The sequence below is a fragment of the Pleurodeles waltl genome, chromosome 7 (assembly GCF_031143425.1).
Source record: "Pleurodeles waltl isolate 20211129_DDA chromosome 7, aPleWal1.hap1.20221129, whole genome shotgun sequence".
Taxonomy (NCBI): Eukaryota; Metazoa; Chordata; class Amphibia; order Caudata; family Salamandridae; genus Pleurodeles; species Pleurodeles waltl.
Genome location: NC_090446.1, coordinates 1392117745 through 1392239640, shown reverse-complemented (window position 1 = coordinate 1392239640; position 121896 = coordinate 1392117745). Strand labels below are relative to the sequence as shown.

The window sequence follows — 121896 nt, the reverse complement described above, 5'->3', positions numbered from 1 at the left end:
CCAACTTTTGTGATTCCCACGATGTTACGGCCCCGGGTAATACAGTCAGGCTGGTCAAAGGGAGGGTAGGTGAGTATGGGAGCGTGGTTCTTGTGTGCTGTAAGCTGCGTTTCCAGCAGTAGTTCAGTACCTGTGACTCCATAGAGCCCGTCCCGCGCTTTCCACCAGGAGTGAGGAGGATCTCCGCTGTGACTACAGCAGGGAGCTCTCCTGCATGCACCTCAGAGCCATTCAAACAGGCTGTATGCCAGGCCCTGGTTAGCCACTGAAGCTGCCCTGCTAAATAGTATAATTCCATGTCTGGGGCTGCCAGACCCCCTTCTATTGTAGGTCTTGGGATTTTGTGTAAAGCTAGTCTGTGACGCCCTGTCCCCCAAATAAAACTAGTGAGAATTGAATCAATTTCTCTAAAGACTGGACGGGGGATTATTACAGGAATGGTCGAGAAGCCGCACAGCAGTCTCAGCAAAGCCACCATCTTAACCAGTGCCACCCGGCCTGCCACTGATAGGGGTAATGTCCTCCAGAATTGGGTGTCTGTCCTCAGCTTCCGAATCGCCTTATTTATATTTCCTTCTAATAGGTCTCTCATGTTGTGATATATGTTAATACCCCAGTAGTGAAATGTGGTCTGGGACCAGCCCAGACCCTGTCCGTTTAAGACCCAGGGTGCTCCCTGTTGCAGGGGGTAGAGGAGGGACTTCTGCCAGTTTATGTGGAGTCCCAGCATATCTCCAAATCGTTCCAACAGGGCCATTGCTCCTGGGAGCTCTGCATCCGGGTCTCTTAGGAATATTAGCATTTCATCCGCGTACAGCGCGATTTTGTGTGTCTGCTTCTCTATGGTTAGTCGCTCGTAGTGCCCACCAGTCCTGGCCATTTGTGCCAATGGTTCCATAGTAATGGCAAAGAGCAGGGGTGACAGTGAGCACCCCTGTCTTGTGCCACGTCCGATTCTGTACAAGCTCGAGATTATTCTGGCCGTGCGAACTCGAGCAGTGGTGGTAGAGTATAGTAATTTTGTCCACCTGAGAAACCCCGAGCCAAGACCCATTTGCCGCATCACTATTTCTAAATAGTCCCATCTAAGACTATCAAATGCTTTTTCTACATCTACCACAATTATTGCTGCTGTAGTAAGATTTGGGGAGCCCAATTGCATTATTTTAATTAGTCTCCTGATATTCGTAGCAGTGCTACGCTTTGGAATAAAGCCTGTTTGATCTGTATGTATCAGTCGTTCCATATGGGGCAGCAATCTCGTGGCGAGAATACGGCTCAGTATTTTGTAATCCATGTTGAGCATGGATAGGGGGCGATAGGACCGCACATCTGTTGCCGGGCGATCCTGCTTTGGCAAGTGGACCACAATAGCTTCATTTGTGGATGGGTGTAGACTTCCGTTCGAGCGCCTCTTTGTAAAGAGCGCTCAGACGCAGTGCTAGAAGATCTAAATATGTTTTATAAAATTCTGCCGGTAGTCCGTCAGCCCGGGCACCTTCCCCCTAGCCATCGCTACCACCACTGCCGTCACCTCCTGTGGAGTTATCAATCCCCCCCATGGTTTGTTGGTCCTTTCTGCCCAGAGCGGGGAGCTGGGTGTTTGCAAGGTTTCGTAACTGGTCGGGCCCTAGGAGTGACACAGGTGGAGCGTAGTCTCCATCCCCTTCTCTGACAGCTCATAATCTAATTGTCATTTCCGATAAGCAGCTGCCTGATGAGCCACACATTAACAAGCTTACATCTACCAGCTTTCTTTTGATAAAGACCATTCAGAAAGTTCTGCCTTTCTTGCCAAATTCTGCCAGCAAATCATTAGTCTATGCAATAAGTACATCCAGGTTAAACTAATGTAACTTTTTATTTACTGGTCTTCCCTGTTACCAGACAAAGAGAGTTCATTTGGTTCTGAAAGCAGCTGCATCGTTAGTGCTGGGTCTTAAGGGTGCACATGTTACCTTACCCAACTACATTGGTTGCCTGTACGCAAACAACACTCTTCTATCATAAGTCACTTTATGGCTTTCCTTCTGACCAATGCAATATATTCCAGCCAGAACCTTGCATCTAAGCCCACTTCACTTTTTGTATTTGCCCCAGTTTAGATGCTGCAGGTTAGCCATTCCCTGGCACTGGAGACCCCAAAGTGTTGGAATGCTCTTCCCTCTGTGCGCTCAATATGAAAGGTACTTTATTAAATTCAAGAAAGTGTTAAAAAATTAATTTGTGCGGGACTCCTTAGAGATGAACTTTCTTAATGTTGTTCCTGCCAATCAGCCTTTTAGGGATATTAGGTTGCTTTATAGATTCCAAAATCAGTAAATAAATAATGGAAGTGATGTATAATACCGACCTACCCTAATAACCTGCTGGCATGACTGGTTTAACAAGTCCACTGCTGACTCGCTTGTTTAACAAAACATAAGTCTGCAGCTCCAACCCTTTAATCCATATCAAACAGAACTGCAGGTTTCTTTCTGGCTGTCAATAGTTTGGGTAGCTGACCTTTGTTCCTTCTCCCACCCAAAGGACCAGCATAAAATATGCTTTTGACAATAAGCCACACAGACAACACTGCACACTATCAGACAGACACAGCAAGGACATGACTGGGCTAGACATGCCAATCGAAGGCACAGCAGAAAATATAAAAGTGTAATCACATCACACACTAGAGGCAAGACTGACAATTTGTTTTCAAAATGCTTGCTGCATAAGTCTCAAAGTTACATTATGCTGGGAGCAGCAAGTGTTACTATTACCCAATGGAATGGTATGCATTTTCATTCGCCTTGAAATGAGGAAAAGTTAAGCTGGCCTGCTGGTTTTAAACCAGTAACCTCCAGGTTTCTAGATCAAAGGCAATTTCTGAACTACACATCAGCTTTTAATGTTTTTAAACTGTTTTGTTTAAGTTTTGCTTACTTTGGCACTTGTACTTGTTTTCGCAACATTCTCCTCAAAGGGGGGTGGGGGGGGTTTGGGCTACATTGTTTGTCCCACCTGACCACTCTCCGGTCTGCCACGGCATAGCCGATTGTTGTGGAGAGAGTTGACACTGCAGCCCCACTACCTGGTTGACATTATCCGCCACAATCTGAGGCATGCAGTGGTCTAGGTGTTCTCTCCTACTTGGAGATGCCTACTTAAGGCCAATAAGTGCAAGGAAGTGCCGCTGGCACGCCAAAGGCGCAGTGGGGACAACCCAGTCTGTCCGGGCCTGGACTGTGCCAGAATTCCAGGCCATTGCGCTCCAGAAGAGGCCCCACAGTTATCTTACTCTTGAAAACAACTCTGGAGCTTACGAAGTTATGGTAAGACATTAAGGGCCTGATTTCAATCTTGGCGTCACAAACATGATGGTCATTCCGTCCGTTAGGATATAATGGAATCATAATATGGCAGACGGGATATCTGTCACGTTTGTGACAAAGTAACCCTGTCCATCAAGCTCTGCATCAGGCCCTAAGATGTTCCCCATGTGGTTTCAACGTGTTCTATCGGGGACAGGGACAGACCTATGCATCATGAGGGCTCGCAACGGGGGACTATTCTTCCCTCACCTAGCAAACCACTAAATCCCATAACACCCTAAATAGTGAGCATTCAAAGTGGGGCCGAGCTCCAAAAAGGAGAAATATTGAGGTTTCCTGACCAAAGCTAGGCCTCTAATTAAAAGTAAAATCGAATTTGCTGGATTCACTGTGGCATACGGCCCTGACTACGTCCTAGTTACTGAAACCTGGGCTCATGAGTAGTTTGGCTCCGACCTAGTGGATGCCATTTCCCTGGGGAACATGATACTCAGACATGGCAGGAAACAGAGGCCAGGAGGAGGTCCCCCAATAATCCATAAAGCAAAGTGCCATTACTTTGTGGAATCTATACAGAGCTTTATTCCCTGTGGGACCTTACACTTCTCATTAAAAATCCAGCCCACAAAATACTTTTCTGGCATTCTAGTTTATAGATCCCACGGCCCTAGATCAGCCTTTACCCTAGAATTAGATCAAGAGATTGAATCATACCTAGTAAAAGTTAACTTCGCTGTCACAGGCACAAGGACTACCCACACAAGTGAGGTACCATTTTTATCAGGAGATTAGGGGAATGCTGGGTGGAAGAAAGCTTGTCGCTCCCTGCAGTTTCCTGAACTTTCCATCACGGAAATGTCAGGAAAATGTTTTTTTTTTTTAAGTAACACTATGAGGCTTGCCAGGGATTTTGGGTAACGCAACTTGGTGAGAGCCACACAAGTCGCTGCATCCTGGCTTCCCCTAGGTGTCTAACTAAGCTAGGGCAAAATACACAGCTGGTGCATTGCAAAAAAAAAAAAAAAAAAGGGGTAATTATTCAGGGGAAAAATGGGATGTATTCATGTTGTGTTTTGGGCCATTTCCTGTTGCAGGCACTAGGCCTACCCACACAAATGAGGCACCATTTTTATCAGGAGATTTCGGGAAACAGAGAATAGTAGAACAAGTGTTATTACCTATTATATTTCTCTGCATGTGCACCTTCCAAATGTAAGACAGTGTGTAAGAAAGAAGTCATTTTGAGAAATGCCCTCTAATTCACGTTAGTACGGGTACCCACAATTTCAGAGATGTGCAAATAACCCCTGGTTCTAATCTACATATTGTGTGCCCATTTCGAAAATACATAGGTTTCCTTGATACCTATTTTTCACTATATTTTACCATATGAATTGCTCTATACCCAGTAGACAATGAAAAACCATTGCAAGGTGCGGCTCAGTTACTGGCCCTGGGTATCTTGAGTTCTTGGAAAACCCACAAACCTTGTATATCCCCACACCTAGAAGGGTCTAGAAAATGTAATGGTATATTGCTTTTGTAAATCAGCCATTGTGATGACAAGTTACAAATGAAAACGTTGTTGGAAATGCCCGTTCTTTCCTATCAAGTCATTTTTTTAAATTTCAATACTTAGTTTCTTTGGGAAAACCTTGAAGATCTACACAAATGACCCATTGCTAAATTCAGAATTTTGTCAAGTTTCCAGAAATGTATGGCTTTCTGGGAACCACCACAGGTTTCACACTCGTTTCGGCCACAAACTGGAAGAAGGATGAAAGCACAAAAATAGGCAAAATGGGCTACCTCCCAGTGGCACAAAATGTGGTTTTCTGAATCAAGTCAGTCTCTTCCTGATAGCTGGGAAGATGGTGACCTTAGCATTGAAAACCTTTTGTTAATGCCACTTGCATGAAAAATACACTATTTTCTGCAGCACTTTTCCCCATTCTTTCCACCAAAAAACAAAAAAAACAGAATGTAGCTACATTTTGCCCAATTTCTCAGCTCCTTCCAGGGGAATCCACAAACCCTGGTTACCTTTAGAATCCCCAGGATGTTGGCAAAAAGGACACAAGTTTAGCGTGGCTGGTTTATGTGGACAAAACGTTATGGCGGCCTAAGTGGGAAGTACCTCAAGAAGCCAAAAAAAGCCTCAGCATGTGGGAGAGGGTCCTGGGCAGGTGGTTTAGGCCTAGCAACAAAAGGGTTAAAGCAACTCAGAAGCATAGGAAGCTGCCAACAGCCCCATGGTTCTTGGACTGGCTCAGACCAGAACAAACTCGGTGAAAAAATTATGATATCCGGGAAAAATTGCACACTAAATCCTTATTAGAGATTATAAATTAGCAAATAGAGAGGAGGAATCAAACTTCTGCACTAACTAAATTAACTACGCCAACTCCACTGCAGAGTTATTCAAAGTGTTAAACATTTTGTCCTCACTGAAAGACTCTTGGATGGATCCCAAGAATTCTTCAAAAAGTTAGCAAACTATTTTCAATCAAAAGTTCTCACCATCTATTAAGAATTTGATTAATCTACGTATGATATACAGAATCCTGCATACTTTGATCCACAGGTTATGCTAAATGTTACATAAAGCAGAGAGGTAACTATAGAGCACAAAGTTGTCCTATCTTTCTTCCTGCAAATAACAGAAAAACAGAGTCCCATCTTCTGTCTGGTTCCCTTTTGAACCTTGCCCACCCAAAATTATCCAACTAGTAGCCAGCACAACTGCTGCCCCCTTGACCTCAATCATGAACTGAGCCATTAGCACAGGATGCTACCACGTTTGTGGAAAAAACTGCAGTTAGGCCTTTGTTGCAAAAACCTAATCGAGACCCCAGTGATTTAAAAAACCTATTGTCCCATTTCTCTGCTCAGGATACCCACAAACATTTTAGAAAAACATCTAAATGTCCAGCTCATATCCAATACTCAGGAACAAAATTTGCTGTACAACTCTAAATTAGTATTCAGAAGCAGCCATGCCACAGAAACTGTCTTAGTTTCAGCGGTAGACAGCATTAGAACATTAGTAGATGTGGTCAGGCTGCGGCACTGATCCTATTGGATCATTCCACAGCCTTTGACACGATCTGCCCGACCCTTCTGACAGACTAACCACTAAAACTAGGTATAGAAGAATCTGCCTTGAAACTCTTAAAATATTGCTCAACCAAGAGATCTTAGATTGTGATCTACAACAAATTTAAGGTGGGCTCTTTTTACTCTGCTGTGTGGGGTGCCTCAGGGATCTTCCCTGGGCCAAACATTGTTTCATCGATATGTATCCCCGGCTGGCCAAATTTATTTGACCTTTTGGGTAACAGGCACTATCACTCATTGATGGCACGCAAATAATTGTGTCCATCACAGCTCACAGATGTCCATCACAGCTCAGAGACATTCTAATTCCGTCAACTTTAATAATTGCATGAAGGCAGTTGCCAATTGGATGAGAATTCATTGTATAAAATTAAATGCAGACAAAACAGAAGTCATCTTTTTTGGAGGTCAACCATCCATACGGGATAAAAGCTGGTGGCCAGATCTGCTGGGATCATTGCCTGTACCCACTAATTCGGCAAAAAATATGGGTGTTATTGAAGACCAAAATCTTGATTTTGATCTGCAGGTTAACCGTACTATTTCCAAATGTTTTATTATGACCAGGACCCACAGCAAAGTTCCCCCTTATATTCCAGTGTCAGCCCGCAAAGCAGATGTTGTGGTCTTGATCTCACGACTCAACTATTATGACACACTTTATCAGAACATCAGTAAGTCACCTTTGACCAAGCTGCAAACTCTACAGAATGGAGCCGCAAGACTGACACTGGATATCCCCAACTTTCAATCAATCTTGGCAGAAATAATTAAGCTTCCCTGGCAACCAGTGAAAAAACTCATCATGTTTAAGGCGGAGTGCATTGCACACAAAGCCTTACGTAATTCAGGCCTACAGCAATCGGAGCGATGTTTCACTGGTTTGAACCAACAAGACTTCTTCGATCAGCGACTCAGAATCTGGTAGTGGTCCCTAAATTTCAAAAGAAATAGTAATAGATCCTACCCGGTGGCCACTACCAAATTATGGAATTCCCTTTCCATCATGTTAAGAGTCTCAGAAGCCACATGACTTTCAGGAAAACCCTTAAAACTTGGCTCTTTACCATATAAAATGCAGTCAATTGGAGGCATGCGGCAAGAGTCTGCTCTAATCATCCGGTCTAGCACATTTTTTAGCACCTTAACACTTTTGGGTAGTTGTGCGCTTCTGTAAGTTTACTTCATTAATTCATCTGTACCAATGGTTAGTACAGCAAAATACCCTTATGAATGCAAACCATTGCTTTAGTTTAAGAGTAACTGCGGCAGCCATGCTATCTTGCCCATGCTAACCATGCCTAAAGGAAGTACCCATCTATATTGTTTCAAGTCTCTTTCAGCTCTTGAGTCTCAAGACAAGAAACTGTGAATCGATTACTCAGCTGAAAAAGTTTAATTTACATTATTGTTACAACTGAAGATCGTCTTCTTCCTTTCTGAGGATCTCAGTCTTCAGCACCTATGTACTCAGTTTATTAACAAAGTCAAGATACCCCCCATTGCAAGACTGTAAAAACCTATAAAATTAAGCTTTGCCTTTGCTTACTACTTTTACTCCAGTGAACGTCACTGGGGAACAGATTCTGTCAATTCACAGCTGATCGATTTTTCTTTAAAAGAACCCTCTCAGAGTTCGACTGTTGTGTGTGCTGACTTTGAGAACCTCCACGTCCATCGTTCTAATAGCATTTAGACAAGTCCAATTCAGGGCTTTGAGATTCTGGTAAGTCTCACTCTGCTTTGAAAATATGGTGGAAGCAGTTTCTCACATATATACCACGGTCAGCTTTAGCCACAACAGATAGTTCCTCACATTACATTTCTACAAAACTACTACACACTTCTATATACAACTTGGAAGACCACCGAGAAGAACCATTTCTAGAAGTGTTTATTGTGTATCATGATAAGTTAAAAATTTAAGTTGATCGCAGAAGAGTCCCCATGTAAAGGAAATCATTAAATTCAATGTAAGCATCCAGCACACCTGGACAAAAACAGCTATGGAAGTCTGAGCTTTCTAAAACGATGAAATGGACAGTCCTAGGCACGTAAACCTTATCCTAATCCAGACAAAGCAACCTCATTTACGGGCAGTGGCACCATGGCTGCTTCAATCTGTACATAACCCTCCCATTTTTTTTTTTAAACACACAGTACTCCTATTTCAAAAAGGAGAATAAATAAGACATTACTCCATATTGTGCACTACTCCCACAATGACCCACCCATTTCTCAACTTTATTTGAAGCAGACATGAGCATAAAGATGAGGTGCTGTCCTGAGCCGTCTCGGGGACAAATACAGTCTGCAGTCCTGTGCAAAGTTCTTTCTCTTCAGAAATCTGCCCCATAAGAGAAGATGGATGCCAGAGTTCCAACTTGAGCCAATCACCTTCCTCCACCGCCGCCACCACCTCCTTGATTTCCTGCATCTGGCGCTCCTTGCAACATTAAGTAGAGAACCACGGGAATTATGTACATCCACTAAAAGAAAAAATGGGAGGAGAAAAAAAAACAGACAATGACGATAATCCCAAATCTGCAATAAAGTACCACCTCAGTGTTGTATGTATAACAGGAGCCACGCACAGAGCAGACACCCACCAGGTTATACACACACCCCACAAATTCCACAACAGGTGCAACCTCAAAGATATAACTATCAAGCCAGACTTTCCTGGAGCAGACATTCATCTTACCACACCTGAATGGACAAATCACACCACAAAAAAAATATCACCTAATCTTACACGCAACTTGACACAGTAAAAATGTCACTTAATTTAGAGACACGTGTATTCTTAGTTCTACTTCCACCACCCAATCTTTCTTAGTCTTCAAGACTGGAAAAGTCTTGCTGACACTCCCAATGTGACTAAGATAATTAAAAGTCAATCAACAATTAATGTGATAATTAAGAATCAATCAATCAAAAAACATTTATAGAGTGCACAGCTGCCAACAGGCATCCCGTCGCTAGAGCACACAACTGGAGCCAGGAACATGAAGGAAATTAGCTCTTGTCGAAAAGCCAAGTTTTCAGGTGTGACCTGAAAAACGTTTCATTCTCCAGGCGTCGCGGTGTAAGAGGCAGCTCATCCCAGGCCTTAGAAGCTAAAACGCTAAAGAGCATCCGCCTCAGGTTTTTAAATTATACTGAGGGTATTATAAAAGTAAAGCACGGCGCTGATCTTGAAGTACGGACCGGAAGATATTTCTGTAGTCTAATGCATAGATAATTAGGAGCCTTCCAATGGAAAGCCCAGAATGCAATCAGAAGAGCTTTATGTGTAATTCATTTAGTCACAGGAAACCAATGGAGCACTTTCACATGTGAACAAATGGATTGAGCTTTAGGTAAATCTAATGTAAGCCTTGCAGCTGCACTCTGCACAATCTGAAGCCGCTTAAGCAGAAATGCAGATAGTCCCAGGTAGACTGTGGTCGCATAATCTCAATGTATTGGCTGCATGAACAATACTTCCTCTATGGGGACATACTCCAGTGTCTTCTTCAGTGCCCTAAAGACGGGCAAAGCATGCCCTGCCACAGTAGAGATTTGGGGGCTAAGGAGAGGGCATCAAATTATACACCTACATTTCCAGCCGTTACCATAGAGGCTGGAGGGGGTCCCAGCTCTTCTGCCCACCAGTCATTGGACCATGCATAAGCAGAGCCACCGAACTGTAGTATCGCCATTTTTGGAAGCATTACACTTTAAATAGTTCCCGCTCACCCAGTTAACTACCGCAAGAAGGCATTGCATGAACTAAGCTGGCTCACCCAGCGTCTGCTTCCCACATAAGAATATAAGCTGGATATCATTTGCATATGAAATTACATTGATGCCAAATTTTTCTACGTGACCTAAAGGAATCATATATATACGTATCCCTACACATCTATATATAAATACATATATAACAATGTAGGGCTCAAAGAGGAGCCCTGGGGGACACCATGTTTCACTGGTATAGGTACTAAACGGAATGGCTCCACATATACTGACTGCTCTCTATCTGATAAGAATGATTACAGTCACTGAAGTGCAGTACTGCTAATTCCCAGGTCAGCTAGCCTGGTCAGAGACACCTGGTGAGAAACAGTGTGAAATGCTGCCGAGAGATCTAACAGGATAAGGGAAATCATTCTGGCCCTTGTCCAAGCAGGATTTACTCTCATCAGATATTTCCAATAAGGCTGTTTCTGTCCTATGATTAGAGCAGATACCCGACTGTCATGGATGGAGTAAATTATCTGCTGCAAAGTAAGAATTAAGTTTGTGATCGACCAGTTTCGCCAGCACTTTAGCTGCTGCTGGTAGTAGAGATATAGGCCAAAAGATTTTCAATGTGGTCGGATCAGCCGTAAGTGTTTTCAGTAAAGGAATAACAGTTGCCTGTTTCCAGCCTCTAGGAAACAACACTGAGGCAAGCAAAGAATTGAAAACATGAGGAAGCCAAGGGTTGATCATTTCACTAACACGCAAAAGTATATTGGGACGGCAGGGATCAAATGGGGAGCCAGACTCACACCGAAGAATCGCCTTATGTGGCTTGTCCAGTGGAAGTGAGTCAAAACTAAGTAAGATGCTAGTAGAGTGGAGTCTGGGCCACCTCTGTCAAGGAAGAGGGCAACTTAGGATTGTTGAGGGAACCCTGGCTCGTCTCTATTTCATCAACAAAGATCAAGGCAATCTGTTTGCAGAGTTCCTGAGCGGCATGGATCTTAACGTGGCAGACTTTCCGGATGAAGAAACTGATTTGCAAATTTATATGTTTCCTGCATTGAATTATCAGCCTGTCTAATTCAACCTTCAAAAACATTCCGCTTGAACCATCTTAATATTTTTAGAATATTTTTTAAGCACTGCATTATGAATAGGCCTCCCAGTTTTACTGTATTTTTTTTAACCTTTCCGTCTGTCTTTATCCATATTTATTCTTCGGTCATGTTATTGATATTTATCCAGATGTATATTGGGGTTTGAGACTACATGCAGCTGTAAAATGGCATATTTCCACATTTATTGAACTGATAAACATGCACTCCTACTTTGATGCCTATCGCTTTTTAGCAAATTAAGCAGAACTCTACATCCACAGGTAAATATTGGCATTATGTACAAACATATGTTTTAACTCCCTATGGTGCCTACCTGCTTAGCAGTTGGTCTGGAATTTGTGAAAAACAGCACGGAGAGACACTCACAAGAAGTATAATTTTCTGTATTTTTCCGCTTTTAAAAATAAATACAGGTAGGAAATTGATTGTTTTCTGCCTGTATTTATTTGTAAAAAAAAAAAAAAAAACGGAAAGCAGGGAACCTTATTTATAAATTACTCTGCTTCTGCAGAGAATCCAGCCTTCCAATGGTGTTCGAGCTGCTTACAGTGTCTCTTTCCTTCTGCAAGTATAGGGGAGAAGTACAGGGGAGAACCATGGCACTGATAGTCTTCTTAATAGTTCACAAGGGTGCAGCTTGATTAGCAGCACATAAGCCATTTATGCACGGACAACCAGGCTTCCTCATCGTGTGGTTCAGGTGCAGGAAACGAGACATGTAAGGCCAAAGAAAAAGCAAGTTTAGAACTCTTATTCCAACTACGGGTTATCCGAAGCAGGACTTGTGTATTAAATGTTTTCCTTTAATAAAGAAGTGAAAAGGAATCAGTGGTGCAACCAGACCAGACAGCCCGGGGTCCCGACTACCATCACATCCATATTTGAAACCTCGGGTCAATAATGTGACCAGTAATGCGTGTTATTAGGTACTCAGCGAATACGGATGATGTTCCTCCTGGAGCGATTCTCCAGGTCCTCTGCGTGGGCTTGGAGGTCTATCTGTTGGCTCTTGAGGCAGATGATTTCCTGCTGTAACTGTTCGATTTCTTCCCCTCTACTTGTCTCCAGGTCTTCCAGGTTGGAAACTCTGACCTCATGATCTGCGATATCCTTGTGTACTGTCTTGAGTTTTTAGTTTTTGGGAGAGGTCTTTTTTAACGGTCTGCAACTCGACCCTGAGGGAGGCAAATAGCGCTTCTAGAAAGGAGTGAGTGGCAGGTCCTTCCGGATCCCCGCCCTCGGACTGCGCTTCACTTCCAGCCTTGAAGGGACAGTCAAAGCCAGGATCCAAGGACGGCCGAGACAGCATGTCCTTTAGGGTTCTGTCCTTTTTAGCCCTTTCATTTGCCATTTTTTTCTTTTCTTAAGCGTCAGAGGTCTATATCAGAAACAGAGTCCGTAGGCAGCAGTCTGGGACCAGAGACCAGAAGGGGGTGCCGCCAGGAGGCTCAAGCGGCTCTCTCAGCCCAAGGAAATCAAGGGACAGCCTAGATCAAAGGGCTCCCAGTCGGTGCCGTGAGCAGGGGAGGCAGGCTGCAGATAAGGGACTGTACCCGGAGATAGGGCCCTGCACTCGTTGCCTGCGACTAACAGTGCGGTGTCTCGGGCCTCCGCGGTGCAATCGCAGTGGACCAGGTATGCAGGCTCGATGGTGCACTCCGCTGCAGAGTCCCAGGGGACCAAGGAACGTTGAGGGAAGGAGGGCCAAGACCCTGTCAGGGCGCGGTGCCAAGGCTAAGCAAGGTGTGTCAAGAGTCCAGTATATGCACTCAGGGGGCCCCAAGGGCAGTGCGATCAGGTGCGGCTCAGAAGCGTGGAGTCGCAATTAGTGTCCTGAGATGACGCAGTGCTGTGTGCTGTGTCTGCCCCTGGGCTCCATTCAATGAGGGCCGCCGCCAACTGTGCCCACGCAAGCAGTAAGGTCTGGTGCAGGGCGCCTCGTTGGGGCCTCTAAATAGGCTCAGGGGGAGGGGAACATCCCCCCCCCAGGATCCCTTGGTGCATGATGTCTTATGTGTTCTTTAGCCAGGGGCCCGTTGCTACCCACACGCTCCAGCATCCTTCCTTTGCTCTGAACAGGCTCTGAACAGTAGAGAGCCAAGGAGTCAACAGATGGTCCTATACCCAGCTCCACCACCCCCCTGCAGTCTCACCAGTCTTGTGGGGGCAGCAAACAGTCAGGTCATCCTGCGGAGTCTGTGTTCTAGCATCAGCCATGCTCCTCTCTGCCTCTCAGATGGTGCCCCAAGGGTCAGGCCCGCCGCACCAGTCCAGACTCTTCTCGGTGCAGTAGGTCTTGGGTCAGGCCCCTGCACTAGCAGCACTCTTCTGGTCGCGGCACCCACTGTGCCCCCAGGGCACACCACGGTTCCTTTGAGTGCAGTGGTTGTGTCTCTATGTGCTGCGGGGGGCATAAGGGACAGCTTTTCTCATAGGCTGCTTCGCCTCTTAGTGGCCCGTCCCTAGGGTCTGCCATCCTTGATCTTCCTCCCGTCCGTCAACTCCGATCCCGAGCTCCGTTGGCATTGCTTCACCCGGGGGAAGGTCCTTGGCTTCAGGACGGCAGTGAGTGCGGACAAGGTGCTTTAAGCGGGAGAAATGTTGCCCAGGCCTACCAGCGGCGGAGAGGTCAGTGGTAGCGTTTTACTTGTCCGCCACCTTGGCCACACTCCTAGACGTTACTTTTAGACTTTTTCAGAAGTTTAAATTGTATGGCACATGTTAAGACCACCCCATTAACTTGGGTTTCTAAAGAAATATATTTGTCTATATAGAATCCCAAGTTCCTAACAGTGGTAACAGGAGCAGGGTAAATACCTAGCATCCTGAACCATAGACTGTCACTTCAAAACACGCTGGGCCTAAAAATAATTTCTAAATTTTATCAGCATTAAGCTTAACCAATTTACAGTTGATTCAGCACTGAATTGCTGATGAGCAGGGCAAAGGGGGCTTTGGGTATCATCTGCAGAGGAATCAAACCAGAAAAAGAGCTGGGAATCATCAGCATATGATATGGAGTCAATCCCCAAAAAGACTGAATCCAATTAATCAAAGAGCAGATGTATATGTTGAATGAGACTGGCGAGAGGGAATAGCCTTGAGGGGCTCTGCACTTAAATGGTCTTTATTCTAATCTAGACGATAAGAGGGCTAAAGAGTGACTGCATTTGGTCAAGAATGAGGCAAACTAGGCAAGCACCCAACTACCAATGCTGACCTCTGACAAATGGTACTCACAATAACATGGCAGACTGTTAAAAGCGGCTGATATCTCAAGCAAAACAAGACCCACCGGTCTGTCTCAATCCATATTAAGACTGAGATCACAGAGGATCGAGACAAGAGCTGCCTGGGCCCTGATTCCTGGCCTGAAATTGGCTTGCACCACATCCAGCAGATGGTTGTACCCAAGGAGGCTTCCAAGCCATCGCTCTAGGTATTTCTCTTATTTTACTCATAAAAGAATAGGAAACAAAAACGGACAATAATTAGCTTCTGATGCCAGATTTCGAGGATATGAATGTCAACAGCACCACTGTCAACTCCAACATGTTTATATGATACGAATTCTCCACCAGAGGCCATGGACCTTGAGTTGTAAGAGTTCCCTAGTGAGCGTCCAAAGTCACCATCTGTCAGTACAGTCTGTGATGAAATCTTTCAGCCTTGACAATCTAAGGCCATACCTAAAACACCTTCAAAAGCATCTAATTTCCAATTCTCCTCTTCTGAATCAGTAGATGAAGTGGAGCCCAATGAATTTATTTTAAACAAATGTCACAGTCTTTGCTGGTAAGACTATCAGGAAGATAGTTCACAAACACAGATCATGGCCATCTTTCCTAGATATTTTCTCACCACAGGCTGAATATTCATCACAAAGAACAGTGAACAATTGTCAGAGGAAAAAAAACAACAATTTGACTGGTTTCCAGATGAAAATACAAACAAAGGTACGAACTTCCAAAAGAAGTTGGGCGATTGTGAACCAGTCAACCCCCAAACATTTGGGGCCTGATTTAGATACTGGCGGACGAGTTACTCCGTCACAATGGTGACTGATATCTCGTCTACCATTATCTAAATCCCATAGGATATAATGGGATGTAGATATTGGCTGATGGGATATCCGTCACCATTTTAACGGAGTAACTTGTCTGCCAATATATAAATTAGGCCCATTTGGTGTTTCAGGCCCTGCAAAAAGGCAGCAAGTATCACAGAATTCTTCAGTAATTCTTAAGTGGCAGGGACTTTTTTTTTTTAGCAGCTGTGCTATTCTTAGTATATACAGCCACATGTGCTTTTAAATGTATATTTGACTAATTGGATATTAAAAACAGTATATGCTGCTAAACTGGGCAGGTTTATCTGGAAAAGATAAATTGCTGAGATGTGTTCCGTTATCTCTCAGATGTATGGAGATATTCTATCTTTTACTAATTCTGAGAAAATACCCTGTGCTACTTACACACTTTCCACAGTGGGAAATCTCTGGGAGTAACAAGTCATATCAAAGAGAAGTCTGAGTGTTTCAGCACAATATATTACTTGAATATTCTATGGGGGTAGGTTGAAGATAGGCAATCCAGTGGGAGACGGGGTGGTGAATTTCAAACTAGCAAATGAACCCTGCTCAAGGTCTGCAACCCAAAAATAAAAAATAAAAAAAATCAGAGTAAGAGTGGGGATCTGAACATCCTCTAAGTGCCATGTGAAGAGAAAATGCAATCTTTCCTTACTGCCCTTGCATTCACTGAAACCTGTAACCTTCAGAACGAGCAAGAGTCATGGAGACTGTATGAGTCTGGTCTTCTGACTGAAACGGGCATCAAGGTGTTAGAGGACAGATGACTGAGTGTTCTGTACTGGTGCAGGTTATTCATAAACACGTCCCTTCTCCTCAAGCGGAGATACGTTTATGATGAACAGAAGCGGATTCTGTGGGACTGCTGTCTGTGCGCCCAGGATTACAATTTTCTAACTTCTATAAGCTGTGTGAATACACACTTCATTCTCCATACTGTTAGGCCATCCTACAAACCTGGATGAAGTGTCCCCTTTATGTAAGAATACACAAGCTTCCCATCAGAACTCAAGAGTCTTTCATATTATCTAGTCACACTGCAAATGCCAGATCGATGCAGTTGGCACCAAGATAGTGTTCTTGGAGCACTCAACTTCCAGTTTCAAGCTATACCACAAAGGGTCCTTCAACAAACTACTAGTCCAAGCAAAAGGAGAGTCTTGCACTCACTGCTCCAGCACTGGGAATAAAGAACATGCCACACAGCATCTACTAACACCCGTAAAGACATGCCCCAGCTTGCTCACATTCTGTGGGACATCTTACAAGTTCGTGTTTCACTACAGAAAACTCCACATTTGAAGTCACCTAGTAAATCTGTATCTTGCATATTATTGGGCAAAATCAGACTTTTAATCACACCACATTATCGCGTTAACAGTATTAACAGCGTTTGGTTGCCATAATACGTATGTGTTATACACTCTATTGTAACATAAGGGGTAGTCTTGCATAGTGCCTTATCATACAATAACAATCTCACAAAGCTAGTCATCATACCACACCATCAGATGTTTCACAATTATCACAGCAAATCACAACAGACCTCTTGTAAGTTGTCAATACAAGCCCTTAAAAAGTACTAGTTGACTTTATATTTGCTTTTGACCCTGTAAAGCAATCCGCTGCTTTTTGGCTAGATTCGCTCTATTAAATACCATAGGCATGCATAAACACACAACAAGAAAACTCTTGTACAGCATCTGGTCAAACCACAAGAAACTTTTCTCAAGTTCAAGCCCACAGGTCACGCCTCCAGGAACTCTTGCGCATTCTCAGGTAAAAAAATTGTAGGTACGGAATCAAGAGTGAAATCTCGAGAATATCAAACCCAAAATCTAGAGGACCAAAATATTGATGTGTGTATAGATATTTATAGCTTAACTATACTAACTCCATACCTTTGTACCTTGACAACAGTTATCACAAGGTATGTAGATGAGGAGTTAAGAATAATAAATGTATACTTATCGACATGCAATTACCTGCTTGATATTTTGGTCTTCAATGTTTTGGCTTCAATAGTCTGGTAACTCAAGATTTTACACTCATTACTCCAAGTTACAACTGATTATACCACAAGAAACAATTTTCACAGTCTAGCTTCAAACTACACAAGCCCAATTGAACAGGCCTGGAAATATCACAAGAAGCCTAACTCACAGCCTCATGTTCTATCACTAGCGCTCTTGCACAATGCTTCAGATCAAACAATAAGCAGCCTCCCACTTACCTCAGGTCAAGCATTAGAAGACCTCCCTCGTTATCAGGTCAAACAAAAAGATCTCTCACGCTGTGTCACGTCCAACAAGACATCTTTCACAGGGTCAAATGACAACACCACCTCATCCACAGCCTCAGGACAAACCATGCAAGAGGTAAAAGCACTAGAGATCGTTCCCCCTGAGTCAAATCACACCTTGAGAGATCTCTCATATAGCATAAATCCAAACAGATCTGTCTAGGCTGTATACAACAGTAACACAGAGTGAAGAATTAGCAGTTAAGACACATCTTCCTCAGCATGCAATGTCTCAAATATTTCATGTTTAGGTGGCCTCAGTGTCTGCCCTTTACTTACTTACAAGCACATGCACACAAAATCATTGTTTCCTGTAGAACACACACACACACTTGTTCTCATGAAAATAATTATACATGTCCCTATTTTTTTGTAATCAGTGTTCTCCCTTTCATCAGTAGCAGGCATTCCTTTTCACAAAAATGCTTCATGTAGGGAGGCCAAAAACGTAATCTCAGTAGTAATCACCAGGAGCCCACTCCAGTCATTGTATGCTAAACTACAGCAGTGAACAAAAGAGCAGGGTGTGAGGCAACCCGTCACCGGAAGTGAGGAGGGGCAACAGTGAGTGGGGAAAACAGGGTAGTAGAAGCAGAGGGAATAGCGCAGGCAAACAGGGAGATGTGTGGAGTGCGTCAGGAAAAAAAATGAGTAATTGCAGCAGAGCACAACACCTCACTGGCGGTATTTAAACACTTTTAAATGAAATGAGACTTCAGGCAGGTATGGTAGCGGGCAGAGAGATGGAAACAGAGGAACACCAGAAGTATAAACTACATGGAAAGGAAGCTATAACCGTGGACAGACCTGAATGGAAATCACAGAGCATAACATGGACAGAAAATGATACAATGGAACGTGAGATCAGAAGTCTAACAACTGAGGGATGCCAGAAACATGGATGAGAAGGGAGTGGACCTGAGACAAAAAAGAGGAGGGTAATAAAGGGAGAGGGCGTAGCTGGATAGGGATGTTATAGAGGCCCAAATAAAAGACAACAACCAAACTGCAAGCAAGATCAACACCATGCAGGAGGGTTTGCATGCATCCCAGTCCTGCACCCCATTTCCCAAAGTCTATATTTGGCTTGCAGACCTACCAGCTTTGCCAATAGTACCGGGCAGAATGAAATTTGTATATAAGTAGCGGCCTGCACGGCACACTCAATTTTAGAAGCAGTCTGACTCATGAACATGGTTTCTAGGGCTGCCAAAGGGTCGTAATGGAATCTATTAGGAATGCCCTTCCACTTGTCTACTAATAGTGTTTTGTCATAAAACGAACTGATCTGCAGTAAAAATAAATACATTAAAAAGGATTGCTTTTTGTATACGATGCTTATAGCACACACATACCTGAATGTGGTAAAAGTGTCATATTGGGTATACTTTTCAGGTGTAAAATAGTCCCTCATGAATTACAAAGGAACATATCTCCTCGAAGGCAGAATGCTACACTGAATAACCAATAGCACGCGAAGAAATATGTATAATCATCTGGGCTGATTCAATATGTGATTGATGCGGTCTCAAAGCAATGACTCAAGGGGGAGCTGACCGAAAAAAGCCAAGTGTTGAAGGACCTAATCCAAAGCATACTGTATACTGTTAACAAAGGTCTTGCGACAGCAGCACATTCAAACCTAAAAATGTAGTCTTATCATGGTTTCCAGACCACAATTATTTTGGCTGAAAAGCTATACGTTTTCTGGATAGCGCAGAAGAAAATCTACTAAAATATTTCACCAGGATAGAGTCTGGCACAATACCCAACAGCATTATTGTTCAACAACAACCCATGTACATGGCCAGAAGAAATTATATGACTTGCTACCACATGAATGTTTCTAGAACAGGATGGGTGAAGGGGGTATAAGCCATTGCACCTTTCTGCATAATCCTGCAATGGCATTTCAGCAAGGTGGCCCAAAACGAGGCAGAGGCAGGCAAGGTAAATTTCAGAAGGGATTAAAAACATAAAGAGGACATATTAAGGGACAGGAGAAACACAAACAGAGAGAAATAAACACTAGAGAGGAAAACATCAAACACAAGAAAGGTACATAGAGTACTGGAAGGGACAATGTAAACGTACCAAAGCAAAGGATGTAGGGAACGACAGTGGCAAAAACTGAGAATGGACAGTGATGACATAACAAAGTCAGATTCCATACATCATTATATGAACAGACACATCAGTGTGAGCCCTAATCATGTATTTCGTTAGTTTTGAACAGTCAGAGATGCTTTTCGAACAGATGATCTGCCTAGTATAACTAAAACAGAGCTCAAACCAAAATCTGACTGGCTGAATAAATATGTATGACTGGCAGCGAGTGTGATACCTGCATTTTTGTGCAAACTGGAAGCAGTGAATACAAAGGTGTCTGTTGAATGACTGCAGTCATATATTGATATGTTACAACAAATATATTTTCTTACTCAAAGCACCTCATATTGCCTGCACGTCGATGACATGTTCCGTGAACAGACCCTAATTACAGTTTTAATGTTATGCCTGACATAACTTTAGTTTGTTGATGAGTGACTGAAACAGGTGTGAATAAATCCAGGTAGTCCATTAGCCCTGGGAAACAACTTTGTTTTCAGATATTCTCGTAACTCATCTTCCAGTTACATCTGCCCCCAAGTCCTCCTGAATGGTCACTGCAAAAAGCAAAAAGCAGCTCAGTCACAGCCCTTGAACAACAATTCACTGCCAAGCCTGCGTTTACCCAAGTTCATATGGGAGCTTTTCAAATCACTTAAGATTTGTCCAAACCAATGCCCAATGCCCAAACCAATGAAGATTCCTTAATACTACCAGATTTTGGAAAATGTCACTGCATCATATTGTCAGTTTCCCACCGCCTGCCCACCCAATTTAGAGGTGGTGGCACAAATCTCTCATGAGATTATTAACCACTGATCTGCTATAGATGCGTAGCCAGACAATAGCTTTTTATATTGGGCACTACAAATACACCCCACCAGCATAGGCTGGCACCATATGAAAATATTGGTGAAAATGACAGCTGCAGATTTTGAGTATACAAGATAACCTCTGGATAGCAGATTGTGTGTCTAGGCTTTACATTTGAAGGGAAGAAAGAATTTGAAATAAGGCTTATTCTAAAGTCATAGTCAATGCCTAAAATTGCCCCAAGTCTCTCTTCAACGTGGTCAAGGAACTCTCTGACAAGAGCAAAACATCTCCATGGCGCCCTCATTGTCTCAGTCACAATGCAAAGAACTGGCCCACTTATTTGTTAAGAAGGTAGTTGCCATCCAACTCCATTTGGCAAAGGGCTCAAAAGGCAGAAGGGCAGGCTGCCTACTTTGCTCCCAATACCAGCACATTGGAACATGCCCCATTAAGTGAAAATAATACCTTGAACACGTCTTATGTCAACTAAAATTGAGTCACTGTCGCTTCTGGACACCCCTTATTTTCGGACTATACTACAGTCAATTAAATCAGGATCTTCACTAGATCCCCTTTCATTGACTAAGCTCCGTCTCCTTGGCCCTGATCTACTACAACTGGTGGGAAATCTTCTCAATCTTCCTACAGCCCTCACAATTGGGTTTTAGGGCTGGGCACAGCATCAAATCTACCCCCTTCTTGTAGAAAGACTGGAGACTTTGGGTCTTGAGGGAACAGGATGACCTCATTCCTGAAAGATCATACGCTCTAGGTTTTCTCAGCCAGTGCTAGGTCAGAGCCATGTGGTCTGACTTGTGGAGTTCCTCAGGGCTCAGCCCGAAGCCCGGTGCTATTTAATCTCTACATAAGCCCACTGACAGATGTGGTGGAAAGTTGTGGCCTGACAGCGAGGATGAAGTATGCAGTAGTTGGTGTTGATTATTACTGTAAATGGTGGAAGGCCGAGTTTACTGATGAATGTAACACCAGGTATGTCAAAGTTTTTTGAAAAAAGCAATTCAGAAGGAAGGTTTCCAAAGGGAATTGGTTTCGGACAATGGTGTTCAGTTTGTGTTCAAGGAAATGAAGGAATTTGTAAGTTAATACTCATAAAGGGATTGCATTGTATCATTCTCAACCTAATTGACTGAATTGCACTTTGGTGCTATGTATATATGTGTAATATATTATGTATAAAATGGGCTATTAAGAACAAGGTAGAGGTTTGTGATGCTGTTGAGAACATGTTATGGTACGAGTCTCAAAAGTGCACTGGTAAATCGCCATTTGAAGTTATGCGAGGTCATGTCCCCGAATGTAAAATGTCCCTGGTTTGGTTGAAGAACTGGTGTGCTCATACTGAACATGAATAGTCAGTGGATAAGTACATTTGTCCTAGAGTAGAAGATTATCAACTCAAGATGAAGCAGAGTTTGGCTGAAAAGTATGGTGTAAAGAATTGTAAGGAGAAAGTGGTGGTTGGAGATTTCGTACGCATCAAAGAGCCTGTTCATGTATTCAAAGTAAAATTTAAGTTTAGAGAACAGGTTGTGAGGGAAGCAGTGAGTGGGAATGCGATAAAAGTGAGTGGTGGAATCGGAGTAGAGTGGTGAAAGTGAACAGTGAAACAGAATTTTCTGATGTTCAGAGGAGTAAAGTTCCTGTTAAAATAAAGAACAAATCATTAGTTCCATCAAAATGCCAGGGGGTACATAGTAATGGAAGGAGTAAAATAGTGATCAGAAAACCAATTAGGTTTCAAGAACAGTGTACATTTTGTATAAGCTGGTGGTTAGTCAACATGTTTATTTTCACGTGTTTTATACTATGTTTTTTCTGTTCCCTTTTCACTCAATATATGCATAGGTTTTTATATCTTTAAGTTATTAGTGTTAGCCCTGTGGTTTCTGTTCTGGTGGGTATATATTGTTTGCTGGAGCGAAGGGGAAGGAGGAGGGGGAGGGGGTGATGTACCTTTGTGGTTCACATTGTGTTGGTGGTCAACATTCCACATTCTGGTCCCTGTTGAGGGAATGTTCTTTGGGTTGACAGTTGGTTCCTGGTGCTGTTGGGGGCTTGAGGTGCATAAAGAGTTTCACAACTTACAATGTATTTTGGTTTTATTTGAATTGTAAAACGTCCACAGTCATCTTGTATGCAGATGATGCACAGCTCATTGTCTCCACCTGGACTACTGCATCAAGTTATTGAACTTTAATGCTTGTATGAGCCATACTGCCAGATAGATGCAAGTTGATTGCTTAAAACGTAACAGAAACCAGGCCAAGGTGGTACTATTGGGAAGGAACTCCACTCACTGGACCAGGTACTGATTCCCAAACAAACTAGGTTATACCACTCCACCTGTTCTCCCCACCCAAACTCCTCCCCCACTCAGCCCCACCCATTCCCGCATGGCAGCCTCTTTGGCCATAAACTTTGATATCAGAATTGATAACCAACTTTCCAATGAAACTAATTTTTTTAAAATAGTCTACTGGTTGCCTATCCACCACCATAACACCATCACACGGGTGTTACTACCAGCAGATTGGATTATGGGAACATACTTTACACTGGCATCTCTGATCATTTGACCAAGTGACTTCAAATAGTACAGAATGTGGAGGCCAGACTGATACTTAATCTTCCAGCTCATGCCTCGATCTCTCACCAGCTCCATAATCCCCACTAACTTAATAGTAGAGTCATTCGTGAACAAATCCAGGACCCATCAGTCCTCTTCCCTTTCCCTAGCACACACCCAAACCTGTATACAATGCAGAGGAGATAGACCTGTCTCGTAACAGGTTCCAAATGAGTGGAACACACCTCCTCTCAAACATCTTTCCACTGGCTCTTTTCAAGAATTGGAGATATCTTAAAACTTGGCTCTAATTATATCCTGTTATTCTTATCAGGCAAATCAATCTAGATTCTCTACTGGAGCATCAGCACACCTTTCTGTGGGTTGTATGAACACAATACAAATCTCTTGAACATATTTCTTATTAATAAATTGTGCCTGGGACTGTAATATTAGAGGGTGCTATTGTCTTGTTTACTATAATGACCTCAAAATGACATACTAAAACATCTAAACCCAGTAGGACATACTCATTGACGTTAAATGCATTGCAATAATGTAAAATTTGCAATTGCATATACAAGTGATGAGAAAATATGACCTAAACCATCAAGTCTGCTTGTTGAATCCCAAGTGCAATTCCTAAGCTTATCACTGGACATCACTCAGTTGTGCCTTTTGTGAAGATCTAGTCAGGCTAGCACAAGTCTGGGTGCCTGTAATTTTTTTTTAAATATAAAAGAAGATGCTGCCTGAGGGCTTGGGAGGAAGTGAAGTTATTTTGATACAAAATATTCAGATGACGCGGGTACAGTGTGGCGTAAGTGATACCCTCCTAGCGTAGTTTTCCCATCCCTTGCATTGCAGGAAGTACAGGCAGGTACTCCTGCCAAGCCTCTTGTTCCACTGGGGTGAAGACTGAGAAATCAGAGGTTGTGTTGCCATTATGTATAAGACCCGGTTTCTCTCTTGCCAGTCTAATGACCGTGTCCCAATCTTTGAAATTTAGGAAACTGGTGATAATATGGTGGGCTGGAAAACTTAGCGGGGCCACACGGCCAGAGAGAGTGATAAGCACACTCTACCATGAAAAAGAGAGAGAAGAATGTAAAGACCAAACATGTTAGCAAGCAGCTTTTTAGTATTTCCATCTTTCTAGTATTTGCTGCTTCTGGTATCCCTACGATGAACAAGTTACTTACCTTCGGTAATGCTCTTTCTGTTGGTAGGTACTCTACCTAACCGCACATACCTTACCTATTGAATATTCCCAAGAACTCAGACTGGACCTGGAAAATCTGCAGCATTGCACCTGAGTGCCGGTAGGTGGCATCGCATTTAAGCATCACTCATGCACGTTAGTTTCTAGACAGCCCGCATCCTAAGAAGCGGAGCCCATTACATTGGATGTACCCAGTGTGCTGATCTCAACACTCGGTACCTTGTTAGAAGTAGAAAAAGAGCCTAGTTTAAAGAGTCGGGAGCTTGGTGAGGACTCCGCAGTTAGAGTATCCATTGCTACAGAAGGTAAGTAACTTGTGTGTCTCATGACTACTTCTAAGTGCAGATTCTTCACCTTTTGAATAGATATCAAAGCTGTACCCTCTCAGTGGTGGATTTGTGAACTAGCTCAGATCAAAAAGTCCTGCAGGGTTGAGCAGGCAAATGCCCTGCCAAGCAGTGGCGGTTTGTGAATGTATGAAGAGATGCCAAAATAGCAGCCTGGCAAATATCCAGGACAAATACAGGTAAATGGCCAACAAGGGGATCATTTACAAAGAATTAGAAATTGTTTACGTTCGTTTATATGTCCTACAAAGTGACATTCAGAACCAGTCCAATGAACAAAACAATAAGAATAATTCCGTCATTCAAAATAACAAGGTAACATCAGAGATTTAATCTTTGAAAAGACCAGCCATACACAGTTGAAGGGGTAAGAATTCATATGATAAGAAACGAAAATCATGGGTTACATAGCAAAACAGTCATACATTAATCTGTAAAAGATAACCTTAGAGTTTGGGCGGGAACATAGATCAATGTATGACAAGTCCACTCTTACATAAGGAATCAATCCAATATGTGAAGTAAGCGATTCATGGGCGTCTGATCCAGAAAAATACTTTACAAAGAAGAGGATGCACTGTTGATGTTTCAGTCTCTAGTGTCAGCAGTATGAAAGGCCATCTTCAGTACTGTTTTAGCAACAGGAAAAATCACATGGACCCCTAAAAGGAAGGTGCAGACTCAAAAGTAGTGAGTTCACTCAGGATTCACCCTGAAAAGGAGTCTCCACTTTCAGGAGAAAGGAGGCTAGCGAATTCAAGACTGATTGCCCACAAAGAGACTGTATATGATGGAGTGAACATCAGGTCTTGGAGTATGCCCACACCTAGCAACAATGTTATAGGTGAAAGGAAAGCTGGCTTGAGACTCAGAGGCTGCAAAAGACAGTTGTGTAACGGTTTAAAGGGTGTAAACATGAGGCACCAAGTTCAGGTCCCCGAGGCATAATGAAAGGAGTAGTTGAAAATGTCAAAATACATCACAACAGGTAATTTACATAAAGGTGGCTGAAGCTGCAATTGCAAAAACTTTAAAGAGCTGACAAGTAACCTTTTACTGTGTCCAACTCTAGCCCTTACTGGGCTAGGGACGACAGAAAAAACAACACTTCAGAAAGGCTGGCCTCAAATGGTTCAATTGGCGGAGTCACTAATCCACAAATTTGTCCCAACTGTAAGCATATACCGATTTAGTGGAGGGAATACAAGCTGCCAGGGTGGAATCCACAATCTTGGGAGGAAGGTTAATTCCACTTGATATCATCCCTCAATCTCTAAGCATGTGGGTGACTATTGAGCCAGCTCGAATGCAGGTCCCTGACCTATGCCCTGCTGTTCAGACAAAAAATCCTCCCAAGGACGCAGGCTGATCGGAGGACAAATGCTCATGCCCAGGAGTTCAGGATCTCACCTGGCCCAATTCAGTGCCACCAGGATGACTGGGGGCCCTGTCATCATTGATCTTCAGAACTTGGGGCAGGAGAGGTAGTGGCTGAAAGGTGTATTAGAGTCCCATGCTCCATTTTAGATGGAAAGTATTTCAGAGATAGAGCTGTCTGGGAAACTTCAGCACGCAAAAGTGCTGACATTTTGCATTCTCTACAGTGATAAAAAGATCAAACCAGAGACAACTGCCACTTGTGATGCAATAGGCATCGCTGTTTGAGTTTGTCTACACTGGGGTTTAGAGATCACACCAGGTTGTGTACCACCAGGAAAATCCCCTGGTGTTCCAGACATTTCCAGAGGTGTAGTGCCTCCTGACAGACTCCGCAGCCCCCACCTAGCCCTCCTTGTTGCAGTACCACATGGCGCTGAAGATGTCGGCGGGAATTCAAACCATCCTCCCTTCGATGTGTCAGGAAGGCTTTCAATGCCAAGCCTATGGTCTGCAACTCCAGGAGGTTGATGTGGAGATGGGCCTCCCAGAAGACCAGATGCTCTGATCTCGATCTCTCCTAGCTGACCTCTCTAACCCAGAAGTGATGCATCGCTCATCACGGTTAACTCTGGGTGGGGTAAGAAGAAAGGTCTGCACTGACCTATCCGTGGTCAAGGAGCCACCACTGCAGGTTGTTCGCAGTCTCCTCCAAAACCTGGATGTGGTCAGAGAGATGCCCCTAATGCTGTGTCCATTGGGTCTTCAGATTTCACAGCACAACCTGCACGTCAGTGGACCAGCTTGACCAGCAGGATGCAGGAGGTCATTACCTCTAGCAGTATCAGAGTCATCCTCACTGAAACATCAGGGATAATAATCCAAATGTCACACACTCTCCGCTACAGGGAAAGGCACAAAACTTCATTGAGTCTAACATCGTTCTGATGAAAAGGATCTGCGCCAGGTGAGACTTTGGTAGGTTGATAATGAACTCAAAAGATGCTAACAGTTTTTTCTGTAGTGTGGAGATGGATGACAACTGCTTGAGGAGAGCCCCTCTTCAGTAGCCAATCGTCAAGGCAGGGGAAGACTTGAATCCCTCACCTCTGAAGATGCTCTGCAACCACCACCATCACTTTTGAAAATATCTGAGGGGCACTGGCAATGCATAGGGGGAGCACAGCTAATTGAAAGTATTCCTGTCCCACAAACAACAGATAGCACCTGTGGACCTGCATGACATGGATGTGGATACAAGTGTCCTGCACGTCGGACGCAACCATCCAGTTTTCATGGTCAAGGGCAGACGGGATCCGGGCTAGAGTGAGCATCTTGAATTTGTCCTTCCCCAGGAAGGCACTGAGAGAGCGAAGATCAAAAGTAGGACAAATGTTCCGTCCTTAATACAAGGAAGTAGCAGGACCAGGGCCTAACTTAAGACAGTGATGGCTGGGGGAGGGGGTGCAATCATTGCTAATATTTGGGGACCAGAAGTTCTTTCTCCTCATCAGACACTGACAGAGGAAGAAAGGGAAAATACTGAGGGGAAAGAAGGCGGAAGAGAAAGACAGAAAAACTGCCACAAAAGGAGAAAGCAGGAACCTGCAAGAGTGAGATAAAGACGGAGGGTGTGTCTGGTCGTGGATGAAAGAGGGATGATGTGAATTCAAGACTACTCATTATGCGTGCTGACTTTTAATAGTCCCTGCTGCAGGCTTCTGAGTAGAGCGTTGGACACCTGCACTCATTCTGTTATAAATTCAGCACTGGCTGCAGGAGTAGCTCCAAGTTCCTGCTTCCGAGCCCGGAACCCTCAGTATAGCCCCTGAGGTCAAAAGAGCCTGCTGCAAGAGAGAGAGATGGTTTGACGTCAGCCCCTGTGAGGAGACATCATCTAATCATGTCTCCTAAGTGTCACTGGTGCCAGTTGCCTGATCAAGGCAATCAGCAGTTTCCAAACCACAGCGAATCATGAATTTTGATGCTTCGCAGCCAACTTGAATAGCTGGGGTAAGTATTAAGCGCAAGTGCTCCAGTACAGCAGGTAGTATCGGAGCAACACAATCCCAAAGAACATAAGTACAGGGGCCCAATAGGCAGCCGGAGTTGATGGATCATACCAGGCTTATGGAGGACAACATACTTTAGCCAAAGGTTTCCAGGTGCTTAAACTATCTGGTGGTGTGGTAGGGAAGGCTTTGGGATGTCTGCACCAATCAGGAGTCCAATGCTGCATTAGGAAAGCCAGATCTCAGGAGGCAGAGTGGTGGCACCTTGCTATTTGCTTATTTACAGTCAGTCATAACATAGCGTTGCCGAAGTTCCAAGAAGGATGTTAGTGAGGGCCTCACTGATAGGCACCAGGGGCTCAGTAGTAGTTTGTAAGGGTTGGAGGACTTTGGTCACAACACTGGTTTTTACCTCCAGTGGGCAGCTGGAGATCAAGAACCTCAGCCGCCCTACACATCACCACTGCAAAGGAGGCACTTTCTTCAGGAGCTGACCTAGGAGGGAGACCAGACTAGTGTTTGGAGAAAGAACAGTCCACTGGCATCTTATAGCTCATCATAACTGTTGCCCTCAGTATATGGTTGAGCAAATTCATCCCCTTCATCATAAAGGTCATAATGGAAGTCTGGGTCAAAAGCACTGTTGATGATCGGAGTCATTCCTTGAGAAAAAGGCAGAGTATCAGAGCCTGTTGCGTTGCTGGAAGGCTGTGACCCAGTAAGTTCTAGGTGCAGCCTCAGTCAAAGAGAAGTCAGCTTGGAGACGCCTTCTCAGGAATTCGAGAACAGTGGGAAGGGGCAGGGTCCTGCTTGAACTTACTATGCTTTTTTTCTTTTTTGACTCACCTAAAGACTTCAACTGCATTGAAGATCTGCTGCAGGAAAGAGACCTTCCCTTCGACCTCTACCAGTCACGAGCACAGTCTTCCGGTGCTTGCCGATATACAGCTTTGACTCACGGTCCTGCATGGTCTTCGGATTCATCAAGGAGTAGTTGCAGAGGTCTTAGATTTGTGGTCCAACACCATGCACCAAAGACAAATCTGGTGGAGATCTGGGACAGATATTTGCTTGCAGCTGCCCATACAAGGAAGCCTTGCACACTGGAATTTAAAGTTAAGTTTTGAGAAAATATTCTTGTGAAGAGATGAGAGGTCCAGATTCGCATTTTGGTAGAGTGGAAAAAAAGGAACTGATGTAGGCACGGGTAGTACTTATATGCGGCCCTGCTGTTGGCGCTTAGTTGCACAACTCCACCTACTGATATGAGGGGTATGCTGAAGATTTTCTGGATAAAGTCTGACACGTGCGGAATATTCAAAAAGGTGAGGAATCTGTGGTTGGAGTATCAGTCTGAATCGCTCGTTATTCCTGGTGATCAAGCCTCTAAATCTATGTTTTTTTGGCTTTTACGATTCCAAGGACCTTTTCCATGTTAAGCATAGATTCTTCTTGGACTTAGCGTCATCGTTCAGGACGAAGATATGTTCTTCGAATGTCTCAAGACTGTCCTCTTACTTATCCTGCTTTGCATTCATTTGGTCCATCGGAGAGAGAGAGTCAATTTAATGACATACTGACATTAGACTCTTTTGAGTGCTTGCCAGAATGTTTATCTGCATGTTTTTCTGGCTTGATGAGAGTTTTGAGCCTTTCCCCATCTCGGAGTGACCATTATGAACCAGTATGTGCTTCTGGGCAAAGGTGAGCTTAGCTTGCTTCATATGCCCTTTACCCTTTTACCCATAACTGAGCTTTAAGCACTTTGCACTTCCCCATTTCTGTTAAATCGAGATGTGAGGTCTGTGGATGTGGAGGCGGCAGTAAATCTTTACAACTATTGCACCAGGCCTCAGAGCAGCAGTCACCATGAGTCTCCTAGAAAGTACCTACACAGGTTCCCAGATACACCTGGTTTTAACAGCTGCGGAAAGTGAGAGAATGAATAGCGCCTGAGGCAAGAGTTGCACTGCTTAGTGCTTAAGTACAGCAAATATTTGTGGGTGACAGAGGAATCTCAAAGACTAACATTCAACTTGGAGTTAGGATCACACTTCGTTAAGGTGTCTCAACAACTCCAGCAAAGGACCTCTCCAAGACCAATACCCACCTGGTCCCAGGCACCCCAGTGTAGCTGAATTGCTGTGTATCAAAAAGTCTGTAGGGAAGTGTAGAAGGGACAACCGAGGAAGGGCCACTCCCCTAAGCCTGCCAGCTGCAGGAAGGCACGAGCAGGGCTGATCCAAAATGACCCTCTTAGCTGACCAGTCAGCAGCATTATGTTGTGTGAGGTGAGGGTGTTGTGCAGTTGTAATGCCAGGAACAAGTGTTTCTTTTAATTTTCTGCCTCCTCTCCCATCCGCACACCTACTGCTGCACAGCCTCAGTCGCTCCAACACAGGCTGCTGTAATCCACTAGGTGCACATGAGAGGAGGAAGCTTTGCTTTGGGCCAATGCCCTGGGCAGTTGGCTGCACGCATGCAGTGGAGAATATGCAGGACCGCTTCAGAAAATTGGCCCCAGCACCTTCTGAGGTTCCAGCAGAGCAGGCCCCAAACAGTCATAACAGATGCTGCACAGGCTTGTGGCGTCCTTTCTGGGCTTAATGAAGAGTCACACAAATCAGCCAACCTCTCCCATGGCAGGGATTGAGATTGCCATTGTGTACTGGCAGGATTTAAACAAATTAAAAACCCTGGGTGCAAGAAGTCTCTATACAGTGCAGCCATTTTGAAGCCAGGCACTTTGGCGTCCCCTCTGTCCCTTTCCTACCAACCTTTCAGAGAAATGGTAGGGAAAGATTCAGTCCAGCATGTAAAAAAAATGCACATTATGTTATTAGCAAGACAGGTCTTCCCAAAGTAAAAGCATTTGTTACTAAAATTATTTGGAAATTATAATTTGGAGCATTTCTTTTCCAGGCTGATCCAATTCCTTTTCAGCACATGGAAAACACACACACACAAAGGTGCCAGAACCAAGTCACTGTAAAGCTGTCTCTTAAAGCATCCAGACTGTCAAACAGACACTGTCAGTTGCAAAGGTAATTTGCAGCTTTACCCCAGTAAAGAGGTACAATATGCAACCCATCAATTATGTAGCCACCAGTGTAAATTGGTAAGCACATTCTGAAGCTTGAGTAAAAGAAAGCCACAAATGTTCTTGGAGCTACAAGCTCAAGTCTCAGATCATCAGATTTTTTCAAGCCACAAATAAAACACAAAGGCTTAGTCTACCCAGCAGAGAGAAGAACAAAGTCACCCCATGTTCAATCCATCAGTGTCAGATGGTGAAGATCTTCATGGATCTGCTAAGTTACTCGACTCAGGCTGCAGTGAGAGCTTACAGTTAAAGTGATGAAAAACAGATAACCGCATTTCCTTAAAAGGTGAATCCACAGAATATGCTTAGTGGGATACTTTTAGCCCAGCACCTAAACATCACACTAGTGTTAGGTAGTTCCTTTTACCTGAAATCTTTAGAAACCGAAATGAACAGTGAGGCAAACCTTTTTTATTACTGGGATTTCCTACAAGGATTTTTAGAAAACGTAATATACATACTAGGAAGTAAGAAACATTACAGCTATGTAGTTTCTGTACATAGCATAGGCCTATACTTCAGTTACACCTCCTTCGTGTCTTCTGCCCTGCTCACGCTTGGCTGTTTACCGTCTGTGTGTTGCATGAATGTCTCCGGGTAAATTATGTCAAAGTGTCGACAAAAACGGTTAGTTTTTCATGCAGATAAGGCAATCAGAACATGATTTTCAACGGAATCAATCCATTTACTTCCTTTTTTGCCACAATTAGGATCCGCATGTTCATTGTCCATTGAATGGCAGGGCAGAATTAAAGAACAAAAGCAAAAGAACCAGTTAAATGAGAGCTGTAAGATGACTGTCAAAACACCGGATCTAAAAGCTACATCATAATCAAGTCTGCTATTTTCCAATAAGCCCATGGCTGCAAATCCAAAAAAGCCTACTCCACAAAAGAGAAAGCAACAGCTGCTGCATGCTCTAAAAATAACTACAGGTTCTAATCTGTTTCATCCGCAAAGAGGAAACCCCGGGCTTGTACAAAAGCCCAAAACGATATGGATTCTTGGGTAGGTTTGGAAAGACTACTTTTGGGTCATCACCTTTGATTCCTACTACTTGTTACTGAGTGGAAGATACATAGAGCTAAAGATGATGACCAGAGAAATCCAGGATCGCTCTGCATGGCATCAAGTTCAGATTACAGAAACGAATTCCGCTAAAATTAAAAGGATGTTTTGACATATTCAAATGCAGTACAAACCATTCATCAGGGGGCTAACAAAGAATGTACACCTATGGAATATACCAAGCTGCAAAACCTATGTTAAAAGTAGTTAACTTCTAAATATTAGACATCTGTTCACTTAATCACATATTTCTGGTGTAAGGAATCCAAAGCCGTGTTTTATTATAGAGCATAACCAAATAGTTACATTATTTTTTGAATTGCTGAATTCTTAATAATTTCACTTCTACCTTATCCTTCAAGATCCACATATCTGTGACTTCTGATTGTTATCAAAGAACTGGCATGTTACAAATTCACTCCTGTGGCCCTTTATTCCTCCCAAGAAGCAATGCCCAGAAGTAATATAGAAACAGAGCAATAGGAGCTTTAAGCACAGATACCTAGTCTACGTTTAACTAAAAAGGAGCAATAGAAGGCAAGAATGGGTGTGATGGAGCTAGTAGCAGAAAGTGATGGAGAGAAGAGAAGATAGGGGGGATAGTTGGGTGAATTACTTTAAATCCTCACGCCTGCTGTCCTTGCTCCCTCGGGACTTTCATCGAATTGGTTACCATAAGAAGCATGGCCCCTCCCAGAATTAAATGCCACTGTGAGAAGGGAAAGATAAAAGAGATAAGAAACCACTGTGTGCAACATAGTCTATCTAGTCTCTACTACCCACCAATCAAAACACCCAACACTTCCTCACCAGTGTGACGTTCATGACGTAGCATAGCGAATCTCTGACAATACTCGACTGCTTAAAGCAGATTAAGGCAAGGTATCAAAGACTACGGAGTCTCTAGTAGCCCCTAAAGAAGCTATTCACACCTTCCTCCCGTGGGCAAAGTGCAGTGCAACAATTATTAGCAAGTCTTAACTAACCCACAACTAAAGCTACTCACCTCGTTCCATGTGCGCAATGCAGGGCTGTAACTAATACTAAGCATCTTTCTAATGAAGCCAATCACCCCCCAGGTGCATAGAGTAGAGTGGCAATCATTAGCGAACCTCTACTACCTATCTAATAAACCTACTCACATCATTTTACCCCGTGAACAGTGTAGAACAGCACCTGTTAGGGAGTCTCTACTACCCCTGTAAAGAAACCACTTACACATTCTTCCCATGTGCACAGTGCAGTACAGAAATCATTAGGGAGTCGCTAATAACCATCAAAAGTAGCCACTCTCACATTTCGCCTTAGTGCATAGTGGCATCTGGTACGGCGACTCAACAAATACTCTAACAAAGCCACTCAAACCTGCATTCCGCCAAGGCTATCAGAGAATGTACCTCCTCTGCAATCAAACCACTCACCCCAAGACTCTCATGCACAGGGCAAAGCCCAGCAGTTTCTTTTTTCACTACCTAATCAGATCACTCACTCTCCCCTGTGCATTCTCTAGGGAAATAAAGGAGTTGCTCACTTCTCTCTCAATTACAACTACATACACAGGCCCACACCCGCTAAGGAAATAATTAGAGGGCTTTACTAAATCACTTGTGCAAACTAAGGACCTGCTTTACAGTCCAGCGGACAGGTTAGTCCATCTTAAACATGGCGGATCTTCAGTCTGCCTTATTACAACTGCCATTGCTTTCAATGCATTTGTGATAAGGATGACAGGCTGTCCGTCACATTTGGGACGGAATAACCTGTCCACGAAACTCTAAATCAGCCCCCAAATGCTGCCTTCCCTGAACACATAACATGGTAACTGTGAAGAGGGGTCTATGACTCACTTTCTCTAATTGTGTGTTTGGAAAGTGTCTGCTAATATTTCAACTACAAGTCAAACATTCCTCTCCTGAACACCATTTAAAGCAACACTTACAAACTTCCATCCCGGCTCAGGCCTCACCAAACGCCCAGCATTGAGCCACAGAAAAGCCACATGGATCTCTGGTTAAGCAGCAGCACTACGCTCCCAAAAAGGATCAGGCTTGTCCTTCTGCTTCAACCTGTTTCTCTTTCTCCTTTCTTCAATAAACCACTTACCCAATGATTCTGGTCCTTTTCTTGAGACAGCTCTTGGGTGAGTTTCTTAAAACAGTCGATTACTGATCCCTTTAAGATCTTACAGAATCTCCCAGATGAAGACAGCAACTCCAGCAAAGCATAGACCAAGCAAGGCACTAAAGCCCCACAAATGAACTGTACATTCAACTTACATATTTGGCAAAAAAGGATTTCTGCTCTTGTGGATTCTTGGCCTTTTGTGCTTGTTCCATCTCCAGACGCTCTATAAATGCTGCAGTCTCAGGCCTGAGAGGAGAGAAAAACATCAAGTTACTGCTGAGTGAGGCACAATATGAACAATATGTTGTAAAGGAAGTAGACGTGGAGTCTGTGTACAGCTGAGCAATAATAGCAGACTCAACTCAACTCAACCTATGAATGGTATTGGAGGATGGAAAACCAAGAATCAAGACTCCCCCTCCCCCCATTGTGCCCTCCAACAAATAAGTCGACATGAAGGGAAGGAAAGAAAGGATCTGTACACTCAGACAATAGCAGTAGCAACACAAGATCAGGACCCTTGAACGAGGGGTGCCTGGCGGTTCAAGACTCATGAGGGCGCAATAAAGAGGCTTTGGTGGGGCAGAGATAAACCCTGGGAAGTATGTAGGTATGACCACTCAATACAGCAGTGTTGCCAAACATTTCACTCTTAGAATCTCATGGCAAAGCAGTATTGGGGTGGGTGGTGATGCATTGGTGAGGTCAGTAACCTACAGTATAGAAACAGCAGAAATGTTCCTGGGCCTTGCTTTTATGTAAGGCGTGATTTCCAAACGTTTTAGAAACACAACCCACTTTTTAGAACGACAAACTTTCGCAACCCACCTAGATTTAATGGACATAAGGCTAATCGTCTGTTAATATAACTAAAGCAATGTGTGTCAGCACACTGTCATATACAGACAGCATGTTCCATTGAAATAGACACTAAAGATGTACAGACAGTCTTACTGTTTAAACTATATTGTACCCTAACGATAATGTGCAGAAATCAGGTTTTTGTGAATATTTTTCATTTTGCATCACCAAGTAAAGAGCATTGATGTGTTTTGGTCCTATTAAAATATTTGCTTCCACTACACTTCAGAATTACAGCAAATTGTGCTTCATTTTTGCTTTCTTATCTACTGAATGTGCACAGTTCAGTAGTACCTACATTTTGCTGTGCGTTACAAAAATAACACCCTGCAGCCCTTCCTTTCACACTCTCTGTCCCCCAGCAAGATTGTCACATAATTCAATGTACTTTTCTTTCTCTGACTGCAAAGTGAGAGGAGTGTGTAAACACCAATCCACATGTTAAAAAAAATAAGGAAGAATTTGTCAGAAGACATAGCCTGACATTTGACCTCTGTCTTTTAAGCACAGCAAATGGGACAAGATAAATAGAGAATGTAAAGGTACATTTATTTATTGCTTGTTCAGTCACGACCCACGAAAAATAGGCTTGTGACGCAACAGTGGGTCAAGACCCCCCCCCACCCAGTTTGGGAAACACTGATGCAAGGTCATGGTGAGGGCAAAGATGACTCAGCAGTATGCACCACAGAAACTTGAAATATATGGGAGAGCCTCCCCCCTCCCCCTGAGGTCTGGAGTTGTGACTGGATGAATATTCGTAGAAGACTTGCAATGTTAAGAGGTTGATGGATGCAGTACAGAGATGTAGAAGATTACTACTATGTGGACCTGCACTGTAGATATGTAGAGGGATACTTACTCTGAAGGGCATGCAGTGGGGCGTGTCCAAGATGGCGGAGCGCTAGGACGTGTCCGTGAGTGCTCTGCCGCCTCGTTCATACAAAGTGCCTCGCGGCCCGTGGGGGGAAAGCCTGGAGGCTCCCCCCGCATTGTGAAGCCCCCCGGGTGTTTGTCCCACTCGGCTGTAGCCGAGTTCGGGTTGTGCCGCTCCCGAGGGGAGAGCCAGGCTCGGCCTCGGAGTCGGGCCGCAGAGCAGCGCAGGAGGCGGCCTGGGCCGCGGGACGGGCCTCTTCCCGGCGGTCCTTCACGGCGTGGCGCCGAGGACTGAGGGCCTGGGGGTCTCCCCTGGGCCCCACAGCAGCTTGATCGCGCCGCGGGACCAGGTGCCTGTATAGCTGAGCGCCCTGGGGAGAGGGGTGCTCCCTTGTCCTTGGACGGGCCGGGAGAGATAAGCAGGGCCTCCTCACCCTGACGCATTGGAGTGGCGCCGTTCGCAGTGCAGGGCCCCAGGAGAAGGTAGGGGCCCAGAAGATCATTATCTGGGCTATTTTACCCCACCATTTGAACTTTTTATGAGTGTGGTCCTGCAATCTTTTGGAAGGTTGCTGGGGGTGGCTCCTGCGGGTCGGACCTGGGTGCGGACCCGGACAGGGCGGCATACACTGACAAGACCCAGACGATAACCCGGAGGCCCCGCGGTATTGAACTGGCGAGGCGTGATCAGGCCAGCACGCCATGGCGACATCAAAATCCAAGCGCGAGCGCTCAGTGAGGGACATGCTGGCAGGTACGCGCCTGACATCTGGGACTGTGGAGGAGGACCTGCCTGAGACGAGGGCCCTGGAGAGCCAGGCGGAGACAGACCCAGAGGAGAGTTCTCCCGTTACGAAGGGCTTTCTGATCTCCCTGTTTGAGTCGCTCCGGGGAGATATTCAAGAGCTACGTAGGGACATCTCACGGGAGGTGAAGGAGTTGCAGGGAGAGGTGACTGCCTTGGGTGAACGTGTATCGCAGCTAGAGGACAACGAGATCCCTCGCGGTGAAGAGGTTGCGGGCCTGCAATAGGAGATAGTCCGCCTTCGAGAGCAGCAGGACCTCCTCCAGATTGCGGTTGAGGACTTGGAAAATCGTTTGAGGCGACAAAATATCCGTATTAGAGGGGCCCCGGTCGGTGCTGAAAAAGAGGACATTGGGGGCTACGTGATGGACCTGTTTCGCTCCTTGCTTGGCACAGATGAGACACGGGAGGTAGTCCTGGACCGGGTACATCGAGTTGGGCGCGCCGGAGGTCCTGGAAACCGCCCCCCTGATATTTTAGCCTGTCTCCACAATTTTGTCCTTAAAGAAAAGATTTTACAGCGGGCCCGCAACCTCCAGAGTGTACTCTTTCGAGGGCATGAACTCCAGCTATTTCATGACCTATCTGTGCGGACTTTGCAGAGGCGGAGAGAGTTCAGACCGTTCACGGATCATTTGAGGGCGCACAACGTGTCCTACTCCTGGGGACATCCGTTCCGCTTGGTCTTCCGTTGGGAGGAGCAGCTCCGGCAGGTGAAATCCGTTTTGGAGGTTAGCCGCGTCCTGGGTCTGGAGGACATAGGCCGGGAGGTGAGCGAGGGGGCGGTTCTGCCGGCGGGGGTCCCCCTCGATGGCGAAGAAAAGAAAAGGAAGCTGCAGTGCCCGACGGCCGTAGAGCTGAGGTTGGAGAGAGAGGCCGCTTTGAACAATGTGGCCACCGGAACTTCGGCCTAGTGTGGACACCCGGGGGCGCCCGGGATTGCTATTGGCCGCATTGCTAACAATATGCTGATCGTCGAAGAGGGTCGAGGTAGCGGGGGCAGTGGACCTGATCACCTGATCTGGTTGGATATACAGCCCCATGGAGACTGCACCTCGCAAGTATGGACGACCGAGGATTCTGTGTTCTATGCACCTGTTGTGCTTATTAGTTGTCTGTTGTAGGGTTTCCCTGCGATGCTGGCTTCTTGTGGAGATATCCTCAGGTCTGAGTGCGTTAGGTGGTCTAGATATTAATGTAGGGGGTAGTCCTCTGCTGTACCCCTGCTTCCTTGCTTGCTCCCCTCAGTATAGGCTATGACCATTAAATGTTTAAGCTTAAATGTTAAGGGGCTCAATAACCCTACCAAGAGGCTAGCCATCCTATCAGCTTTAGAGAGATCGGGGAGTCATATATGTCTCTTGCAGGAGACGCACCTTGTCTTCACAGATACCTACCGTATGCGCTCTAAGTGGTTCCCCAGGCAGTTCTGGTCCTCGCTACCGTCCAAGCATGCAGGGGTGGCAATACTTCTATCACGTTCATTTCAGGGGGAAGTGATATCACAATTGCACGAGGTCCCAGGGAGGCTTTTGGCCATGAGGCTTAGACTGGTTTTTTTTTCCTTCACGATCGCTTCCCTTTATGCACCTAATTCTCAACAAGAAACCTTCCTGAGACAGTCTCTGACTCTGCTGCTCTGGTCCCCTGATGGTGGTTTACTGCTGGAGGACGATTTTAACTTGGTGATGGATGGGGACTTGGATCGCTCAGGTCATCGGTATGGGCAGACAGGGTCCTTCTCGGCCGCAGGGCCGCAGTGGTTGAGTGAGTGTGGTCTGGTGGATGTGTGGAGGAATGCGCACCCCTCGCTGAGGGACTACTCCTTTTACTCATCAGCAACCAAAACATACGCTAGGTTGGACCTTTTTCTGGCATCCCAGGAGCTTCTCCTCAGGGTTAGAGACTCGGCGATTGAGCAGCGGGCCCTCTCGGATCATGCCTCAATTACAGTTGAAACCCAATCCACATGGACATGGAGAGGGTTGGTGCATCGGGATGGCGATTTAGGGACTCGATGCTTCAGAACGCTGCAACGGTAGAGGCGATCCGAAAGGCAATAACAGACTACCTTAGCTTTAACGATGATGGGATAATAAGCATTGCAACACTGTGGGAGGCAGTGAAAGCTGTTTTGAGGGGTGAGGTAATGTCCCTTTCTTCTAGGGACAATAAGGGAAGGCTTCGACTTAGGAGGGATCTGGAGCAGCGGGTGAGGGTTTTAGAGCACTCACATTAACACACCAGTGCTCCTAGAATATGGAGAGAGCTCGAGAAGGTGCGGAAGCAGCTGAGGAGGCTGGACTGGGATAGGGCAGAATACGTGGTGGTCCGTCTCAAACACAAGTACTATGTAGGAAGCAACAAGTGCGGGAAGTTATTGGCGCATAGGTTGAGAGCGCAGCATCATTGGTAAAAATGGTGCGCTCCCCCTCTGGAACAGAAGCACACACGAGTGACCAAATAGCGCAGGCTTTTGCGGAATTCTATCAGAATCTATATAGGGCTGATGAGCCCGGTGCCCTAACTCCAGAATCCTTCTTAGGATTCTGCCATTCTTACTCTGGCGGAGCCTATGACCTCCCTACCGGCGCTAATGGGTGTTTTAGAGGATTTTGGACGGGTCTCGGGATTTCGTATGACATGCTTAAATCGCAGGCCATGGGCAAGTTTATTAGTCCGGAGCATGAACGGGACCTGAAGGCCCTTAGAGGGCATCGCAATCACCCCCTTGTCTTTGAGAGAGGCAACTGCGTTAGATTTACCTATAAGGGCAGAGGAGGTTATATCAGCGATCGCCCGGCTGCAGACCGGCAAGTCGCCTGGCCCCGATGGTTTCTCTGCACTTTTTTACAAATCTTTCTGTGCGGAACTTGTTCCCGTTCTGGTGCAACTCTTTAACTCTTTTCGTCAAACGGGCACTCTTGCGCCTAGTATGTTAGACGCTACCATCGTGGTTATCCCGAAACCGGGGAAAGACCTTGAGGAATGTGCCTCATATAGGCCAATCTCCCTCCTGAGTATTGACGCTAAATTATTCACTGGCATTTTGGCGCATCGTCTCAACTATTATATGCAGGGGCTGGTGGATCCCGACCAATCAGGATTTATAGCGCATAGACAGTGTAGCGATAACACCAAGCGACTGCTTCACCTCTTGGATAAAACCAAACGATCTCGTAGGGCGGCGCTCTTCCTATCTATCGACGCTGAAAAAAGGTTCGATAGGGTTCATTGGCCATACTTGTTCAAGGTGCTTGAACGCTTCGGACTGGGATCGGGCTTCATGGCATGGATTCGCTGCATTTATCAAGAGCCGCGGGCGGCGGTTCGAGTTAATGGGACACTTTCTTTGCCGTTCGCCGTCCAAAGAGGGACTAGGCAGGGGTGTCCGCTTTCGCCCCTCCTTTTTGCGCTCTATATGGAACCTATGGCACAGAGGCTCCGGGACAACCCTCAGATCATGGGCGTGAAGTTTGGGGGGAGATGAACTTCTCATATCACTATATGCGGACGACGTCATTCTTACTCTGGCGGAGCCTATGACCTCACTATCGGCGCTAATGGGTGTTTTAGAGGATTTTGGACGGGTCTTGGGATTTCGTATGAACATGCTTAAATCGCAGGCCATGGGCAAGTTTATTAGTCCGGAGCATGAACGGGACCTGAAGGCCAGATTCCACTTCACATGGACCTCCTCGGGGCTCCCATACTTGGGGATCGAGCTGGGCTCCACAGTCGCCCACACAGCGACGTTGAACTATACGAAACTAACCCGGGAGGTGCAGCGCGACTTAGAGACATGGGGGAAACTTAAATTGTCCTGGTTGGGTAGGGTTGCGGCAGTGAAGATGACCATCCTACCACGTATACTCTATCTGTTTCAGGCGCTCCCGTTGGAGCCTCCGCCGCGGACGATAGCGACCCTTCAAACAGCGGTTCTAAGATTTATATGGGAAGGGAAGGCGGCGCGGTTATTGCGGCAGGTCCTGTATCGCCCCAAGCGGGAGGGGGAGGCTGGCTGTCCCCTGTCTCCTCCGATACTTCCAAGCAGCACAGCTGCGTTTCCTCTTGGAATGGAGTCGACCTTCTTCTGAGAAGCATTGGTGTTTTATGGACCAGGCAGTAGCTGGCTCTCACATATGGAAGGAACCCTGGCTTAAGCGCCGGCGCAGGGATTGTATGTGTCACCGGTCACGGAGGTTTCGATAAGAGTGTGGGATCGGGTGGCCGACAGGGTGGGCTTGACGGCTTTCCCGTCCCCAATGACTCCTCTGGGCGCGAACCCCGATTTTGGCCCGGGCCTACGGTATGAAGCATTGCGTCGGTGGTACGAGGGGGGTTGCAAAAGGATGGGATACTTATTCGATGAACAGGGGGTTATCCCCTTTGACCGGCTGAGGGAGCTATATGGCCTAACCAAGGCTGACAGGATGATGTACTATCAAATAGGACACTGGGCCATGCTTCCAGCCAATAGGATATTAATAGATAGACCGTTAACACCGTTTGAAAAATGGATTTTAATGAAAAAGGGCGATAAGCGCGTGGTTTCTGAGCTGTATGTCCTTTTACGGGGGGAGGCCCGCTCAACCAAGACCAAGGGGCAAATGAGATGGGAGAAGGAACTAGAGAGGGAGTTAGCGGAAGATGAGTGGGAGAGTGTCTTTTATAGGGCGCATCACATAGCATATAACTCAGCAGTTACAGAGGCCGCCTACAAGGTGGCCTCCTCCTAGTTTACACCCCAAATAGGATACATGCTTGGGAACATGACAAATCTAATCTTTGCTGGAGGGGCTGCGGGGGAGGGGGCTCCCTTGTGCATTTACTATGGCATTGTCCCAAACTACACCGGTACTGGAAGGACATAATAGACACTGTGGACAGAGCTTTTGACACTCAGATCCCTGGATTTCCTGCCTATATCCTACTGGGCCTTCCCAATCCTCTCACTTTTCCCCTGAGATCGTTGAAGGGTCGGCAGATAGCTTTAGCTTTGAATGCAGCAGTACAGCTGTTATCTGCGTGGGGGACAGAGCTATTGAAAAGCTTACCCTGACTTCTCAGCAGCGGAGCGGGGACTTTAAAGAACTTTGGTAACCATTTTTATGTATCCTGTCCGGGGAGTTTCCAGAGCCGACATGCCCAACTTATCTGAGGGTTCTGAATTTGAATTGAGTTTAGGGGATTGCACCTGCAAGGAGATGTATATATAGGATTAGATTTATATGGTATAAGAGCCTGAGATTGTTTGATCACTGTATTGTTAGCCAGAAGTGGGGAAACACAGTTGTACTAAATCTTTAACTTTCTTTTTTTATTGTTTCGCATGAAGTAATCTAAAACGAGCCTTCTGGCAATATTGCGATGTATTGCATATGCGATGTTCTATAATTGAAACTAATAAACAGATTTGATCCATAAAGGGCATGCAGTGTTGGAGAAATTAGTACACTCTCAAGACAGGCGTTTAGAAACACAACAAATTTATGATTTAGGTACATGCTGTACGGCGATGTTGGGGAAAGTTAGAGGCTATAGAGAACAACATCAATACTCTTCTGTGCTTAAAGTATGGAAATATTGAAGATCAGGCCAGAAATGGGTCATGGCCACACTCCAACAAGCCAGCCCCAATTATGCTGACAGACTTTCCCCCTTTTTCTGCAACAGACGCAGTTTATACATTTCACGGTTAATCTTTCTTAATAAAGATGCATGTTATACAATTGTATATGTCTCAATGAGTTATGAACATTGTAGTTATTCAATGGCACATTATGCTTCAAAGCATCTCTATGGAAGCACTCGCATAACTTTGCAGTATGGAGGGAGCTTTAGGGTCTTGTTGCCTAGATCTGTGGGAAGGATGAGTATTCTAAGTTGTTGCATTATTGATACTTACACTGCTGCTGCCATAGGCTGCTGAAGCTGAACAGTGGTGTTGAAGAGTTCGAGGTCAACATCCTCAACTTCCCCACCAGTGCAGGATCCAGGAGTCGTCACAATGGAAACTCCAATGATGTTCCCAGCTATATCTGTGTGCACAGATATTTGGTCTGATAGGTGAGACTCCACAAGGGAACACTGCAGTCAGAGACAGAGAAACATCAGCAGAGTAGGTAGGACGCCAGAGGATTTTATCACAAGAGAAGAAAGACACAGTAAGCACTCCATCAAGTAACATTGCTGCCAGAGAAAGCAAGAGTGAAGGACTAATCTTACCACCCACGGGAGAACAACACTAAAAGAAAAACAACCGTCCACCTAGGTGGCTCCCTACAGGTCCACCAGTAAAATCAGCTCAGAATTCAACTCCAGGAAAAAATGCAGATACAGTGGAGATCAGAATTCCTACTGGGGAAATTCCAATAACATTCCATGTTTTAGAGTTTAGCATGTAGAATTACCACAGAAGTCACTGTATGCATGTCAATTGTAGAATGTTTCCATCTCCTTCTGGGTACACTTCCCTGAGCAAAGTTTGTGAGGTTTTACTTGACTAAAAGCCACATACAGACAACAAATCGGGGGCACATTGTTGCCACACAACTTGCAGACCGGATTGGAATAGCAACTCCCATCACTGGCCACACCAAAATTGTATAAAACTTGTAATGCTCAAAGTAAGGACTCCACCTGAGACACAAAGCCTACAGTATTAAGTGTAGACTTCACCTGACAACACAGACATCAGAGACAGCATATAAAATACACCAAGGACCCAATTATGTTGTTGGCGGACAGAGTATTCTAAGTTGGCCTGGCAGAGGACTTCACGTCCACTAGGCTGAGACTATTTCAGCTGCCAAATGTATATATTACCACCAAGCTGATGTTCATTTATAAATCATTGGCAGGAAATGTAGTCACAGCGGTTCCAGTCAATGCATTTTCCTGTTTGTGTACGGCTCCGTCAGCAGGTCAGACCCCTGCACCAAACAGTTTACTTTTCAATTTTCAGAATGAAAATCCTGAAACAGCATTTTCTTTTTTAAATAAAAATAAAAAAATGCTCCCTGCACCACGTGAGTCCGCTCCCATAGCCCTTTACCTCCAGGGTGTGCCTGGCAGCGACGTACAGTGAAAACTGACCTGTTATTCTGCCCATCTAAATTAGGTGGGCAGAATGACAGTTCAGCCTCCGATGGACCTTACTCTGCAAGGCCGCCAGAGGGGATTAATCACAGCAAAGACAGAGCAGTCGCGGCCATGATTAATGCTAAAGTCTGCCTGTATATAAATTTGGCGGGTGGACAGCATTCTTGCCGGTAAGGATACTCTGTCACCGTTGCAATGAAGTATCCTTACCGCCTAACATTAAATCATGCCCTGAGCTTCTACTGTCTAATAGGAATAAAAAGGTATTTAAATCAACTAGTACATATGGGTTCACCAGCAAATTGTATTAAACATTTGGAAATCACGTGACACCAACCATGGCACAAGTGTTCCAAATTATAGAACAAAGAGGAGAGGTTAGCAAATCTGTGTGCGATGCAGATGCAGCTGTCCTAACCAAACTGGGAAGAGACTCATGTAATTGTCATACAGGCCAACAATGCTGTAAAATGTAGACATTAAGGGACAGATGTATCAAAAAAACGGTTAGCATTTCTTAAATAGCAAATTTTAAGAAAATAGCTATTTAAGAAATGCAAAATGGTATGTATGAATTTTGCGATTCAGTAATAGCGATTTCTTAAAGTTTGCAAATGCTATTACCGAATCGCAAATAGAGAATGCAACCCCATGGTTTTGCATTTCCCAATTTACGAATTCCAATTGGGAATTTGCAAATTAGGAAATGCAAATCCCAGGGTGCGGGGGGCCTAAGGCCCCTCTGAAGCACCCCAAAATTTTTTTTGCGAACATGTGAAGCACACACATGCCTTACGGGGATGTGTGTGCTACGTGTCAATTTAAAAAATGCATTTATAATGCATTTTTTATGTTTGCACATGCTTACCACCAAATTGGATTTGGTGGTAATTGCATTTCCCAAATGCCCAATTCGCATTTAGGAAATGCTTGATACATGTCCTTTGGAAATCGCAAATAGGAATTCTCTATTTGAGATTTTCTATTTAGAGAATTGCAATATGCGTATGACAGTGTAAACAGTAATGACCGGAAGGGAATCAAACTACTCCGAGTCCCATTGGCTATAGTTCAACAGAGACTTCAGTGCAAAAAAGGAGGAACGCCGTACGAGGATACTCCTGAGGCATCTATTTGTCATGGTAAGCGCATATGTAAAGCAAATTCTGGCCCATTCATCCCTCCCCAAAAGTGTCTCCCTCAGAGTCAGAAGGGCTGAGCATTAAAGTTGTCCAGGAGAAGCCTCCATGTAGTAACTGCGTCCACAGCTCGTACATTCATGAGGGTCAGCCGCATGTTTACCTCCTCAGTCACTCCCCACTCGAGGAGATCTCTCACCCAAGCGGACACTGCTGGTGATCTCACACTCATCCAACCAATGGCCACCCTCCGCCTGGCCTGTAAGAGGGCAAGTTGAGCAAACCTGTATGGGAGTCTGCATCCTCTGGGTTGTTTCATCACTCCTAACTAGCAAGCCAGGGGAGTCATGGGTATCAGTATACTGGTGGCTCGTGTTATCCTTGGTGTCTATCTTCCAGAAGGCCTGAATCCCCGCACAATCCCAGGCTAAGTGTAAAAAGGAGGCACCCAACTCCCAGGGGCGTAGGAGACAATACATTTCTGGGGGGGACAGGGACAGCGTTGGGGACTTTCAATCAACCCTATACAAATCGCTTGTTGTTTACGAACTGCAGGCTCCGGTAAATATACACAATCATATATATATTGGAAGTGAAATAGGGAGAAAGGAAGGCATGTTTTCACAGTCTGAAAGTATCTTTAATTGTTATTTACATTCACAAAGTAATTAGCTAAAATGTGAAAACAACATGTTGATTAACCTTGCATCTTCATGCACCAAGCAAATAAAGGTAGGAGGGTAAAAAGGAAGAACATACCCTTTGCGCCCCACACCCACCATGCTCTTCGCCTCATGCCAATTGGAACCGCACTGGAGATATCAAAAGTGATTACGTACAAGAGTTGTAAACTGTGCTCGGAAACCATAGTTCTAATAACACTTCTACTCCTGTGTGTGATCTTGGGCAGCTCATCTCCACAACAGTCATAACTAGAAGCATTTCAACTGAAGAAGCTCTTGCAGTTACAGGCTATATAAACATGGATTCTCTAATCTCTGTATAAACTGCAGTCACTAATTTCTCTAGAAACGGCTGTTTGTGATGCACCAAGTAACTGCGTGTAAAGAAAAGACATTCACTGATTATAAAGAAAAGACATAGGAAAATTACTATGATAGAGTTATTACAGTCGAGTTCTGACATTACAATGCCTTCTGCCAGAGCTAGCAGCCAAGGTAAAAGGCAGACCAGATCACAGAGCATTTAATTAATGCAGCTGTTTAAAGCAAAAAATGGAATGCTGCTTTTCTTTCTTCTGCTCTACTTTCATAGCTTTGAATGTCAGAAGCTATGCACTAAGGTTTTAAGTGGTTTGTGGGAAAGTTGGTGGTGTGACCATGTATTATATGGGTAAAATACGCCCTGCGTACATAAGGATATTGCAAGTCACCTTGAAGTTCATACCTTATAAACAAGCATTGGCAAAGTCAATAGGTCTCGCCTAAGCAAGTTCTATTGCCTTTGCCAATGTGTTTTAGCCATGCTATACACTAGTGAGACTACTATTCAGCATGGCTCAAAGTTAATGGCATAAAGGAGAATGATGTGTCATCGACTGGTGTGGTGTAGTGTCATGGAGTAAGTAGAGTGTCCTAAAATGGAGCAGTAAACTAACTTTAAAGGGACAGGGGTCCCTTGAATAAAATGCAACACCACTCCCATAAACAATGATATTAATGTAGTATGCAAATGGATTGTTTCATACATTTATTCAATCAAAATATAAAAGATCAAATGTAGTGGGAAAACATCAACAGGGGAAATCGAGAAAGACTGGTATTCGGGCATTACACAAGTTATCTGGATGACCCAATGTCACCAATTACAAGAACAATTTAAAAAGTAACCTATATAGTACAGTGGTTTAGAGGAGGCTGGCCTGGTTTGTATTGGGTACCTATGGTACTTACACCTTATACCAGGTCCAGTTATCCCTTATTAGTGAAATGTAGGCAGTGTCTAGAAGCCAGGCTCTCCAGGGGTAGCTGTAGCCAAGGCTTATCTAGCAGACGTGCAAAGCTCATGCAATACCACTGTAGTCACACAGCACTCACACACATGAAAGAAAATACTCAGTGTTACAAAAATAAAGGTACTTTATTTTAGAGACACAAATGCCAAAAATACCATAGAGACTATACTCCCTTAGGAGGTAAGTAATACACCAATAATATACACTAGTATGCAGCAATAGCAATAAAAAGTTAGAAAAGTGCAATTAGTGAAAATCACAATGGTTAGAAATGGGCCTAGGGAAAACACAAACCATATACTAAGAAAGTAGAATGCGAATGTCGGTTTCCCACCTAGACAAGTGTGGTGTGTAGAGGGGCGCTGGGAGTATTAGAAAACACCAAAGGTAAGTAATAGAACCCACAACAGAGCCCAGGAAAGCAGGAGTAAATGACAGTAACTTTCCTAGAACACACAAGAACACGAGAAAGAAGATAATGCAAGAACCAGAAGATACTTCAAGACACAAAGGGTGGATTCCTGGACCTAAAGACCTGTAGAAGAATGGGACTAGGTCCAAGAATCACAGAAAAGTCCAGGGAGGACAGGAGCCCCTGCTAACCCGAATCAAGGTGCAAAAGAAGAACCACTGGTGAAGAACAACAGTCAGTACTGCACCCAAGAAGATGGATGCGGGTTCCTGGTTGGTGCAGATGATATCCCACACTGGATGGATGATTGCAGTCTGGTTGCGTCGCTGGATTCTGCCAACAAACCTTGGCACACGCAAAGCTCACGGTTAGCGGAAAATGGCACTGCCTGGGACCAGGAGGGACCTGGTGGACTCTACCCAGGAGGAGGAGTCAGATGGTGCTCTCAGCAACTCAAAGAGCCCACAGAAGACCAGCCAGTGCACACAGGAGTCCTCCAACACAGGGACAAAAGAGTTGCAAAAGGAGGCCCACGCAGCACAAAAACAAAGGATCCCACACCGCCAGAGAACCGTTCAGGAAGCTGTGCATTGCCGGAAGGAGTGCTGGGGGCCAGAGTTACATTGTGCACAAATAATTTCATAGAAGGATGCCAACAAGCCTTGGCAACTGAAAAACACGTGGTGAACAGGGTTACTGTCTTGCGTGGGAAGGCACGCTCCTACCTCCACCAAAGTTGGACAGTAGGACGTCAGGGCCATCGGGACCACTTCAGTCCACCACCCGTGATGTAGGATCCATGCAACTCAACAGGAGAGGGGACCCAAGCAGATGGTCGTCGTTGCAGAGAGGTGCCTGCTGAAGCAGGGGAGTGACTCCTTCACTCCAAAGGAGATTCGTTCATTCTGCTGGTGCAGGCTGAAGACAGGCTGTCCTCTGAGGATGCACGACCGGGAAACAGTTGCATATGCTGGCAAGAGTTGAAGATACAATGTTGCGGAAGTCGTCTTTGCTTCGTTGTTGCAGTTTGTGGAGTTCCTGGAGGGTCCAGATGCAGTTGCTTCAGTGAGACGGTGAAGTAAAGGATGCAGAAGATTCCTGCTGGAGTCTTGCAATCCGAATTTGAAGAACCTCCCAAAGGAGAGACCCTAAATAGCCATGAAAGGGGGATTGGTCAGCTAAACAGGTAAGCACCTATCAGGGGACGGCTCAGACACCACCTGCTGGCACTGCCCACTGAGATGCTCCCAGAGTTCGCTGCCAACTTGGAATCCAAGATGGCAAAACACAGGGACCCTCTGGAGGAGCTCTGAGCACCACACCTGGGGTGGTGATGGACAGGGGAGTGGTCACTCCCCTTTCCTTTGTCCAGTTTCGTGCCAGAGCAGGGACAGGGGGTACCTGAACCGGTGTAGACTGGATTATGCAAGGAGGGCACCAAATGTGCCCTTCAAAGCATTTCCAGTGGCCTGGGGAAGGAAGCTACCCCTCCCAAGCCTGTAACTCCTATTTCCAAAGGGAGAGGGTATAACACCCCTCTCCCAAAGGAAATCCTTTGTTCTGCCTTCATGGGCTTGAGCTTCTCAAGCAACAGGAGGGCAGAAACCTGTCCGAGAGGTGGCAGCAGCTTGGCCTGCCTGGAAAACCTCAGAAGGCTGGAATGGCAATACTGGGGGTCCTCTAAGGAGCCCCCAGAGTGCATAAAATCATACAACCAATGCTTGCAAAAGCCTTGGGTTATGATTCCAACATGTTTGATACTAAACATACCTATGTTCCGAGTTACCATTATGTAGCTGGGAATAGGTAGTTACCTATTTCAAGTACATGTGTAAAATGGCATCCCGCACTCAGGAAGTCTGGGAAAATGGTCTTGGAGGTCGTGGGGGCACCTCTGCTAGTGCAGGGGTGCCCTCACACACAGTTACTCTGCACCCTGCCCTCAGGGCTGGAGGGCCTGCTATAGGGGTGACTTATAAGTGACCTGGTGCAGTGCAACTGGCAGTGAAAGGGTGCATGCACCTTTTCACGCAGGCTGCAATGACAGTCCTGCAGAAGCCTTTGCATGGGCTCCCTATGGGTGGCAAAAGAAATGCTGCAGCTCATAGGGATCTCCTGGAACCCCAAAGCCCTGGGTACCTAAGTACCATATACTAGGGACTTATAAGGGGGCACCAATATGCCAATTTTGGGTGAAATACTAGGTTACCAGTATGCAAAAACCATAATTTAAGGGAGAGAGCATAACTACTGGGGTCCTGATTAGCAGGATCCCAGTAGACACACGCAAACACACTGGCAAACAGGCCAAATGTGGGGGTAACCAAGCTAGAAAGAGGCTACTTTCCTACAAGGTTAGCATCCACAACAATGACTTACAAGCTTTTATACACCGACTTTTACATGAATGACTCAAATAGTGAATCAAGAAGTCATTAGCTCATAGTACCTATGCTAATGCCAACTTATGTACAATATCACAAATTCAAGTCAAGGTACTTAGGCCGACAATATTTTGATCCCCTAGACAAGTATCAGGATCATCCTAAGCCTTCGTTAAGCTTGAGTTAAAAGGGTTACAGAGTGCTTGTAACCAAAACGGCGAAGATAAATCGGACTCACGTCTCATATGAGTGAGAAGGCAATCAATGGAGATCTGAATCTCTAATCAAGCGCCAATGCCATAAAGTAGTATTAGAGTGGAGTAGTGTCACAGTGTAATAGAGTGTCATAGAATGGAGTGGCAGAATGTCGTAGAGTGGAAAGGCATAAAGAAGAGTGAACTGGAGTAGAGTGAAGTAAAGTAACGTGAACTAGCATAGAGAAAGTTGGGTAGAGTGTTGTTGAGCACAGTACATTGTTGTATATTGGAGTAGCATAGAGGGCTGTGCAGTGGCATTGAGCAGATTATCGTAGATTGAAGTGGCATAGAGTGGTGTGGAGTGGCATACAGTGGAGTAAAGTGGAATGGAGTGGCGTATAGGGAGTTGTGTAGGGAGTTAGAGTGGAGAAAGTGTTAGAGTTTAATGGAATAGAGTGTCAGAGTCTAATATCATGGAGTGTAATGTCATAGTGAAGTGTCAGAGTGGAGTTGGGTGGTCTAGAGTACAGTGGTGCAAACTAGATTGGTGTAGAGTGTAGTGGTATAGAGTGCATTGGTTTTGAGTAAAGTGGTGTGGAGTGCATTGGCGAATACTGCACTGGTTTAGCGTACAGTGCAGTAGCGTAGAGTGGTGAAGAGTAGAGGGGAGCACAGAATAGATTGCAGTGGTTAAAAGTACTGTGTCAGAGTGATGCGGTGCATGGTAGAGTTGAGAGGTGCAAGGTAGAGAAGACTAGTGTAGAGTGCAGTGGTGGAGTGCAGTGATGCAGAGTAGAGTGGCATAGAGTGTAGTGGCATATAGTACGCTGGTGTAGAGTGCAGTAGAGTGGCATATAGTTGAGCGGTGCAGAGTAGAGTGCCGTGGTGCAGAATAGAGAGGAGTATAGATCAGTGGCAGAGTGCAGTGTTTCAGAGTAGAGTGTCACAAAGGGCGGTGGTGTAGAGTAGAGTGGCATAGAATGCATTGGTGTAGACTGCAGTGATGCAGAGTAGAGAAGAGTGGCTTAGAGTACAGAGGTGCAGAGTAGATTAGAGTTGCATAGAGTGCCGTGGCATAGAGTAGATTGCTGCAGAGTACAGTATAGTGGTGAAGAGTAGATTGTTGCAGAGTGGAGCATAGTGATGTAGAGTGCAGTAGCATAGAGCGGTGCAGAGCAGATTGGAGTGGTGCAGGGTACATTGGCGTGGTGCAAGATAGATTAGACTGGCATAGCATAGAGTAGTCTCGCGTAGATTGCAGTGGCATAGAGGAGATGATTTCAAAGTAGAGTGAAGTGCCCTACAGTGGAGTGGTGTAGAGTAGATTACAGTGCAGTGGTGCAGAAAAGAGTGCAGTGGGACGGAGCACAGTGGCATTGAGTGCAGTGGTGCAGAGTAGAGTGGCGTGGAGTTCAGTGGCAGAAAGTGCGATGTCGAAGAGTACAGTGGTGTATTGTAGAGTGACAGAGTGCAGTTGCATAGAGTGCTGTGGTGCAGAGTACAGTGGCATTGAAAGCAGTGGAATAGAGTGCTGTGGTGCAGAGTAGATTGGCATAGAGTGCAGTGGGATAGAGTGCATTGGTTTTGAGTAAAGTGGTGAATAGTGCACTGGCAGAGTGCAGGGGTGTAGTGTACAATGGTTAGAGTAGAATAGCATAGATTGCAGTGGAGTAGAGTGGAGTGGCACAGCATAGATTGCAGTGGTGTAGAGTGGCACAGAGTGGAGAAAAGTGGTGTAGGGTGCAGTGGCATAGGGTAGATTGTTTCAGAGTACAGTGAAGAAAAGATAGAGAAAAGATAATATACTTCATTATGCTGAAGTATGTAACGATAACAACATAAATAATAAAGCACGGCCCAAAATGAAATATGGCTTCTCCCTGTTAGCCACGCTGTAATCAAGCACTTCATTACCTAGAAAACAAAACATTAAACATAAATGTTAGAAAAATATACCCTTCTAATAGCTAAATTGTTGTGTAAAAATGTAAAATCTGGGCTTAATCTCGACTTCACTGTTTCACCAACTGGTGTGATCTTAGGCAAATACAAATATTGTGTTTCACAGAGTCTCCTTTCTAGCCTGCAGGCATCACGGTGAGTGTGACTCTGTTCTTTCTTTAGATCTTCCTCATTGTTTTGCAGCTCCTCTTGAAGGCATCCTGCAGTGCTCCTCTTCAAGGCAGCAGGCGACAGTAATCATCCAAAACTCTTTTCTCCTCCTGTGCCCTTTGTTCTTATGAGCACCCTTAGAACAGGACAAAAGGGCAGAGAGGGCAGGGGGCCTCCTGACTCACCTTCATTCGGTTACCATCAGCTTGGAGGATGGTCTGTACAGGGCTATCCTAAGTAGCGCTTTTGTGCGCTAATGGCCCTCTGAATAACAGATGTGAGAGGGGAAATTATTGTGTCCCCTTGTCCCCCCCACCTTCGTCCCCCGTGTCCCCCACCCTCCAAAATCTGGGGGGGGGATACATCCCCCGCGTCCCCCACACTTCCTACGCCCATGCCAACTCCCCACATCGGGCACATCTGGCTGCCCTAGTGGCTTCAATTCTGTTCAGGTGAGTGGGGGGTCATGTAAGTATAATGCAGAAAATTAAAGTGAAGCAATTTAAAATGTTGATTGCAAGACGAGGTCCGTACCAACTCGCAGACATGAGCCCAGTCAGAGTCTGCAATGGGTGCTGCCAAGTCGCTTTCCCAGATCCTACTGGCCCCATAGGGAGCGTGTACCATTTCCTCCTGCAACACCTTATAGAATAGGGTGATTAGGTGCCTCCCCTCTCCCCAATGAATCAGGCCCCACAGAACTTTCAAGGGCTGTGGTGCAGCTGGGAACCCAACCCATAATTCTCTAGCCATTCGCTCCAGGCCAGTGTAGTGGAGGAACTGGCCTGGGCCTACCCCCAAGGTTTCCTGTGCCCCTGAAAGGTGATAAAGGTGCCCCCAGGGTATAGATCACTTGACATTCCCACTCCTCTCCACTGGTCCATAGTCATACAATCATCCAGCGAATGAAACAAAACCAGTTCCCATATCCTAAGCTCTTTATCAAAAGGGGCTCTGCGTATCACTCTTCCCACCACTTCCTCCCAGAGCACTGCCGTCTGCCTGACCAGATAGGGAATAGGGTGATCCTATTTACCAACCCGCATCTGTAAACATGCCAGAGTGTCATCTCCTACTATGCCTGTGTATAGTAAATCCTCCTGTGAGAAGGTAGCCTCTTTCTAGCCTTGTTACCCCCACTTTTGGCCTGTTTGTGAGTGTATGTCAGGGTGTTTGTCACTGTTTTCACTGTCTCACTGGGATCCTGATAGCCAGGCCTCAGTGCTCATAGTGAAAACACCATGTTTTCAGTATGGTTGTTATGTGTTACTGGGATCCTCCTGGTCAGGACCCCAGTGCTCATAGGTTTGTGGCCTATATGTATGTGTCACTGGGACCCTGTCACACAGGGCCCCAGTGTTCATAGGTGTGCATGTATATGTTCCCTGTGTGGTGCCTAACTGTCTCACTGAGGCTCTGCTAACCAGAACCTCAGTGGTTATGCTCTCTCATTACTTTCAAATTGTCACTAACAGGCTAGTGACCAATTTTACCAATTTACATTGGCTTACTGGAACACCCTTATAATTCCCTAGTATATGGTACTGAGGTACCCAGGGTATTGGGGTTCCAGGAGATCCCTATGGGCTGCAGCATTTCTTTTGCCACCCATAGGGAGCTCTGACAATTCTTACACAGGCCTGCCACTGCAGCCTGAGTGAAATAACGTCCACGTTATTTCACAGCCATTTTACACTGCACTTAAGTAACTTATAAGTCACCTATATGTCTAACCTTTACCTGGTAAAGGTTAGGTGCAAAGTTACTTAGTGTGAGGGCACCCTGGCACTAGCCAAGGTGCCCCCACATTGTTCAGAGCCAATTCACTGAACTTTGTGAGTGCGGGGACACCATTACACGCGTGCACTACATATAGGTCACTACCTATATGTAGCTTCACCATGGTAACTCCGAATATGGCCATGTAACATGTCTATGATCATGGAATTGACCCCTCTATGCCATCCTGGCATTGTTGGTACAATTCCATGATCCCAGTGGTCTGTAGCACAGACCCTGGTACTGCCAGACTGCCCTTCCTGGGGTTTCACTGCAGCTGCTGCTGCTACCAACCCCTCAGACAGGCAGCTGCCCTCCTGGGGTCCAGCCAGGCCTGGCCCAGGATGGCAGAACAAAGAACTTCCTCTGAGAGAGGGTGTGACACCCTCTCCCTTTGGAAAATGGTGTGAAGGCAGGGGAGGAGTAGCCTCCCCCAGCCTCTGGAAATGCTTTGTTGGGCACAGATGTGCCCAATTCTGCATAAGCCAGTCTACACCGGTTCAGGGACCCCTTAGCCCCTGCTCTGGCGCGAAACTGGACAAAGGAAAGGGGAGTGACCACTCCCCTGACCTGCACCTCCCCTGGGAGGTGTCCAGAGCTCCTCCCGTGTGCTCCAGACCTCTGCCATCTTGGAAACAGAGGTGCTGCTGGCACACTGGACTGCTCTGAGTGGCCAGTGCCACCAGGTGACGTCAGAGACTCCTTGTGATAGGCTCCTTCAGGTGTTAGTAGCCTTTCCTCTCTCCTAGGTAGCCAAACCCTCTTTTCTGGCTATTTAGGGTCTCTGTCTCTGGGGAAACTTCAGATAACGAATGCATGAGCTCAGCCGAGTTCCTCTGCATCTCCCTCTTCACCTTCTGATAAGGAATCGACCGCTGACCGCGCTGGAAGCCTGCAAACCTGCAACATAGTAGCAAAGACGACTACTGCAACTCTGTAACGCTGATCCTGCCGCCTTCTCGACTGTTTTCCTGCTTGTGCATGCTGTGGGGGTAGTCTGCCTCCTCTCTGCACCAGAAGCTCCGAAGAAATCTCCCGTGGGTCGACGGAATCTTCCCCCTGCAACCGCAGGCACCAAAAAGCTGCATCTCCGGTCCCTTGGGTCTCCTCTCAGCACGACGAGCGAGGTCCCTCGAATCCAGCGACACCGTCCAAGTGACCCCCACAGTCCAGTGACTCTTCAGCCCAAGTTTGGTGGAGGTAAGTCCTTGCCTCACCTCGCTGGGCTGCATTGCTGGGAACCGCGACTTTGCAAGCTACTCCGGCCCCTGTGCACTTCCAGCGGAAATCCTTCGTGCACAGCCAAGCCTGGGTCCACGGCACTCTAACCTGCATTGCACGACTTTCTAAGTTGGTCTCCGGCGACGTGGGACTCCTTTGTGCAACTTCGGCGAGCACCGTTTCACGCATCCTCGTAGTGCCTGTTTCTGGCACTTCTCCGGGTGCTACCTGCTTCAGTGAGGGCTCTTTGTCTTGCTCGACGTCTCCTCTCTCTGCAGGTCCAATTTGCGACCTTCTGGTCCCTCCTGGGCCCCAGCAGCGTCCAAAAACGCCAAACGCACGATTTGCGTGTAGCAAGGCTTGTTGGCGTCCATTCGGCGGGAAAACACTTCTGCACGACTCTCCAAGGCGTGGGGGATCCATCCTCCAAAGGGGAAGTCTCTAGCCCTTGTCGTTCCTGCAGTATTCACAGTTCTTCAGCCTAGTAAGAGCTTCTTTGCACCAACCACTGGCATTTCTTGGGCATCTGCCCATCTCCGAGCTGCTTGTGACTTTTGGACTTGGTCCCCTTGTTCCACAGGTACCCTCAGACAGGAATCCATCGTTGTTGCATTGCTGATTTGTGTTTTCCTTGCATTCTCCCTCTAACACGACTATTTTGTCCTTAGGGGAACTTTGGTGCACTTTGCACTCACTTTTCAGGGTCTTGGGGTGGGTTATTTTGCTAACTCTCACTATTTTCTAATAGTCCCAGCGACCCTCTACAAGGTCACATAGGTTTGGGGTCCATTCGTGGTTCGCATTCCACTTCTGGAGTATATGGTTTGTGTTGCCCCTATCCCTATGTTTCCCCATTGCATCCTATTGTAACTATACATTGTTTGCACTGTTTTCTAAGACTATACTGCCTATTTTTGCTATTGTGTATATATATCTTGTGTATATTTCCTATCCTCTCACTGAGGGTACACTCTAAGATACTTTGGCATATTGTCATAAAAATAAAGTACCTTTATTTTTAGTATAACTGTGTATTGTGTTTTCTTATGATATTGTGCATATGACACTAGGTGGTACTGTAGTAGCTTCACACGTCTCCTAGTTCAGCCTAAGCTGCTCTGCTAAGCTACCATTATCTATCAGCCTAAGCTGCTAGACACCCTATACACTAATAAGGGATAACTGGGCCTGGTGCAAGGTGCAAGTACCCCTTGGTACTCACTACAAGCCAGTCCAGCCTCCTACACCTCCCAATTATCATGGTCCGTTAACCAGCATGCAGCATGTTGTAAATTTGCCGCATAATAATGAGAGCACAAATCAGGAATAGCCAGACTCCCCAAGGTCCATGGCCCTTTTAAGTGTTCCCAGAGCTACCCTGCTACATTTTCCGGCCCGTATTAACGATATCAGTAAGCTATCAAGTTTCCTAAAGAATGAGGTGCCTAATGGAAACATCCTGTTTTGAAGAAGGTAAAGGCAGCCGGGAAGGAAAAACATTTTTTGCCACCGTGGCCCGACCTATAACAGATAGAGGGAGTGTGTCCCAGAAGCTACATCGAACCCTCCTGGCCTTACACCACCCTGTCGACATTTAGCCGTTTGTATGTAGCTTCCGTGTGTGCAATCTGCATGCCGAAGTATCTAAAATTTTCCGTCTCCCACTGCTGGCACCCCAGGGGAAACAAGTGTCTTCTGGAGACTGAGTTTAGGACCGGAGACCATGTCAAAGTCACTAAGTAGGCCCAGCAGTATCAGCACTGACCTACTGGGGGAATGCATGTACACCAAAGTGTTGTCTGCACATAAAGAGATAATGTGGTTTTGATCTAACACCCTTATTCCCCATGGCTCTAGCTCTCTACTTAAGATCCGTGCCAATGGCTCTATTGCCAGGGCAAAAAGTAACATTGACAGTCGACAGCCCTGTCTCATTCCCGCATTAGCGACCATATTGTAGTTTGGTCGGTAGAGATCCAAATCCTCATCAAGGTTGCAGTTGTAGTCACCCGCCCAGATCAGGGGAGCCCCACACTATCGTCTAGTAGGCCCTGCATGCGATCAAAACAATGCCTATCATCCAGGTTGGGGGCATATAAATTCAAGAATGTGACCTTACCATCCAATACCCCTTGAAGTAGGGGAGAGAACGGTCCTCCATGTTCACCTCACTGTAGGTGTGCTTGAATGGGATGCCAGAGGCAATCCAGACAGCCACCCCTTTGGCAAAGGATGAGTACACGGCAGAGCACCATTGGCCACTCCATTTTTCCCCCAATTTTTGTGCCACCCCCCCCCCCAAAAAAAAACCCTGGTGTCAGGTGGGTCTCTTGGAGACATGCTATTTGTACTGTTCAAGAAGGGAATGGACCCTGCCTAACTCTCCAGGCCCCGGACGTTCCAGATCAAAACAGACATACAATCAGCCATACTGTGCTGCCCTTCCCACCCAGGTGGGTTGATTGCTCCTCTCCCCACCGGTGGTAACTGCCAAAATAGCAGCGCTCAGCCGCAGGTCTGCACTGCACACCACCAAATGCGCCCTCTAACTGAAAGGAGTACGAAACAACATAACATTGCCAAACTTACCCCAGATACAGTACATACAGCAAAACATACTAGACTCATACGGTAAATCCAATAAAGTCTGTGTTGCCAGGACCGACAGCCTAATCCCCGAACCCACAACCATGGCTTATCATATTACGTGGGAGAAGTACCCCTAGCCCCACATTTAAGATATAGCTCCACACTGGGTATCAAGACAAGCAATAACAACAGATAGGACATTAAATGTTATGCCCTGCATGGGTAGGGTATTGTCCATAATAAAGCAACACTGAGGTGTCTCCTTAATTAAACAACAGGATTGTCCACATTCAGGGAGGGCTCTAGTGTCTGATGGTCCTCCTCAACAGAGGAGGCAGCATCAAGAGGCACTCTAGCCATAGTGCCATCACTCTTGTTGGGCCATCCCCTCTGGACACCTAGGGTCCATCCATCCCCCCCAGTGCTTCTGGATCTCCAGTTCAGGCTTCGGGCCCACGACCACACCGGGGACCCAACCGCCCGGCGCCCACGCACTCCTTAGGCACCCTGTCCCAGACCTCCAGCCACCACCAGGCATCTTCCGGGGTATCAAAGAAGTGTGACCCGTCCCCTGAGAGGGCCTTCAGCTTGGCCAGGTATAAAAACATACAACGGAGGCCCGCAGCACATAATTTTGCCTTAACTTCCAAAAAGCCTTTTCTAGCCCCCTGGACCTTGCTAGTATAGCCAGGATATATTGAGATCTGATGATTTTCGTAGTGGGCCACCACTGTCCCTTAAGAGGCACCGATGATGCCATCCCTGACCTTATAGTTTAGGATGCGGGTGATGATGGCCCATCGGGGGCCCCAAGTTGCAGAGGCATCACCAAGGCCCCGGGTGTTAGTTCAATTGCAAATAGTGGAGACAGGCTGGCGGACTTGAAGACATCTCTTATCCAACTTTCAACATGGGCCTCCATCTTACCTCCCTCAGTGCGCGCCGGGAACCCCAGGAGACTGATGTTGATGCGGCTGGACCACCTCTCAGTTTTTTCTACCCTGGCCTCCAGGGTCCCCGGGAGGTAGTGACCTCTGCAACCTGTTTTCGGAGGATGACTACTTCAGTCTGTAGGTCAGCAAATGAGCTCTTGGCTACTTTCACCTTATGAAGATCGGCATGAAGATTGACCTCCAGTACCACTGTCTCTATTTTTCCTTTAATGGTTATCCTGGATCCCTGAATTACGTCCAGCAGGTCTGAACGCAAAGGTTCGTCAGTCCTCTGGGCACGCTCCGCCTCTGGTCTGTGATCTGTCTAACACCTCTGGGATGTCGAAGCCAGGACAGAGTACTGCTCTATCGTGTTACTCTGAGAAGGGGCCACCTGCTTTTTCCTCCCCATGTGAAAAGCCCATGTGGAAGAGTGCACACCTCTTGTCCTCAGGGAGGCCCATGCCTCCAGAGCCCTCAGTGAACTGCCCAGAGCAGCTCTCCCTCCAAGCTAAGTCACAGACCAGCCAACAGTCAGCACCTTCACAGACGTCCTTGGATCCAAAGGCCAGCAAAGGACCACTTCCATGCACTAGGAAGTAACACAATGCCTGTGTTCTGCCACGCCAGTCTAGCAGCGCAGCCACCGTCTCGTCCTAGAGAAGTGGTAGACAATAGCTCCCTCTGAGAAACAGTCCCCTCAGGTCAGGGATCCATCGAACCAGCAGGGCTCCCAGTCTGCTGTCATAGTTCTTCTTGACGAGGGGCCCCATCCACCTAGCGTCAGTGACTCCAGCCAAGTCACTTGGCACCCCCAAGCATCATCCCAAGGCCAGGCCCCCCCGTTAGTGGCCAGAGAATCCTCCCGGGGCCGTCCCCAGCCGCAGGCCAACTGAAGGCTCCTCAACCTCCACTCACCAGCTTGTGCCCCCAACATAGGGTCCACTCTGCAGAGTGGATTGAGGTCGGTCCCACTGGCCGGCGTGCCCTCAAGTCTTTGCAGCTCCCTGGGGCCCCATGCCGCAGATAGCCAGAAGTCCCTCCACATAGCGCGGAGGGAGAAGTGGGCCCGCAGCAACATGGCCCCCACAGATATACAGGGAGGCCCTACCGTCCAGGGGGAAGAGTGGGGTGGGCGGCCACAGAACAGGTCCTGAGGGCCAGTAGTCCCATCAGCAGGGCGCACTGCCACCCCTCTGACCCCACACGTGGAGCAGTAGTTTGTGGCAGCGGGCCTGGGCCATTCATGTCCCAGGTCCAAACGCGTCCCTCCAGTGCACCCGCCCAGGGCACAGGGCAGGAGCATCAGACCGAACAGTCGTGAGGACCCGCCAACCCTCAGCACAGTGTACTTTACCTCCCTGGTCCCAAGCTGAGGACAGCAGCTCTCCAGAAAGGGCCGACGGGCCACCACATTGTGTTGGCAGATCCCAGGGCCGGCTGACCCCCGAAGCAGCTTCTGCAGTCACAACAACTCCTCCGGTGCCAGTGAAACAGCACCAGCCCCTCTCTGAGGGTCACCATCTCCCCCGCCTCAGATGTGCTGAATGGGCCTATCCACGGCCCAGGGGAGCAGCACAGGCTGGAGGCCCTTGCAACGCCGTCCAGCTGTCCTTCCTCACTGCCAGGCAGTCCAATTTCGGTGAGACAACATCCTGAGGTAGGGGCACACAAGCACCACAGGTTGTAGGCAGAAATTCGTGGCAGGATGAGTGAGGCCGGACAGGAGCTCCTCAAGGACACATCCTATCGGCCATCTTGCATGGCCACACCCCCTCAAGGTACCATGTTAATACACAGAGCACTAATATTTACTACTCACCAACCTGACCAAACCAGCTCACTCCTAAGGAATAAACCTTCAGGACAAAAATCTACTCTGCCCCGCTCACTGACAGGAGAGAGTGCCCTTCACAAACCCCAGAATTGAAAGAACATTTACCTTTGAGAACAAACATCAAATACTAAACACAGACATGAGTGAAAGAGAATAAATGGAAGCTGGATACTCACAGCACGGACGAAGGATGTGACATACTTGTTTGAACTTTCATCAACTCCCAAATGGATTGGAATCCTGATGCGGTAGATTCCGTTCAGACTCGCCAGATCCTACAGAAGCCAGGAGCAGAAAAGAGGATGAGGACAAGTGGCGGAAGGTCCACAATAGGCCCATTATACATAGATTTTGCAACCTTGACCAGTAATTTCTTCCTTATATTGTACTTACTGGAGGCATTTCAGCCATGCTGCGTCTAAACACAGCAGCATTGAAACTGGTATAGGAAAGGCACATAGAGGAAAAATCAGTCTAAGCAGCAGATTGGAAATGAAAGAGGGTATGATCGAGGTAGCTCAGCTTGGAAAGGTCTGGCACAACAGGTTGCAGCATATCTTTTAAGATTACTAGAATGCCATGGAGGGCAGCTGAATGGTACACTAGCATGACTTATAAATGGCTGCTTTGATCTTGGATGTGAGACGAGTTTGGGTGAATTAAGATGATGTGCTGTAGGTTCAGGGGGGACCAGTCTGTGGAAGGCTGTGACTATAACTAACTGAACTAGATGCAAATATGGAGGAAAGTAATGGAATGACAAAGTTGGTGTAGAAAGCATTCAGTTCAGTAGCTTTCTTTCAAATACTTTATTAGATATATTTTACAATTTACATTTGTACTTTTAAAGTGACAAACAAATTAGAGTAATTAGAATTCCTATAGGCAGCTATATTGCAAATTATTTACAAAAATATTTAATACTTTTACTTTACACGCACCAGAGTACAACGATACTATAAGGATAACAACAGACATCTGAAAAAAAGTCACCGATCCAGATCAATAAAGAAAGCCAGAACTTCTTATGCTGGTCTATACATTTTCCCTTTAACCTATGTTCTCATTCGATGTAAAACACAATGTATTTGCATCTATCAGGATCAGTAAACTCACACAGACAGTCCGGGGCTTACGTAATTCATCTCGGTTCCATAATCAGAGCCACTGGAATAATTTGGTGTGCCAGGGCAGGGAAGCACAATTTATGTAGCAGCGTTGATTAAAATATGCGACGAGAAAAGGCACATTATGTGGCATATTTGTTTTACACTATTACATCATTATTGTATTATTTTTACACATAGTAGCACTTTCTGGACAAAGGTTTCACCTCCTTACTACCAGTTTCAAAACAAACAAGCACAAGATGACCAGTTAGCCTTTGCAAAGGGCCTTCCACTGTGTGAGAACCCGTGTTCACACGTTTTTAGTAACTTTTGATCCGTCTGAGCTAGAAACATTTACTGTTCAAATCTGCAGATTAGGCACAGATGATGGATTATGTGGCAAATCCATAGTTATGGGAAAAAAAGCCACTGCTGCTGAATCGCATAATTCCAGTAGCCCTGACTATAAGATTACCATCCTTTAAATTCTATATTTCATCCTAGCTATGTGGTTAAAAGCCATTATACCGGATCTGATTCATCCCGATCATTTGGGATTTATTAAGGGGAGACAGGCACATTATAATTTGAGGAGGGTGGTCCATGTGGTTGAAGAAAAAAAAAAAAAAAAACTCATACCAGTAGTCCTACTGGCAACTAGATGCGGAAACAGCCTTCAACAGGGTGGAATGATCCTTTCTCTTCCACACTCTCTACCTTTTCGGCATCTGCAAACAATTTATCAACGTGATCAGGCTAACTACGCGAATCCACTATTGCATGTAGTACTGAACGACATGGGCTTAGATCTCATTAAATTTGAGGGGGCTACCCGCCAGGAGTGGTCGCTCTTCCCTCCTTTTATTCGCCCTCAGTATAGAGTCCCTTGAGGCCAAGGTGAGAGATGAGCAATCAATTCAGGGCCCCTCACTTGGGTCTATTGACCCCAAAATGTGGCTATTTGCCGATGATGTACTACTTTCTCCAACTACCCCCTAGACGTCCCTCGCAGCTTTACAGCAGGAAATGGCACTTTATGAGATAGTTGCAGGGTATCTTATCAACCTTCATAAATCTTTCCTTCTGCCCCACCCCTTCCAATGGGTTAAAAAGGATCTTAATTACTTGGTGATAAAATCACTCCCAAGATTTCAGATTTATAATCGTGCAAATTACCCTCTGCTTCTTCAACAACGTAAAGCTGATCTTAAAATATGGGCTCCCATGTATTTCTCATGGCTAGCTCATATTCATGAAATAAAAATGACTTTTACCAAGCATTCTATATCTTTTTCAAGGACTTCCAATTGAAATAGCGGGATTTTTTCTTCTACATTCTGCTCTCTAGTGACCAGCTTCAGATGGCAGGATCGCAGAGCCTGGCTCCCTTATAAACTGTTGCGCTTACCCAAGGAGGCTGGCGGGTTGGCTTTTCCTCATACAATAAAGCGGCGCAGCTACGTGTGATATCCGAATGGTCTTCGAGAAAATCGGATAAACACTGGCTCCATATGGATCAGACTGTGGTAGGCCACTATATCTGGGACATTTTATGGAAGCCGAAAACAGACTGACCCCCCCCCATTGCATACTTTAGCACCCCCTACAAAAACAACTCAAAGCATGGAATGGCGCAAATCACTGAGCTGTATGGGCTACGTTTCCCTCACTAATGAGACACTCATTTTAACCCTGCCTTTCCTTTCTGCCAGCACTTACTGCGGGTCCTTTCAAACTTTGGAGGGAGGGAAGGTCTCTCACCATTTCTGACTTGTTTCACGGATGTTTTCAACTTTGAAAAACGCCAACAAGACATTGGCTTGCCAAATTCTGAGATAGCATTACGTTGAACTGAAACACTGCATACTTCACCCAGATGTGAGAGTAGCAGCCACCAGAGACCTTTCTCTGAATGAGAAATTTGTAAGACAAGCGAGGGTGGCTAAAGGTACTATCTCCTTCCTCTTCTCAGTTATACTTGATATCACCCCCAAAATTCAGCCACGTCACAGATTTCTGCACAGATATATTAGGGGACACGATAATCGATGAGCAATGGCGGAAGTTATGGTGCAACATACCTAGATTCAACCTTTCTATGGGGATGAGAGACACCTATTATAAAATACTACATCATTGGTATCTAAAGTCAAAAAGAATTTACCCCAACACATCCAATCTCTGCTGGAGAGGGTGCAGGTTGCTCAGAGACTTCCAACACATATTATGGGAACTGTCCAATAATCTGCCCTTTCTGGTCTGAAGTCTTAGCTCAAATTAAAGACACAGTGGTGTACCCGATCCCATCTACACCAGGCTTCTCCCTTTTGGAACTACGTGACAAGACCCTTAAATGCCAAACCTAGGTCAATCGTTCAATTATGTGGCTATGCGTAGGGGCGGCCATGACAGTGCTGGCAGCTTTTTGGAAGAAAAAAAAAACCCAAACTGTGGTACCCTCGATGGCCCACTGGTATGACTGGTTGTGGCAGGCCTTGAGAATGGAGAGGATAGCTGACATTCTCCTGGATATCTATGAAAACTTTGAATATACCTGGGGTCCCCTGGTGGCCATTCTCTCCATTGGCCTTCCACTCACACACAGCCTGCCCACTAGTACTCAGGCACTCCATCTTTTTCAGATCTCATATAAGATAATTGGTGACGACCCTGAGATTACAGGTGAACAGTAACAAATCATATGATTAAGGCAGAGTTTTAAGTTCCTCAATGAGCAGGTAATAAGGCAAGTCCTGTATTTCGTCTACTCAAAGACACATGGGCTACCATAGCAAAACCAAAATGTTAGGGGAAGGCGCATTATTGTCAGGTTCACAGCTTACATTTTCTATTGAACTAATCTTACCCATTTGTATAGACAGCAACTTTAGCTATCATTTGAGGTTTATAAAAAAGAATACAGCAAAGGTCATGCATTTCACCAAAAAGCATTCCACAAATGACCAACTGACAAAGTCAAATGCCTTTTCTTCACCTCTATTTCTGGGAGCATCTAGGTTATAATATATCTCAAATGCAGTCACTTTCAAAGAGAGATATTTTGAAGCAAGTCTGTAGCAGGGGACTACTTTGTGTGTGTAAGTGCACTTTGTGAAACAGCAAAATTACATCACTCACAAAGAGGTAAGCCAATGGCTGTAGTGCACTGGCCCTGCACCCATGGTATTTCCTATGGTAGGTGCAATAAAAATATGAACGAAACACAAAAAGACCAATGAATAAAGAGTCTTGGCTCAAAGCCCTTATAAATACAATCTATATATTATTTTCTTAAAATCAGAAGGTGTTGGATAACACCAGAAATAAAAGATAAATAAACCAGGGGCCCTATTCTTAAAGAAAAAGTGCACCCACAAGTTTATGATGTTGTATAGATAGAGATTTACATTCATCAAGGGTTCACAAGAGTGCACCGACGTAGGCCTGGAAACCTGCAACAATTTTTGGTTTCCAGGTGTACTCAGGCAAACAATTGTGAATTCTATTTCTGCATGAACAAATATGTAAAGGTGTATTTGCTAATGTGAAAATCTGTTGAGTGCAAGTTCGCTCGTTCAAGCTTTTTTTTCGTATTTAAGTGGAGACTCCAACCCCCTAAAAGGTTGGTTTCTACCCTTGTGAGGGAAGGAAAAGGTTTGAGAGTAGCTGTTGAATATCTATTAAAAAAAATGCAAGTTTCAGAGTGTGCATCAACTCACGTGGCATTCCAGGCCTGAAACTACTACTTCCTGCCCGCTTCCAGCATTAGTGAGCAAATTTACTCAAACTCGCCATGCCTCATAATTCCCTTAAATTACTTTTTAGGCCTTATTATAAGGCGAGGCGAGGAGGCTGTTTGCCGGCAGTGTACAAGGTGGTCCAGTCATGAGCAGGGGTGGGTACCTGACCCCTGATATAGATAGCATCACTGGATGAGAACTTAGATTTTTTCACTACCTCAGGCGTTACCACAGTAGACTTTACTCGTCGCTTGACTTTTTCAGGGGCAGATTTGTGCAGGTATGGGTACGAATTAGACAGAGCGTTTGGACTTGGAACGTGTCTCCATTAAGAAGTCCTCTTCCTCCTTGATATGCATGTCTACTTTATGGTGTGCCATAACCCTATAAATGACCTCATGGTAGGCCATGGTACCAGCCTACGGGCATGCCCTAACCGGCTAGCGGCCCAAATTAGGATCACTAGGAGACTGACACTGTATTCTTTCCAGGGATCATAAGAAGACCCAGTGTCCAAGGGCTGATCCTATGGGTCAAAAGGATCACATGGGCAGCCTGGATTCGAAAAGGTGCGTGGGGACCCTTCAGGTGACTCTGGTGAAGGCACGGGAGGTAGTGTGTGTAAGCAAGGTGGTGGAGGTAGTGAAGTTGGTGACATAGGTGAAGAAGACGGCAAAGGTGGAACATAAGGAAGAAGGCTTGTGTTGTGAGTTTCTTCAGTGATGTCCAAATTGGCTCCGAGAATGTTTTGTCTATTGCGAGAAAGTGTTTTTGACGGCTTTGGCGGAGGTGGATTTGCTAAGATCTTACCAATGACAGGGTGGATGAAAAGACACTTTAGACTGGTGTCAGTGAGCCTTAGATCCATCTGTCAGCAAAGCTTTTGGCATCAACAAGATTTTTAGCACAGACTTGATCTTCAGGATTAGTGGGGCCTTGGCGTAGTCTTTGGATGGGACTAGAGGTGCTGGACACCCGTAGATCTTGTGTGGCTCGTCAGGCTCTACTTTGGCAGAGCCTTAATTGATTCCAAAGTCTTCTCTCTGTCCTGAACAGAGCCTAAAGGCAACGGAGGCCCTGGAGAAGGTTGTCTGTTATGTCCATGTTCATCATTCAATGCCTGACTCCTGCGGGAGCTATGTTGTATCCCGATGTGTGACTTTTTATGACCTAGCTTGGTCGCGTGGCTCTCAAAGACAGGTAGAGTGCTAACAACCCTGGGTGTCATCTTAGTTTGAGGGCCAGTGGTCTTCGCATTAGCTCAAGTTCTTCCTCATGCTCTGGCTCACTCACTGGGAATGTCTCTTGACTGGGCTATCGGGGCCCCACATGGACCTACAGCATTGCCTTCTTCTATGCCAAACGGATATTCTTCACTGAAATATCTGGCGTTTCGGAGGATGCCTTTGTGTGCAGCTTATGGTGTGTCGAGTGCCTCTTTCTATGGTACCTTGTCTTCAAGTGAAAGGTGAGGCAGGATTCGCAGGCGTCGTCATTGTGGTCAGGGGAGAGACACAAATTGCAGATGTCTTGATTATTCATCCACGGATACTTTGAGTTGCACTGGGGTGGAATGTTGCAAGCGGGGGGCATTCCATCTGCCCCTTCCAGTCTGCATTCTCTGGTGTTGATGGCAGAGGGATGAAATGCGGCCCCCTAAGGCTTGCGGAGAGGCCTCCAATGTCCAGGCTGTCAAGTGGTGGTCAGCAGTCCAGTGAAGAAGCGAGTCAGAGTCTTGTCAACACACGGTTTATACTTCCAAAACATTTACGTCAAAACTGAACTGTGTGGGCTTAGAAAAACGTGTCTCATAGCCTTCCGAGTCCAATGGTGGGGAAAAAAATAATAATAATCTAAGATGGATTTGGCGGCCATGCACATTGTGAACATAGAGAGGAGTCACAGCACATCTCGTGACTCGAAAGACTTCTTCGAAAAACAACAACTTGCAAACACTAGATGGCAGGAGTACCCAAAGCATGTGTATTTACAGCCACATATACTGCAAACATATTAAGTAACCACATGAAACAATTTCAGAGCATATGTTGTTGGAAATGCAATTAGCTTCAATGTAACAGAATTTAGTGCTTTTCAAAAAAGCAATACAACATTTTAAAAGAGGAAATATATTTAAGACTGTCATAAGTGTTGTAAAACGCTGCGTAGCAAATACCTGACTTTTCCTCAGAATCTTCACAACAGGCAATTTAATTCTTCAGCTAAACCCATACCTCGCAAGCCAGCCAGTGTTCTACACAAGTTTCAAACTGCTGAATGTAGTTTACAGACTTATCACGTGAAAAGGGCAAACTCTACGCAGACTGTAAATGCAGCACAGGGAATAATAATTCCACATTGAAGTCCGTAGGGAAGGGCATCATATGTTATTTGATGAATAATTCATGTTGCAATGCAAGCTTAGAGTAAGTCTAAAATAAAACTGCTTGGTCAGACATGTCTCCGTTTAATATGAAGTAAGGAAAGTCCTAGATCATCAAACTGCCTCTTCAGAGCCAAGTCCTGTATCAGTCTATCCTTACCAATCAGAGGAGCTGCCAAAAAAACAACTAATAAAGCTGCAAGACTAGGAGGTGCTCTGCAGAGGACACATTTTTTTCCAAGGACTTTATAGCACATTGTCACATGAAAGCACAAGAACTGTATAAAAAAATGTTACAATGAAAATCAGTGAATCAACAACTTCAGTGAATGAGACAAAAGTGACTGAATAAACATAGTAGTGTATTAGTTGGTGATTACATATTGGGAAGATATAGTCTGTGTTAGAAATGTGGTCTCTAGTTGGCAGTACATTTGCACCCTTCCAAGTAGGGACCCTCACTCTAGTCAGGATAAGGGAGATACCCGCTCAGATAACCCCTGCTCGCCCCCTTGGTAGCTTGGCACGAGCATTCAAGCTCATCTCAGAAGCAATGTGTAAAGCATTTGCCCATAACACACAGAAATAAGTGGAAACACTACAAAAGGACACCACACCAGTTTTAGAAAAATAGCCAATATGTATCTGTGCAAAACAAGACCAAAATGATAAAAGTCCAACATACAGTGCTAAAGATATGAATTTTGTAAGATTAATCTTAAAAATACATTTCCTTGAAGTCGATAGCTCCACCTGGGGCTATCACAGCGTTGTGATAAACAAAACCAACAGTTCAGGCCGACAGCAGCGTCGCGGACCAGCTACGGTGTCGGTAAGACCCGCAAACAGTACCTTGGATTTGCAGGGCGTAGTGATCCTCGTGGTGAGCTATGGAGAGTGGCATCTGTGTCGGTTCCGGGGCTCGGAGCGGGAGTCGTAGGGCCCTTGAAGTCATACGCGTGCGGATAGAACATTGGGCTGATGAAGTCATGAGCGCTGGTCGTACATGGCGCCGGGGCTGCAGTGCGAAGCAGGACAATGCGCTGTGCGGTGCCCACAGGTCACGGTGCAGGCAGCGGCTCGGCGACAGCGTCGGTCAGACCAGGGCTGCGGTGAGAAGCAGGGGGTTGTGATGTGCGGTATCACCAGGTCATGGTGCACGCAGGGCCGTCGTTGTTGCTGAAGCGCTGTCGTAGGTAGGCCCAAGCCAGCAGTGCGGGACGGGACGATGCTTTGTGACCCTCATGAGCAGTGTCCACAGGCCACAGTGTAGGCGTGGTGACGACACTGGAGTCGATGATGCTGGCATTGGTGGACCGGGGCTACGGGTTAGGACGGGATGGTGCTTCGTGTGCCTCATGAGCGGTGTCCACAGGCCACGGTGCAGGGAGCGGCGCCAGTGTCAGCAGGAGCGGTGACGTCGGGATGCCCAGGCTGTGGTGTGAGCAGGCAATGTCGGAGTGCAGGGCCCACAGGTCGCAGTGCGAGCAGCGGCTTGGTGAAGTCGTCCGATGACGGCGTCGGTGAGACTAGGGTCACGGTGCGAAGCAGGGCAATGCGACTCCGTGCGGTGTTGGCAGGTCACGGTGCAGGCCAGCGGCATCGAGGCATCGCAGTGGTTTCTCCTCTTGAGCAGCTTAAACACACACTTCCCAGTGCTGCAGGTCGAGGAAACTGAAGTCTTTGGTGTCCCTGAGACTTCCAACAGGAGGCAAGCTCTACGCCAAGCCCTTGGAGAACTTTCTCAAGCAGGACACACAGCAAAGTTCACCCTTTGCACTCTTTTAAGGCAGAAGCAGCAACTGCAGGCCAGTCCAGCAAAGCAACACAGCAAAGGGACAGTACTCCTCCACCAGCACTTTAGCTCTTCTCCTTGGCAGAGGTTCCTCTTGATTCCAGAAAGATTCTAAAAGTCTGGGGTATTGGGTCTTCCTCTTATACCCTTTTCTGCCATTGAAGTTGGCAAACTTCAAAGCACAGTCTTAAGTGTTTGACAGATCCTTCCTTATCCAGGCCAGGCCCCAGACACACAATCCACAAACAGCCAGTGTCACAGAATGGTTTAAGCAAGAAAATGCCTACTTTCTAAAGGTGGCATTTTCAAACAATTTAAAAAACAACTTCAATAAAAGATGTATTTTAAATTGTGAGTTCAGAGACCCTAAACTCCACATTTATTTCTGCACTCAAAGGGAATCTGTGCTTTAAGGATATTTAAAGGCAGCCCCCATGTTAATCTAGACCTTGCACAGTGAAAACCGAATTTGGCAGTATTTCACTGTTAGGACATATAAAACACACTAGTATATGTCCTACCTTAAACATACACTGAACCCTGCCCCTGGGGTTACCTACGGCCTACCTTAGGGGTGCCTAACATGTAGTAAAAGGGAAGTTATAGGCCTGGCAAGTGGGTACACTTGCCAAGTCGAATTGGCAGTTTAAAACTGTACACACAGACACTGCAGTGGCAGGTCTGAGCCATGTTTCCAGGGCTACTAATGTGGGTGGCACAACCAGTGCTGCAGGCCCACAAGTAGCGTTTGATTTACAGGCCCTGGGCACCTCCAGTGCACTTTACTAGGGACTTACCAGTAAATCAAATATACCAATCATGGATAAACCAATCAACAGTACAATTTACACAGAGAGCATATGCACTTTAGCACTGTTTTAGCAGTGGTAAAGTGCCCAGAGTCCTAAAGCCAACAAAAACTGGTCAGAAAAATGAGGAGGAAGGAGGCAAAAAGACTGGGGATGACCCTGCAAAAAGGGCCAGGTGCAACAGTCTGAAAAGCTGAGTCCTTAATGGTCGAGAGGAGGACATCAAATTGGGGTTCAATCTCAGACCAACTGGACGAGTTACACACAGTGGTGGCAGCTCATGAGAAAGACTGACTTTAGACATGGGAGATTATAAATTACAAAGTTTCAATAAAGAATCTCCCTTTGCTTTGCAGGTCTCATTTGAGTGCTTAGATTAGGAGTAGATCTTTGGGATAAGAGGGTGCAGTGTGATGCAGGGGCTTGTATGAGACACCCAGTTTAAACTTAGTTCTCCCTTTAACAGCAATCCAATGTAATACAAAGAGAATTGGGGGTATGTGGATTGGACATGTCTGCATTGACAGTACAGTCTCAATAAGATCAGATTTGAGCAGAGCAGCGGAGAGAACTATTTTTTTTTTTGGGGGGGGGGGGGCGTGAAGTTATGAGTTCACTGCTTTTGAGACTCTGTATCAAGTATCATGAATAGGGAAGTATCAAGCGTGAATCCCAGTGTCAATCAATCAATAGTTTATTCGGTCCAGGTTTGGACCATTTGAGAAATTAAAAAATAATCATACATACAGAAGGATAAAAACCATAGACAATCAGGTAAAAAGAGACATTAGCAATTAGTACACTTCTTATATAAAAAAAAGGGTTCATAAAACTACATAAAAAGTTTCATAAATAATTAAGACAAGACTCTTAAAATAGTGTCTGGATCTTGCCCTATACAAGAAGCTAAATGCTAAAATAATACGAATCAATTGTTAAAAACATATAAACTATTCTAAGACGGATTTGTACATAAGATAAGACATAGAAACTACATACAATAGGTCCTGTTTACAAAAGTTAGAAGTCAATCAGTGGAAAATGGAGCCCTAAGTTAATCAATTCTCTTAAATAAGTTGATCAGATAAATTGCATCTTGCCATTTATAAAATTATATGCGCCAAGGGGCTTATGAGTCACTTCAATTGGGGTAACCCACTAGACAACATGCTCGGAGATACAGTCTTATGTCCTTGATAGATCGCACTAATGATTTCGCCCAGACTATTATGACAGGATGCTAATTCGCTAACTTCTAGACCGTTCTTCAACCAGTGGATTTAAGATCTGTAATGATTCTACTGCGGATTTTCCATGCTGCTGCCAAATATTTAGAAACAGAGCTCACTACCAGCGTGGAAGTGTCATATTTACACATTCTATATACACTGTTTCGGTTTTGTGTTGACAGTGTTTTGCACAGAGGAATAATCCACTTCCCTCGAGGGCATTTGTACAAAGGACAGAAAAATAGGACATGCTCAGAAGTTTCCTTGCATAGATGGCAGTTTATGCATTTGTCAGATAAAGGACTATTGGTCGACCAGCAAGCCGTAAAGCTGTTGACTGCCAATGTTCCATATCTGAACTGAAGTAGTAAAGAGCGGGCACGGGCTGGTATAGGGAGATCCAGGAAGCTTTCAGGCAGAGGTTCGTGTTTGACCAGCAGAAACTCTGCTGTCAGCCGACCTAACCCAGTTGAGCAGAGAGATTCCTCATGAATTTTTTCCCAATATCGATCTTTGATCAGGCGTCTAGCGTTACCAGGAATCATCTCGGGATTCTCCCAATAATGGGATAAATTCAGTTTGACCCAAGCCGCTTTCATCTCCCTTAGCCAACTTACTTTTTCCCATCCGTAGCAAGGTGGCAATAGTTCTTTAACTGCTGACCTGAAGGGTTTGAGTTCTTCAGTTTTCCATAGTCTGACCCAGTACAGAAGTGGTCTTAAGCATGCTGTATCTTTAATGCTATTTAGACCCAGGTCCAGTCTTAGGGGGAGCATCGGCGAGCCCTTCCCTAGTCTGGATATGTGTCTAAGGAAAATTATTTTCTTTGATTTGAAGAGTGTCCAGTTGTCTGTGAGATCCCCAAAGTTCCGCTCCATATAGGGCCGCGGCACGGATTTGGGCTTTGTAAATTTCTGAGATAAGTGTCAGAGGGGGGCTTATTGCAGTGCAAGCCTTACATCCTATCGCTCCACATCTTTGGCTGATGGTTAATGCCCCTTTCCTTATAGCTGCATCCCAACTGCCCTTATCAGATAGTCTGATGCCCAGGTAATCGTATTCCATTACCCTCTCAAGGTGAATTGAGTCAATCTTTATATTTGCTCTAAGCTTCTTGTTCAGGGCACTGTATATCATGAGTTTAGTTTTCTTAACATTTATATCTAACCCGTAATCTCTGCAGAATACCCCGAACTGGTTAACCAGTGTGATATCACAATGGGGGAGATGGTTAGCACAAAGCTGTTAACATTCTTTCCTTACGAACTTCTAGGATTTGAGTGAGAAAAGTACAATTGTGCTGTTTTTGGGTCAAGTTGAAGTTGCTGGGCAATCACTCACCCAACTTGAGCATGGGCATAGCCTGAATATATCCTGAATCGTGGAGATTTTAAAGTAGACTTGTGTATCAGTGGCACACTAGTGTAGCAATACTCCTGTCTCTTTGCACACAGATCTCATGGGGTTGATGTGCAAGTTGAAGAGCGTGGGTGCTAAAATTAAACCATAAAAACAATAAATGGGGAGGGTAAGGTGTGGAAGCTGAAGTTTATCAATCCCAATTGGCGGAGTCTTTGGATGTGAGTAGGGGTGCTGGACACCCGTAGATCTTGTGTGGCTCGTCAGGCTCTACTTCGGCAGAGCCTTAGTTGACTCCAAAGTCTTCTCTCGGTCCTGAACAGAACCTAAGGGCAAAGGAGGCCCTAGAGAAGGTAGTCTGTTATGTCCATGTTTATCGCTCAATGCCTTACTCCTGCGGGAGCTATGTTGTATCTCGGTTTGTGACTTTTTATGCCCTTGCTTGACTGCATGGCTCTTGAAGACAGGTAGAGTGCTAACAACCCCAGGTGTCATCTTGATTCGAGGACCAGTGGTCTTCGCATTAGCTCAACTTTTTCCTTGTGCTCTGGTTCACTCACTGGGAATGTCTCTTGACTGGGCTATCAGGATCCCACATGGACCTGCGGCATCGTCTTCTTCGATACCAAACGGATATTCTTCACTGAAATATCCAGAGTTTCAGAGGATGCCTTTGGGTGCATCTTATGGTGTGTCCAGTGCCTCTCTCTAGGGTACCTGGTCTTCTTCAAGTGAAAGGTGAGGCAGGAATCGCAGGAGTTGTCATTGTGGTCAGAGGAGAGACACAAATTGCAGATGTCTTGGTTATTTATCCACAGATACTTTGAGTTGAACGGGGGGAGAGAGGTAATGCTGCAGGGAAGGGGGTGCATTCCATCAGCCCTTTCCAGTCTGCAATCTCTGGTATTGAAGGAAGAGGGAGGAAATGCGGTCTCCCAAGGCTGCTAGACTTTCAAATAGATCCTAATCTATTTGAAGGACTAGCAGTTCAACACTATGCTACCGATTGCGATGCAGTGTTCCAGAGCTGCCACTGGTGACTATCGTCAACCATATAGAAAGCAGCTGTTAGAGCTAAAAATACCAGGAGACAGGAGTAACCTCCATCCACTGTCCTGTAGAAGTTATCCAGAAGCTTCAGGATAGCCGTCTCAACACTACATCCTGTACAGAAACCTGACAGCAAGATAAGAGAGCTTCAGAATTTATGAATCTGTTAGTTGCATGGTGTAGGAGGCTGGCCTGGCTTGTAGTGGGTACCAGAGGTACTTACACCTTGTGCCAGGTCCAGTTATCCCTTATTAGTGTAGAAGAGGTGTTTCTAGCAGCTTAGGCTGATAGAAGGCAGCTATGGCAAAGCAGCTTAGGCTGAATTAGGAGACATGTAAAGCTCCCACTATACCACTGGTGTCTTATGCACAATATCATAAGAAAACACAATACACAGAGTTACTAAAAATAAAGGTACTTTATTTTTATGACACTATGCCAAAAGTATCTCAGTGAGTACCCTCAGTATGAGGTTAACTTATATATGCAAGATATATGTACACAAACCAAAATTAGGTAAGTAATAGTAAGAAAAGTAATGCAAACAGTGTAGAATTACAATAGATTGCAATAGGAGCACATAGGTACAGGGGCAACACAAACCATATACTCCAAAAGTGGAATGCGAACCACGAATGGACCCAAAACCTATGTGAGCTTGTAGAGGGTCGCTGGGACTGTAAGAAAACAGTGAGGGTTAGAAAAATAGCCCACCACAAGACCCTGAAAAGTAGGAGTAAAGTACACCTACTACCCCCAGAGAGCACAGAAGTCGTGATAGGGGGATTCTGCAGGAAGAACAAACACCAGCAATGCAACAACAGTGGAGTTCCGGACCTGAGTACCTGTAAGACAAGGGGACCAAGTCCAATAGTCGCGACAGTGTCGAGAGTGGGCAGGAGCCCAGGAAATGCCAGCTGAGGGTGCAAGGAAGCTGCCACCTGTTGGAAGAAGCTTGGAGTTCTGCAAGAAAGAAGAGGACTAGGAACTTTCCCTTTGGAGGATGGATGTCCCACGTCGCGATAAAGCTTGCAGAGGTGTTCCCACGCAGAAAGACCGCACACAAGCCTTGCTAGCTGCAAGGGTCGCGGTAGAGGTTGTTGGGTGCTGCTGTGGCCCAGGAGGGACCAGGATGTCGCCACTTGGAGGAGGAGACAGAGGGTCGCCCAGCAACTCAGGGAGCCCTCACAGAAGCAGGCAGCACCCGCAAAAGTACCTGAATAGGCACTTGGAAGGAAAGTGAGCCGGAGTCCACGCGAAGTCACAAAAGGGAGTCCCACGACGCCGGAGGACAACTCAGAAGGTTGTGCACTGCAGGAAGGAGTGCCGGGGACCCAGGCTTGGGTGTGCATGAAGGAAATCCTGGAAGAGTGCACAGGAGCCGGAGCAGCTGCAAATCACGCGGTACCCAGCAATGCAGTCTAGCGTGGGGAGGCAAGGACTTACCTCCACCAAACTTGGACTGAAGAGTCACTGGACTGTGGGAGTCACTTGGACCGAGTTGCTGAGTTCCAGGGACCACGCTCGTCAGGATGAGAGGGGACCCAGAGGACCAGTGTTGCAGTCTTTTGGTGCCTGCGTTAGCAGGGGGAATATTCTGTCGACCCACAGGAGATTTCTTCAGAGCTTCTGGTGCAGGGTGAAGGCAGGCTACCCCCAGAGCATGCACCACCTGGAAACAGTCGAGAAAGCTGGCAGGATGAGGCGCTACAATGTTGCTAGTAGTCGTCTTGCTACTTTGTTGCGGTTTTGCAGGCGTCCTGAGCAGTCAGCGGTCGATCCTTTGGTAGAAGGTGAAGAGGGAGATGCAGAGGAACTCTGGTGAGCTCTTGCATTCGTTATCTTAAGAATTCCCCAAAGCAGAGACCCTAAATAGCCAGAAAAGGAGGTTTGGCTACCAAGGAAGGAGGATTGGCTACCAAGAGAGGTAAGAGTCTATCAGAAGGAGCCTCTGACGTCACCTGCTGGCACTGGCCACTCAGAGAAGTCCAGTGTGCCCCCAACACCTCTGTTTCCAAGATGGCAGAGGTCTGGGACACACTGGAGGAGCTCTGGGCACCTCCCTAGGGAGGTGCTGGTCAGGGGAGGGGTCACTCCCCTTTCCTTTGTCCAGTTTCACGCCAGAGCAGGGCTGGGGGATCCCTGAACCGGTGTAGACTGGCTAATGCAGAGATGGGCACCATCTGTGCCCATCAAAGCATTTCCAGAGGCTGGGGGAGGCTACTCCTCCCCAGCCTTCACACCTATTTCCAAAGGGAGAGGGTGTAACACCCTCTCTCAGAGGACATCCTTTGTTCTGCCTTCCTGGGCCAGGGCTGCCTGGACCCCAGGAGGGCAGAAACCTGTCTGAGGGGTTGGCAGCAGCTGCAGTGGAGACCCCGAAAAAGGCAGTTTGGCAGTACCCGGGTACTGTGCTAGAGACCCGGGGGATCATGGAATTGCCAATTCCATGATCTTAGACATGTACAATGGCCATGTTCGGAGTTACCATTGTGACGCTACACATAGGTAGTGACCTATGTGTAGTGCACGCGTGTAATGGTGTCCCCGCACTCACAAAGTCTGGGGAATTTGCCCTGAATGATGTAAGGGCACCTCGGCTAGTGCCAGGGTGCCCACACACTAAGTAACTTTGCACCCAACCTTCACCAGGTGAAGGTTAGACATATAGGTGACTTATAAGTTACTTAAGTGCAGTGGTAAATGGCTGTGAAATAACGTGGACGTTATTTCACTCAGGCTGCACTGGCAGGCCTGTGTAAGAATTATCAGATCTCCCTATGGGTGGCAAAAGAAATGCTGCAGCCCATAGGGATCTCCTGGAACCCCAATACCCTGGGTACCTCAGTACCATATACTAGGGAATTATATGGGTGTACTAGTATGCCAATGTGAATTGGTAAATTTAGTCACTAGCCTGTTAGTGACAAATTTGGAAAGCAGAGAGAGCATAACCACCAAGGTTCTGGTTAGCAGAGCCTCAGTGAGACAATTAGGCATCACACAGGGAACACATACAGGGCACATACTTATGAGCACTGGGACCCTGCATGGCAGGGTCCCAGTGACACAGACTACAACAACATATATACAGTGAAATATAGGGGTAACATGCCAGGCAAGATGGTACTTTCCTACACATGGTCACACATTCCTCAATAGCACTGACTAACCCTGGGAGGCTGGTTACGGCACTATAGTTTGAAGGAAGGCTTAGACCAATGTTTAGTTTCTTTTTAAGAAAAATTTAATTTGATTACATTTTAGAGAAAATTTGAAGATTTCCTGTGAAAGAAATGCACTGATTAGACTCATTTCCCAGCAAATATGGTAAATTGTCTTTGATGTTCACTGGTAATAAGTCTAGCTGGTAATAGGTAGGTCTGAGAATTTGAAAGATCTGGGTAAACTCTTTCACGCAAAACGGTTCGGAGCAGTTCCACTGCATGGGTGCTATAGGAGTGAGTTGCTTATCAAGGGCTGAAGATGCCAATCTGGAGTCTCAGATTCTGCAGATCTTGTTGCCGAAATAAGACAAACTAATTTAATTTATCCTTAGAAAAGTATGGCACTGAGCTAGATAATAAATGGTAATGAAGTGTGTGAACTGATATAAAGCCCTTGCCTGATTGGTGGACTTCTTTGATTTATTATTTTCGAGTCTGTATACATTTTCCATAAATATTTTAGCTTTGTAAGTAGAAGTGGATACTTGGGGGCTTACCAAATATTAAATGTATTAGAAATGTATGTCCTTCTGGCATCCAAATTTTAAGGGAACTACTGTTGGCTAGGTATTCTTAAAAGTTGTTTTAATTTGAATTGCAGTAGTGCTGCAACTGTTGAAGCTATAACCTTATTCTAAATGGTGAACATGCCATTGATGTTATTTGGGATTGTACAAGGTGACAAATTAGGTATGCCAAATAGCTACTTAGGTAGGTGTTTGCAGATTTTGTGAGGGGGAGTTTTCAGCCTTTTAAGTCTGAAGGAGGCAGAGTTGGAGCAGTGCTGGTAAACGATGAGGCCAATCCAATTCCAAAGGTGGTCAGCAAATGATTAACAATAGTGTGGCAATGATAAGATTTAGTATGTGTCCCTCTATGAGAGTTTAGCATAAGGAATGCTGGTGAAGCTCAAGTAAGAGTGTTCAGGGAACTGAAAAAGTCTGTGGCGAGTTAAGTTTATTCTGGGATAGCATGAGGGTGGAGGACAGGTATTCGGCGAATTGAGATTAAAATTCGGTCTGTTAGACCTGGCCCTTTTTTGCAGGGTTATCCCCAAACGCTTTGCCTTTTTCCTCCTATTTTTTCTGACCTGTTTTTGATGGCTTTAGGACTCTGCCACTGCTAACCAGTGCTAACATGCACATATTCTCTGTCTAAAATGTATTGGTGATTTGTTTCGCCATGATTGGCATATATGATTTATTAGTAAGTGCCTAGAAAAGTGCAGTGTGCGCGCCCATGGCCTGCAATTCAAGCTCTACTAGAGGGCTTGCATCACTAATTGCACCATCCACATGAGTACTCCTGTAAATATGTCATAGACCTGCCACTGCAAGGTCTGTGTGTGCAGTTTTAAACTGCCATTGTGACCAGGCAAGTCCACTCACTTACTAGGCCCAAACCTTTCCTTTTAATACATGTAGGTCACCCCTAAGGTAAGCCTAAGGCAGCCCCATGGGCAGGGTGCTGCTTGTTTAAAAGGAAAGACATGTACTGGAGTGTTTTACATGTCCTGATAGTGAAATACTGCTAAATACGGCTTTCACTATTGCAAGGCTTATCTCTCCCATAGGGTAACATGGGGGATTGCCTTGAAATATCTTTTAAGTGTAATTTCCCATTGGGAGCAAATAGAGATATGGAGTTTGCGGTCTCTGAACTCACAATTTAAAAATACATCTTTTAGTGAAGTTGGTTTTTGAACTGTAAGTTTGAAAATGCCACTTTTAGAAAGTGGGCATTTTCTTGCTGAACCAGTCTATGCCTCTGCCTGTCTGCTGAATACACACCTGGGTAAGAATGACAGTTGGACTGTTTGAGTATATACTCTAGACAGTCACACAAAGGGAGCTGAGGTGTGCCCTGCATATCCTGATGGCCCAGCACCAGGCTAATGGGTTTTCCTGAGCTAGAGTGGTGGGAGGAGATGACACTTGCACTTGAATAGGGCCGCGCTGTCCTCACACAAAGCAGTCTCCAACCCTCTGGTGTGGGACTGAGGCCAGGGCAAGGAAAGGCAGGGTCCTTGTGAGTTTGTTCTGGTGCAACAAGAAGAAACTAGTGCACTGACTTCCAGAATGACTTCAGAAACGGCGCCACTCTATGATTCCGCGCCACTGCCTGTACTGCAGCCGTGGTCCCTGCTGAGTGCAACGACTGCGACCTAAAGCGCAGGCTCAATGCAACCACAGCACCTCCAAATTCCCGCCAGAGCTTGAGTCCAGAGTAAGGTGTCACTGACGTTCGTGGCCCTGCAGTGTGACTGCGACACCACAAAGTCGACATCTCATGTCTTGAACTGCTGGATTCATCGACCCCACATTGTCGTAAGGAACGGACGCCTGGCCACCAACTCCTCATCCCCTCCCCTATAGCTAGAAAGAACAGACGTCTCACCTCTCTGGTGGAGCAAGGAATTGATGCTGCACCTGCTCCAGCAACGCCTCACCTTCCCCACTGCAGCGTCTTTGTTTCCTTATTGTTTTCAAAGGTACTATACCTGAGGTCCGTGTGACTCCGTGACTGGCCAGCACTACCTCGCAAGTGGCGTCGTACTGTTGGAGACGACTCCGTCAAGACCTCGTGATAGCCCCAGTTGGAGCTACTGTGATTCTAAGCACTTTACTAAGATTTAATATTTGAAAATTCATATATTTGCTTGTGTATGTTGGATTTTTGTTGTTTTGGTCTTGTTTTAATCAAATATTGACTATTTTTCTAAACTAGTGTGGAGTACTTTTGCCATGTTTTCGCTGTGTGTGTGTACAAATACTTTTCACACTGTCTCTGAGATAAGCCTGACTGATTGTGCCAGGCTACCAAGGGGGTAAGCAGTGGTTATCTTAGCTGTTTGTCTCCCTTATCCGAACTAGAGTGAGGGTCCCTACTTTGACAGGGTGCAAACCACTGCCAACTGGATACCCCAAGTCTAATGGGGCCTTTAGGTTGACTGGGGGTAGATGATATGTATATAGTGAGTTTGTGATGGAGAAGCAGATATGGCTTTGTTGAGGGATTTGGATAAGGAAAAGGCATGGGAGCAACTGACTGACTGAAGAGGATAGTGACACCACCCACATTGTTTGATGTTGTCTATCCTTTGGGGTAGTGGCATATCCACGTGGTACCAGACAGCCTATTAGGGACTGAGAGTGATCACTGAGCTAAGCTGCAGTAAGACACACATACTTACTCTTAGAGTGTTTCTCTCATCTTCCGTTAGCTGTTTCTGAGAAATGGTGATGCTGGAGTCAGGCTGGAAGCCCCAGACAAGGGAGCCCCTCTTCTTGAAGTTGATGCTGTCATCTACAAGAAATGAGCAAAGTCAAAAGCAGTTAGGTGTTCAACCTTTTTGTATGCAAGAATGTTGGAGGTAGCAAATGAATGTAACAGAACAGCATAATCGCCCCTATCTTATTTTTCTTAAATGCACAAGCAGGGGCATGTGAAGTCAGAATATTTCAGAGAACGGATGTTATGAGTGCCAATAAGTGAGGGAGAGGGTGTAGAACAAAAGGGTGCCACATCAGAAATATGATTGCTTAATCTACACAAGCATGTCATTCGTTAAGGCCTAAAGCTGGAAGCAAAACATCAAAGCAGACACAAAAGTAACTATGTTTTCAGTTTAAAATAACTTCACAGTAGTATAAGCATCTGGACTAGTGACCTTGGTAATCTAACTTCACTGCAGCTACCATGTCACCCGCCTCTGAATTAAGAGATCCGATAGTGGGCACAGTTTTCAACAATCAAAGTCTAGCCTTTCAAATTTGAAATTAAAAAAACACACAGCTTATTGTGAGAAGGTGCCTGGTGTCCCAGGCGCCTCAGGACCGCTCTCCTGTGCTTGCTGCTTGCTTGATTTTGTTTTCTTTTTTATTTGTATTTTATTTTGCACTTTTGGCATTGGGTGCTGCCAAATGCCACAGGGCCTTACCAACATTTTTACTCCGCCTCCCGAGTTCCACCAGGACCTACTTAATGGCAGCCGCAGCACCAGAAAACCTGGCCCCCCCACCTCCCACAGTTACTCCTCCACAGAACTCCATTGCCTGAATCCCGGACGAAGAGATGACCACTGCTTCCAGGCCGCAACCAACACCTTGGTAGGGCCTTTCTAATGCTCACACTGCCCCTTCTCATCTCATCCACAACACAGCCACCAGCAAGCCCCCAGCTCCACTCCTGACCATGACCCCCCACCCAACCTACATCCAACAGCAACCACTGGCACACATACTACTCAGAACCCACTCCCGCCACAAACATGCCACAGAAGTTTGGGACCTCATCCACATACAGACACACCTAACCTCACGAAACACAGCTCAACCCGTCATCTGCCCCAGACATTGAAAACACCATCCCAGAAGGTTACAAGATTGTTTACCAAGACAGAACTGCAAAACCCAAAGGAAGTGTCACAATAATCCACAAAGACAACAAAGTGCACAGCCACCAACAACCAGGATATCACTTCATTGAGCACCTCCACTTCAAGATCCAAATGGGCAGCAATTAAACCACCAAGAGAATCCTCACCTACCGACCACCAGGCCAACAACAGAATTCCAGCAACCTCATCACGGACCTCATCACCCCCATTTCCCTCAACTCAAAAAGCATTCTCTTCCTCAGCCAACTCAACTTGCATCGGGATGCCTCCACCGACCACGAAACTACCGGCCTTCTGGACAGCCTCCTAAACATCGGCCTCACGCAGCTTGTGACTAGCCCCACGCACACAGCAAGCCACACATTGGGCCCCATCTTCTCCACTTGCAACACAGCAAAAGTCAACCACACCCTCCGCTCACTTGGCCAGACCACTGCATCATCCATTTCAAAACCTTCACCTCTACGAGCATTGAGACAGTGTCCTGTCTCTCTTGAACCGCAACTGAAAATAAAAAAATCATCCAACAGGCAAGGATCAACACCTTCAGCCTACATTATCCCACTCCGACGAAGCTGACAGAAATGCCCGGTGCCTCAACAATTGACCCTACAACCTTCACCAAAAGCTTGCTCCCCTTCAGGCCAACAAACTCAGGAAAACCCAAAAACAGGAAATTGTTACAAACGCACCCTTAGGAACTCCAAGAAACACTGTAGACAGCTGGAAAGGAAGTGGCGATCCACTCAAAAACCCTCGGACAGGAGCACCTACAAGGACGCTCTCAGATCGTTCAACCACAGCTGAAAGAGGCCAAAAAGAGGGCCTTGTCCCACAGGATCAAAGCCAGCAACAACAACCCTACAGAGCTCTTCACAATTGTCAAAGAACTCACCCACCCCAAAGCCACATACAACTCCATCATCCCATTGCAGGACCTCTGCTATCAACTCTCAGACTTCTTCCATGACAAAATATATACAAGAACTTCAACCCTCCATCTCCTCCCATGAATTCACCGCATGCAACTCAGGCCCTCCACTTGGTGCATCAAATCCCTCCAATTGGACCCCCAAAGAAACCACAACAATCATGGCATCCACCTACAGTGACCACCAAAGAAACCACAACAATCATGGCATACACCCACAGTGGTGCCCACACAGATCCATGCCTGCACGGTCTCTTAAACCTCAGCAGTATCACACTAAGCCCTGTATTACAGTTCATCATCAACACATCCATCGCCACAGCCACATTCCCGGACACCTGGAAACACTCAGAGGTCACCCCTCTCCTCAAGAAACCATTCACAGACCCAGGAGTCCTCAGCAACTATCAACCTCTATCTCTGCTTCCCTTGAAACAAATCTTGGAAAAAGCCATCAACAACCAGCTTTCCCGGTACATCGAACAGCATGAACTCCCTGACAACTCACAATCGGGATTACACTGCAACCATAGCACAGAGACAGCCCTCATTGCTGCAACAGCATGACATGCACACCACCATGGATTGGGGACCCTGCGCAGCCCTAATTCTGGTCAACCTCTCCGTCGCTTTGACACAGTCTCCCAACACTAATTCATCACCCTACTGCACGAAGCATGAATCCAAGGACAAGCCCTCCAATGGATGCACTCCTTCCTGTCCAGAAGAACGCAATGCATCAGGCTCCCACCTTTCGCCTCCAAACTAAAAGACACCACCTGCAGAGTCCCACAACGGTCATCCTACAGCCGTGCTCTCTTCAACATTTACCTTGCGCCCCTTGCAAAGATCACCCGCTCCCACAGACCCAGCATCATCCTGTACACCAATGACATGCAACTCATTCTGTCCCTCTTAGAAGACTCCGTCAACACCAAAAACAACTTCAAATGATGCATGAGGAAAGTCGCCACCTGGATGCACACCAACTGTCTGAAACTCAACAACGAGGAAACGGAATTCTTGATTTTCAGACCCAACAACATCCCCTGGGACACCACCTGGTGGCCCACTGAACTGGGTCCCACCCCGACCCTCATCAACCTTGCTCGAAACCTGGGCATCATCCTCGACACTGAACTCTCAATGAGAACTCAAATCAATCTGCCTGCTTCAACATCCTCCGAATGCTCCGAAAAATCTTTAAAAGGCTTCCCCTGGACACCAGAAAGATAGTCACCCAAGCATGTTAGACTACGGCCATGTCCTCTACCACAAACACCCACCCACCTCAGGCACAAGCTCCAAACGATCCAAAATGCCTCCTCCAGACTTGTTCTCAACCTACACTGCTACAGCCACATCACGTGCCTCACCTGAGGAAACTCCACTGGGTCTTCAACCAGAAATGCTGACAGTGCAAGATGCCCTTGTCTACAAAACGCTACATCAGAATGGGCCCGCCTACCCTAACCGTCATCTGCAACTTCCACCAGCCAACCCGCAGCCTCCAATCGGCCACGCTGTCACTCGCACACATTCCCCACATTCGCACAAGTAGGGCAGGAGGCAGCTCATTCACCTATCTAGCAGCAAAGACCTGGACAACCATCCTCACCCGACCTCCGTTAGAACAGTCAAATTGCTCACAACATTCCCCAAGAAACTGGTGACCTGGCTCTTCATCTAATGTTCTTGACCTTCTGAACCTATTCAGCGGCTAGTGGTCTTCACGGGTGATTAGTCCGCGCTCTACAAATCCTTTTATATTACAACACAGAGATTAAGAGAAATATTTAAATGATTATGTATTTTCACAGAACACTTCAAATTCCTTCAGCATTTATGAAGCCTTTCTGCATTCTTGGAATGGCAGCAAGGCCAAAACAAGTAACAAGTTTTTACCCTCTTGAATGAGCTTTGACTTTTCACGGAGACTCAACCTTTCATGCACTTTTAGTACTTTACCAAAACATTTTAAGTTAGCATATAACTCTCAGTTAAGTTCAAAGTAATATTTGTGCTGATTATACTAATCTGATCTTTGTCCATGCCACCAAAAGAGGGTTGCTACTTAACTTGGAGAAGCACATAATAACCAGTTTGTGCATCCAGAGATGAGCACACAGGCACTTAGAAGAAGCCACTACAAAGGCATCCTAATCCACTAAGAAAAGATCATTACAAACACAAAGAAAGCATCCACTTTAATATTATTGTGTACTTCAGCCAAACCAGCTCTATTCAGTGCAAGGCAGTGAAGAAGAAGAAAAGGCAATGAAACAGAGACAAACTCACCAAGTTCGAAAGAATGTTCCAACTGCACATTGGAGCCACAACCGTCAGCATCTCTGCCCTCTCCAGCCTATATTAGAAAAAGCATATATCAGAAGGGAAGCATGGAGACTAACAAGCCTAGAATCTTCACGGTTCCAAAAAAATATTGGTTTAGTTGAGACATTTTGGATAATTCATTTGCTCAGTTAACTATCATAGGAAAGCAAGAAGTGTCTGTGTCTCCAATGTCTAGTTACACTTACCTCAATGAATTCAAGGGGTCTGAATACATTGTCCCAATACTGGAACTAGCCTACGGATCAGGAGCCAAGGGAGAGTTCTGTCACAAGCTTTCAGGTTTTACAACCTGTGCCCTCCACTGCCCTATACATGTGAACACTGCACAACGTATTATGTACAATGAGCCCTAACTGAATTTTGCAGTATGTAAAGTACTACCAAGGTGGTAGAGGTCTCTGCACACATACATATGTGTTCTACTGGATGTGGAAGGAACAAGGGAAAGTGGCTAGAAAATGAGGAATATTCACTACTAATTGAGAACCTTTAAGGAAATTAAAAGGGGTGTAGAAAGGGATATGCAAACAGAAATACACACCCACAAAAGAGTAAGACCATTACTATTCACAAACTACATATAATAGGCTATAACAGCCCTCAAGGTATCAAAATAGCCGCAAATGTACTCCAGCACAGTATTGGAGTAAGTGAAGCATCACCCATGCCCAGTCACAGATGTTGTATCACACTCCCACAGAAGAGAATGGAGGCAGGGAGATCAAATAACACTTTGTTGTTTTCAGTCAATTTCTATGTTTATTTCTTCGTGTAAAGCACTATTTTATGCCATATGTAAATTCAACCCCATCACTGAGCACGGATGAAGGCCCTGCGGCCAACCCTCCGCAGGCAGCCAACCCCACGCTGTGCACAGCCTGCTGCCAGGCCCCGTGGCCAACCCCATAAAGGCAAACCCACAGTGCGCAGGGCCCTTGGCCGTACGTGGCGGGGAGGCCTGTGGCTAAGCCAATCACAGTGCAGGCAGCCAGCCCCATGCCATAGACATCCTTTGGCACAGGGCTGGACTTTGGGCCCTGGGATCCCAAGGCCAAAACATATATATTAAGGGGGGTGGGATCCAACCCCTTCTCCCGAAACCTTAATAGGCCCCAGAGACCCCATCCCCTGGGGTGAAATAAAATTAAACAGGGAAGGGGGCCCAAAACGCCCACTTCCCGAGCCTTATCAGGGCCTAGGGGACCCCCTCCCCTGAGCCTTAATAGGCCCCGGAGACCCCATCCACAGGGCTGAGTAATTAATAATTATTAGGCCCCATCACCCAGGCTGTAATATTAATAAAGGGGGGGGACCAATCGGCCTCCTACCCTGAGTCTTTAGAGGCCCTGGGGACCCGATCCCTTGGGGCTGTATCTTTTTTTAAAGGGATTGGGCCATATCTTTTGTAAAAATGAGAGGACAGCTGCATGGCCCCCTTCCCCAAGCCTATTTTAGCCCTGGGGACCCTATCCCCTGGGTCCCAAATCAGTTATAGGTTAGCAGTTACAGGTGGGTACCTCAGTGCCCACCCAGGGCACCCACCAAGCACAATATTGGGGATCGAGGGAGGAGCCACAGGGCCCCAGCAGCCCCGGTTGCCTCCCTGCATGGTGCAGGAGCTGGCACTGACCTACAGGCAGGAGCAATATGTTGTTCTGTTTTCCGACCTGTATCAGTGAGGGCAGGGAAACTGATCACACGTCTGCCTGCTGGAGCATTTTTAAAGCTCATGCAGGCTGGGAGCGGACAGTGTTTGCTCCAGTTTGGGGGAAAAATTTAAACAATGGTTGCGCCAGACAGGATAAAAAAAACACTTTTTTCTACTACGCACTGGTGAGGGCATGGAAACTATTGTGTTCTGGTAGTGGGCTCCCTGAGACACAGCAACTGAGCCAGTCCCAGGGAATGGGGGTCCCTAAGGTCATTATAGGCTCAGAGACTAGGGCAGTGAGAGCCCCCCCCCCCGTTGTTTAAAAGGACGGCCCTAGGGGTTGGGGTGCCCAGATCCAAGGCCTTTTTTTATGGCTCTCGGGAGGGAGGCTGCATAGCCCCTCCCTTTTTTAAATACACTGGGCTGCTCTTTTGCAATGTGGCCCTGCAAGTAGCACAGCAGGACCTTGTTCGGAAATGGGGGAAGTCTCAAAGCATCCACACTGTAGAGGGGGAAATTAATCTAGATAGGTACATAAGAGCAGAGGAGTTGGTGTACAAAGCCTAAGGCTGCCCTCGAAAATATGGCATCCTTGGAAGACTGCATGATGGGCGATAACGAAGGTGGACAACGCGGGGGGGGGGGGGGGGGCGAGGGAGGGATGCTTTGGGGGTCCATCTGTAATGCTGGGGAAGACAAAGAGGGACGGGAAGCTGAGTTCCTAGAGAGGTTGAGGTGATGGACCTGGCGGTAGTTACACATGTGCATGTTGAACTAAGATTTGGGGGATATGTTCTTGGCGAGTTATCAAATGGCTGAATGATGGCAGCAGACTGCCTGGTCCAGGTTGGGGCGGAGGTGGATGGGCTCTGGTTTGTTAGGGCTTTGGACTTGTTTCAAGCTGCTTACCAGGAGTACCATGGTTTCATGAGGTATTAGCGAAGTATGAGCAAATGTCAATTGAAGTAGTCAATAAAAATATTTATACATACAAAATTATGTTCTCATTTCCATAGAGGTTAATTGTACCCCATTATCGGTTCTCAAAGTATTGGAGAAGAGGTGGGTAAAAGAAGGGGGGAAACAAAAGGAGCAGAAGTAGGAAAATATCCTGGCTATAACACAGAGTGAGCAAACACACCAAGCTGCCCGCAGAATGGAGGTCAGGGTAAAGAAACCAGAATACAACGCAGGAGGGAACCCATACCCTGGGGTGGGCTCAGGCTCCGAGCGGGTGTCGCTCTTGGATTTTGACATTTAATGTCACGCCCGCGCAATTCACAGTGGAACATGTGCCGAAGAGTAGTGGAACCAGGGGGGCTCTTGGGCAATATCCCAGTGATATGGAAATGAAGCTGTTATAGAGCATGTCCTCATAGTCAAGACTTCGTTCTGCGTTCCAGGGTGCGACCTCAGGGCACAAAGGTGACAGCGGGCGGGGTGGATGTGCGCAGGGGGACACAACCCCCGTGGAGCCGGAGGGAGGCAGCGGCTGACACAGGCTGGCCGGGTTCTGAACAAGCAGTTGTTAAACGTGACTCACCCTGAGTATCCGGCAGGTGCCCCCTAAAATTCCCCGGGTGCACACGCTAAGCAAGAGCAGCACCGCCGGGGCAGTGAGCACAGGTAACCCGCAGAGCGCCGCCATCACAGCCGGAACTCAGCAAAACCCACCAGCTGTCGAAAGAGAACCGAAACTAGCCACGCCCACTATACGACGACCACAGGCTACAAAAGACAGCCTGAAACCAGTCCTGGAGGCACTGAGCAAGATCAAAGAAGGAGCTAAGGGCCATATGTACCAACACTTTTTCCCATAGACACAGAATGGGTAAAAACCTTTCGTTGTGCGAACACATTCTCCCATTGACACAGAATCGGAAAAACCCTTTGCTACATCTGGCCCTAAGAGATGGACTGATTAGTGTTGGGCGCCACCCTGAGCGCCCACAGAAGGTAATGACGGCTCTGTATTTGAACTGAACGTATGAAATACATCTCCTCTCTTTGTCCCTATATTAAAACAAGTAAAAGAAGCATTGTCAAAGCCAATAGGTCTCGCCTTAGGGACCTATTGGCGTTACCAATGTTTTTGGGAACAGCATTGCTAAACAAGCATTTCCAATGCAAAGGGTCTCGTGTTTGCTCGAGTTAGAGCTATAAGCGTTGTAAATTCTTAACTGAACGTTTCTTAAAACATAAATTGGAAATTAAAAGTAAAACACTTGACATTAGCAACCCAGTTCAAAGTGCCACGGCTGGCGTGACCGTGAAGGAGAGGCGCAAATGTAAAAAGAGGTTCGCTTGCAGTCAAACATATTGACAAATGTGAAATTATCTGTGTAACAAGGTCAATGGCCAAGGCGGTAACAAAACTGCACTAAAGAGGGACAAATGTAAAGCATTTGCCAATGATAACAAAGGATTTTTTTAAAGGCAAGCCCATGAACGAGTGATAGTCATGGGTGTGCAGTAGATATGGTTAAAAGCCCAGAGATAGATTTCAACACTTCAGAGCACTTGTGTGCTCGACCTAAAAAGAGGGGAAAAAGCAAATGAAGTAACTGGTGGTGTGACATTGAAATAATCCAAACCAGGCAGACACACCACCTCTTTATTTAAGATAAAGATCGAATGAAGCATGGACAAGTGTTTGATGAAGGTGCGTTGACCCACATCTCGCCAACATCACTGAGTAGAATGTGAATGCCAGATTGAACAATGCATTTAAGCACAACACATGAAGTCACTCCTGCACCATTCTTGGTTCAAAAGTACGTACATTATAAAATTGTCAATACAACACTACTTCTCCCCCCCAAACAATTAATCAAAACAGCAAACCTAATAACATACAAAATCATGCGAATGATTTGGAGCTCTCCTAATCCTAGTCTGTCTCCGCTCTCCTAGATCTGAAGCAGCATTCTCAAAATTTTCAACTGAAACACTATGAAGACAGGCATATCATTAGAACCACCATCACAATCAGGAGCTTCTTCAGCTGATGTCCAAAATCAGTATTATGACTTTCGAAAGACAATCCACTTTTCAACTGTGAACTGCCCACAGAATGTAAGTCATCCACCTTCATTCTACCAAATATCTGAGTGGGATTGTCTTGAATGGGAATAACAACACAATCTAGAGCATCAAGAGACCCCACTATAATACAAACAGAAAACCCCATTACCTTAATTTAGGTGCATCCACTACTGTTGGTGTGCAAATCCATCTCTCCTTTACGTGCCCAATGCACGCCAATGGCTTGGACCTGGCACTGTGTAGTCCCTGTATGGACTTTGGTGCTGCCCGACTTGATCCTTTTCTCTTTTGTAATGCTTACACATTAGAATAAAACTGTGACATTCTCCATAACAATAACAGGCAGAGACTAAAGTCTAAGGGCCAGATGTATGGAAAAAAAACCTTAGCGAATCGCAAATAGCGATTTTTAAGAAATCGCTATTTCTGAGTCGCAAAATGGAATGTAACAAATTTGCGATTCGGAAATAGCGATTTCTTAAAAATCACAAATGCTGATTGCGAGGCCCAAATACCGAATCGCAAAAATATTTGCGATTCGGTATTTGAAAATCGCAAATTGCGAAAACGGACACCTGGCACAGCCTGATGACATCACAAGCAGGAAGTGAGTCAGCCCAGGCTGTTTCCAGGTACCACACCCACATGAGCTGCAGAGAGTCACAGATCAGCCCCCGGGAGCAAGTTTGTGAGAAAGCCAGGACCTGACAGCAACATGGCCAATGCTGCTAATGAGAAGGAGAAGGGAGAGAGGAAGAGGAAGCTAAAGTTCAGTGAGCAAGAATTGGTTGTGCTCACTGAGGAGGTGGCGAGGAGCCATGACCTGCTATTTGGGAAGAGCTCACTCCAGGTCCCAGAGAGTGAGAAGTGAAAACTCTGGGCTGACATTCAGACCAAAATCTGCGCAGTGGGGGTTGCGCAGCGCTCAGTGGAAGAGATAAGAAAGAGGTGGTATGATCTGCGTTCCTGTGTGTAGGAAAGTACCATCTTGCCTGGCATGTTACCCCCATTTTCACTGTATGTATGCATGTTTTAGCCTCTGTGTGACTGGGATCCTGCTAGGCAGGACCCCAGTGCTCATAGTATGTGCCCTGTATGTGTTCCCTGTGTGGTGCCTAACTGTATCACTGAGGCTCTGCTAACCAGAACCTCAGTGTTTATGCTCTCTCTGCTTTCTAAATTTGTCACTGCAGGCTAGTGACTAAATTTACCAATTCTCATTGGCACACTGGTACACCCATATAATTCCCTTGTATATGGTACTCAGGTACCCAGGGTATTGGGGTTCCAGGAGATCCCTATGGGCTGCAGCATTTCTTTTGCCACCCATATGGAGCTCTGACAATTCTTACACAGGCCTGCCACTGCAGCCTGAGTGAAATAACGTCCATGTTATTTTACAGCCATTTTACACTGCACATAAGTAACTTATAAGTCACCTATATGTCTAACCTTCACCTGGTGAAGGTTGGGTGCCAAGTTACTTAGTGTGTGGGCACCCTGGCACGAGCCAAAGTGCACCCACATCGTTCAGGGCAAATTCCCTGGACTTTGTGAGTGCCGAGGCACCATTACACGCACGCACTATACATAGGTCACTACCTATGTATAGCGTCACAATGGTAACTCCAAACATGGCCATGTAACATGTCTAAGATCATGGAATTGTCACCCCAATACCATTCTGGTATTGGGGTGACAATTCCATGATCCCCCGGGTCTCTAGCACAGAACCCGGGTGTTGCCAAACTGCCTTTCCGGGGTTTCCACTGCAGCTGCTGCTGCTGCTTCCAACCCCTCAGACAGGATTCTGCCCTCCTGGGGTCCAGGCAGCCCTGGCCCAGGTAGGCAGAACAAAGGATTTCCTCTGAGAGAGGGTGTTACACCCTCTCCCTTTGGAAATAGGTGTGAAGGGCTGGGGAGGAGTAGCCTCCCCCAGCCTCTGGAAATGCTTTGATGGGCACAGATGGTGCCCATGTCTGCATAAGCCAGTCTACACCGGTTCAGGGATCCCCCAGCCCTGCTCTGGCGCGAAACTGGACAAAGGAAAGGGGAGTGACCACTCCCCTGACCAGTACCTCCCAGGGGAGGTGCCCAGAGCTCCTCCAGTGTGTCCCAGACCTCTGCCATCTTGAAAACAGAGGTGTTGGGGGCACACTGGACTGCTCTGAGTGGCCAGTGCCAGCAGGTGACATCAGAGACCCCCTCTGATAGGCTCTTACCTCTCTTGGTAGCCAAACCTCCTTCCTTGGTAGCCAAACCTCCTTTTCTGGATATTTAGAGTCTCTCCTCTGGGGTATTCGTCAGATAACGAATGCAAGAGCTCAACAGAGTTCTTCTGCACTTCCCTCTTTGACTTATGCCAAGGATCGACCGCTGACTGCTCCAGGACGCCTGCAAAACCGCAACAAAGTAGCAAGACGACTACCAGCAACATTGTAGCGCCTCATCCTGCCGGCTTTCTCGACTGCTTCCTGGTGGTGCATGCTCTGGGGGTCACCTGCCTTCACCCTGCACTAGAAGCCAAGAAGAAATCTCCTGTGGGTCGACGGAATCTTCCCCCTGCTAACGCAGGCACCAAAAGACTGCATCACCAGTCCTCTGGGCCCCCTTTCATCCTGACGAGCGTGGTCCCTGGAACACAGGAACTCTACCCAAGTGACTACCACAGTCCAGTGATCCTTCAGTCCAAGTTTGGTGGAGGTAAGTCCTTGCCTTCCCACGCTAGACTGCAAACCTGTATACTGAGTGATTTGCCTCTGCTCCGGCTCCTGTGCACTCTTCCAGGATTTCCTTTGTGCACAGCCTAGCCTGGGTTCCCAGCACTCCGTCCTGCAGTGCTCAACCCTCTGAGTTGGCCTCCGGCATCGTCGGACCCTCCTTTGTGACTCTGAGCCAGCTCCAGTTCACAAATCTTCTAAGTGCCTCTTCGGGGTACTTCTGTGGGTCCTGCCTGCTTCTGTGGGGGTTTTCTGAGTTGCTGAGTGCCGCCTTTGTCTTCTCCTCCAAGGGGCGACATCCTGATCCTTCCTGGTCCCCAGCAGCACCCAAAAACCTCTAACGCGACCCTTGCAGCTAGCAAGGCTTGTTTGCGGTATTTCTGCGTGGGAACACTTCTGCAAACTTCATCGCGACATGGGACATCTTCCATCCAAAGGAGAAGTTCCTAGTCCTCTGCGTTGCAGAATTCCAAGCTTCCTCCATCCGGAGGCAGCTTCCTTGCACCTTCATCCGGGGTTTTCTGGGCTCCTGCCCCCCTGGACAATATCGTGACTCTTGGACTTGGTCCCCTTGCCTTGCAGGTCCTCAGGTCCAGGAATCCATCTTCAGTGCTTTGCTGGTGTTTGTGGTTCTTGCAGAATCCCCCTATCACGACTATTGTGTACTTTTGGGGTAGTAGGTGTACTTTACTCCTACTTTTCAGGGTCTTGGGGTGGGGTATCTTGGACACCCTGACTGCTTTCTTGCACTCCCAGCGACCCTCTACAAGCTCCCATAGGTCTGGGGTCCACTCATGATTCGCATTCCACTTTTGGATCCTATTGTAATTCTACACTGTTTACATTACTTTTCTTATATTACCTACCTGTTTTGGGTTTGGGTACATATAACTTATGTATATTACTTACCTTCTTACTGAGGGTACTCACTGAGATACTTATTGTCATAAAAATAAAGTACCTTTATTTTTAGTAACTCTGAGTATTGTGTTTTCTTATGATATTGTGCATATGATATAAGTGGTATAGTAGGAGCTTTGCATGTCTCCTAGTTCAGCCTAAGCTGCTTTGCCATAGCTACCTCCTATCAGCCTAAGCTGCTAGAAACACCTCTATTCTACTAATAAGGGATAACTGGACCTGGCACAGGGTGTAAGTACCACAGGGTACCCACTATAAGCCAGGCCAGCCTCCTACACTGTGCCAAGGAGAGGGTGGCCAGCAGGCTAAAGGAGGCAAGGAGCACAGGAGGCGGACCATCCACCCAGACACCCTCCACCCCCATGGAAGACCTGGTGGAGTCGACACTGCTTCCAGAAGCTGTCAGTGGGTTCACTGACATTGACATGTCCGGCACACCCAGCACCAGTAAAGGTAAATGATATGTAACCCCATATGTGTATGTACAAATGCCCCTTAGGAAATAGCAAGTAGTTTAAACCATTGTGATAAGTACTACATTCCACATATTAGATGCAGCACAACAATGCCTTATGGGAGTGGTAGTCCACAACCCAGAGCTGAAATTAGTACATAGAATGCAATTAAGTAGAGCGTCACCCAGAAGAACACAACACCCAGTACATAGTGATATGATGTAAGTGTACATTTATTACCATTGTGCAACATTTGGTGATACATACATAAATGACATGCTGCACATTGTCATTGCAGATGGCTCAGGTCCAGCAGCAGCAGAATGTGCCATTGTGGGGGATGCCGAAACACAGCCTCTGTTCGACTCCAACACCAGCGAGTCAATGTGTATTGCGCCAAGCAGACGCAGGGAAAGGGTGTTACCTCTCCCCGATTGGAGCCTGGACTCTGATGACATGCAGGAGGAAGGCCACACTCCATCCCCTGAAGCCAGATCCACCGGAAGGCAGCAGTCCCTGCCCCAGCGCCTCTCAACTCCCCACAGGAGGCCTCATGATACAGGCACACAGCACGCAGATGTAGGTGAGGGCCCATCATTCTTCGGTGGCCTGGAAGCATCAATGCTCAAAGTGCAGCGCCTGCAAAACAAAAACATGAGGGCAATGCACAGGCAGATGCAGGCACACAATGCCAATATGGGGGGGCTGCACAAGCAGTTTGAGTGTCTGAATACTAACATCTGCAAGCTGCATGAGGGACAGCTAACTGCTGCAGAGAACACCAGGGAACTGACCAATGCCATGAAGGAACTCTGTACTGAGATCAGGCATGAGCGAGTTAGGCACCGCAGGCATGAAATGCGATTCATGGGGATGTTCAGTGGCATTTGTAGATCAGTGAATCACCTAGCTACATCCACTGCCCTCATATCACGGCGTGCTGTGGCCACACAGGTGGAGGCAGCACATAGCAGTTGTGATGTTGCCCAAGGATTGGTCCAAATTACCAACGTTCTGGATACTATGCTGGCAAATCGCAATGCTACACTCAGTGAACTGGGAGTTGGGGATACTGAGGAGTCATCTAGCCCCAGCAGCCTTGCAGTGCCCATGATGGATCCTAGGTGTCGCAGTGCCAGGCACAGTACTGCCACTGAGCCTGATACAGGAGGTGCCGGCGAGGCCACTGCGCACTCAAGTGGAATGCATGGAACTTCACATGTAGAATTACAGTAAACTATGAAGACAATAGTGCAACACTGTAAATGGCTCATGTATGACTCGTGTATTGCTTTGTCCTAGTGACACGTATGTTACCTGAAGTCAAGGTAATAAAGGGGCTAACTACCAGAATACATGTCAGTGAGGTTGTGTTGTCATAACTTACATCTAAAATGGTTGTGCGTGATATCAGCACGCCTTTGCCTGCCCTCTGCTGCACTGGTCCTGTCTGCTGGCTGTAGCTATATTGTGCAAGATCGCACATGTCGCCACTATTCTACAGGTCGTGTCCGGGCTGTACTCTAGTGCCCCTCCACTTTTGTGGATGCACCGGAAGTGACTCTTCAGCAGGCCAAAGGTGTGCTCCACCACATTGCGGGTTGCACTGTGTGCTGAATTGTATCTCCGCTCTGCTGGTGTTTCAGGATTTAGGTAGGGTGCTATCATGTAGGTGCGCACTGCGTAGGCACTGTCTCCTGGAAGGAACAGAGGGTATAATGAGTAGCTGAGCCATCTGACGTCACACTGCTATCAATGCACCATTGTAAAGAGGGAAAATACCTAGTTGATATCCTACACCAAATTCCCCAGCTAGCAGTCCTGTGTGAATCCTGCTGTGGGGAAAGATGTACAAATCATGTGTGCTCCCTGGGTACCTGGCCACGAGATCAGTTATGATATAGGAGGCATTGCATATCACCTGTATATTCATGGAATGTTGGTATTTACGGTTGCGGTACACATACTCTGTGGTCGATGGTGGACAGATTGCAACTGGTGTCCCATCTATGGCACCTAGTACGTGGGGGAACTGTGCTCTCTGGTAGAAATCTATTTTTGTCTGCTGTATTTCCTGTGGGGTGTTGGGGAATCTGATGTACTGGTGTATCCTGCTCAGCATGGCGTTTAGAAACGCATTGAAAAATCTAGAGAGGGCACTCTGTGATACACCTCCAGCTGCTGCTATGACCCCTTGATAGCTTCCTGAGGCAAGTAGGTGCAAGGAGCATGATACCTGCACATGGGTGGGTATGCTATTAGTCCTGTGTGTTGTGCGCTGCAGTATGGGTTGTGCTCAGCTATCAGGTCAAGTATCATGGCTGAGCTCAACCTGTACTTCTCAAATATTTCCTCCACAGTCTGGTCAAAAATGGTAATGCACACTCTGAAAATGCGCTCCTGTCTCCTCCTCCCTCACCTCAAACCTGCCAAGATCCTCATTCTCCTCGCCATGACGTAGAGTGCAGCCATTGTGGAAAAGAGTCTGAGGCATTCTGGCCCTCTTTATATAACTTGCACCTGGTTACCACCTGGTTTCAATCCGTGGTAATTTGCATGTGCAAAAGGCCATTCTGCGAAAATTCGCAATTTGCGATTTTTTGATGCATCGAATTGCGACATGGTTTTGCGTGTCGCATTTTGCATCTCGCAATTTGTGCAACATGAAATGCCGAATCTGTATTTGCGAGTCACTATTCGGACTCGCAATTTGCAAAATGCTAATAGCGATTCAGTATTTCATGTCGCAAATTGCGAGACGCAAAATGCGAGACGCAAAACCATGTCGCTTCGCTAAAAATCGCAATTTTTGCGATTCCTTGTTTTTGGCCTGCGAATGCCTTTCATGAATCGCAGACCACGTTTTTGCATTCGCAAACGGCCGATTTCTGCGATTCGCACCGTTTGAGAGTGCAAAACCCTTTGATACATCTGGCCCTAAAAGTTTACTTTAAGGATATAAAGGTGAAATACATAAGCTTGACAATCAACCAGTTAGTATAATATTACATAAATCATAAGTGCAACAAGCTTTGTAAAGTTCAATAGAAAATCCAGCATAGGTTTACCTTCTAAGGTGGGAGAAAAAGAGGTCTCTCTAACAGTGAAAAGGCAGATCCTTTGATACGACGTTAGACAAAGGATTTTATTCATTCACTACACAAGAACATGGTTCCCAGGATGCGGACGAATGGGGAACAAGCAAGAAGAAACATATTACTATAGAATACATTTGAAGACTCTCTCATACTACTATTACATTAGATTCAGACAGTCTCAGAGTCTATTTAGGTAACATGAGTTGATACATAGTATGTGATACAGTCTGAGACAGCCAGGTTATGCTAGGTTAAGTAATTCATGTTCAGTGTGACTGAGAAAGCCTCAGTCTTTTAGTTTCAAAGCTCACAATTCTGTATTACAGCAAGGAAAACAACAGCAGCAGCAGCAGAAGAAAGCATGAACCTGGCCTAGGTTAGCATATGCTTAATTTCCAATACATTAACCACTATAATTCAATAAAAAAATAGATACCACACCACTCTCAGTCACATCATCCTGAGCACCTTTTTTGTACTAGCACTACACTCCACTTACTCCACCAACATCCATCGTGCATTTGTACAGGACCTTTAGAAATCTTAATTACTTTTGATGGTGTGTAAAGTTAAATAACCCTTTTTCGCTTTCCCAGAATGTTTGACCTTCACAATATCACCAGGTGCAAATAATAAGTCATTGGCACAATGTTTTGAGTCATAATACATTTTGCTATGAGCCTATTTGTTCGAAACATTTTGTTTGACTACTTCCAGAATCACCTCTTCACTAGCTAATTTGTCACAAATCCATCTTGGCCTAATTAAAGACCTAGGATCATTCCCTCTCTTTAACAGTTTAAACAGTGTTACTCCGGTAGTTAAAAGGGATGTTAGATAATAGTTCCAATTTCTCTCTCAGATTGTTTCCTCAATGTCTGATTGGATAGTACAGCTAGTTGCAAGAACTCCTTAAACATTCTGTTTGCCCTCTCAACCAATCCATTACCGTGAGGATTGTAAATTAACAGAATGATGTGTGAAATTCCTGACCTTTCTAAAAAACGTCTTGCACTCTAAAGATGAAAATTGTTCACTACTTGGGAAACCCTTCAATATGAAAGAACAGATTTTAAAACTCAATAACAGATTTAGGCCCTCATTGCAACCCTGGGGGTCAGTGTTAAAGCGGCGGAAATACTGCCAACAGGCCGGCTGAAAAAAAAATTGAATCACGACCATGGCGGAAACCGCCAACACAGACAGCCACTTTAACACTCCGACTGCCACGGCGGTAGAAACAAACACCGCGGCGGTCACCGGCAACAGACAGGCGAAGGACAAAGTACCGCCCACCGTATCACAACAGGCCTATCCGCCACCTTTTCCGGGGCGGAACCAACGCTATCAAAAGCACGGCGGACACAGTACACAGAAGGGAAACCACTCACCTCTCGACACCCAACGAGGAACCAGGACGCCAAGGAGCCCGAACTACACTTACTGCCCATGCTGGTCTTCCTCCTGCTCTATCAGGAGCAGGACAGACGCCGTTGATGACCACGGTGAGTACTGCACCTACAACACAGGGGAGGGGGGAGGGAAAAGAGAGTGACACACACACACACACACAACACGCAATACACCCACCCCCACCCTCACCCACAACAACAGACATACAAATACATGCAGCAACATTACATATACGTTCCCCCCCGACCTCCTGGAAGAATGTAAGGACAAAATCAAATGATTGCAACAATTGTAATCATGAAAAATCTGATAGTGAAAGTTAAAAATTCAGTATATACAAATATGTACACCAACTACACAAGTCCGGATAGTGTACCAATCATTGTCCGTGGACCAGTGGTCCCAAAATGCATGGGCGAAGCCCACACAAGATACCTGACTCTAAACGGAGAGAACACTGCAGGGGCATCAGATTGAAAATAACCAGGCACCTCAGGGGGAAGAGAAGGTGGGGCACCTCAGCCGGATGAATGCACAACGCCACTGCTGCATGAGGGGGCCCCATGCCCATTGCTGTATCCTGGGGAGTGCAAAGCCACAGTCTCTCAAGTCTCTCCAGTGGGTGGTTTGCCCACTGCTTTAACCTGGGGAGTGCAAAGCCACAGTCTCTCCAGTCTCTCCAGTGGGTGGTTCGGCCACTGCTTTATCCTGGGGAGTGCAAAGCCACAGTCTCTCAAGTCTCTCCAGTGGGTGGTTTGCCCACTGCTTTATCCTGGGGAGTGCAAAGCCACAGTCTCTCAAGTCTCTCCAGTGGGTGGTTTGCCCACTGCTTTATCCTGTGGAGTGCAAAGCCACAGTCTCTCAAGTCTTTACAGTCTGTGGTCTGCCCAATGCTTCGTCGTGGGGAGTGCAAAGCCACAGTCTTTCAAGTCTCTCCAGTGGGTGGTTTCCCCACTGCTTTATCCTTGGGAGTGCAAAGCCACAGTCTCTCAAGTGGATGGCTTCTCCACGGTTCTAGAGGGGGCCTGGTGCCCAGAGTGCTTCACCCTTCAATGGACTGAGGTAATGAATGTGATTCTCCACTGGTTCTGGAGGGGGCCTGGTGCCCAGAGTGCTTCATCCTGCCAAGGACTGAGGTAGTGGATGTGATTCTCCACTGGTTCTGGAGGGGGCATGGTGCCCAGAGTGCTCAACATGCAGTGTGGCCGGTCCCATTCCCTCACCTGGGTGTGTGTGCCACGAGATTGCCTAGGAACAGGTAGCATGATATGCCATGGAGGCAGAGACATACCCCACACTGCTGCAGCTCCGCCTTCCACCTGCAGGTGCAAACAGTGATGGAAGTCATGCCTCATGGAAGCTGGGCAGGGTCCAGGAAGTCTCCTTTAGCCTCGGATGACTGACCACTGGGGATGGTAGCCATGTCAGCGGTGGTGCCACTGTAAGAGCACGTCGCAGGGCTGGTGGAGGTGCTTGCGGCGGTGTCTGTGACGGCGGTGCTGGCAGTGGTGCATGGATCAGCACCTGTTGAGGGGCACAGCAGGATGTCTCCTGCAGCCTCGGACGGTTGCCTACTGGGGAAGATGCTGGGGACTGTTGCTGAGGCTGCAGATGTGCCGGTGGCGGTGCCGGTGGTGGTGCAGGTGGCGGTGCTGGTGGTGGGGCAGGTTGCGGTGTTCGCCGCCGTACAGGTTGGTGTAGTCGTGGACAGAAGGGGTGACACTAGTCCCTCAATCGGTGCCACCGTGCCCTGTCCTGACCTGCTCTTCTGCTTTGTCCCTTCCCCACCTTTGATGGTGCCGAAGGTGTCTTGCCACTGTCCCCTTTTGTTTTGGCGGAGCCCTTGGTGGCTGGTAGGTGCGGCTTCTCCCTCCGGGATGTGGGCACCTTATTCACCTTGGCAGGTGGCAGAATGTCCTTGCCCTCGCTACGTGGATCACTGGCAGCCCTGATGGGTGGCGCACGCGATGACCCTGCAGTTGCTGGCACCACTGTGCCTGGGGATTTGGTGGCTGAGGTGCTGGGCTGGGACCTGGAAAGCCTGGCCCTAGGGGAAGGAGTGGGGGGTAAAGGGGGGGAGGTGAAGGGAAGAGGTCAAAGTTTGCCAAGAAAAGTTTTTAGACACACTGGGATGGGAAGATGGAGGGGGTTTGGGAGTGGAGGAAGAGGTAGTGTAGGATATGTACATTTGCTGAATTTGGGTGAAGGTGCATGGGCCGGAGGCTGTTGTGAAGTGGATGGCTGTTGGGTGGGTGTGTGCCTGCGTTTGTGTACTTTGGGAGGAGGGCTCACAGACACACTGGGAGAGGATACTGGGGATGTGTGCATGGTAGTGGGGGGGGCGATTGCACGTGAGCAGTGTGTGGTGATGGGCGTGCTGGTGATGGAGGTAATGGCTGAGGATGTAGTGCATGCAGGTGTGAGTGGAGACGTGACAGGGAGGGAAGAGGAGGACGTGGAGGAGGGGGACACAGTGGAGGCAGTGGATGTTGATGTGTCTGCATGGGGATGGTGCTTGTGTGAGTGCTTGTGAGATGTGTGGTGCTTATGTTTGCAATGTCCACTCTTGTGTATTGATGAGTGTGCATGCTGGTCTCATGGTGTGCTTGGGATAGGCTGAGGTACAGGGGATTGGGTCAGGGTGGAGGAAGTTGGAGGGGGAGGCTGGACACAGGGACAATGGCTGCCATCAGTGCTGAGGCCAAAGCCTGAAATTATCTCTGTTGGGCCGCCTGCCCAGAATGAATGCCCTCCAGGTATGCATTTGTTTGTTGCAAATGCCTCTCAACACCCTGGATGGCATTCAATATGGTAGGTTGCCAACAGTGAGGGATCTCAGGAGGTCAATAGCCTCACTGAGGGCAGCAGGGCTGACTGGGGCAGGGCCTGAGGTGCCTGGGGCAAAGGAGATGCCCACCCTCCTGGGTGAGCGGGCACGGGACACATGCTGAGGGGCTGCTGGGAGAACGGTGCTGGCAGGGGGGTGGTGGCTGTTCCTGTTGATGCGGTGTGCACAGAGGTGTCCGCCACAGCAAGGGAGCTCCCATCAGAGGAGGAGTTGCTGTCACTGGTGTATGTTCCTGTCCCCGTCGTGGAGCTGCCCTCGCCCGCCTTCAGACTCTTACTTCACCCTCCAGGGCCAAGTGGGTTGCAGCTCCCTCCTGCTCCGGTGCCACTGCTCCTCCGCCAGGTGATGTTATTGCACACAAGAACAGGGAGACAAAACAAAAAGGGGGGGGAAGACAGAAGAAAAACATGTTCAGTGCATGCAACACCACTACCATGGACGGACACAACACACAGGGAGCAGCCCTCTGCACTGCGCCATGCACTAACAGTTCCTAGCAAATTCCACATGCCCATGGGGGACGGGGCCTAAGCCCAATTGCTGCACACCTGGAAGTCACAGGAGCCTGACTAGGTGTTGCTGGCTATTACTACTAGTGGGGTTGGGGTGCCACAGAGCCTGCCTAACAAGGGACCTTGCCTACCAAGTTCGCCCTGGCCTAGGGGAATCCACTGCCCACCTCCCCCACCCAGACACCTCATAATGTGCGCAGAGTCAGATGAATGAGAGTGTACTCACCCCCTTGTGGCTGCTGTGATGCCTTCAAGCGCCCATCCAACTCCAGATAGGCCACCGCCAGGATCCGGTACATCAGGGGGGTCATGGTGGGACGGGCACCCCTTCCAGGTTGGGAGGCCATCCCCAGCTGGGCCTCCGCCGTCTTCTTGCTCCAGCGGTGCAGGTCCTCCCATCTTTTACAACAGTGGGTGCTCCGTCTGTGGTAGACCCCCAGGGTCCGGACGTCCTTGGCGATGGCACGCCAAATACCCTTCTTCTGGTGGGCACTGACCTAGAGGAAAGGTACAGGAGGAAAGGACCGTCATACTCATTGCCCACCAGTTCCCACCCATGCCCTGACGCATATACACTCACCATCCGCACATGCAGGTCTGGTGCCCCCCCCCATGTATCTTCCATCCACACCACTTAAAACAGGCATTGCCCACGCAGCATGCTCACAGTGTACTCACCTGTTTGTCTGGAGGACCGTACAGTTGCAGGACCCCATCCACTAGTTTCTCCAACTTCTCCGAAGTGAAGGCAGGGGCCCTTTCCCCAGACACTGTAGCCATTGTCGCTTCCAGACACAGGTCACAGCAGCACTTGCAGTGTAGGTCCTCTCCTGTTGAATGTCAGGAATCAAGTGAGTGAACAGACAGAAAATGGCAGTCACGTCCGCGGCGGTGCGTACCGTCACTGCCTGCGTACATCGTCATTGGCTCCTGGGCCCCATAGGGCCCAATGTTAACCAATGCTGAATTGCGCTGCGGTCTTCGACCGCCCACAGCAACAGTGTACAATGCCAGTGCAGTTACCTCATTTCCCCTTGTCCACCTTACAGGTCAGGTAGCCGCCATTTCAGGGGGCCACATGGGATGGATAAAAACTGCGTCACACCTATCTAGGCCGGGAATACAGACAGATACCGGCACATTGCGAATTACCAACGTTTCAGCAAATAACACCTTGTGATATCTCAGTGTTGGATGACCCTCTGCTCGCTGTTCTCCTCCATAGGGCACGTCTGCTGTGGCAGATGATGAGATGGCGGCATCCTCCGGTGTACAGACCCCTGGTGGACCTGTCGACAATGGAAGAGAGACACATCATAATCACATACAGACTTGATCGTGCAACAATCCTGGAACTGTGTGCCCAGTTGGAGCCAGACCTGATTTCAGCTATCTGCCAACCCACAGGAATCCCCCCTCTAGTGCAGGTTCTGTCTGTACTCCATTTCCTGGCCAGTGGGTCTTTTCAAACAACAGTGACCATGGCATCAGGGATGTCCCAGCCAATGTTCTCTAACGTGTTGTCCAGAGTGTTATCTGCCCTGCTGAAACACACACGCAGCTACATAGTTTTCCCTCAGGTGGAGGATTTGCCCACAGTGAAAGGTGACTTCTATGCCCTGGGACATCATTGGTGCGATTGATGGTACACATGTGGCATTTGTACCCCCCGCAGGAATGAACAGGTGTACAGAGACCGGAAAAGCTACCATTCGATGAATGTGCAGATGGTGTGTTTGGCAGACCAGTACATCTCCCATGTGAATGCCAAGTATCCTGGCTCAGTGCATGACGCTTACATTTTGAGGAATAGCAGCATCCCTTATGTGATGTAGCAACTCCTGAGGCATCGTGTGTGGGTAATAGGTGAGGCCAAGGTCCCAACACAGTTGACATAGGTGTCTGGGTATGGGGTTGTCCCTAAGGGCTAGTGTATGTCTAACAGTTGTCCCTCGACATTTGCAGGTGACTCTGGTTACCCCAACCTGTCATGGCTACTGACCCCAGTGAGGAATCCCAGGACAAGGGCAGAGGAACGCTACAATGAGGCACATGGGCGAACTAGGAGGATTATAGAACGCACCTTCGGCCTCCTGAAGGCCAGATTCCGGTGCCTCCATCTGACAGGTGGCTTCCTATACTACTCACCGAAGAAGTTGTGCCAGATAATCATGGCCTGCTGTATGCTATTCGTACCCCCTGAAGTATGATATACATCAAAACTAAATTTCTATAAATGTGACAAAAGACATATGCACCTTAGGTTGGCATTGCCCATTCCTTTCTCCCTCAAAAGAAAAATCAGTTGTTTGTGATCTGTGACCAACTTGAATCTCCAGCCCTACAAAAAAGTTTTAAAGTATTCATCAGCCCAAACATTGGCCAACACTTCTTTTTCAATTGTGCTATGGTAGTTTTATGCTTCTCTAAGACAACAAGATGCAAGCCCAATGTCTGTTTTTTACCATCAACTAAAAGTGACAAAATTGCACCAATGCCCGCATTGCTTGCATCCACAGACACTATACAATAGGCTCAGAATCAAATGGTTTAAAAGCAGGTGCACAGAAAATAGTTTCTTTTACTTTTCCAAATGCGGTATTCTCCTCCTCACTCCAAACAAATGGCATTTTGTTCCTTAATAAGGTCTTAAAAGGCTCTACTGCCAGAACAAATCCAGGCACAAAACATGCATAATACTCGCACAAACTCAAAAATGATTTCACCTCAGTTTTGGGGAATTCTGAATTGCACACAACAAATCTTTTTTTAGTTTGATACCATCTTGAGATATCATAAGCCCTAGATATTCAATGCTGTCTTTGAAATAACTGCATTTGGCCTTCCTTACCGTCATTCCATGGGAAGAAAGAATGCTTAGAACTCTATCCAAGAGCAAGTAATGTTCTTTTTAGTATTTGAAAACCCCAAAATGTCATCTTGATATGCCTCTACCTAATTTTCATTTTCTAAGATTATGTACATTATCTTTTGGAAAACAGACACAGCCTACTCCAACCGGAAAGGCATGCATCGAAAACGATAAGTTCCAAAAGAAGTGATGAATGTTGTGAGTTTTTTGGATTCTGTAGGAAGCTGGCCTGGTGTGTGGTGGGTATCTTAGGTACTTACACCTTATACCAGGTCCAGGTATCCCCTATTAGGGTAGTGTAGACAGTGTCTAGAAACAAAGCTCTCTAAGGGGTAGCTGTGGATGAGCAGCCAAGGCTTATCGAAGAGACATGCAAAGCTCATGCAATACCACTGTAGTCACACAGCACTCACATACATGAAAGAAAACACTGAGGCGGTCATTCTGACCGCGGCGGGCGGCGGTCGCCGCCCGCCATGCGGTTACCGCCGAATGACCGCCCCGCGGTCAAAAGACCGCGGCGGCCATTCCAACTTTCCCGTTGGGCCGGCGGGCGACTGCCAAAAGGCCGCCCGCCGGCCCAGCGGGAAAGCCCCTGCAATGAGGAAGCCGGCTCCGAATGGAGCCGGCGGAGTTGCAGGGGTGAGACGGGTGCAATTTGCGATTTTCATTGTCTGCAAAGCAGACAGTGAATATCTGTATGGGGCCCTGTTAGGGGGCCCCTGCACTGCCCATGCCAGTGGCATGGGCAGTGCAGGGGCCCCCAGGGGCCCCACAACACCCGTTCCCGCCATCCTGGTTCTGTCGGTGAAAACAGGCTGGCGGGAAGGGGGTCGGCTTTACCGCCGTGGTCAGAATAGCCCAGGAAGCACCGCCAGCCTGTTGGCGGTGCTTCCGCTGCCCTCCGCCCTGGCGGTCAGAGACAGCCAGGGTTGGAATGAGGGCCTCAGTGTTACAAAAATAAAGGTACTTTATTTTAGTGCCACAATTACTGAAAGGTACTAGAGAGGCAACCCTCCAATAGGAGGTAAGAAACACACTAGATATGAACACTAGTAAACAGAAATAGGCATAAATACCAATAGAAAACAGTGTAAATAGCAATAGACAATAGTGACCCTAGGGGGAGCCCAAACCATATACTAAAAAAATAGAATGTGAATGCAGGACCTCCACCTAGGTAAGATAATGCAAAACCTAGACAAGAATGCAAGAAACCAGCAGTGGATTCCTGAAGACGAAGACCTGGAAAAGAATGGGACCAAGTACAGAAGCGCAGGAGTGTCCGGTGGTGGCAGGAGCCACTACTCACCCGTCTGTGGTTGCAGGAGTTGGTCCACAGTATGACGAAGACGGTCAGCAATGCAGCCCTGGAGTTAGTGAAGAGTTCCTGGAGGTTGCAGTCAACGTCCCACGCTGGATGGAAGATTGCAGCCTCTCTGTGGAGTGGAAAAGCCACCAAAAAGCCTTGGCAAAGGCAAGAGTTGCAGTAGAGGAAAAGTGAAGCTGCCGGGGACCAGCAAGGTATAGGAGGACTCAACCCACGGAAGAGTCTCAGGGGACCCTCAGAGATGCAGAGAGTCCACAGAAGAAAAGGCAGCCCCCACTGGAAGAGGACCCAGGATTCACAGAGGAGCCCACGCAGCACAACTGAAGAAGGGTCCCATGCCGCAGAAGAAGAACGCAGAGGGCTGTGCGTTGCAGGTAAAAGTGATGAGGGCTGCGGCTACACGGAGCATGAAGATCCCTTGGAGGAGATGCCAACAAGCCTTGGTAGCTGCAAGAGACGCAGTGCACAGAGGTACTGTTCTGTGTGGGAAGGCAAGGGCTTACCTCCACCAAAGTTCAACAGCTGGCAGAGAGGACCAAGAGGACTATTCCAGACCACCACCCATAATGCAGGATCCAGGATGAGAGGAGATCCACGCAGCCGGTCGTTGTTGCTGTTGGTGCCTGCGAATGCAGGGGAGTGACTCTTTCACTCCAAGGGAGATTCCTTTTTCCTTCTCATGTAAACTGAAGACTTGCCACCCTCAGAGGATGCATAGCCGGGGAAATTTTGCAGAAGCTGGATGGAGCTGTGGAAACAATGTTGCAAGCAAAGTCTTCACAGCGGATGCAGATTGTTGGTTCCAGTCACAGTTCCAGTGGCTAGAAGTCGAGGTAGAGGTTGCAGAGGAGTCCTTCTGGAATCTTGCAAGTTGAATCTGAGGACCCACCCAAGAGGGAGACCCTAAATAGCCCTGGAAGGGGGGTTGGTGACCACCTATCAGGAGGGGGCTCTGATGTCACCTGCTCGACCTGGCCACTCAGATGCTCCCATATGCCTCTGCCCACCTTGGATTCAAGAGGGCAGAATCAAGGGAACATCTGGAGGAGTTCTGGGCACCACCCATTGGGTGTTGATGGACAGGGGAGTGGTCACTCCCCTTTCCATTGTCCAGTTTCACACTAGAGCAGGGTCTGGAGGTCTTTATGTAAAGATGGCACCAAATGTGCCCTTCAAACCATATCAGTGGCTTGGGGAGGCTACCCCTCCCAAGCCATGTAACACCTATTTCCAAAGGGAGAGGGTGTTACCCCCTCCCAAAGGAAATCCTTTGTTCTGCCTTCCTGGACTTGAGCTGATCAAGCAGTAGGCGGGTAGAAACCTGTCTGAGGGGTGGCAGCAGCTTGGGATGCCAGGAAAACCCCAGAAAGCTGGTACGAGCAGTGCTGTAAGGAGCCCCCAGAGTGCATGGAATCATACTTCCGATACTGGTAATAGTATTTGGGTATAATTCCGACATGTTTGATACCAAACATGCCTAGGTTCGGAGTTACCATTATGTAACCTTACATAGGTAGTGACCTATGTCCAGTACATGTGTAAAATAGTGTCCCCTCACTCATGAAGTCCATGAAAATGGAGCTGGAGTTTGTGGGGGCACCTCTGCTCATGCAGAGGTGCCCACGGACACAGGTACCTGCACCCTGCCCTCTGGACTAGGAGGGCCTACCATAGGTGTGACTTACAGTGACCTGGTGCAGCCTGCGTGAAAGGGTGCATGCACTCTTTCACGCAGGCTGCAATGGCAGTCCTGCAGAGAGGTTTTGCATGGGCTCCCATGGGTGGCATAATACATGCTGCAGCCCATGGGGAACCCCTGGTGCCCCAATACCCTGGGTACCTGGGTACCATATACTAGGGGCTTACATGGGGGCACCAGCATGCCAATTGTGGAGTGTAAAAACCATGATCAACTGAATTCAGGGAAAGAGAGCACTGTCACTGGGGTACTGGTTAGCAGGAACCCAGTGAACACACTCAAAAACACACTGACATCAGGCAGTGAGGGTAACCATGTCAAACAGAGGGTACTTTCCTACAGATTCCTTTTCTAACTTAGTTTGGTGATAGGTAGCACATAAATCTATTAAAAAACAACTGTCGCTGCATCGAAAGATGCCAATCATTCTTGTATTTTAGGTAGCAGATGGCAATCTATCAGAAAGTTCATGTTAAGAGATCATATTTCTACACACAGACGTATGCTTCAAGGTTTACTTTTGATCACTACAAACAAGGAAGCCCTTTCCACAGAATCAGCACTCTCAATTACTCCTTCTAATAGTTCACCTAAAGGTGACTTCAGTTCTTCTCTAGGGGCTACACTACATACCTTTTGTACAACTGGACATGTGTTTTCTTTTTAAATGATTTTGTGTTCATATCCACGCACACAGCCCAAATTTGTCTGGAACACTTCTTATAACTTTCCAAACAGGCTTTCTTCATTAACAATCAACACTTCTGAAACACTGATAAGGTTATCAGTACCTGGACATTTACATTCCCTAATCACGTCAACACAAAATGTTGTAGCCAGTCTTTGCAACATACTCTTTTGCATGGACGTGTCTACCTTGAAATACAGTGCTCTCTTCCAAATACTCAATTAATTTGATTCTATTTCCATCATATGCTATATCATAAATATCAGAGGATTACCAAAGAAGTTTTCATGTGTGTGATCAGAAATTATTAATGTAATAGGTGACTCTCTATCCACCGGCACTTCGAAATCTTTCTGATCATGTAGACTGGATCTTTCGACGTATTTTTAACACTTCTGTCCATTGACAATACTACTTTTCCAATCCATCAACTAATTGTTCCTCGAGTACAGCAGTGACCTTTACTTGTCCAGCTCACCATAGTCTCGCAAAATGGCCAAATATTTTATATCTAAAACGTTGTTTGTCTATTGCTGGGCAAGATTTTGAACCTGACTTCATTTTTAAATTTGGGTTGTGAACTTTTAAGTGCTAGTGTCCCAACACGTTCACCATCATTAACAGTGTTTAGTTCCTTAAATTCTAAAACTGACCTTTCAAATCCTTTGCCAATATTCAAAGTCTCCTCTAGTGGCATATTTATACTGCACATTAAACTTTCCTGAATGTACTTATACAAGCAAAGCCATCAATACTCTGAAAGCCACTAGATACTCCTCTATAGTTTGGTGCAATTGTTTTCTTCTAAAAAACCCGGGTCTCTCTAAGGCTACTCTTGGCTCCTCTGAAGATTGTTTCCCTAATCAGTTCACAGTTTCTGTATATTCATCCTACCCTGCAAAATCACATACATCTTGAATGCCCTCAGGTAGACAATGAAACATTTTCTTCCCTTCATTGCCTAAACAATTGTACAATAAAGCAAACTTCCATCTGGTCGAATAACCTTCACCATCAATAGGAATGAGGTAGTTCCCGAAAGAACTTAGCCATTTGCTTCTGTGACATATTTAGGGGGTCATTCTGACCCTGGCGGTCACCGACCGCCAGGGCCAACGACCGCTGAAGCACCGCCAACAGGCGGGCGGTGCTTCCTGGGCCATTCTGACCGCGGCGGTAAAGCCGCGGTCAGAAAAGGGGAACCGGCGGTTTCCCGCCGGTTTTCCCCTGGCCCAGGGAATCCTCCATGGCGGCGCTGCTTGCAGCGCCGCCATGGGGATTCCGACCCCCTTCCCGCCATCCCGTTCCTGGCGGTTTTTACCGCCAGGAACAGGATGGCGGGAACGGGTGTCGTGGGGCCCCCTAACAGGGCCCCATAATGATTTTCAGTGTCTGCTTTGCAGACACTGAAAATCGCGACGGGTGCCACTGCACCCGTCGCACCCCAGCAACTCCGCCGGCTCCATTCGGAGCCGGCTTCATCGTTGCTGGGTCTTTCCCGCTGGGCCGGCGGGCGGCCTTTTGGCGGTCGCCCGCCGGCCCAGCGGGAAAGCCAGAATGGCCGCCGTGGTCTTTTGACCGCGGTGCGGTCATTCGGTGGTTCCCGCCAGGCGGGCGGCTACCGCCGCCGCCTGCCGCGGTTGGAATGACCGCCTTAGTCTATCAATCCTCGGAAGAAATTCCATTTTGAAGACAGGAACGAGTGACAACAAATTAGCCTGGAAAACCCACAGTGACTTCATTTGACACACTCGATCACAGGCTATTTCTTTATGTATCATCGCCTGGCTCAGAATGTCTCCCTGCAAACACAGAATTATTGCAGTGCAATGTGTAACATACATTAAGAGTTTGCTTCAGCAATTAAACAAAATGTTTTTGCCACTTAAACACTCATTAACAATTAAATACCCAAAACGCAATGTCGAACACACAAAAGAATTCTATGTCGGGACCGGAGGCTTCGGATTAATGCTTATCTTTCTTTACCGTATAAATCACAGCAGCCGATTAAAACACTTGAAAATGCTGTGATTTATACACTAATGAAAGAGAAGCAAAAGCCTCGCCTCCAGTCCTTAATAGAATTGAAAATTCTTGACGCGTAAGCTAGAAAACATTTTATTCACAACAATAAGAGAGATTGAAACTTGAACGTTTCCCTGCACAATAAATTCTCATTGGCATTTGTGTAAACATATTCTTCCAGTGTTCTTTCTCCAACAGGTGGCGCTGTTTGGCAATGAAACAATAGCAAAATGCACAGATCAGTAAGTTGCAGGAATCATCATGTGATGGAGTAGAGTAAAAGCGTCTTTCTCCTGTAACGTCTCTGTTCACACAGGCACACCCTGTCACAGGGTGAAGCAGGACACCGTGCTGTGCTCTTACTCATCTTCAGGAGCAAACCTCATCCATACTATACTCGGGGGCATAGCTTGGTCAGTAAGATTGGGGGGGTGCGAGCTTCAGATTTCCCGACAATCATGCTGGCATATAATGTTAAAATACATTACAGGGCGCATTGGGGGGGGTGGGGAGGTAGGGGCTAAGGAGCCGTGCAAAGGGAGAGGAATGTGGATTGGTAGGGGTACTAAGTGAGAGACAGCACAATATTTTGTGAACTAATCCACATTTTTGAAGTTTTTCCAAACAGAAAGAGGATGAGAAGGTGTGTGCATTTTTGTCTGCGTGTGTAAAAATTCCTGGTGAAATCCGACAGACACCTCACCCTATCCAACTGAAAGCACCTGCACCCAACTGTTTATCACAAAATAAATTTATTGGGGAAGGGTGTAACAGCCCATACACCCTCTGACTATAATTCTGCTCCGTAAGAGCAGCCATCTTCTTCTCCAAATCCATGGCTGAAGCTGCATCCAGGCTTCAGTCTCCATCAACGCGGCCTCTAAAAAACAGAGCAGGGATATGTACCTAGAGGGATGCTTCCGTGCACCAGATCCCATCCTCCGTCGCCAGTGTGTAACATATCATGTCTTGAAATTTGGAGCGCTGATCTGCACCTCGTTAACAGCCCTGAATAGAACGAGAATGCCAAATAAACACATTCGAGCACAGCATGTGAACTTACTCCTGTGTCGTGGTCGTGACAAAGTTATATATATTGTAACATTGTCAACACAACAGCTGGCCATGTCATTTTGTAGATGTGTGTAGGAAGCATGCAAGCGCCTACAAAATTATGCAAGTGCTTTTTTTTCTTGTTTACTGATCCAACTTGGATCAGTAAACAAAAAGAAAAAAAGTATCACAAGTAGGTGGGAAAGAAACACGGCGAGAACTGGTTGGAATCATCGAGAGGATGGCTGAGGGGAAGCAACAGGAGAGTAGGACCGAAGCAACACAAGGGGCTGGGAGAAGCCACACAGAGGGGGAGAGGAGGGAAGCAAACTAAAGGAGAAAGAGCAACATGAGGGATGGAGTAACACAACTAGGCGTGAGACAGAACAATGTGGAGCTCAGTAGAAGGGAGAAGCACACATGCAAGAAAGCATCGCGGGGTAGAAGAACACAAGCGAGAAAGCATCACAGGGAGAATCACACAAGAGTGCGCACATCAGATGAGTTGGAGGAGAAACACACGGGGGAGAAAGAGCAACATGAGCGTGGCAGAGGGGGAAATACACGAGGGAGACAGCTGGAAAACATATGTCTCCATGTGGAGTGATTAAACTAAAGAACGTAGAGCTTGAAAAAGTGAGCAGTGTTGAGGACACAAGTGTTGCGTCCATGCTTGTAGGAAAGTACCATCTTGCCTGGCATGTTACCCCCATATTTCACTGTATATATGTTGTTTTAGTCTATGTGTCACTGGGACCCTGCCAGGCAGGGCCCCAGTGCTCATAAGAATGTGCCTTGTATATGTTCCCTGTGTGATGCCTAACTGTCTCACTGAGGCTCTGCTAACCAGAACCTCAGTGGTTCTGCTCTCTCTTCTTTCCAAATTTGTCACTAACAGGCTAGTGACTAAATTTACCAATTCACATTGGCATACTGGTACATCCATATAATTCCCTAGTATATGGTACTGAGGTACCCAGGGTATTGGGGTTCCAGGAGATCCCTATGGGCTGCAGCATTTCTTTTGCCACCCATAGGGAGGCAAAGACAATTGTTACACAGGCCTGTCAGTGAAGCTTGAGTGAAATAACGTCCACGTTATTTCACAGCCATTTACCACTGCACTTAAGTAACTTATAAGTCACCTATATGTCTAACCTTCACCTGGTGAAGGTTGGGTGCAAAGTTACTTAGTGTGTGGGCACACTGCCCTTCCGGGGTCTCCACTGCAGCTGCTGCTGCTGCCAACCCCTCAGACAGGTTTCTGCCCTCCTGGGGTCCAGGCAGCCCTGGCCCAGGAAGGCAGAACAAAGGACTTCCTCTGAGAGAGGGTGTAACACCCTCTCCCTTTGGAAATAGGTGTGAAGGCTGGGGAGGAGTAGCCTCCCCCAGCCTCTGGAAATGCTTTGATGGGCACAGATGGTGCCCATCTCTGCATAAGCAAGTCTACACCGGTTCAAGGATCCCCCAGCCCTGCTCTGGCGTGAAACTGGACAAAGGAAAGGGGAGTAACCACTCGCCTGACCTGCACCTCCCAGGGGAGGTGCCCAGAGCTCCTCCAGTGTGTCCTAGACCTCTGCCATCTTGGAAACAGAGGTGTCTGTGGCACACTGGACTGCTCTGAGTGGCCAGTGCCAGCAGGTGATGTCAGAGGCTCCTTCTGATAGGCTATTACCTCTCTTGGTACCCAATCCTCCTTCCTTGGTAGCCAAACCTCCTTTTCTGGCTATTTAGGGTCTCTGCTTTGGGGAATTCTTCAGATAACGAATGCAAGAGCTCACCAGAGTTCCTCTGTATCTCCCTCTTCACCTTCTGCCAAAGGATCGACCGCTGACTGCTCAGGACGCCTGCAAAACCGCAACAAAGTAGCAAGACGACTACTAGCAACCTTGTATCGCTTTATCCTGCCGGCTTTCTCAACTGTTTCCAGGTGGTGCATGCTCTGGGGGTAGCCTGCCTCCTCTCTGCAACAGGAGCTCTGAAGAAATCTCCTGTGGGTCGACGGAATCTTCCCCCTGCAACCGCAGGCAACAAAAGACTGCATCACCGGTCCTCTGGGTCCCCTCTCAGCACGACGAGCGTGGTCCCTGGGACTCAGCAACTCTGTCCAAATGACTCCCACAGTCCAGTGACTCTTCAGTCCAAGTTTGGTGGAGGTAAGTCCTTGCCTCCCCACGCTAGACTTCATTGCTGGGTACCGCATGATTTGCAGCTGCTCTGGCTCCTGTGCACTCTTCCAGGATTTCCTTCGTGCACAGCCAAGCCTGGGTCCCCGACACTCTAACCTGCAGTGCACAACCTTCTGAGTTGTCCTCCGGCGTCGTGGGACTCCCTTTTGTGACTTCGGGTGGACTCCGGTTCACTTTTCTTCCAAGTGCCTGTTCAGTACTTCTGCGGATGCTGCCTGCTTCTGTGAGGGCTCCCTGACTTGCTGGGCCCCCCCTCTGTCTCCTCATCCAAGTGGCGACATCCTGGTCCCTCCTGGGCTACAGCAGCATCCAAAAACCCTAACCGCAACCCTTGCAGCTAGCAAGGCTTGTTTGCGGTCTTTCTGCGTGGGAACACCTCTGCAAGCTTCTTCACGACGTGAGACATCCATCCTCCAAAGGGGAAGTTCCCAGTTCTCTTCTTTCTTGCAGAACTCCAAGCTTCTTCCAAAAGGTGGCAGCTTCCTTGCACCCTCAGCTGGCATTTCCTGGGCTCCTGCCCACTCTCGACACTGTCGCGACTATTGGACTTGGTCCCCTTGTCTTACAGGTACTCAGGTCCGGAAATCCACTGTTGTTGCATTGCTGGTGTTCTTCCTGCAGAATCCCCCTATCACGACTTCTGTGCTCTCTGGGGGTAGTAGGTGCACTTTACACCTACCTTACAGGGTCTTGGGGTGGGCTATTTTTCTAACCCTCACTGTTTTCTTACAGTCCCAGCGACCCTGTACAAGCTCACATAGGTTTGGGGTCCATTCGTGGTTCGCATTCCACCTTTAGAGTATATGGTTTGTGTTGCCCCTATACCTATGTGCTCCTATTGCAATCTACTGTAACTTTACACTGCTTGCATTACTTTTCTTGCTATTACCTGCATAATTTTGGTTTGTGTACATATATCTTGTGTATATAACTTATCCTCATACTGAGGGTACTCACTGAGATACTTTTGGCATATTGTCATAAAAATAAAGTACCTTTATTTTTAGTACTTCTGTGTATTGTGTTTTCTTATGATATTGTGCATATGACGCCAGTGGTATAGTAGGAGCTTTACATGTCTCCTAGTTCAGCCTAAGCTGCTTTGCCATAGCTACCTTCTATCAGTCTAAGCTGCTAGAAACACCTCTTCTACACTAATAAGGGATAACTGGACCTGGCACAAGGTGTAAGTACCTCTGGTACCCACTACAAGCCAGGCCAGCCTCCTACAATGCTCCAGAGATGGGACAAACAAAGGAAGAGGGAATAAAGCCCACACAAGCTAATGAATAGAAAGTAAGCAAACAAGAGTGATAATAAAGTCAACTAATAGTAAGCAATAGGATGGCTTTAAGTCCACTGTAAGCTGACAATATGTATTTTCGCTAACACTTGTGCTTTGTGTTAGGCGAGGCCAGAAATCAGTGTTCACCTATTGTAACACCTACTTTGGTGGTGTAGATTCGTGGCACAAAACTGCAGCCAACAACCTAGAAAAAAAGTAAAAGAAAAGAGATTAATAATCTCTCCCTATTTCAACACATTGGAAATCTGATTGGGAAAGATGTCTTGGAATAGGAAATACAGTAGCTAGGCACTGGTGGTAGTCCACAGTGGTAAAGCAGATCACATTTAAGTTGCTCAAAATAAGCACACTGAGGAAAATTTTAAATGGGTACCAACCAAGTGAGATCAATAACACAAGAGTAAAAGCATTGCATGTAAACAGTCCAAGCAAACATCAAATGATTCCTGTAGTCCATGAAGCACACCACACTGAAGACTAAAGTATACTGATGGTGACTGTGCTATGACAAGAGATTGTTATGCATGATTTTGTTCAAACTAACTATGTATTTAAAAGACTCCTAAAGTGTCCTATAATAACTGCCGATCTGAGACATCTATATTTTACATGAATCACAAACCATGTTATGTAGTTTACTCCCATCGTGTTGTATATTCATTGGTATGTGGCCATGCACGTTTTAAGAGAAATGGAGGCTCCATACTAAGTGGCATTTTTGTTGTTCTAACCTAATGTTAAACATATACAAATCTATGCACAACCCTCTATAAACCAGCTATGGAAATCTGCCATGTTTTGGCCAACATATGGTCCTTTTATACGTGTCAAATGTGCTGTTTGTCAATATACTTATATCAGCTCTCCTCAATTGTGCCAGGCAGGGACTTGTACCATCCACATGCACAATAATGTACACTCTCCTTCCTCACTTTGGCAATGCAGGAATTTGGCAATTCAGATGTGAGGGAATTCAGGAATAAATCAGGATTGCTAGAACAGTTAAGTCACACTACATTCAGCAAAATCTTGTGAACTGTGGCAATTGTGTGTGTGTGTGTGTGCGCACGTGCGCGCATTCACCTTGTGCACCATCTCACCAATGAGTGCAATGTGCTTAGATAGTTTACATTCTGCTGCATTTTTGAACAGCCCACATAATAATCAAAAGGGAAACTAGCATGCCTGATGTAAGAGCACGAACTCCCATGGTGTGTATCTCCTAAGAAGGTGCACTCTATTTGTTAGACAGTAAGATATTTTACTCCCACTGAGGTGTCCAGCATGAGAATGTGCACTCCCACTAATGGGAATGACATGGCCAAGTATGGTTTAAAAAAGTTTGAGTTTTATGCGGTTTTCGCCCCGAAATAAACAATGAGTTGAATTTCCATGAAACAGTGTGCTCTGTTTTGTATGTTTGATGAGAGATCGCAGCCTCCCCTGCTATGCAAGTGTATCCTCACTTGTTCTTCGACAGAAATGGACACTTGGTGCAGTTGGCAAGAGAAAGGGCACTACCATTCCTATAGCCCGAAGCCAAAAAAAACACACTCTCTTGTGTCTGTTGGACTTGTAAAATTGCCTTTTCCTATTGTGCTTGGAACACATGCTCCAACACTGGTTCTTACATGAAGATACTGTGCATTCCCACTAGTATGTCCAACAGACATAACAAATACACCAAAACGTGTTCGTATTTGGGTGACATCCCAAAGTGCTCTCTCACTGGCATCTCTGATATAAATGTCGTGCCATCTGATGAGTCTAAAATAAAGTGCATTTCCTATATGCAGCTGTCATGAGAAAGCACACTTCTGTTAACATATCTGATGTGGGAACATGCATGCAAGTGAGTGCACTCACAATGGTGTGTACCACAGGTGAATACGCCCTTCCACTGGTGTGTATCAGACATAAAAGTGTGTACCCTCACAGAAAGTGCTGTCTCTATTGGATCTGACATGACAAATTACATTCCCTGTGGTGAGTCTGACATGATGAAAAGCACTTCCACTGTCCACATGAGACAGTGTATACCCATTGATTTCTCTGGGATGAGAAGGCATGCTCCCTTTGGTGAAGTGTGACATAGGGGCATTTCTGCTGGTATAGCTGAGTAGACCCCAACAATGCTTGTATGATATGTAAACGTACTGCAGTGTTTTGTGAGGATGCTCAATCCCACTAATATGTTTAACACAAGAAAGATTAATTCTACTGTGATGTATCTAATATGAAAATGTCTGACATGAGCACATGCAGGGGCGTAGCTTCAGGGGGCCTGTGAGGTACTCCCTAATAAATTAATTCTCTGCCTAATAGTTGGGTACAGATGCTTTCAGGCGGGTGTGGTGAGATGTCTGCCGGATTTCACTCGATTTGTTACATTCATTCAGGCAAAACTGCACACACACTTCCCCCTTCTCAGTTTTTAAAGTCATCAAAAATATTGGTAATTTAAAAAAATTTACAATATTTTTCAAAATGTTGTGTTTTCCCTCTCTTAGTACTCCCACGAATCCACATTCCTCTCGCTTTCCACTGCCCCTTGAGCCCCTCCATGCACCCAGCTTGTTGTGTAATGTATTTTTACATTATATGCCAGCCTGATTGTCGAAAACTCTGAAGCTCATCCCCCCACACACACACCCTAATCTTACTGACCAAGCTAGGCCCTTGGCACATGCTCCACGGTGGGAATGCTAGGTGAGAGATAGTGCACTCACACTGGTGTCACATGTCTACGTGCCTACTGGCGTGCTTGGCACCAGTGGAGTCAGCTGCAGTGGTCTGACACAAAAAGGTCATTCCCACTCGTCTGCCTGACATGAGAAAGTGTACGTCCAGTGGTATGCCTGATATATGTAGTCTTCATCCAATGTGTTCAAAATGAGACAGAACAGCACAACTAGAGTGTTTGGCATGAGAAAGAGTAAATACTATCTCATCCCGACATGAAAATGTGCACATCTCACCCACACACGAGAAAGCACACTCGAACTGGTGTGAACCATTTGTGCAGGAGGGCTCCCAGTGCTTCTGACATAGGCAAGCTTCTGCCATTGAGGCCAAATGAGACTTACACAACCTAGAGTGCTGGCCTGGTAGAAAGCTGGCACGAGAAAGTCCACGTCCAATACTATACCTCCTTGATATGAGAAATTACACACTGGCGTGGGTTCGTCCCCGCCATGAGAAAGTACGTGCTCTGTGTAATACTTGGCGGGTGAAACTGAAAAGGAAATGAGACTGGTGTTTGCAATTTGAGCAAGCTGAACCCCAGTGGATGTGAAATGAGCCTACTTCGCCACTGTTCCCTAGAGACAGTACACATCTTGAGAACTGACGCATTGCTGTCACAAGAAAGTGCACATATAGGCCCTCATTACAACATTGGCGGACGGCAACCGACGCTCGCCAAGTTGTATCTCGCCAAGTTGTATCCGCCAATGCGGCCGCACTCCCGCGGACGCCATTTGGAGATCCCCGCCGGCCCAGCGGGGATCTCGGCCGCAACACGGGAGCCAGCTCCAAATGTAGCCGGTGGTGTTGCTTGTGAAAAGCTCCATGGGGCCGTGGTAGGGGGCCCCGCGACTCCCCTTTCCGCCAGCCTTTTCATGGCGGTTAGTACTGCCATGAAAAGGCTGGCGGGAGGGGGACTCGTAATCCAAGCAGCGCTGCCCTGGGGGATTACAACCGCCAGGACAAAAGTGGTGGGAAACCACTGGGACAAAAGTGACGGCGAACTGCCGGGAAAAAAGTGGCAGGAAACCGCCGGTGCGACCGCAGCTCTTCCACCGCGGTCGTAATGCCTGAGTTTGTACCGCCAGCCTGTTGGCGGTACAAACTACAGAACAGCCCTGGTGGTCTTTGACCGCCAGGGTTGTAATGAGGGCCATAGTGTTGTACCTACCTGACCCGAGAAAGTGCATGAACAGTGCTGCATTAACTCAACATGAAAAAGTTTAACCCAGCCTGGCTGTTGTCCACTGCAAGGGGGAGTATGCATGCAGTGCTGTTCCTGAGCTGAAGAAGCTTACTTCCACTGTTGTGTACATCTTGCAGCTTGCATGGTTCAATCTTCTGCTTCCTTATCTTTGTAATTTAAATGTAGAGAGCAACATAGAGCAACGCAGAGCATGGGATAGGAAAGGACGAGACAGAGCAACGTGGAGTGTGAGAAGAAGCACAAGATGGTGAATGTATCACAGGACAGGCATGTGAGAAGCACGCAGCAAGAGACAGCAATATAAGTGCAGTGGAGAGGGAACAAGTACATGATGGAGAGTTTAACCAAAAAGTAGCACCTGGAAAGAGAGCAGCGGAAGCATAGAAGCAGGCCAGTCAAAAGTGATGGTAAAGTGGCTGTGCACCATGGGAGGGACCAACGCAAGTTTGAAGGGCTGGAACACGAATAGGAAGCAGGCAAATAAGAGTGACAGGAAAGCCAAGCAATGGTAAGCAATGGGCAGGCCCAAGCCCCTCTATGTTCTTGATAATCCCACAATATGCCTTTAACAACCAGACAACTGCACTTTATGGTAGGCTCGACCTAAAAACGCAACAAAAGAGAGAGCAACATGAATCACATGAGAAGAATGGGGTTGCTACCTTCCCCATAGAAAAGCACAAACATGATACTTGAATGGAACATCATATAAAATTGTTTGTAAATATTTTTAACATGGCCTTTCTGTCTTTTTTTTTACTTTGATTATCAGTCAGGGTTCATCAAGGCAGCTCTAGAACACATTTTAAAGGGATTTCTTCTTATATTGACTGTTTTAAGTGTATACTTATTAGGGGAAAAATAACAGATTTAGGTGACTTTCCTAAGTTTTGTACCAGCTGGGACATTAAAATATTGGGCCACACCCTCTGGAAGCTACACAAACAGACTGAACGTTTCCCAAACACAATGATGATCAACAAGACAGACACCGATATACACTGCCTCCTGCACCACGCACCTGTCAAATCCTCCCATTTGTACAAAGTTCTGACTGGCCCCAGAGCACATATGGATGAAATATAAACGTACTAGAAAATAAAAACATGCAAGACACTACACATTACCAGTACCACAAACTTCCCTTTCCTATACAGTGACAAATGGTCCCATAGCATTCTCAAGTGGAACTTGTGGCTTCATGCCACAACCCCACAGGGTACCACACTTAACCACATTTCCTCTTGTGCCAGGGTACTCATTTTGCCCACATACACACAATACAGGCTACAATTGTGAGGTTTTTGGAAAGTTAAAGATGAACTGTCTTTACAGGGTGAATTGGTTTTGAGAGGAACACGGTTAGTGCCCCGACATCTTTAAGAGAAGGACTAATTTCTTTAGCACATGACAGCCATCCAGGAATACCAAAACATAAGAGAGACTCAGGCAAATGTTCTGGTGGTCAGAAATGGACATTCAGGGTGAGAGTCTATTACGTTTGCCAACTCTGCTAAAACTCTCAGTTGCAGAGTTCAGCCGATGAAGGTGTGATAAATATCGCAGGAACCTTAGCAAGAGGAGGCTATGGACATTCTGGGCACGATAAGGAACTCTAATACAGACAAATAAGTAATTGCTTTGATTGATATGTGTTCAAGGTGGCCTGAGGTGGGAATAACCAACTCAGTGGAAACATGCAATGTGATAAATTTTCTTGAACAGGTGTTTAAAAGGGAAGGGTTTCCTACCTCCATTCTAACGGACAATGGGGTTCAACTTGTGTGTCATGTAATGGAGAAGTATCTCTGGGACAGAGGCATTAAGCACAGAAAGTGAGCTCTGTACCATCCTGAGACAAATAGCATTATGGAGAGCCTGATCAGGGTGATAAAGGAGACTATACACAGAGACATAGTAGGTAATTTGTGTTGGAGGAGAGAAGTAGTGCGTGAAATAAAGAATTACAGGATGATGCCTCAGACCACTACAGGAATCTCACCCTTTGAACTGTTCAAGAGGAGGAAAGCTAACACATTAGTTTGCCCTTCTTGGGTAAATGACAAGGGAGGGCAGGAATTGAGTGTGGATTATAATGCTGAACTGAAAAAAACAAGAAAACACACAGGTGAGTATCTGAAACAAAGACCAGGTATGACAGTTGTAAAGTGGTAAAGAAAACTGTGATTCAGGTTGGGGATATGATTAGGAATCCCCGTTTGGGTTCCTCAAAGCCTCAGTCCAATATTTCTGCACCTCTTAAGGTGATTAAGGTGTTTGGGAATGCCATAAGGTCTGAGGATCACATGATGTGGAATCTGGGTAGATAGGTGAAAGTCAAGTGTGGTTTGGACATGTCTAAGGAATATAAAGAACTTGGAAACAAGGATGATGAAAACAAAGAGAAGAAGGAAGATGTAAGAGTTAAGGAGATGTTCAAGGGCCTCTAAGAGACCAAAATTTCTGAAGGAATATGTTTAATTTTCGGATGTGTTTTCTTTCTATTTGTTACATTTTGTAACAAATGGGTTTACTATATAGATGTTTTCATTTTTTTGATCTATTGTGTTAAGAAGAGGAGGGAGGCGTGTGGTGTCCTCTCTATGATGTAAATTGTAGAGTCATCAGCTTCCTACTTGCTTCTGTGTGGTACTCCTGTGCTAGCAGTGATGGAACAGCAGACACGCCTGGTCTCTGATATTTCTGAACATACTTTGAGTGCCTCTGCAGCAGGATCATCAATAGGGGCTAAGTGACAGATTTCGCTTAGATCCAGGAAAGCACATGCAGTTGAGAAGGGTTTATTATCGAAAAATTCTTTCTCTGGGGAAAAGCATTTAGAAAGTCATGACTGTGCTGTGGACGATGATGATCATTGAGTGGGAGGTCGACTCTGATACTGTTTTAAGGAATGGGAGTGGTTGTTCCCAGATCAATGGACAATTCCACCAGATTTCTCTTGCATGGCTCTGCTCTCGGCAAATGCTCTGAAGCCACACATAATTGCCGCTAAAGAAGGCAATAATCCCGGTACCATTTCAAGAGAGGGGAAAGCACTGTATTCAATTG

At 46.6% G+C, this 121896-nt stretch overlaps 1 protein-coding gene across 2 annotated transcripts; it reads right to left on the bottom strand.

Annotated features, from left to right (window-relative positions):
* Nucleotides 1–8307: 8307 nt before the first annotated feature.
* EMC10 (ER membrane protein complex subunit 10) lies at nucleotides 8308–88390 on the bottom strand. Of its 2 annotated transcripts, XM_069200990.1 has the most exons (8): nucleotides 88242–88390; nucleotides 84991–85057; nucleotides 80556–80668; nucleotides 60838–60936; nucleotides 42889–43070; nucleotides 34591–34684; nucleotides 32931–33023; nucleotides 8308–8920 (listed from the first exon to the last, which is right to left on the bottom strand). In XM_069200990.1, exons 1-7 carry the CDS (start codon nucleotides 88344–88346, stop codon nucleotides 32940–32942), a joined length of 744 nt encoding a protein of 247 aa, XP_069057091.1. In that variant the 5' UTR covers nucleotides 88347–88390; the 3' UTR covers nucleotides 8308–8920; nucleotides 32931–32939. The 2 variants fall into 2 exon arrangements, with proteins under 2 accessions (XP_069057091.1, XP_069057089.1); XM_069200988.1 differs by lacking the exon at nucleotides 32931–33023.
* Between the last annotated feature and the right edge of the window lie 33506 nt (nucleotides 88391–121896).

Bases quoted from the DNA above. Each gene is read 5' to 3' on its own strand.
- EMC10 (XM_069200988.1), bottom strand. From the start codon at position 88,346: ATGGCGGCGCTCTGCGGGTTACCTGTGCTCACTGCCCCGGCGGTGCTG. The intron at 80,669-84,990 runs GTGAGTTTGTCT...CATTTCTTGTAG, and splicing joins GGAACATTCTTTCGAACTTG to ATGACAGCATCAACTTCAAG. The intron at 43,071-60,837 runs GTGAGTATCCAG...CTCTGACTGCAG, and splicing joins TCACATCCTTCGTCCGTGCT to TGTTCCCTTGTGGAGTCTCA.